The following is a 144,179-nucleotide window of genomic DNA, read 5'->3' on the forward strand; positions in this document are numbered from 1 at the left end:
GGAACAATCTGAAAACAACTGAACTGAAAATAAGTGTTTGGAAGGTGAGCAACCCCGTTAACATCAGTTAAAGGTATTAGACTTTTATATTTATAATTAGCTCTATGTAATGGATAAGTTCCCCTGTCATGAACATTAATTCAAATTTGAGGACTACCCCAGAGCTTTATAAATACCTAGATCTTTTTAGGGTCAGGGCACACAGTCATATTCGGGGGGGTTTTGGTTGCTTGCAACAAATCTCCTCTTCTTTGGGGAGACTAATCTCCCCAAACTACCTCCCGTCGGCTAGAATGTAAATCACCGGCCGGATGGCACTTGGAGCACTTCGTTTTCCAAAGTCGGCTGAAGTTCCTCATGAGGAAACTTCGGGCGACTTCAGAAAAAGACTAATCTCCCCAAACTGCCTCCCGCCGGCTAGAATGTAAATCGCCGGTGGGATGGCTATCGGAACGCTTCGTTTCCCGAAGTGTCTCACGAGGAAACTTCGGAAAATGAAGTGCTCCGAGTGCCATCCCGCCGGCGATTTACATTCTAGTTGACTGGAGGCAGTTCGGGGAGATTAGTCGCCCTGAAGAAGAGATTTGTCGCCGGGCGACTAATCTCCCCGAATATAAACGTGTGCCCTGACCCTAACAAATTATTAACACCTTTTGATCACAAACTACTTACATAACTTCATAAATAAGCTCTAAAGTGGGTATACAAGAAACCAGGGGAAACAAAAAGAGAAAATGAAGGTATTGAACAGCACCAGATTAAGGAATAATGAGAAAATTATATATATATATATATGAAATAATCTTGGGGAATAAAAAGGTGCTATGTTTGCAAAAACTGAACTGGCAGCCAAGAAAATTCATATGTACAATTTTTATTCTAGGGTCCCTTCTGGTCACATACATAAATCTATACATACTGGGCAACAAACGTTGCATTAGAATGAAATATCAAAAAGGAAATAAGAAAATGGCTTTGCTTGAAAGTGGGTGAAACCAGAAAGAATCGGTTTTTATAACATTGCTTTTTATAACAATGGGTGTGACTTACGGTTATGGGAGGGGCTTGTTGAAGCAAGCCACCATACTCTTACCACACAGAACATGACTCCACTTTTTTTCACTCCAATTCAAGCACTGATAATAATAATAATAACAATAATAACTCACTGTGGTAGGAGAATGCCATCCTGGAGTTAAACGATAACATTTCATTATATGGGGAAAGAGTAAGCAGTATGACAGCTCTATCTAACAGTAATCAGTATAGATAACTTCATAGATAGGAGCCATTTCTTCACTTTTTTCTTCATATGACGCAGCCCAGGCTGTAAATATGTCTGCCAGGCACTGAGTGATGTTCGTGCTACTTAGGACCCTGCATCCCTGTCTGCTGGTGCACAGCCCAAAACCCCGCCCAGGAGGCTGTCCTGCTGCCGAATGTGTCAGGATTGAGAGTTTAGCAGACGCCAGGCTGCAGTCAGAATCAAGGCTGGTGCTGAGCTCAGCGCTGAGAGAGCACAGAAGGAATGAATGTCAAGGCACGGGGACTATGTACCGAAATGTGTCACCCACTCTAAGGCTAAATCCCTAATACAAAGCCCAGAGCGCTCCCACACACACACACACACACACAGGGGAGAGCCGAAATCAGTTTAAAGCCTGGGTTCCTCGCCTGTACCAACTTCAAGCACAGCATCTGAAAGACTCTTTGTAACATATCAACCAATTGCACCATGGCTCTACATGCTTCCTGGATTACACTCATAAGCATGGGGCTCTTTTGTTTTGCACACACCGGGCAAGCACAATCAGCAAAAGAGGGTAAGTACGAACAGTGCAGCTCCTGGGAACTAACTTTGCCTTTCATCCTGCGGCTGCTGCGCTCCCTCTACCTCTATAGGTATCAATCCCAGTGCATGAGACACGTCTGTCTTTAGAACAGTGCGTGAGGGCAAGTGTGTCCCTCTATATATACTCTGTGGAAGGATCAGTTCAAGTGCATGAGGGCAGCTGTGTCTGTATATACTCAGTGCTTGACATCTAATGCGCAGGTTAACAGGCGGTTGTCCTTAGGCACAGTGTCAGGGGCTTTTGCATTTATTATTATTGGAAAAAAAATACTCTTACGCACGTCATGGGAAGACAAGCAGCCTCTATGTTTAGGGATACCCCCCCTGAGGAATATTGTTGCTTTGGTTATTGTAAGAGGCGCTTGTGTTAAGCATTTTCCGTTCGGGGAGTTCGCAGCTTGAGAAGAGCATTTGCCTCCTGTCTGGAGTTTAGTTTCACCCATTTGTGTATGCAAGGCTATGCCAGGGCAAGCTGAAGTACGCACTGGCAGGGGTGGGTAAAGGATAAAGAAGGTATTTTTCCATACATATAGCAAATTAGTTTTTCTGTCTTTTTTATGTAGCAATAGCAGGACACCAGAGGCACAAGGGAAGAAATGAACAGTAGATGGGAGATGAACTAGGTACATGATCATATGCCTCTCTGAAGTTGTCGTCCACTTTATGTATACCAAGCAATGCTAGGATCCTTCAAAAAGCAGGGATGGGGGATTGGAGATTATGACTGAAGTAACACAGAATATAACCATTCCCATAAATCGAGTTTATTGTGACCTTATGTCAAGTTTCACGTATTATACCAAGTGTTGCCAGGACTGAGGACACATGAAACTAGGCAAAGGGACAAGAAGAAATAGTTATGTGGAAAGTTATAGGGAAATGTCTCATTTTCCTTCTGTTTATATGTGTTATCTGAGGGGAAAAAATACCACCCAGCATCTATAGAAGAAAGTGAATAACCAGACAGAGAGTGATAACCTATGTAACCTGTGACCCTCTAACTGTTTGGAACTACAAGTTCCAGCATTCCTTGACAGCCTTTGGCTGGGCCGCTAGAGGCCTACAGGTGGCACATTGTTTAATTTGGGTAGACAAAGTTTATGTGTCAGTGAATCAATCCTGGTTCCTGCCCTGCTAACGTTGCTCCTAGAGCTACAAGATGCGTTTTTATATACACATTAAAGCTAATGAGCTGTCACTGACATTTTTAGCCTTGTGACTAGCAAATGGTATTTTCTTATGTCTTTGCAGCAGTTTATCACATATATTTCATATACTGCCCCCCCCCCAAATAAAAATTAGGGAGAAAAAAAGGTATACAATACAGAGGAAGAAGTTAGCAATTCAATAAATAAATAGTATTGTTTCTTCTAATATGAATGTCAGGAAATGGGATACCATGTCGGTTTTGGGATGACCGTAAGCTTACTGGGTGGTAAGCATGGCATTGGCATGCCCAAATATTAATTATGTTAATCCCAATATAAAGCATAATTAGAGAGATGCATACAATATAAAGGTTCTTTTAAATAAAAAAAAGTGGTGAATGCTAAAGGTATCATAAGGTTAAATGCAGCCTAATGCTCATGATGTAGACACAGTCCGACTTGAGTTCCATGAATCCTGAAATCGGTGTCTGGCTATGTGAGAAAATTGCAGAACACACAGTGCCCCCAGAGTCCCATGCATGCATTATGCAGATCCCAGTTCTGTGTCAGCAGCAAAAGATCCAGCCAAACAGGACACAAACTGCTCAATCCAACAAGGTGCCCGGGGCAGCGTGCAGAGCTAGATAAGGAGAAGCTGCAGTTCCTGGAGCATATTCGCATTGGTAGCCTTTAGAATTTGGATCAGAGCAGAAAGATCAGTCTCCAGCGCTTATAATATATATATCGCTTCTCCTTCTGCTTGAAACCACATGTCTTATTGTTGACCCATTATACCAGTTAGTGATGTTGAAATGAGTTCTTCGAGGGTACAGCTGACATTATACTAGGCTACGTTACAAAAATGGTAATGAAGAAGCAAAATTCAAATCCTGTGGGAAGGCAGCAGTCAGGTGATCTAATACTGCTAATTTAATTTTAATTTTTATCAGTTCCACAAAGGAATACAATTAAGCCATTTAGACAGAACAGAATTTTTGAAGATGGCTGAGTTTTACATTAAAACTCAAGCGGAGGGTCTATGCATATAAAATGCCTGCCTCTCTTTATCTGGTTTGCTAGTTTAGTACAGCACTGTAATGTTAAACCTATAAAACAGTATATTGGGAGGGGAATAAAGTGTCATCTTTGTATCATTTATACCTATGTTTATATCCTAAATTGATGTGCTGGCAAAAAAGTTATTCCACTGCATATTTGCAATATAGGTTGATAATATCAGCCTTCTACTTGCCAGATTATGAATAATCAGAAGCGGAGTCTATTTTGATATGTAGGAGAGGCATTTTTATACATGAAATATGCCACCATCGTTTTAAAGACACCCCCAAATGAGTAGTGTGTTTTGGTCATTGCATGTGATTTTACCTGAAAGAAAAAGGCTTCATATGCCTTTTACTAAAGTACTTTATGTTGGTTATCCCAATATTAGGTTTATTGTAGGCTTTTAAAAATCAGTGCATTGTTTTAACCTGCAGTCCAAGATTTTACGTACCTGCTAGAAAGTATAAAAATATACTGTATATACTTCTTAAAATGCGATGCAGCCTACATCAAAAGGTTATCTGGAAATGGTTGGCATGTGTGCGTTCAATTAAAGAATCAATGCGTCATTTGACCAGCGTAAATATAAATCTCATGGGTCTATATTATCTTTGTGAATTCTAGTACTCTCGTAGCCTTATTTATTTTATAACACACATCTGAACCAGTATCAAGCCATTAAGTTCTTTATTCAACAGTAATGTAATGTCTGTGTGTTTCACCTTCCGGCACTGAAAATATAACCTTACAATGTAATTTTTAAAGCAGTACTCTCTCAGTTTCTATGTATTATATCCAATACTGTTCCAGTTAGAGAGACTGAAAGTATACGCGTTGTACCATAATACTGATCATTGCTTGCTGATTTCCACATTATATATAAAAAATAAAACTTTTCATTAAAGTTAAAAATTGCAGGACATTTTATGCATAACTTTATATCCAGAAAGCATTTTATAAAATAAAAATAATCATTAAATATTTAATATAAGAGATATGTTTTTTTTCTGTATGCACCGGGAAAAGTTTTATCTCTGTTTTAGTTAATTATGATATGTCATTGGCCCTTTGGATTACATTTACCTGGTTTCTTAACAAAAATATCATATTTCTTTTTCTTGATTTTATAGAAATGAACATGCCTGTGTCTTCCATCTACACATTTAACCCATTACATTGTAAGTTTAGTAAAGTTTTATGTCTACTTTCTTTTGCAGTTATATTGCTGGATTCCAAAGCACAACAGACAGAACTGGAATGGATATCTTCACCTTCCGGTGGGGTAAGTTAGCAATATTGGTATTCCAAAATCTGTTCTCATGCCTATGCTAGGTTTATAAAAAATTGTCACCCTTATATGGCTTCTAGTTGCAAGAAAGTAAAAAATGTCTTATTGTCACTTAGAGATTCTTGTAACTATATAAACAACTGCAGTAACTCAGATTTGAACATGTACAGACCAATCAGACAATTTATGATTATGCCATATGGTTTCACATTTCACATGGTGGTGGGTAATATTTATCTACTTTTAATAGAGAATAGGGACCAGTGTCTCTGTTTTTGGATTGAACTTCTAGATTGTTCTTTTCACTCTTTATTAATCAAGCATCTGTTTCTAATGTCAAAATTTGCACAGCAGGATGCACATATAGATGACTTTTACTGGATACCTAATACAATACATTAACATGCTTTGGATTGCTTAGTAGTTAGGAAATAATTACCAAGGGGCAAAGGATAAACTATCAAATGTAATCTGGGAAAGAGTTCAACCTCCAGAACTGAGCATAGTATCCTTGGATAAACAGTTAAGTAATTAATTATTAGTTATCAGCATATATCATTTAATCATATCACTCTTACTTGTTATTTTTAGCATTTATAAAACACCTTGAATTCTCCATAAAACTGTACCCCTAATAAAATAAAAATGTGAAATATATATTTAATTCAAAGCAGCAGACTAGTTGCTTTTATGTCTTGTTATAATAAAATGTAAATAGGATTAAGAGTTTATTGAATTTTATGAATTCTGATTTTGTCTTTACTTACGTTCCATGCCTTCAGTTACTCCCAACAAAGGATACCATTTTAAATTATTCTCATTCTCGTGATTATAGGTGAATATGCATTCAATGTGACCAAAACTCCTGCTAAGGTTTTTACAACGTTGTACAAATGAAAAGATTGAAAGCATCTTCTCTTTCTGAAGAAAATAGGTTTTAATTGTGTAAACAGGAAAGACTTTGGAACAGAAACATGTGAAAGCAAAGAGTGTTTTCATTGTCTCTGTGTAAATGCATAGTTATCATGGTTGGTTAACCTTTCTAGATTCTTCCTTACCATATCCTAGTTTGTGAGTATAATTTTTCTGAGCACAGCAAACAGTATGCTTAACTATAGACCCTGATATTGGGTTAAAACAAAAGAAAAAAAAAATATTTCGTCATTACAATTCAAAATGTTAGATAACAATGCTCTAAACATTATTATGACTTTAAGCGGGTGACCAATGACCACATCGCTTGCTAGCACCCAAATTTCCACAAATGCAGTGATGATACAAAACAACTCTCTATGTGTGCATAGAGACTGCTATATTTTGACGGACCATGTGGTATTGTATACCAGTTATAAAATGTAAAATGCTGTTATAGGATATTAAACTACTCATTGTATGGCAAAGGTATTTAATAATTCACTTTTATATTCACAGTATGATGCATCTGTACATCTTTATCTGAACTAAATTCTTTCCTGCAGTATTTGCATCTTAATCTCAAGAATACTGAAACATTCTTTAGTTTTTTCAAGGTTATTAATCTAGTAAGATACACAAGGCTGCTCATAGGAGGGTAGATAGTATGTTTGGGTATAGAGTTTTCGGGTGATTTATTCTTATTATCATTGTGCTCCAGTTCCTGAGATCTCCTCCCTAAATTTTCATACAGCATATAATTCTTTTTCCTTAAGCTCAGATAAATCCCACCTCATATTTTCATTTGTCAAATGTCAACTCAGAAAGCATGCTTTATCATGCTATTTATTAATCATTAGGTGCTTTGTCCACTGCAAGCATTTTCTTTTTAAATGTAAATTGAAAATGGAGCTAAAACCAGACTGAATAACAGCTGTTTATTTAGTAACATTTTACATACAGTGATTATAATTTTCAGCACAGTAATTTGAAAACCACAATACCTTGTAGCAAGCTTCTAAACATGTATATGCATAGCTGTAAACCATATTGTACAAAACCCATAGGAAATACTTTAATTCATTACTGTGAAATGGTGAATTGCAGCATTAATTCATTATCTATGAGGATGACTTACTGAACAATAAAGTAAATTATACAGAGATTGGGTCAGATCCCCCCAATATATGTGTGATATAAAGCTGTCCTTTGTTTAGTTGATTATATTAATCTCATCTTTTTCAGTGGGAAGAAATCAGTGGATTGGATGAAAATTACACACCAATTAGAACTTATCAGGTATGTCAAGTCTTGGAGCCCAACCAGAACAACTGGCTGAGGACTAACTGGATTTTTAAAGGAAATGCACAGAGGATTTTTGTTGAACTAAAGTTCACATTAAGGGATTGCAATAGCCTTCCTGGGGTTTTGGGAACATGTAAGGAAACCTTTAATTTGTATTATTATGAAACAGATTATGATACTGGCAGAAACTTGAGAGAAAACCAATATGTCAAAATAGACACAATTGCTGCAGATGAAAGTTTCACCCAAGGAGACCTTGGGGAAAGAAAAATGAAACTTAACACAGAGGTTCGGGAGATTGGACCTCTTTCCAAGAAAGGATTTTACCTGGCATTTCAGGACGTTGGGGCCTGCATTGCTCTGGTTTCTGTCAAAGTCTACTACAAGAAATGCTGGTCCATAATTGAGAATTTGGCAACATTTCCTGACACAGTTACTGGTTCAGAATTTTCCTCTTTAGTTGAAGTTAGAGGAACTTGTGTAAGCAACGCGGAGGAAGAAGCAGAAAATTCTCCAAGAATGCATTGCAGTGCTGAAGGAGAATGGTTGGTTCCTATTGGGAAGTGCATATGCCAAGCTGGATACCAACAAAAAGGAGACACCTGTGAACGTAAGTTATATGGATATAGATCTATTTTGTTTCTTATGATGGATTATAGTCTTACAGAAAACAGATTGTAGCGCTGTTATATTTCCCTTATCAAAATTGTTAGTAATTTTATAGCATCACACACTATACTTCAATTTATTATTTTGTACATTTTATAGAACTGTAAGGCAAAAAAAATAGATTTTCTGAACACAGTTGCATTTTTTTTATTTCCATTTTACCGCAAACTTTGGACAAAAAACAAACCTCTGTGTCCAGAGTTGAATTATTTTAGAGTCTGTAAGGCAACTTTAAGCAAAATGTACAATATATTTGGTATGTTAATGAATAATCTTGCAGTTTAACATTTACACTTTTTGAAACAATAATCTACTTTCTGAGACATGTGACATAATGAAGCAATGTAATGGTTTCATTTAATATTTATGTGTTCTTGAAAGGCCTTACTTGGCATACAACAATTAACTGCCTTCTTGATACTTTCTGGTGTCCTCATAGCTTTGGACATTGCTGGAAATTAATTTGCTATAAACTGACTTTTAGCAATGCATTTAGATATGGAAACATTATCTATTATTATAGATAATGCATTTATTATAGTAAATAAACAAAAATACACATTTCAATATTGTTTTTTTTTTTGTTTTTTTAAATGTTACTTTTAACATTACTTTTCCATAATTGACTGGGTGATATTTAATGGCTTTTAAGTAGCTGTGAGATATTGACTTAGGCAGGGAGGTCAAACCCATGTTGAGCAATATAAAGCATCAACCAGGGGGTGGTGGCTTTTGTGATTTAGGGTATTAGATTGAATAGAAAAAGATTGTGTAATGTGCTTTCTAAGTAAAAAAGCAAAAAGAGAATAAAGGAACACTTCTTATAGCCCCAGCAATCTGCTTGTGAATGTTAATGGTTTGAGCTGAAAAATACTGTATTAGGATAGTGGAAGCATATATATTTATCTTTCTCTTCACAACGTCTCCAAATACATGCCTCTAAAAGGATCCTTTGTTTGCATAAAAGGAATTGCCCTTTATACTAAACTGTCCTAACATTAATATGAGTACCCTTTTTAGAACCTTATGTATTTTTTTCCTTCAGAACATACTGATCTAAATAAATGCAAACAACTTTTTTTTTAAATATGAAGATGTCTTTGGATAGCAACACCGATTTCATTTTTAATTGATTGTTTTACAAGAAAAGCTACCTTTTATTAAATCATTATATATATATATATATATATATATATATATATATATATATATATATATATATATATAGATAGATAGATATTTGTCTGTAAGGATCCGCACACCAAAATTTTCATCAAAAAAAGTGTTTTATTTAGTACATAGATATATATATATATATATATATATATATATATATATATATATATATATATATATATATATATATATATATAGCGAATCCATAAGTCTTTATCTGAAAAGTCGCCCATAGAAATCAAGCAGACATTTGATTTCCACTGTCAAACTAGCCTTGTGGCCCTACATGTGCTGTTGGACTAAAATTTTGGAATATTTCATTAAAAGTTGAGTGCAGTCAGAGACTCATACAATATTGCACATTGGCAGAGTTATTGCACTTAAGTTAGAAAAGAGTCACAGTATTTTGGTAGACACTAAGCTCACTTTCATGATCTTCTCAAAAATAAAATGACTTTCTTTAAAAAGGTTTCAAGCATAATTGCTTGGCTCTAGTGGGTCTCAGCACAGTAGATCAGGCACTCTGGTGGCTGAACACAATTCACTTTAACATGTGTAGGAGAGAAATTGAAACTGAGTTTTTAAAGCTGAGGGATAATCTAGTTAGAAATAGAGGTTATAGGTTGCTCAGGCACCTCAAGTCATTTCACACAGCTGTGTCTAAGCTGCTAACAGTATTAAATAAAGTCATGGTATCCTATTTTAGATTCCCTTCAATTTCGCTCGTATGGCCAAAAAGTCTTTTTAAGATAGGGTCAGTATTTGATCACCCAAATGAACATATCCTTATATTTTCTTGCCTTTTGTTTCATGACACAGTGCATTAGCAGTTATTTCTCACTCACTGGAAAAAAGAAAATCCACTTTAACACTGTAAAGACAGATGAAAAGGCACGTTTACTAGAACAGGGTACTTCATTTTGAGTAGCAAGATATTGGCTGTGTCCTAATACTCTCATTTGCTCTTGAGCATTACACCGAGTTTGCTTGTTGCAGAACTTGCAGTAACTCCTTATTCTGGCTTTCATCCCAAACAAAAGCAGAACAAATGCTTTGCATAACAAACATATATTAAATGGAAACTAGTTGAATGTAGCTATACAATTTTATAGCAAAGTGTTTCCCGGGTCCTGTAACACATAGCAACCAGATATTTGATTTCATTATTTTAACTGCACTTACCCCCCACTAAAAGCTATTTGATAGTTGGTTACCATGGGCTACTATACGGTTCAAATATTTGACTGTGTTATTGATTAAGGATTGTTCCATGTTCAGATGATGTTACAGTACAGGTAGAAGATCCATTATCCGGAAACCCGTTATCCAGAAAGCTCTGAATTACGGAAAGGCCGCCTTCCATTGACTCCATTTTATCCAAATAATCCATATTTTTAAGAATGATTGTTTTTTTTCTCAAAACAATACCTTGTACTTGATCCCAACTAAAATATAATTAATCCTTATTGGAAGCAGAACCAGCCTATTGATTTTACTCAATGTTTAAAGATTTTCTAGTAAACTTAAGGTATGAAGATCCAAATTACAGAAAGATCCATTATCTGGAAAACCCCATGCCTGAGCATTCTGGATAACAGGTCCCATACCTGTACAAAAAAATGCTAAGTAGACATGTAGAATGACAGCTTTACCTGTGTATCTAGCTATTTCCCTTTTATGAAGTATATTTTGATTTTTTTTTTCACATTCCTAATTATTTTTCATGTTAACTATAAAGCAATCAATACAATATTAGTGAAATTTAAACGGTATACCCCACGGGCCATTTTACATTGTATTCGCAGTTCTTAATTCTTCATTCTAGTAGGCAAACTGAGAAAGAGATGTCAGTTACAGTCTAGCAAGCAATGTTGATGGTGTTGCACAGCATAGCTGATCTGCTAAAGCCTACCCTGCCTGTTTTTGGCTGCAAGCATTGATATCTGGAGCAGTAGTAAGTCGCGCTGAAGCCAGAGATTTGTCTTAACCATATCATATAAACATCCTGGACATTATCTGCTTATATATATATATATATATATATATATATATATATATATATATATATTGTTACCAATGCCACTTTATTCTCAGTGATTAGTTTAATTAATTTGGTCAGACTGTCTGTCTCAGTAAAATCTTACCTGTAAAACTAGGATTCTACACTACATGTTTATCAAAGCCTGCAGCTATGCATGCAATTTATCCATCACCACAAAGAAGTATAGTGCAGATATCAATTTGCCTTAAGCATTAATAATGCATGCTCATATAGCTTTAGTCAATTCCCTCTTCTTGTTTCCTTGTTAGCATACTTTGCAAAAATAAATGCAGAAAACGTCATTTACCCAGGTAACACATGCAGCGACTGACTGTAGTAATCATGACCTATTCTGCTATGAAATTAGCTAGTGGAATGGTAAGGGTCAATTGCTTTACATAACACTATTGCTTTAAAGTAAAAAGAAAAAATCATTTTTAAAACTGCAGACTTTGTGCTTATATATGAACAAATGAAATACAAAGCAGAAAGCAAAGTCTTAAAGTAGATACTATAGATATTGTACAGTGTTATTGACAAACGATAACCAAACTAATCCATATGTGTTATTTATTTGTATAACAGTGGGCTCTGTAAACAGAATGCAGACAACTGTTTTATTTATTTTTATTTGAGACTGTTATAGATTTATTATCCTTTTAAAGGTTTTGAAGTATTTGCATATATAAAAAAAATCTAAAGCCTTAATTTACTGTATATTATGGTACAAATTTACAAAATAATGGTAGAATCAAATCGTTTCTTAAAGAGAAGGGAAATGGGGGGTTGAATTTTCCTGCTTTTATTCTCGAAACAGAGGGCTTCTGTTAAGGCACAACCTGATAGGGCTGCAGACTGCAAGCTTTATGTCATTATTTCACCTATATCTATCTGAAGATGATAGGTAACCAGAAAAGAGGAAATGGAACTGTTTTCTTTCAGTGACTATTAAAAAGAGCTAACACAGACACACAGAGAATCCATTCTACAATCATAACAGTTAAAAACGCCACAATCGATGGTCAAACCAACTACATACACACAATCCTTATGTGAAATAAGTGGACTCGTACCTTTGTTATATGTATATGTTAACACCGATTGCGATAGAAACATTTCGATGTGTGTAACCCAACAATGACACTTTAGATACAAACTTTATGCAACGCATAAGTCATTTTCCTTTTCCTCTGAGCTGGTATCAAAAAACAGTTTCAGTGCTTTCACTTTTGCACATCTTATGCACTTTAATATTGAAGCTAAATTGTTTGCTTTAATCACACAAGGTTATGGCATTATGGCCTTTTCTTTTTGGTGTTAGTGGCCCTACAGAGATGGATAATAATAAAGGCTTATTTAGGAATCCATCTTCAAGTGCGGTCACACCTAAATGGATGAAATTGTTGTTCTTATTAATACTATTAAGTGCTTATGCCCGAAGACTCTACTTGTACTTTCTCTATAGTTGCACCAAGCACCAGTGTCCTGCCTCTAATTAGGAAATCTGGAGCTATTGCTACCTTGAACTGGCAGTGATCTCAGGGTTCCCACAGTGGGCTGAGCCAATAGGCACAACAGACTTGCACCCAAAGAATCACATGTAATGTGCCTTTATGTAATTTTGCAATTGTGTGCCTTTTAATTCATTTGGTACAATTATGGCAAATCCAAGTGCAGCTACAATTATTCTGTAATTGTATGCTGTATTGTCAAGAAAAAACATTGTGATCTTTGTCCAAAATTGCACTTGTGGTTATAATGTATCTAAGGAACAAAGAATTACCAATGGGAAAGGACACATTACCTAGGGCACAGAAAAGCATGCAATCAGTCCTTCTTTTGCATATTATTTGGTTAAAGATATCCCATGCTATTTTAGGGACAGTCAATAGCTAAAGTGGTTGCATTTTATGTGACCATCCTCTATGCCACGCATTGAATGCATCTGGCAAGTCAGTGGTATAATGATACGCGGTTCTCTTTTTTAGATGCTGTACATCTCAAACTGAATGAAGATGAAAAGGGTATTACATTGCCTCTTCTTATGTAAATGTCTTTATACCAGCACATTTACTTGTCTCTTTGCCACACATTGATTAGTGGATAAACATTGATAGTGATTTCATATGTATTTTTAAAAGGACAATGGGCAAATACAGTTTCATGATGCGGAGATCAGTAAAGATGAGACAGGATGCTTTCAATGTCTATTTGTGATCCAGCAATAGTAATTCAATTCTTCATTATTTTTGCTTATATTCTTCATATAATAAGAAGTATTTTGCACATAGATAATTTTCTAGGGTAGAGAGAGTTGTAAATGAGGAGGATACCAGGAAAAGAAACAGGGCAGAGATTGGGCAAACAAGGTTATAAAAGAAGGTCTTGAATACGAAAGCAAGTACCTCTTGCTTTCATTTTCTTCATCCATGAACCTTCAGCTTGCTTGTACACAGTGTAAGGGTATTACCAAAAGCTAAGGCTCTGGAACCCCTGGGAGGAGAGCCCCACAGTTTTTGAACCACATCTCTAACATTTCCTTTTACATATAAATGTTTCTGAGGAATATTTTATGATATATAATGTAGAATCTTCTATCATTGGTTTTAAATAGGTAGCGTTTCAGTCCCACACTAGGGGGGTATTTGGAGTATTTTCACTAAAAAAACACAAATTTGCCATTTCATCTTCAATTTGCTTAAAAAAAGTATGATAAGTTTTGGCAAAATAACTTCAGTTTGGTAAACATTTATATCTTTTTGTCAGGTGAAATATCTGCATTGAGGAACTTTGAATATTAATCAAGAGCACAATAACAAACTATCTCCAAAAGGAATTTCAGGTTCAGGTAAAACTAACATTATAAACATAGAGTTGTCACTTTTGCAACATATTATTTACAGCATTTCCTCCATGCTAATATACCACATACATCATACCTTTATGGTCTAAATTGGCTACACTACAATTATATGGGGCAAATTAACTGGTGAATTTTCGCCAATAATTTATGCCGACAACATTATGCTTGCAATAAAACATGATTTTAGGTAATTATGTGATGTCAGTGTGAAAATACATCTGACATATTGAGGTGAACTTTTGGTCAGGTGAGGAAAAAATTCACATTTTAGTAAATGTCACTTAGAATTCCTTCTCCTCCTCTAACCCACTTAGTCCCCACCCTTGGGAATTTCCATTGGCTGTTGGCTCATGACCATGCTCAGTTCTTCTCAACTCAGATTAATAAACACACCCTCCAGTCTAACAGCCATTGAAAATATGGCATTGCTGGTTCCCATCATCATCATCATCATCATCATTTATTTATATAGCATAGAAACTCTAGTTGTCTGCTCCTGTTTTTTAAATCCTAAACCCCTTTCCTGAGCTCAGAGTAACCATTACATTGCTCAGTCCAAGCAGGACTTGTCATTAAAATAAATTCTGCCCGTGTTAGTCTGCATTCTTTAATTACATGAACAGATATAAATACACTGATGATGTGTCAGAGGGAAAATGGCCCCTGGGTGAAAGCTGCTGTTTTGGGGAAATGTAATGATGCTGGCCGAGGGGATATATGCAGTACAACTAATGCCATTTGGTGGGGGAGATGTGCCCATCTTATATACATGGTAGGAAAATTAAGACTTTACATGTCCTTTAATGAATGGGAGTCATTTTGTGCAATTGAATGTCATAAATGAGCCCTAAAGAGCAAACCTGATACATAAATTCTACAGCTTTGACAGTGAAGTCCCTGATAGACAGCACTGTATATTTTTCAGTCTACATCAAGCAAGTAAGCAACTCACCAATAATGCATTGTAGTCACTGACACTACAGAATGTTACAAGCACACCTCCTTATTTATGAGTGGAATGCAGGAAGCCTCCACCTGTCAAAAAGTTATATCAGTTGTTCATACCAGACACAGGACCACTGTGCTATCAATTAAGATACAGTAGGTATTAAGAAAGCTAAACAAGAAGGACACTCTTCTCCATCGGCCTTAATTCTGATTGCAAGGCACAGTGCTCAGTGCCTTTTGAATTGCCATTCCTGAGTGCTTGTGTATGTGTGTTCTTTCCTATGCTTGCACCTGCTTTGAAGAATAAGTGTAAGAAGCAGCATGTTCAGATGCAAGGGTACCCTGATTTACTGCAATGAGACTAAATATTCTGTATATACACAGTATATGTATATGTATAATAATATTAATTTTGATTTTATTGCTTCCGAGAGCAAAAGATAAACAGCCATTGGTGTGGATGTTCACCAGATTCAACACTGAATTTGGTTTCAATGTCTTTTGTTTTTTCTCTGTTTGTAATCTTTTGAAGTGTTTAAAACTAATGAGCAATACACGTTTAATCCCCTACTGATTATTCCACCATTTAAAGTATTTATGAATATGTAAGTGGAGGAGGCACACTTATTATTTGTTATCAATCAGACTCTATCTGACTGCAGGAAACCCAGCGAGACTTGGCATTGATTGATAGACATGCTGTGAGAGTATGTGCAAGCCATTTAGACACATAACACCATAGTTGCCCTGCAGTTCTAAAAAGCATCTTTAATGTGTTTTCTTGAAGGGTAGTATTCATGATTGTAAAGGTAATTATTTTGCATCACTTAGCCAAATATACCTAGCCGTAGTGATGATGTACTATATGCTTAGAAAACCTGGGAGATGAGGGGGTATTTTACTAAACTTATGTTTTTTTTCCTTTAATGAACATTGCAGGAAATCTTGGAACAACATTAAAGTCACCTCAATGACAATTCAAAATGATACCCTGGTTCATTTTTCTTGAATCATATATCAGATAGACTAATGCTGAAATAGGTGCAAAAATATAATTCTATCACTTTCTTTTAAATTAAACTGTTCTAATTAAGTACACTGATTGCAAAGTAAAGAAAAAGTTGAAACCAACTAAATGTCTATAGGATAGATCGCAGGGTCAGCTTTAACAATAAGTGTTAACCACAGCAGGTGCACACTTGCAAAATGTGTTAGGGAAAAAAATTGGCTGTTTCAAAATTGTTGTAAAGTGATGTTTCAGTCCCAGTTGCTCCTGGTTTATAGATTAACTGTATACACTGTAACTATTCCAAACTAGACTCTGGCATCTCCCAGACTTCCCAAAAAGGCCCTAAACTGACTTATGCATACTTATGATTCAAACCTAATCTGATGCAAGAGCAACATACCAAAACCTTTAATTTGCCTGAACAGATTTCAAAAGTATGTTTGTACAACTGTCATTGGAGATCATTTATGAGTGCAGCATCTAAAGTAGAATTGACATAATGTACTCATTGGTCAAACAAAGACTTAATACCTGTAGATATATCGATAATAATGTTTTACTCCCTAATTATAAGTTTAAAAGAAAGGTAACTGTGAGCTTCATCGGTCTACATTTGGCTTTTATGTTATACTTACTCAGGTGCAAAATTATACAATGATGTAACCACATTTGCAGATTCATTTGTGTGTGTTCAGGAACAATTGTCTCTGCTTTGATGTTTGGGGGTTGGTGAAGCCAAGGTCAAGGAAAAAGAGCTGTCCCAATTTAATTTCAGCCGTGGAAAAGCAGACAATATTGCATTGTGAATTGTCACAATTGATATTACAAACCGAGCTAAACCCAGAGTAGCAATTTTCTCACTGCTTTGATGATTTTTCAAGCAGCAGCATAAAGTACATTTTATATTAGGAGAAACAGCTTGGTTTTGTAACAGGAAAAAAGAGTGTAACCATCCCTCACCTTAATTATTGTACAGCATATGCATATAACAGAAATACATAAAGGTTTGAAAATAATATTTTTTAAAAGTATACGTTTTTCGATACCTTCATTGAGTGTTAATTTTTCTACCAATAAATTTATCTTTTAACTGGGCATCTCTGGTCTTGTGGATCCGTTTGAGTGCCGGTCAGCCCTGCTTCTTTATCTTCTATAGAGTGTATAGTAAACCACACATAATTATGTATTTTTTTTTTAATTTTGTGTAATGCATATACTGTATATAGTGACATATATGCATGAAGCATATATTAAGCAAAACCCCTTAAGTGCTGCAAATAAACAATACAACCATAGCAAGGACTATTAAAGTAAAGAATATGGAGCAAAACTGGTTAACATCTTTGAGCTATTCACATATCACTTTCTCCTACATGTCATAGGGAGCCTGAGATAAATAGTGAGGCATTCTCAGTGTTGACGTGTTGTTCCCTTGTCCGATTGCATCCATACCAACAGACAGCAGAGCAGCAATTACAAAAAAAAAGACATCTGTGCCAAGGTTTAACTTACGAAAGAGGGCAAGCTCTTGCGTTTAAGGGATAGAACAGGATCGATGAAAATGTCTGGACCTGTTAGCACCAATAAAGCTGATGACCACTGGGAGTTTAGAGAGGGTCTTTGTTGTAAAGATACTGAATAAACTGAACTGTGGCACCATGGGGGGTGCAAGGGTCATACTGTGCAATCATCCATCTTCCTCAGTGGCAGGTTTTTGTCACATTCTTACTCTGTTCAGTTGTAGAATCACATCTCTTTTGTTGACACCAGATAATCCTCAACCCAGTGTAAATTATGATTGAATTCATATTCTGTGGCTGTGCCTCATGCATAGCCAGTAAAAACTTTCAATCTCCTAGGAGACGAGTAGCACTTTATAAAAAGCTGTTTATTTGTTGCTTGAACATCGTACAATATTACTTATTTTTCAATTAACAATTTTTCCTTTTCCCCCTTAACACATATTGTATTTGTTTTGCATTTGTGATGAAAGTGAAAATATAAAAACAACAAATAATTCCATATCTGTATCTATTTATGGTGGGTTGTATGTAGTGATTTAGAGATATAGAGTATATAGTGCATTGATAATTAGAGTTCCTGACAGTCTATGCCTTCAAAAAAGTGCGGTTGAGCCAAGCCTATCAGTATAAAACTGCTAATATCTCAGAATCCACTTAAAATAGAATTTGAATGTAAATTGCATTGTGCTTAGAGGACTGCCTGACTATATTTACACAATTAATTGTTTCTGGTTTAGATCCCCTTCAATGTCTCTTGGGAACCTAACAACACTAGTATCATGCAGCACCCTGAGGCAAGCATTTGTATAAAATGTTTACATTTCCTGCTAGACTCAAATTAGACTTCTTTCCCAAAATGAAATAAACAATTTTCTGTTTGGAATTTGCAAGCACACAGAATAAGTAATCATATATTATATTATTCAAGCCTTTACGATTGCTATATTGCTGAACCCGTCAGCATATTTCACCTTTCTTCTACTTCTATATCTTTTACACCTGTACTTGACTAAAACCATAGTTATCTATTCCTGCTGTTATGGACATTGTGTTCTAAAGCTTTGCCGTGTAGGCCATGGGTGACTTCTAACACCAAAATTAATCACTTCCTCTCTTTCTCACGATTCATGCTTTCAAAGTAGGCCATCTAGGCATTATTTTTTATTGATGTCATTGGATCGAGCTGTAGGCTGTTGAAGGACCGGTTAGATAACTTTTATGGAATAAGACTGCTTTTCTACTTTCATTCGTTTAGTTGTAAGAACAATCAGTTCAGAGGTTTTTAAGCTGGATTTATGCCAAGATTTGGTTTTATGTGCTTTTCCCCCTAAAAAGGTTGAAGATTAAAAGAAACATGTTATGAATGTGTTATGACTGTATACATCCTTATTATTAATAAAACAATAATACTAATAGTTTATTGATATTAGTGAAGTAAGGTTATTAATTACTCTACAAATGATATCATGCCCTATCGACTTTTGTGTATAATAGTTTTTTGTGTATAATAATTTTTATACTAGTATCTATAAATGTAAGCTGCAAAAGCCACTGAATTTACACTTTGCTTTTACAGCAAATTTTGTACACATTCCAGTGACTGCACTAACTAACCAGCAGGCAGTGCCCCCCACACCAAGGGGCACATTTACTTAGCTCAAGTAAATGAATAGAGGAAAAAAAATTTTTTGGCTACTTCGACCATCGAATTGGCTACTTCGACCTTCGACTTTGACCTCGAATCGAACGATTCATACTAAAAATCGTTCGATTATTCGACCATTCGATAGTCGGAATACTGTCTCTTTAAAAAAAACTTCGACCAAGTACTTCGCCATCTAAAACCTACCGAACATCAATGTTAGCCTATGGGGAAGGTCCCCATAGGCTTCCTAACAATTCAAAGGAAAATCGTTCGATCGATGGATTTAAATCCTTCGAATCGTTCAATCGTAGGAAATGCGGTAAATCCTTCGATATTCAAAGTCGAAGGATTTTACTTCGACGGTCGAATATCGAGGGTTAATTAACCCTCGATATTCGACCCTAAGTAAATGTGCCCCCCAAGTATAAGTGCCTACAGGTATGGGATCCGTTATCTGGAAACCTATTATCCATAAAAATCTGAATGCCCGTCTCCCATAGATTCCATTATAATGAAACAATGCAAATTTTTTTAAAAATGATTTCCTTTTTCTCTGTAGTAATAAAACAGTAATACAACAGTACCTTGTACTCAATCCCAACTAAGATATACTTAATCCTTATTGAAAGCAAAACCAGTCTATTTGGTTTATTTAATGTTTACATGATTTTCTAGTAGACTTTAGGTATGAAAATCCAAATTACGGAAAGATCTGTTATCCGTAAAACCCCAGGTCCCGAGCATACTGGATAACAGTTCCCATACCTGTACTTTAGTTCCATGCTTGCGTAAAATATATTCAAAAAAAGAGAACTGCAACCTATAAAACTGCTATGTTCTAATTTTTTTTAATTCCAAACTCAAATATTTGTATTCTTTTCAAATATAACTGATTTTATCTTTGAAGAGTACTAGCAGGTATATATAGGGGGGTATTTACTAAAACTCTAATTAATTATTTACTATAACTCAAATTTATTCTAATTAATTCTAATTGAAAGTTGACCAAATTGAACTCATCAATAATTTTTCTATAAAAAGTTAGAGGATAAAAAACTTTGCTACAAAATCGAGATTTAACTTGTATTGTACGACTGACACTCTGAAACTCGACTTTATCAAATTGTCCCTGGGAAAACTCTACTTTTTGGATTAGCAGACGGAAACCCCAACTTTATCGGATTATCTAGCGCAGATCAAGATGTCGAGAAACAATTTCAGGGATATCTAATATAAGTAATTCTAAAACAACTAGACTTACTGAGTAATCATTGAAGATGTTTCACTACTACATCCGAGCACCTTCAACGTTTAGGGACATTTGCCATTTACTTCTACATGACCTTGACAGGTTTGAGATGGAGTTTTTTCGGATTTGGATCTTTAGCAGCTTTGAGTTATAATAAATCTTTAAAAATTACAAAAAAAATCATGTTTTCCCCTTTAAAACCTCTACCAGATAAATTGGAGTTTTAATAAATGGGACCCTTAGTGTCATGCAGGAGTTAAACGTGGTTACTCAAGTATGACTATCACTTTTAAGTGTTCTATAATAAAAAAAAAAAGATACTACAGTTCTTGGCTATTGGAAAAATTACAATAGCCGCTGACAAGCACTTTTTTCTATGAAATAATTCTATCTTGAAGTGGTTAAATATATAGTAATAATATTAGACACATGGTAGAGACTGCATTTGAATGAGTCACTGTTAATAATAAATCTAAAATAGTGTGTGGGGGGGGGGGTTGAGCACCACTAATTGAGTTGTGTGTTTCAATAAAGAACAGAGAATATGCTTAATTTAATTGTGCATTTGTTTATTTTTGCAATGTCAGAAGACAGTTTCTTTGTGCTAAGTGACAGTCTAAGATATATTGGACCACTAGTGACATGTCATGCTGTGAGCTGAGGGTGTCGAAGGATGTGTCTGCTTTTCTTTTGTTGTTGTCTGAAGGGAAAAATAAGATTGGCAAAGCTAACAGCTGGTTTAACATTGTCACTGTGTCCAGCTGTTCCTGTGGAGTTAACCAGGCAGAAGAGCACACTGGGACATTCTAGACTGCTTCTACCATGGGAGACAGAATAGTTATTCTCCTGATTAATCTAATGTGGTGGGGGTGATAGCTTTTGTGAAAGCATGTGGTCCACTTCTATTATTCAGAATAATGGGTAATTCTCACCTCTTCTCCCAAATGGTCTCTAAAGAAATCACTTGTATGGATTGAGGTTCGTTTTCTTTTGCATAGTTAGCATAACTGCTATTTCAGGTGTCTGGGAAAAAAATAAAAGGCAAATGAATCCTCTATGTCCTTGAGAGTTCATTTATTTTCACAGGTTTATTCATTCTCTTTATACATAAATCAATCTTTGTTTAAATGTATCTTTGTAGCTATCACTGAAATGCAGTGTTTCTATATAATCATATTTATCTTTCTATCTTTATACTGTATACACGCACAGGTATGGGATCTGTTATCTGAAAACCCATTATCCAGAAGCCTCTGATTTATGGGAAGACCATCTCCCATAGACTCAATTTTAATCAAATGATTCAAATTTTCAAAATTATTTTCATTTTCTCTGTAATGAGATTACAATACCTTGTACTGGATCCTAACTTAGACATAATATATCCTTATTGGAGGCAAAACAGTCCTATTGGGTTTCATTAATATTCAAATGATTTTTTAGCAGACTTAAGGTATGGAGATCCAAATTATGGAATGACCTCTTATCTGGAAAATCCCAGGCCCTGAGCTTTCTGGATAACAGATGCCATTCCGTTGTCCAGAAACCCATTATCCAGAGATTTACAAATTACAGGAAAGGCCAGCTTCCCGTACGCTACATTTTATACAAGAATGATTTCCTATTTCTCTGCAAGAATGAAACAATACCTTGTACTTGATCCAAACTAAGATATAATTCATGTTTACCAGCAAAACCTGTCAATTGCTTTTTTTAATGTTTACATCATTTTCTTGTAGACTAAAGATATGAATATCCAAATTACAGAAACAGAAACATCCATAATTAGAAAACCCCAGGTCCTGAGCATTCTGGATTAAATGTGTCATATAGATATATATATATATCTAGTGTGAAGACTAGCTTTTATAATGGTAGGCAAGAGGGTTTGTTATGCAAAGAAGAGACAGAGACACAAGTAATGCAGAAAAATAGGATTTTGCCTTTAATTTATTCAACTGAAAAAATACAACAAGGTGCTTGTCTTCATATGGCATTAAAAATATAACAGTCTCTCACACAAGATTGTAGTCTTCCTTATTACCCCAGGGCCTTTTCCAGACTCTAAGGGTGGTGGCAGACATGGCTACTTGGAAAGATTAGTCACCCAGCGACAAATCGCCTCTTCTTCAGGTGACTAATTTCCCCTAAATGCCTTCCCATCGTCTAGAATGTAAATTTCCGGCGGGGTGGCACTAGGATTGCTTTGACTTTCCGAAGTTACCCGAAGTTTCTTCGTGAGGCAACTTCAGGCGACTTCGGAAAAACCAAGTGCCATCCCGCCAACGATTTACATTCTAGCCGGCATTTAGGGGAGATTAGTTGCCCAAAGAAGAGGAGATTTGTCACTGGGCGATTTATCTCCCCAAGTAGCCACGTCTGCCACCACCCTAAACCACCACAAGGATAGTACTCTCAACAATAACTATTACATACCCAACAGTTAACTTCCAGCAAGGCCACCTTTCCACGTCCAGTCCAAACGTATGTGCAAATTCAATATTGTATATAGGAAAGGATACGGCGAAAAAACCCGTTATCAAGTGTGATAAGGGTTGTTTTACCCGAAACATGTCATGTCAATAAATGCACATTGCAGTTATTCTGCTTTTGGCCGTATCCTTTCCTATATACAATATTGAAGGATAGCACCCTGTTACTCACAATTCAAAGATAACGTTTCTCTATATCTCAGACCATCCTAGCTTAAGTCAGCTTCACTACTGCATTTTTCCAAACAACCCTTTCTTCTGTTTGTGTCAGGCTCCACTGTCCACTTGGTTCTCTCTCTCAGGCTTTCTCTCACACACTCCACTGTCCACTTGGTTCTCTCTCTCTCTCAGGCTTTCTCTCACACACCTCTTTTACCTCTACACACAGCTTCTCTCTCATCTGCCACCTAATTATCTTTTCGAAAGGGAATGTTAACCCTATCTCTACTAGGAGCCCATATAAAACAGCTTAAATGCATACTTCCTCGTCCATTTTTATGCCAGACAGATGTGTTTTACAAACATACAAACACAAAGTGAAACAATACAAAATAAAGAAGATTATAGAGATTTTGGGATTAAGGCCAACTTTACTGACCTTTCACACAGATAAGAAGCACATAAGGGCATTTATTAACAAATATATGAGTGAACAATTGAATTAGAAATTATTTTGTTAAGGATGCTATTGTTGCTTGTCTGCGTACTATAGGAAACTATCAATCTTGAAAGTAAATTAATCACAGTACGGCAATAATAATGTTTCAGTATACAACTCCATAACATAATAACTCCATAGAACATAATTCTAAGGGAAGTGAAAATACTTAAAAGGTGTCCAGATCCAGAAAAAGGATGCTAAATGATTTTATAAAAACAGCATGAACGTTTCATTCTTCTCAGTATTAATAAAAAAAATATAATTATATATAATGACAATGCAAATTAAAATTCAAAATAACAGAATATTAATTAAACTTTGTAGATGTTTAATATATTTATTTTATTTTGCAAAAGTTGCAAATAACAGTAGTTGAAAGCTTTTGGGAATACAGGCACGCTTGAGGACAGGACAGTCATGGGATCCCTTCAGATAAAAGCTATTACTATTAAAGGATGGTGGGATAGAGCAGCTTTCCAACTGCAAAATGTATTTTCTGTGTTGGTACAGCTAGAAAAAAAAACAAAAACCATGAGCTTCTGAATAAAAGAATAAAACATTAAATTAAATTGCAAAAGTACTCAGGAGAGCAGTGTTCACCTGCAGCATTTTCCTGCTGACAGGAAAGATCTGCTTCCCTCAGACACCACACAGCTTTGCATGTGACCCCATCATTGAAATTGTGTTCTGTCAGCAATGTGATGTAGACCTGATGCTGTTTTTAATGCTATTTGTCAGTGTAATGGTATTGAAAGTACCAATACCAAATATGCAATTGTATGGCAATGCCTGAATTGTAGTAAAGCGAAAACCCACAGCTGTATGATGTCCTATTTTCAAAGCACCACACCAGAAATAAGCATACAAGGCCAAAATAGCAGTAACAATGAGTTGACATTAGAATCCATATATCTTTAGAAAATACGCTTGCTGACAGATGCAAAACTGGCAAATTTGTCATTCTACACTAAACTAAACTGCAAAGCTTTGCTAAATTTACCAGTTTTATGACATTTAAAAAAATCAACTCATAACTTGCACTTTAGAACATCTTTTCTCTCATGTCCTTAAGCACAATGCTAGGAGTCTTTTTAACACTAATAGGATAACAAAAGTATGTGTCATATAGAAACCACAAAATTAAGTGTGTCATATATCATGGCTGACACTTTAGCTACTACAAAAACAACGTACTGCTTGTGCTTCTAGACTTCCAACAACTGAGAACTGAAAATTGCTCGTTAAGTTTGTTAAATGTTCAATTCCCAAAATATTAATTATTCTGTAGCAGTATTAATGCTTGTGCTTTTTCCACAAGGTCATTCAATATACTTGGTACAGTAAAATTACTGTGTGTGTCTGTCAGTATAAAAGTATGTGTATAAGACTTACCAAGGTGCAGGCAGGGAGGAGACACTGAAGACTATTGAATCCAATGGAGGGCAAATCTGCTCCTGCCATGTGGCAAGGTGATACATTTGCCTCACAGTACACACACAGAAAAGTGAAACAATACAACATAAAGAAGATTATAGAGATTTTGGGATTAAGGTCAACTTTACTGACCTTTCACACAGATAAGAAGCACATAAGGGCCTTAAAAATATGTGCATGAATGATTGAATGAGAAAGGATTTTTGCTAAGGATTTTAATGTTGCTTGTCTGCATTCTTTAGAAAAATACTAATCTTGACAGTAAATTAATCACAGTAAGGCAAGATAATTTTTCGGTATAAAACTCTGTAATTATAAACATAGTTTTAAGGGAAGTGAAAAGACTCTCAAAAATTGTCTGAAAGATCCAGAAAAAGGATTCTAAATGCTTTTATAAAAACAGCATGTACTTTTCATTCTTCTCAGAATTCATAAGGAAGAAAGTGTGCTCCCAACCCCTCACCCCCCAGATTAGCTGCTGATTTTACTCACAAGTCTCCAGTTGTGGCTGGGTAGATTTTTTATTTCCCCCCAAAAAATTTAATTTGTTTTATAGGAATCAAGGGCCTCCCCTCTATAGATGCCACCCTAGAAACAGGCCCTTGAGATCCTATATTTAAATATTACCCTGTGGTTTGCCCTCCACTTCCAAATAGCCCAAGATGGCGTGCAGGTGATGCTGAACGGTCAGAAAGTGAGCACAAAAGTAGCAGACTAGTGATTTCCATGAGCAAAAACGCTTGAAAATCCAGTTCAGAATTTCTTAAAGGCCAGAGGCTGCAGACTGCAAAGTCTGCAATCTGTGACAAGAAGAGCAAAGATATTACGATCTTTGACAGCTGAACAGTTAAATGTGAAGTGACTTTTGTAACATGAGAATATACAGAACTGCACAATAGTGAAACCTGCTCTAATGAGTTCCAACTCAAAAGCAAAAGGCACACAGGGCATACAGTCAGCACAGAACGCAGACAGAAAGAAGCTCCACTGACAGGCACAGAGGGCCAATCTACGGTCAATGTAGCTACACTCAGGCTGGTGCTGAATGCCACTTTCAACTTTTCACTGGTTGTCATGCAAAACCAGCTATTTAGGTAACCTTAGGGCTAGGAAATCCCAACCTTTTCCCATTTGTATTTATTGAACTCAATAGACATGCCATTTTTCTAACTTGCTACTTTGTTGCTATGTTTAGCACCCCATCTGTTTGCCTACACACATACAGCAATATAGTGTAGTCATTTTGGGGACAAACAAAATAAATGATAACAACGCTAAGCCTACATTTTGAATGCTGAGATGTGGTACATTTACAGCTCTGTTTCAAGTGCATCCCATCACACAGAACTGTAAAAAGTGCTAGAAAAACATATCTATTTTAAAATTTGAAGTCGGTAACCTTGCTAAACAAATATCTCTAAAAGCTATGAGCCAATCCAGAATTCCGGACAAGGCTATGTATCACCAAAACTACAGATGCACCGAATCCAGAATTCGGTTTGGGATTCGGCCTTTTTCAGCAGGAGGCGGATTCGGCCGAATCCTTCTGCCCAGCTGAACCGAATCCGAATCTTAGGGGCCTGGAAGGAAATCACGTGACTTTTTCTCACAAAACAAGGTAAAAAATGTTTTCCCCTTCCCACCCCTTATTTACATATGTAAATTAGGGTATCAGGTAAGTGAATATCATCACTGGGGAGTGCCTGACTTTTGTGAACACCCAGAGAATTTTACTTTCCTTCTCCTTTGATCAGGACTGTCTACCCTAAAATGGCACATTTGGAGCAAGGGGCATGGACAGCTTTGCATAGAAGAGAGATGGCTCGGTACTGAATGTTTTTTTTGACTTGTACTTGACATATATGGCCTCTATTACAGTATTATCTTGATTATAAAAGAGTATGTTTGGTATAAGTGTACATAAATATTTAATCAGCATTTTTAATATTACATTACCAGAAACAGGAGAGGAAATATGCCACTTTATAAGGCCTATGTTTAAAGGAACAGCAGTACCATTTTATATAATACTGGTAAAATCTGTAGAGATATTTGTTTTATATCTTTGCTGTTTCTCTATAGATGATCAAAAAATATTGCCAGGTATCATTCTACTTCTTATCCACATTTGTACTCTTGCTTATTAGAAAATCCAGTATCATATTTCTTGGTAGTCAAATAGTTTGGTAATTTAATAATTTGCTTTTAGTCCACTGGAGCCTGGAAATGCCAAGATAAATTAAGGTAAGTGTGTGAGAGAAAGATAACAGGAGCTATTCAAAGCAGAACAGTTAAAGCAGGAGTGCTTTTAAAATGCATTTTCAATAAACAAAAGAGGTTATGAAAAAAATCTATACACATCTATACAGAATTATAAGAAATACACTAATGTTTTTATTTGGTTTGTGTATTATGGAGTCTTAATTGTAAAAGGAAATTAATATGATAATGGAGATGCAGATTGAGGACATAAAGGGTGCAAGTGACATTTTTTTCATATAACTATTGATTTTTTCTCAGTATCAATAAATGTAACTAAGTTAATCATCTTACATATTGAGGCCTATTTATCATGCCATGTAAAACAACTATTGCTGGAATAAAACAATGTAAAATAAATAGCAAATTTATCAAGGTGTGCATTTTATTTTAAACTGTCCTGACACCAGATTTGATGCTGTCATTTTTGTCACTTCATACCTCACATAATCTGTTAAAGTCAAGGGGAAAAACTCAAGTGGCAAATACGTTCCGGTGGAAATAACTGTGTAAAAACAGCATTTTCAAACGTCTGCTTACTTTCCTCTGGATTTTAACACATAGGTATGCGATTGCTGAAAATGCATACATGCCTTGATAAGCTTTTGTTGTGTATTTTTGTTGTGTATTTGGTCCTTTTTTACACTGCAATTTAAAAAGGCCTCATTGTGTCTAATAAACACCTGCTGTCATTTTTATTCCATTTTACTACAGGTATTTCAAATAGGGACTTTTTGATAGGCTAGGCACAATGTTATTTGAATACTATTTTTTATATATCTAAAAATGATCTAAAATACACTTTAGTAGTACAGGTATGGGACTTGTTATCCCAAATGCTTGGGACCTGGGGTTTGCAGATAACAAATGTTTCCATAATTTGGATCTTTCTACCTTAAGTCTACTAGAAAATCATGTAAACATTGAATAAACCTAAACAGTTGGCTTTACTTCCAATAAGGGTTATTAATGTCTAAATTTGGATTAAGTATAAGGTACTGTTTTATTATTACAAGGAAAAAGGAATTTGGATAAAATGGAGTCTATGGGAGGTGGCATTTGCGTAAATTGGGGCTTTCTGGATAACAGGTTTCTGGATAGTGTATCCTGTAGTTTATTCATCACTGGTACTACACTCTGGCACTCATATTTCATTATTATTTGCAATTTTAACACATATTTGAAAAAAATTATGCAATATTAACACCCACAATAATGTATTTTATTTGAGACATAATGAATATATGCGATACCTAAAATAATTAATGGCCAAAGGGCCTTTGGTAGTTTAATTTGCACTATTCCCCAAGATGGCAAAGGAATGCAAGAAACGTCAATTAACAAATGGATGATTCTAACAGAAATTTTATTGCTATATTTGAAAATGCATTGGTGGAATATTACAGAACTTTTCACTATTTCCTATGAGGAATACAAAGAAGTTTTTCTTAAATCATTCCTTATTTATTTTAGTAATTTATAAAATAAAATAGAAGACAGCTGGAAGCCTTTAATGGTCCTTATTCTTTTTTGTTGTTTTATTATTTTTCACATTTATCTTCATACACTAATAACACTGTATATTTGTTTTAGCCGTCATATTTGTTTTTCTAAACCTTTAGTTATTATGGTTTTAATTTGGTAAGATATTGGACACGTATTGCTGTGTAAAAAATATGTATATTATCAGCATACATTATATTGTTTTTTATACTACACCCCCATATCACCAAGTGCAGCTACTTCTTTATGCAACATTAATGATTAAAAAATGTTACTGGTGCTTTTTCAAACAAGAATTTAAAAGGAACAAAACAACAAAATCTTCATTGCCGATAATTACAATACTTGATAGAAATATTGGAGTGTCAAAATGCTGGAACACATTGTACAGTTAAACAGATAATGTCACTAAGCCATTTAAAATTACAGATTTAAACTTTCCATTTCAAATATGGAATATAAATCATATTTGTGTACTAGAACAATAGATTTAGAAAGCTGCAATATATTTACAGTAGTCTAACAATTTAGTGTAAAAATAGTAACACGTTATTTATGGATTTAACATTCATGGACACAACAGTATACAAAAAAGGTTTCTGAATGCTGGACCAAGGAGAATTATTTCTCTTTTTCTGTTTTAGTGAAGGGTTCCTATTGTCTTTAAAACATGCTGTGATGGTTCAGCTAGCTGTTAATAGCTTTTAGTATTACAAGGGTATCTTGAAAATGAAGTTTCATATTCTTAAGAGGTGGCAAGAGCAATTTGGTGTGGGTGTACATAGTTTTGATTTCAGAGTAGATCATGCGCAATTTAAAAGGAAGGAAAGTCGTCTTGCACTTGGGGGGTGCCAAATGTTAGGCATCTCCAAGTGATTGTATTTACTTACCTGAAACCCCGGGCAGAAAACTGCACTGGCCTGGGGTTATTCCATCGAGCACCACGGAATGAACCTCTTCCGGCTTATTAATCAACATTCAAATTAGAATTTCTGTTTTTATTCAAATTTATTTGCATTAATGCTCATGAATTCAAATTATGGTTTCAAAAATTCAAATGTTTGATATTTATTAAAGGGAAACTATACCCCGGAACAAATTGGTTGTTTCAAAATTGTTGTAAAGTAATGTTTCAGTCCTGGTTTATAGATTAAAGGAAAACTATACCCCTCAATCTATAAAAAGATATTGCATAAAACAGCACATGTGTAAAACCCTGCTTCATGTAAATAGCCCATTTTCATAATAATATGTTTTTTTTAGTAGTATGTGCCATTGGGTATCCTAAATAGAAAATTGCCATTTTAACACATAAGGGCTGTCTCCTTGGGATCGTAGGATTCACGGTGCACATAAACATACCAAACAAATCATACATATTACCGGTAGGTCACATGAGCCAATTAACAGACAGAGTTCTGTATTTTGCTTCAACACTTCTTCCTGTTACAGTTAGAGTTGTAGTATTTCTGGTCAGGTGATCTCTGAGGCAGCACACAGACCATCAAGAAATGGTGGTTCAAGACAAGAGATGTAAAAGGACAATATTTACTTAAATATATACCAGTAAACTATCTTTTGCTTAATTATTAATTTTGGGGGTAAAGTTTTCCTTTAAGCTAAAAAAACTCAGCTGAAAAATGTTGGCATCAAAAAGCTTGCAAGTGAATAGTTGTCCAATGCAAAAAATTGTAATTCTTTTTTCCATTCAAGTTTTTTGAGAGCTTGCAGACTCATAGATAATGGTGAGTAGAATATGAATATGATGTATGCTAGTTTTTTTCACAGTTTTATTTGACAGAGGTTTTATTTTTGGATTTATTTGAATTAGAAAAAAATTCAAAATTGTCAAAAATCCGAATTTTGATAAGTAGGTCTACCAGTCTTGTAATCTTCAGTGCCAAAATTGTAGATGGGGAGTCATATAAATTATCAAGAAGCAAACAGTCAGGCTCATTTATCAACACTGGTCAAATTTGCCTATATTGGTAATTTGGATTACCATACCTTAAATTGCTAAAGTATTGTTTTCTCACAAATATGATTTGTGCAGCTAAGTTACTGTCAAGTACAAGGCACTGTTTTATTGTTACTGAGAAAATGAAATAATTAAAAAAAAAACTCAATTATTTGCTTAAAATGGGCTCTTGCTGTAATTTGGCCATTTTCCAGATAAGAGATCCCATACCTGTACTGTGATTACCACTGTAATATAAGGTATCAACTACTGATTTTATACTTTTATAGTAGATTTTACTATAAGTAGACAATTAGCTACTGTTTATGTACAGAAATTGCAAACAATTAAATTTTTTGCCATTCAATTGCTCAATTTCTATTTTATTTGTATAAACCATTTAATGTGGTTCCTTTTATATCTAGTCTTACTCTAGGGGTAAAAGAGAAATTGTTACTTACATAGAGACATCTTGCACAGAGACAACTGAAATGACCGACAAAGCAATCCTGAGACCTTATGTTTTCATGGATTTTCATGATTAAAATTTGATACAATATTTGAGATAATAAAAACACTTGTTTTAACCGTTTCTTACTTAGAAGGCACTAAAGCATAAGGAATCCAGAAACATCCTGAGAAAAATAAAATGTAAAGGGAGGTATTTTGTGGCTCGATCCTGTAGACTTCTGTAGTCTATCATGTACATCATCAAATTATAGGTAAAAGCAATAGCATCATTACTAAGTAAATGTTGTTTTTTAAATAAGAAAAAGTGCATCTTATCATAGTCTGTACAATATGTATTATATCGTATTATTCTATTACTATTAAAAGTGAGCAACATGTTCTGTACATGACAGGTACATTTTGCTTCCAAGCCTCAATCCGTAGTTAATCATGGATTACTGAATTGTGGTGGAGACTTAATTGACATCTATTGACATCTAAGAGGATTTTTGCCTCTACCATCAGTCATGTTTTATTTAGGAGCTTTCCCACAAAGCCTACTTTATTTCTTATTTTTCATTGGACAGTAGTACAGCCCCAGGAATGCATATTTTAACAGAGAAAACAGCAAGAACCATGGAAACTGGGGTGAGGCTAAAATGAGCTGAAAAACACATAAGTGTACATTAGGTATGGTGAAATCCTTCTTCAAGTAGGTATTCATACAGGTATTCTCATGCTACACAAATGGCTTTCTTTTAAGACTTAAATAAGAGATTTTAAACCTTATTTAAGGGATTATGGGTGGATAGAACTGACCTTAAACAGAATCTATTGGAAAAAAAACAACCAATGGATAGATATCAGAATTGCAGTCACAAGTAATTACACTCACCCTGATACCAGTGCCATTTGTTATTTTATTTTAATGTTTACTGCTATTCTCTGCCTGGTTCAGTGTCAGGATGATTGTGCAATGTCAGTACATAGTCCATGGAGAGCAAGCCCTCAGATAAGGGGGGAGGTGATCAAGTGGTTACATAAGTGTTATACAAAAACATTTTGCTGTGACACCTTTTCTAGGATTATAAATTCAATGGAGATAAAATACTTTCCTAAAATTTAGATGTCTGACCTTGGGTGTTATGAGTTGTTCCCTACCGTATAAAAGCATACTGGCAGGTTAATTAGCTTATAGTTAGTTTCATATGTAATCTCCACTAATCTCCATGTTGTTAGTGAATAAATATCTTTTATAAAGCACTACATAACTTGGACATTATATATATATATATATATATATATATATATTTATAAAGCGCTAACAAATCTCATACAGCTTTACTGTAAATAGGTGTTTACTTTGAATATACAGATTAGATTCAGCAATACAAGCAATAACTAAAAAACATTATAGCTCAAAGGAGTTTATAATCTAAATGTGCTGTAATTACTGTAACTTCAGAAATCCAAAGAAAGGAATTTGGCAAACAGCAGGCTCCAGAAAATGTCGCTGCACTTATTCCTCAGAAATGCTTGTTGCCACAACAAATACAATGGGATAATTGTCTGTCAAGGAGTACAATTGTGATTGCTGTTGTGTGTGGGGGGGGGGAGATTTTGAGTTGCACCATTTCTGCCATTGCGCTTACCTTCGGTTGCACAGTTTTATTTCAATATTAAATATTTGTTTGCTTGTTTCTATAACCACTTAATCAGACCCTGGTGTGTTTCTTATTATCATTGATAACAAAATTGAATCCTGGACTATAATTAAAAGAAATTATTTAAATTCTGTACCTCAACTCACACCCTATCCAGTACCCTGGAATATGTGACACAGTAAACACTGCTGACCTATGCTGCAGTCAGGACACTGAAAGATCAACCAAATAAAATGGTTGCAACTCTGTGGAGGCTCTGGGTGGCCCAAGGCAATATTGTCACACCAGAGGATGTCTTTGATTAATAATGAGTCTGCCTATCAGATTTATTTGCCTAGAGGTCAAAAGCATCACATGAACTCTGGATACTTTTTTGAAAAATGTGGCAACCATGTTCCCAGGCTGCTTTAATGAGCAGCTAATAACAGTTGAAAAAGTGTCATTTTTTTAACTGTTATTAGCGCACTACACCGTGTTCCATGTTTGCCATGTTCCACCATGCTTTAAGAAGATTTTCAGCTTTTGTACTATGGCAGAACACAGGGTGAGAGAATAACAGCACTCCTCAACATGGAAACTGGGTATTGGAAAGTCATGTTCTTGCTTGTCTAATGCAGACCTGTGTCAAACATTAAAAACAGGCTCCATTGTCCTCAAAAGTTCTGCATTGTATGACTTGCGCTTAAATTTTTATCTGGTTTAGAATGTGGCAGCAGCAGTTAGAAGGCCTAGGTCAAAGTTTATTGCATGGAAATGAAAGGGCTGATATTTTGTAGTTTTCTTCTTTTCATATGGGTTCTTATAAATCTTTTAAATCATAAAAAGCATAAGCAAGTAAACATGAGCACATGAACACTAAACAAATTCTACATAGGGCAGGCGATATAGACAGGCTGTCTTTAGCCGAGGTGCATAGTGCAGCGACATTTTGCACCCTTAGTTCTCCAGCACTTGAATCTAGAGTTATGATAAATGACCCCTATAGTGTATTGAGCATCGGGTCATCACTATTTTAATTTCTCTAAAAGTATTTAGCCAGTAAAGGGTTAAAAGAGTTAATACATACTTCCCTCTATAAGACAGGATGGCTTCAAAGAACTGAAAGTCAAGGGGTCCACACCCTTGATCGTCCTCTTACCTGCATTAACCCCCTCACTTAACATTTCTTTGCTTCCAGCAGGCAGAATGTTTAGCTCTGCTCCCTACCTACTTTTTCTAAAGATTTCAAAGAGCTGTTCACTGATTACATTTGTGTGTGTGTGTGTGTCTGGGGGGGGGTTATATGTCCTTTAAAGGGGTTGTTCACCTTCTAGTTCAGTTGTTTTCAGATTGTTCCCCAGAAATAAAGACTTTTTTCAATTACTTTCCATTATTTATTTTTTACTGTGTTTCCAAAACAGTTTAAAGTTGAATGTTCCTGTCTCTGGTGTTTCAATCTGGCAGCTCAGTAATTCAGGCGCAGACTCTAAACTGTTTTGCAACATTTAGTTGATACATTTCTCAGCAGCATCTCTGGAGTATCAGCAACTATTGTATCAATTCCAACAGCTGCCTGTAATTAAACTCAGGAATTCTGGTGAGCAGGGACAAAGACAAGAAATGTATCACCTAAATGTATCAATTTTGAACAGTTTAGGGTTGGCGACCCCCCTCCCAGAACTGCTTTAGAAGGTGAAAAATTACACTTTGCACTTCAATATTAGAAAAACTGTAACACAGAAAACAGAACGTAATTAGAAAAAGTCATTATTTCTGGTTATCTATCGGAAAACAACTAGTTGTTTGAAGGTGAACAACCCCTTTAACAATGCCTCATGGACCAACTGTGCAAGGCAGCCATATAGTATAGTATATAGTGTATAGTATATAGTTGTCCTTGCACACCTTCATAAAGTTCTATTATAAGTCTTACATTATCCCTGCGGATTTTGGCAGCAAAATCCTTCAGTTAGTTATTTTATTGCAGAAGCAACCTTACCTGCTAACAGACCTGTAGAACATTGCCATATACTATTGGTTTCTCCTTCTGTATTCCTCCTACCAATTGTCCTACCATCTTTTCTCTGCTTTTGGATAACCCCTTCTGTCCCTGTTCTGCTAGGGACTTTCTTAGAAAAGGAGAAGCCCTGCCCTCACTTTCTGCTCCTGTTTACACATTTCTTATACTGTGATAGTGGTAACTGTTAAAAGAGGGGGTTAAAGGAGAAACAAACCCTTTACCAAAAAAACCCCACCCCACCCCATGTAGACCGTCCTCCCTCCCCCCCCAGCCTAGCTCCCCTTCCCCCACAGGGAAATGCCCCTAACTTTTTACTTACCCCTCGGAGCAGAGTCACAGCATCGGAGTTCACTGCAGCCATCTTCCGGGTCTTCTGTAAACTGAGACATGCGGCGAAATGGACACAAATTGCCGAAGCGCCAGAAGAAGACACAAAGACCCTGGAAGATGGCTGCGGGAAACTCCGATGCTGTAAATGCTCCGAGGGGGTATGCAAAAAGTTAGGGGGTATACGTGGAGTGGGGGGGTAGGGTTTTTTTTGGTAAAGGTTTTTTTTCTCCTTTAATGCAGAGAATAGGAGGATTGAGGGGTTATACCCCTCACCATTCAGTTCTTTGACTCCATTCTGAGTCCCAGAAGGAAGCGTGCCTTAACCCTTCTATACCTGTGCTGCCTATGGACTTTCTGAGAAAACAAAAAACCCTGCCCTCAGTTTCTTCTCCTGTTTACAAAGTTCTTATGCTGTGCTAATGGAAACGGTTAAATGAGGGTATAATGCAGAAAAGATGAAGGAGCATTAAGGTCAGGTCTGGACTGAGAATTAAAATAGGCCCTGGCATTTCAGGTATACAGAGGCCCAATCAGCCCACATAGAGGCCCAAACAGCCCCCACCAGCCCACTAAATACTGACTTTCAATGGGACCTTACAGCAGCCCCTCTGGCATTTGCCAGAACCCACAGATTGCCAGTCCGGGCCTGATTAAGGTGGTGGACTCCTTGGCTTTCAGTTCTTTGCATCCATTCTGCCACACAAAGAAAAGTGTGCATTAACCCATCTGTTCCTGTGCTGCCCTGACTGGACTCCAAGAAAAGGATTTATCTCCTTATTTGAACTGTTGTAGGAAGTGAAATGTGTATTTTACCTGTACCTAGCCATATATATTTTGCTTTGGAGAGAGTTTTTTAATTAAATTTTTCTATATATGTTTGGATTTCTATGCCATGCTTCTATCTCATTATTTCAGCGGTATTTTTGTTCTCCAGAATGTGCCACAGTATCATTGTCTGGAGCTCAGGAAGTCAAGGCAATTTAGCTTGACTCATAAATCTCAATATGCATTTTCTGCTATATCATCTGCAGTTCATTTTCAGGGTGAGAAATTGTATTGTATGTGAAATGGGAGGTCTGGAATTGAGTCTGATTGTTGTAATTACTCCCACTGTGGAGCTGTCAATATGATTAAAATAAGGATGCTGGGTCTGTCCATCCCAGATGAGGTCGGCAACACTGACAGTGGGAGTACTTTTCCTGCAAGCTGTGTTTTCACTTCTGAATTATAGCAGTGCACATACTAACATAACAGAAAATTTGATGGCTCGCGTTGTGAATCTTAGACCTTAATATAGTTAAGTTTTGCCATATGTTATGTTTCTATACTCATAATTGTCACTAATAAAAGCTTTCTTTTTGTTTCTTACACTTTGTGAATCTGTCATAAAACATCAGACCTTATTATATTTCTTCTAAGACAGATTCTTAGATCATGTCACTTTGCTTTCTTGCTCATGTCATTTGCTGGAGGAAGAGCTAATAAACCAGAATATCACGGCATGGAACTGGCACAATAACTTGTAAACAAAGGCTCTGGGGCCAGATCTAAGAATTCTAGCATTTATATTCCTTTTGCTATAATCTCCAGATGAAATGGAGATGCCCATATATCGCCCCAACCTGCCATTTATAAATACAGTACTGCCAAACCCAGGCAGATCTACATTCATTGGAAAGACAAAGGTCTTTGTTCACCATTCTAAAGTGCTAAGCAAGTGATAGGGGAAGCGATAAAACATGACAGTTTTTGGTACTTTAAACTGTGCCCAATGCTTTGTAAATGAGTCCTTATAGGCCTTATTCGCTAATATCATAATTTATTATTAATACATATTTATAGTGTGCCAACATATTCTGCAGCACTGTACAGTAAATAGGTGTATATATTATTTTTTTGTCACTTTTTTTTTTATTAGTTTTACATAAGTCATACCGAACATTGCATTTTTCATGTCTTTTGCTTTGTACAAACATTGGATAGGTGTATATATTATTCATCTATACAGATTATATAAAAATACGACTGATCGCTAAGTGATATAAACAGTGCCCTTCTGAAAAAATATTACAAAGAGGGCATGTTTATTACTTTCTGAGTCACATGCAAACTGATTATTCTGCATACTAATAATGTGGTGTTACAAATGGCTGCTAGTATTGTCTGTGCTATTGTATTCCTTTTGTGGTAACCTGCATTGGGCTCATAGGTGCTTGTAATCTGGGGAAAATGATGTATTCTGGGGGAAATTCATGATGGATTGTGCAAAATTTATTGTTTTGCTTTGCTTGTATCCTAGTAAATAAGATATAGAAATTAGCATTTTTGAGGTAATACTTTGAAACTAATTATGCTAACTTTAAGATGTAAGGCAAAAAAGGATTTTAAATGACACATCTATTACTGTATTTAGGCATATTACTAAGATATCTTTATATTCTGCTTTACACCCGGGAAAATAAAACAATATTTATGGATTCTAACCAATATGTGATTTTTATTTTATTTTGATGTTACAAAGTAGGTATCAACATATTTAATTATTGTTGTATTTACTGTGCGCAGCAATTTTTTTTAACGTTTTATAAATTATACAGCAAGTCTGCTCCTCAAACAACGGTGCCCTCGAGACCAACTAGTTTGCCTAATGGTTGCACCAGCCCTGGAGCTAAATATATATAGCTGAAGGCTGTTCAGAACATCCTGTTTTTATGACATTTGAGCTATACAAAGCCAAAAAAACTGAACAAACTGCACTAAACTTTAAGAATGTTAACTTTTACTTATTTCCTATACATTGTATATGTGGATTTCTGATTACATTTGTTCTGCATGAATAAACTCAAACAGCTTTATTTGTCTTGTACAAAAAATGCTGTAAACATTGAACTTATTCTGAAACAATTTGTAACTCGTAAAAACATTCTGGATTAAGCACGCAAAAAAAGGCATCCGAGGCCTGTATCTCTCCTGGGGCCAACAGATATTGCTAAATCCGGTAGCAGAGCCAAGGGATGGGGCGCATCTGAATTAAGTTTATGAAGCATAATTAAAATAAGTGGCTTTTTGGCAGAGAGCCCAGAACACTCAGCAGCTGCACTTAGATACTTTTGTAACAATTTAAGATAAAGTGATACTGACACCAGAAAATAAACTTTTTTTAAATATCTATTATAACATTGTCTTTGAATGCTATTTATAATTTTGCATAAAAGTATTTGCCTGATGCTTTTACATTACCTTTCTTACCCCCATATGCAGCCATATTTGTGCAGCAGGAGTCTGTTAGCATTAGAAACTTTAACTGACAAGTTGAGGAGCGACAGTCAAGTTGGCAAAACAGTCAAGTTTAGGAACTTCAAGTGACAATTATTTACAAAAGCAGAACTACCAGTGAAAAACATGACCCATAGGTAACTTTTCATGTAGATTAATATTTTGAAAAGAAAATTTTTAGTGTCAGTATCACTATAGGCAAAGATACAATTTTAACTGATAAGATAAGCAGGTCTCTTGGGAAAACTGAGACTAGCATCTTAAATCAATTTATTAACAAAGCTGTTATAGCACTAAAACTCCCAGAAAGGTGTTAAACTTTCATAACCTGCCACATGGACATGATAATTAGGGGGTGTTGCCATTATTGCCAATATTGTGTCCCTCATTACATTTTGCAAATATTGGGAGTTATGCCTTTATACATAAATTATTGTCAGTTTTATGAAGAGCAAATTAAAGTGGACCTGTCACCTAGACACAAAAAGCTGTATAATAAAATTCCTTTTCAAAATTAAATATGAAATCCAATTTCAATTTTGTATTAAAGCATTCATAGCTCATTTAAAAATCTCAGCTATCAAATATTGTCTGCCCCTCCTCTATGACTTAGTAATACGTTTCACTTTCCATCCAGGACTTCCTAAATGTAACTGCTCTCCCAACATTCCCTCATTCTCTTCTCTGTAGCCAGGGCATGGACATCAGGTCCCTCATTCTGGTGCACATACAAGTTTTTGACAGTGTCCACAAAATGGCTCCTGCCTGCTTGTTATAATTATGAATTCCCAGACTGAAGGAAACAAGATTCAAATAATTTATATTGTGTAATTAAAGTTCATTGTGCTTGACTAATGTTATAAAATAGTATTTTAAATATTTTTTTTGGGTGACCGGTCCCCTTTAACCTGCCTGTATGTTGCTGAAGTTAGCAAGGAAACCAATTCATACACATGAAAACGTACAAAATCCTTGCAGATAGTGCCCTGACTGGAATCAAAGCTAAGACCTCAGCACTTCAAGGCATCACTGCTAACCATGTAGCTGCCGTGCTTCCTTTTTATTGGTTTATCGCAGTCATGTACTGTTAGAATTTAGGACCAGCTTCTTTTTAGGCCCTGCAAATATATGTTACACTTGGCTGGTGATACAAAATACATCAATGGTCTTGTACCAAGCAAAAGTTTGTGAGCTTAATCTCTACTTAGCACTTAAAAGTATACAACCTCAAGTTAATTAAACCCATTCTTCTTACTTTTATTTTTCTCTTCCTGGATACAAGGAAACAAGCAGGCTTTATAAGAATTCAACATCATACTGCATATTTTTGAGTTAAAACTGGCATGAGAAGTTTAGGTAATATGAAAATATTCCACAACTGCACAGGAATTGTAAATTCCCAAAAATCTGCGAATGCACCACACTGGTGCATGATACCTTCAGCAACACCAGCATGGTCCGCCAAGAAATCTGCAGCAAAGAAAGCCATTTCTGCACACCCGGACTCTTTGCTTCTATTTGCCAGGTATCAAATATACCTGACAAGTGGAGGCAAAGAATAATTGTTCTATTGTTTACACTGTTCAAATAAATGAGGTGCCCTCTCCACTATCCAGTTGCATGTCATTTCTTTCTTGCTTAAAAACAAATACTATAAACTATATAGATATATATTACAATATTACATTATATAAATAACAAAGAAATCTTCAAACAGTAAAAAATCGTTTTATTATCTGAAAACATTATACTATGGTACATTTGCCTTCTTTCTATTGAATTATTTTATTTTAGCAAGAAAAGAAAATATATCCAAAATATGTTCCTAGTTGAAAACAAACACCATAAGACTACAAACATGAAGGTAGACCCTAACCCTAATATTCCTATTAGTATTATACACACAGTAGTTTACTGGGCAGATTTATCAAAGATCAAATTTCGGATTGATGTGATTTTTTTTACTCTAATAAATTCGAATGTACTCAAAACTCGAATGGGAGGTATTTATGAAAAAATTTGAAAGTCTAAAATTGGATTGAATGGAAACCATCCGAAAATTAGTTTCATATTTGTATCGTATTAGAATCAAATACAATTTGAATCGTATTAGAATCAAATACAAACGAAACTCGAATCTAATTTTTCTCTGAAAAAAACTTCAATGTCAGGAAGGTTATAAACATATTGAAATTGGTCAATGGACCTCTGTCATTGACTTCTACATGAACTCAGCAGGTTTTAGGTGGCGAATATTTAAATTAGAACTGTTTCCTTGGTCAAGCTGTGCTAAATCTCATATTTGAATTTACATTCGAATTGGGGGATTAAAATTCAAATGTGTGAATTTTGACACCAAAATTTTTTTTTAACATTTGAATTCGAATTTACTATTCTACCCTTAATAAATATGGTCCTATGCGTTTAGTTCATTATCTTGCATACTTAATTTAGTATCTAATATATTTAAGAAACGAAAATATTTAGAAAGAGATTCTTGTTTCCTAGCCTGCTAGCAGATGTACACATTTTTATTTCATTCCAGATATGCTGACACTATATTCAGCTCCATTTGTACATCATCTTTTTTTATCTTATCAAAACTCTGAAGACCTCCTCCGAGAGTAGATTTACATGATGCACAGGTTGAAAACAGCTATATTTTATTATACATGGCATGTATTTTCTTGGGAAAAAAAACTTGCAGTTCTTCTGTGGCTTCAAAACAAACATTAAGCAGTTCACAGATACAATATTTAATGTAATAATGTTATTAGTATATCATGTAAATGAATGCTTCGGCGGTTACTGTATGTTGACCAGCTTTAAATTGCCTTTAATAATGTCTCTTGGTGCATCATATAGTCTTCAGTGCCATACAGTGGTTTGTGTTTCAGAGGTAGTGCAAAAAAGACATCATAATATGTGGTTAAAATATTTGCATTAGTACTCAGAACAAGCAGAAGCTATTAGATGTATATAGATAAGAGCAGGTAGGGAAACAAAAAGATTTTATTTGAGTTAAAAATCATTTTCTAGAGACACTGTTATAGAAAAATGTAATACTGACACTGCTCTAGAGAGATGTTCGACCAACATATACTGAAAAGAAAGGTATCAATTAAAAGGCAATATTTCCTACAGGATATTCAGTACTGGCCTAGATTTGTTTGTTTTCCTTCATACATGTTTATTCACATGAGTAAAAGCTGCCATGCTATTCCTCGAGAGTACAACTAGTCCGATTTTCTCTGTAGACCCCAGTGAACCAGATGCCTCTAGTGGGCAAACTTCCATGAAATAGGGTACAATGCTTGCTGAACTGCAGTGAAAACAATGCCTGCAGGAGCATTGTTTTACTCATCAAGCAAAGCTATATAAAGAATCCATTCCTTCTTCATTAGTATGATATGCCTTTAAGCTTTCAAACACAAAAAAACATCTTTGTTTAGAAAAGAAAATGTTTGTTTTTCGATCGTCCCCAACATTTGAAAATATTACTTAGCTGCTGGCATAGAAAAAGAAAAAAATGTGATCAATAAATAATTGATAGGACATACAATAAATATGATGAAAATAATGTTCACAAATTATAAAAAAGGGATATGTATCCTTATTGTAATTGTGGGTTGCCCTTATTATATTTCCCCTTAATTATTCAACAAAACCATTAATAAGTTAAAAACGGTGGCACCATGGCCTCATTAAAAATTACTGGCTACAACATTTTCTGGAAAAACGACCAGAATTCCTATCTCTGTTATCTTTCTTACCTATTAATAATAGTACCAAGTATTTCACTAGCTGGGTTGGCAAATGCCGGCCAAGTGGTAAACTTAGTACTTCTGCCCCCCCCTAGAAGCTACTGGGTCAGCCATATTGAGCTACAAATAAGTAATAATAATAATATGGGTGCCTAGCTCTGAGGCATTGCTTTAGGAAAAATTAGTGGGTTCTGGTTTTGTGTGGGTGTAACTGGTTGTGACTGGTGTGGATTAGGGGCATTACCTACACTTTTTTTTTAAAACTGATTACCAGGGATTATGTGGATGTATGGGATTATACCACTAGGTTTATATTGGCAATATGAAATATAGCGAGACAGGTCCAACCAACAGTGTCTTTAATATCACTGCAAATTAGACTGGTTTCATTTACCAAGCTAATATATAAAAGGTCAATATAAAATGCCTTGAAATTTATATTTAGAACAGGCTTGTGGTGTATATGTTGTTTATATCTGAGCAAGCTTAAAGACTATATAAATGCATTATGCAACGTTTTTTGACTTCACGTTCTGTTTTTCTTGTTCAGTTCCCGGTGTTCTCTCCCCAACATTTCCTAAATAAATTTACATGTAAATTTACATGTGGAAATCAAAATACAGGGGGCTTATAGCATTTTCACATGCTGATTTAGAAGCACAAATGACATTTCACCATAAAAACATTATTTCTTTGACATTTGTAGTACATTGTTTTGTTTGACATTAATTCCGCTCCATTTATATACATCTGGCTAAGTGTAACCTGTAGAATGATTAACTACGCAATCTTTTGTGTGTGTTCTGAGTGACTGGAATGCAGGTGGTATGACACTTATTAAAATTTTATTGAGTGTATATTAATGAAGATGAGCTATATAAATTATATAGTAGTTAAATTGTTTTAATCATCCTTGAATATTTTACGCCTGGAATCTACATTTAGCAAAGTCTACTTTTTTTTTTTAAATGGTGTTCTGTCTGCTCTTTTGCATTTTTAGTAAATATATTTATGCTTATGAAAGGGGCATACATACATTGAGGGCAATGCAACACTAGTACCAACCCATCACTATAAACATTTGCTTTTAAATGGTAGCCTAGTCAATGGCACTTGTCAGTGGCTTTGAGTTAATGTAAAAACACACAAGATCACTTTACAATAGTAACCTATAGTAACCAGTAACCTGAGAAAACCCATCTCAGGAGTCTGTACGAACAGAAATGTTGCTGCCCGTATCCCATCCCAAATTTAACCACACCCAGCAAATATCTAATGGCAGAGTTTCTCTAAAGGCATTTCAGTTGGCAGAGAATTGACCAAAATCAAATTTTCAGTCCAAAGGTGCTCTAGAGAGCATTTTTGGACTTAAAATAAATTCCATTTTCAAGTGTATGAGAGATGGCAAAAAATTGTTGGCCACTATTCAGTCAGCTGAGAACACAGTGTGTGTGTGTATATATATATATATATATATATATATATATATATATATATAAAAATATATATATATGCAGAAAGGCGGCACTCACAGGATTTCAAATCAAAAATAAATAAATATTTATTAACCTCAACGTTTCGATCCCCCACAGGGATCTTTGTCAGGAGTTTTTTGTCTGTATACTCCTGACGAAGATCCCAGTGGGGGATCGAAACGTTGAGGTTAATAAATATTTCTTTATTTTTGATTTGAAAGTGTGCCGCCTTTCTGCACATATATACTAACCTTTCTTGGCAGGCACCCAGGTATGTACTTGAGTAATGGTGTGCACCTTTGGAACTGTGTGTGTGTGTGTGTGTGTGTGTATATATATATATATATATATATATATATATATATATATTATAATAAAAAAATATATATATTTTTTTTTTTTTTGCATGAAGTAGTTTTTATAAACGGGGAAATATCCTGCAATCAACTGATAAGCAATACTCACAAATATGCAAAAGAAATGTTTCTACCCTGTTTCATATACAGGGTAACATTGTGTATATTTACCCATCTTTCTGCAATGTCTGCTATTTTGCACTTGTTTGAAGCAGTGTGTACTTTTTTTTGATCTCTACATTCTATCACTTTTGGTGACAAGCAAGATATCAAAGTAAAATATTATGAGATTAGGAACGGCATCATACTGAACAAATCTTGTTACTGTCACAGTTTAAAAATATTGCCTTTAATTCCATCCACTTTTATTACGTTCTTATTTAGTAACGAAGCAAGCATTTTGCCGTTTCTTACGAATACATGGTAATGTGCATGAACATCTTAATCAAAAACATAATGAAGGCAAAATCGCATTGTGGTTATTGTTTCAGCCTTACAGAATACTCTTTGTATGACCAACTGCATTCACAATAGATTTTTTCACATAAAATCATCTTTAACAGGATAAATCCTTCATGAGTTTTCTACCTTTTGTGCCCTTTTTTGGCTGACTGCCACAGTGATTATAATGTGGCTTGCCTTTATTGAACTGTAACATTTAAAACTGCTTCCACTGTTATATACATCTGTATTACAGCAATTCAGAATGTGTAGTTGTTAACAATGCTGGCTGTATGATAAAACCACACTTACTTTATTGTTAAAATAATTATTTTACATTTTTTAAAAAGCATCTACATGAATATTATGTTTAAAAGACATTTTGAACTCTTTTTGAACAATTTTTTGAACATTTAAACAACTGCTCGCTAACAGGGACCTGTGTATTTGCTGTAGATGCTTTATCTTGTTTTTCTTTTCCTCTTAGCGTGTGGTCGAGGCTTCTACAAATCATCATCTCAAGATTTACAGTGTTCGCGATGCCCTGCACACAGTTTCTCAGACAAGGAAGGCTCATCCCGTTGTGACTGTGAAGATGGCTATTACAGAGCTTTCTCAGATCCACCATATATTGCTTGCACAAGTGAGTTCAATATTAAACTGTCATTCATCATTCGGTCAGGGGTCATTAACTGTTTGGTAATCAGTTTCTATTTTTGTTATGTATTGCATTAATACATTTACTATAACATATAGCTGTCTAAGATGTATACGTATTTTGGAAGGGTACATGATGTTTGTTCAATAAAATTAATATTTCATTCATATAAAAAGAATAATACTTCTTTTAAAGGAATTTTTCAGTTTGGTGGTTCACCGGTTTAATAAAATTTACAGTAAGGTTGAATTTACATAATCGGGGTTTTCAACTTTCAGCATAGCAACATTGTTGCTGCATCAAAAGTAGATTCTCTTGCATATTTAGGTTAAAAGCGAGATCATTTTGACAATACAGTGTTTAATTAAATGACTGTGAGAAACAGACTTTCCAAAAAGTATGCTTATCCTTATATTAGATAAGATGCTAGGTTTCAACTTTTCATGAGACTGCTTGTGTTTATAATACTTTCATTCTGCTTGTTTTGTATTTCATTGTCTACTTTTAAATTATCATCGATAGATATAAAACATAGTGCAGGAAGTCTCCAAATTCCAAAGCAGTATAATGTAACTTTTCTACTATATTATATAACAGTTTAAAGTCATTTAGCGTCCGTGATTATCCCAGTGAATATGAGGTTTTAAAAAAGGCCTAAACAATGAGATACAAAGTGGGCATAAGGGTGATCAAGAAAGAATTGATCAAACTTGGAGCAACTATTCAACTATACCCCCATTATGTAAATCCAACCTTACTGTAAATTGTATTAAACTGGTGAACCACCAAACCTATAAAGCTCTGAAAAATTAATTTAATGTGCTTTAGAAAGAAATCATCAAGTACGGATAAATGTAATTTATACAGTGCAGTAAGGTGCAAGACAATAGGATTTATGTGGATTTAAGGTGGGGGAGTGATTAAGGTTAAACAAAAAGGTTAAAAAAAAAAAGTTAACAGTTACAATTCTGAATATAATTTATGTCTATTGAAGTAATTTGTCATAATGTGAACAGTCCCATTGATTTTTGGTTGTGTCGGGGGTTTTGGGCTATTTCACAATGTTTTCTGAGCTTTTGGGTGAAAACTCTGAAAAATTCTGAGATTTCGCGGAAAATTCATGAAAAAATCGTGAAAATCTGAGCTTTTCCCGCAAAGCAAATTTTCAGGAAAATGTAATAATAAATAAGCGTTAAAAACCCGAGCAGGTTAGATCGGAGCCGATATTGAGATAAATTCGGACCTTGATAAATAACCCCCTTTATGATGCATGAGGAAGGGGGATGCTCCCCCACCTGCCCCTCACCAATACAGCAAAATACAGAGCACCAAGCAGTTTACAAAGTGCAACAAATGGCCTTTAGTTGCACTTTGCATGGTGCAGAAGGCATTGTAATGACCCCTAGTGAATACTGGAACAGGTACATCAGAAACAGTGCCCTCGTACTGAGTTTTTAAATAGTAACTGTTTATTTATAAATTAGGTACAACTCTATATAACACTGCCATTCTGAAGGATATCCAACTGGAAAGAAAAGTGTTATACCTCTTATGGAATGTACAGTTTCAGTACCCAATAGCAACCATGTTCACAGCCAGTAAATTCTACCTACTGATTGGTTGCTATAAGTTACTTACCTTGGAAAACAATTAGGGGCACATTTACTTTGCTCGAGTGAAGGAATAGAATAAAAAATACTTCGAATTTCAAAGTATTTTTTTGGCTACTTCGACCATCGAATTGGCAACTTTGACCTAAAAATCGTTTGACTATTCGACCATTCCATAGTCGAAGTACTGTCTCTATAAAAAAAACTTCGATCACCTACTTCGCCACTTAAAACCTACCGAGCATCAATGTTAGCCTATGGGGAAGGTCCCCATAGGCTTTTCTAGCCAATTTCTGATCAAAGGAAAATTTTTGATTGATGGATTAAAATCCTTTGAATCGTTCGATCGAACAAATAGCACTAAATCTTCGACTTCAAACAGTCTACTTAGGAATCCATTGTCATTTGGTTTGCTTTCTAAATTTTTTAACATATTTCAGATTTGTACAACAGACATATTCCTGTTCACTGTATGAATATATTTAAATGTAAGTATGCGCATCAAATATCTTATTTAGGTAGAGTAATTTGACTCAGCAGTTTTATTAAAATAAATGTATTCTATATTATATTTCTCAAAATGAAAAGAAACTGAAATTCACTTTCTCTGGATGTGCAATAATGCAAACTGATTTATTTTACAAAGTAAATTGTTTCTGCAGTATGATGTTATAAAACTTCAAACAGTGTGCTGCAATTAATAGAAAGGTACACAAATTTTGATTCTTACATATACAGTATGTGCAAAAAATTAAAATGTTTTTTATTAACTAACCACAGTACATTTCCTCTACATTTAGGGGCCTATTTATGGAGCCTCAATTTTTTTCTGGTTGAGGTTTTTAGAGGGAAAACTAGAAATTTTAGAGGAAAAAAAACTCTTGCATATTTAGAGATTTATTACATCCCAAAGCTGCTAAAAATCCAAATCCAAAAATATTCCATCTCAAACCTGTCCGGTCATGTAGAATTCAATCATCAGATGTCTATAATGATTTTTCTTGACATTGTGATCTGCGCTGGTTTTCATACGATAATCTGAAAAAGTCAGGGTTTTCAGATAACAACTCAAGAAAATCGTACAATTCTGGCGTCAGATTTTTCAAAGCTGATTTTTCGATAAATAGATTACATTTGTGGATGGGAGTTAGGGCAACTTTGTTTTAATAAAAACAATTGGATAAATATGAGTTTTAGCAAATACCCCCCTAAAAGTATAATTTATGTTAATTATGTGCTCATATTTTATTACTTAAAGGACCACCATCAGCACCACAGAATCTAATTTACAACATCAACCAGACAACTGTAAGCCTTGAATGGGGTCCTCCAGCAGACACTGGGGGAAGAAGTGATGTCACATACCGCGTTGTTTGCAAGCGATGCAGCTGGGAGCAAGGGGAGTGTATACCCTGTGCAAATACTATTGGATATGTGCCCCAGCAAAGTGGATTAGTAGATACTTACATCACCATTGTGGACCTTGTTGCCCATGCCAACTATACTTTTGAAGTAGAAGCTGTGAATGGAGTTTCCGACATGAGCCGTTCCCAAAGGCTTTTTGCTGCAGTCAGTGTGACAACTGGTCAGGCAGGTATGTCGTCTATCATTTCCACATTTCTTCATTATAAGTTAAAAGAGTTGTTTACCTTAAGGTTTAAATGTATTATAATTTTTCACTGATTGTCTGTGACAGTTTGTAAATTTATGTTTTTATTCTATGGGGTAATGTAAAAAAATTGTTTTCTAAACCGATAAAATAAATATATGTAAACATACATAACGTCTGAGCACTTTTGCATTTTCCCTTTATTTTCTATTTTTACTGATTTCTGCAATATTTTAATTTTTAAACTTCTAATACTAGGCTGTTGGCTGCACTTGTAAATTGAAAAAGTCCTCAATGAAACATCCTGACTTAGAAAAAAATATTTTTTGTGATTAGATCTCAATTTACTACTTGTCTATTAACCCATAGTAACCAATCAGCAGACAATTACTTTCTATTACTTATACTGTACTTATATATCTGTTCAGGTTTGTTTTTTTATGTCAACAGGGCCCTAAATACAAGGTTTCCTTGGTCTATTAATCTAAATCAACCTATCAGTTGTCAGTACCCTTTCTTTTAATTGCACCTGACCAGTAAAAGCTAATGCTGATTGATTGGTCTGGGAAGCATACAAGGGAAAATATTTGCCTTTGTTAGCTACCTGGACTTCAGTGTTCATTTAAATATACTGTTGCAAAACCTTTGTGAGATTAAACTAATAACTATATCTGTTCCATGATGATGAGTTGAAATTCGCAATGAGGCAAAGAGCACTGGATATAGTGAATAATATACCCCTATTGTAAAATATAAGGAATATTACAAGTCACCAAGGAGTTCCATGACCACATAAAAGTCTGAGTACTTTTATACTGGTCACAAAACACTGCGATGGCTTCTAATATTCTCATATTTACAACAGGGTACATTATTTATTATAATGCAAAAGTTTCAGTGAGACATATGACATCACTGAGCACCAATGATAACTGATGGCATCACCAGGCACCATTTATAAGGATATCATTTACAGAATATCCATGGCTCATATGCTCAGCCTGCTAAGAAATAAAAGTAATGTGCATGTGTATATCTGACATAACTATAATGTATAAAGATACACAAGTCGACAAATTCGCTATTCAACAGATCTATTGAGTAAACATTTGCTATATTTTTTCTTTTAGAATAGTTTACATGATGTGCAAACTAACCTTCTTCCACCCCCCAATGAACACATTTGAAATTTTGCAGTATAAGAACCTTTGACTACGTGTTAGATTTGTATTCTCTTTTTCATTTTTTTCTTACGAGATTATCTGCAAATAAACACGGTGCAGAGGAATGTTTCAGTAGGCCAGCCACAGTTGTATTTTATCTTACTGTTTTCCCACAGGAAATATCCTATTGCAGTGACTGCATGTTGATATATATGATGTGAGAACTTCTGATTGAAGTTTCAGTAAAATCGAATGGCCTGCCACAAGAGTGATTAAAAGAAGACTATTGTCACATTGTTTTCTTTAGTTGTTTTATGGTGTTATTGTTCAGATATGGGCCAGTTTTCATAAAACAGTTTTTTCGTCTCCTGCATTAGTTAAAGGAAGACTATTAAAATGTTTTATTTTTTTGAATAAATTCATTGGCACACTTCAACAGGGCTTTTCCATTTTTTGTTTGAAGATAACATTTAGGGTTGCTCAATAAAATATGAACTACGAGCTCACACAAGAGATCCAAAAACCTATATTGTGAAATTATAATACAGTGGTCTTTTATCTTAATCTGACATTGAACATCAAATAAGACATGCCTATTTTTGGCTACTCCTTCTTTAACCACACTCACTCATGGCCAAAGCCATGTCTTCTTTATATTAAACTCTAGAGGCTATATAGTTTACTGGAATTTTATCCTTGTTACCTAAAACAAAGTAGTAATGCAATTAACCTATACTGTATTATCAAGGTATATTTCATAACTATTCTGAAAGATTTTAAACATGGATTTTAAATCTGAAGTCTCAAAATCTCAAGCTATACAGTTATTTTGATATGTATGTATGTATGTATGTACAGTATGTATGTGTATACATATTTATATATGAGGAGTTATATGGTTGGGGAAGGGTTGTCAGGATTAGAGATGTGTCTTTTTAGGGGAATGTAATGATGGGTGCATATTTTGGTGTGATTTATGACCATCTGTCTTGAGAAAGGCTCTAGAAAGGAGCTGAAACATTGACACTGGGTATGATGCCATAACAAACAGAAGTTTATGCATATTTTACAAGCCTTGGAGTGCACTGGTGATATGAAGAACTCATAATTCCTTGACTGGCAGCATGCAGGCAGGTTGCATTGTTCATATTAAGTTTCAGGAGTGCAAGTTTACAGATGGTTTATTTATAATATGAGATTGAGAGTAGTGATGGGCGAATTTGCACCGTTTTGCTTCGGCGGAAAATTCTCGAATTTCGCGAAACGGCGAAAAATTTGCGAAATGGCGCCGGTGTCTCGTTTTTGATGCCGGCGCCCGGAATTTTTTTTGACGCCAAATTGCCGCGAATTCGCGCCTGGCATATAAATTCGCCCATCACTAATTGAGAGGAGATTAGATGAATGATATTGTATTGATATGTCTGTATAGGTATATATATATATATATATATATATATATATATATATATATTACACAAAAGCCATGAATATATTGTAAATTATATCCTTATAAACGGTGAGTTCTGATGTCATCAGTTATAAACTGTGAGTTCTGATGTCATTTCTGTCACATGACTCACTGAAATTTGTGTATTATAATAAATAAAGTACCCCCAGTTGAAAAATATGAGGATATTAGAAGTTACCGCGGAGTTCCATGACCTGTATTATTCGGCCTCGTGTTTTTATATGGTCATGAAACTCCTCGGTGACTTATAATATCCATATATTTTACAAGAAGGGGTACTTTATTCACTATATATATATATATATATATATATATATATATATATATTTATATATATGCCATGGGATTATTTGGTATGGTTAAACTTGATGGACTGTAGTGTTTTTCAAGATGAATTAACTAACTTGTTCCTTCAATTTCTTTACCACTAAGACATTTTAAGTAGAAACTGTCAATGCTGTAAAGTTGCAATCAAGTGAACTGAGCTGGTACTGTTTTTTTGATAGGATCTGCTATATACTAGTAAGTTGTAACCAAGAGAGCTGCACTGGTTCTGTGCTTTTTCCAGGAAACACCACTACTGAATACACCATACCAGCATGGCTCCCATAATGCTGTATGTGAGTATTCAGCATATCTCATGAATAAAGTACCAGCTCAATTGATTGCAGTAAGTTAAAGGAGCAGTGATATAAAAAAATTAAATGTTTAAAATATAATGCAGTGTTGCCCTGCACTGGTAAAACTTCTGTGTTTGCTTCAGAAACACTACTATTGTTTATATAAATAATCTACTGTGTAGCAATGGCCATTCAAAGGAGAAAAGGCTCAGGTTACACAACAGATAAGCTCTGAAGATCAGAATTGTGTTATCTGTTATCCACTATTTAACCTGGGCCATATAGCCTTTTTTCATTCTCTGCCATTGCTACACGGCAGCTTGTTTATATGAACTATAGTAGTGTTTCTGAAGCAAACAGATATGTTTTACCAGTGCAGGGCAACAGTACATGATATTTTTATTCCTTTAAAAAAACTTTCATTTTTTTGGTGTTACAGTTCCTTTAATGTTTAGCCAAATCTTGGTGATACTTTGCCTTGGAGAGTTTGAAGAGAAAGTACAGATAGAAAAGGAAGAAGTGGGCAGTGCTCATCAAGTTTCTAGTTATCATATTTCCAACAAAGTAAGACTGATCTACAGAATGATGAATCATTAACATGAAGACTGCTATCTTGGAAATATGATTGCTCATAGGAAAGATCAGTCAGTAGACTGGCCATGCATGTAAAGATGCCAGTGAAAAAAACAGTTAACTGAAAGAACCTACACCAACAATGAATCAATCAGTACCAATGATACAAGGATTCCTGTTCAGATTTCTCCTTGGATACACACAGACATCTCAAAATGGTACAAAATTCCACATTTAAAAAAAATATCTGCAGCTTTGTCCATTTCATACGTAACTTTTCTACCTGTGGTGTAGCCTGTGGGTAAATGTATGTAAAATATGTCTTTAAAAAGCATACAGGGCTACTAAGAATTATTTTTATAGCATTATGGAAGGGTCTATGAGCTAATTTAATATAACTTGGAGAAGACATGCAAGATCACTAAGTTGTGCAAGAACATGTCCCTTAGTTCTCATTCTGGCAGCACTTCTTCCCCTGTCTCTTGTACCGGATAACAAAATCCATCACAACATGCAGCCTAAAACTGAATGCAGAGGCAATTCTAAAACCAGGGAAGGCTATTTTTTGCACTTTACACATTGACTTCCTAATATTAAATAACCCCTTGTGTTATGTATGTTTAATAAATGTATACACCATACCAGGAAGATCATCTCCCCCCCTATAATTGTAGTCAACAGGTCCATTAACAGAGCATTAATATACAAGATGTGATGACACACATGCACATCAAAAGCTACAATAAACTCATCAGTCATGTCACTGAGGCAATTGACTGCCCTCATAATAACCTTAATGTTTTTCTGTTCTCAGATAAACTTGCGTTCATCCTACTTTGCTGTAATACAAATGGATGTTTCATTATTTATTAATTTATATTCATTTTGAGTACAGGTTCTCTGTCATCCTATCGTTGTTGAATAATATAGTAAGCCCGACACATAACATGGCTGTACAAAGGAATTCTGGATAAAGTCTGGGAAAGAGCTGCTGAAGTTAATTCATTGTATTTACATGTAAATTCGGCAGTATTTGCATTGTATTTGGTTTTCTGAAATGCACATATTTCACTGTACCAGGTCCTTTGATGCTATAAAGCTTTCATGAATAGCATTTATTTTGCAATTAAAATATGATGCAGATTGACAAGGAACACTGCTCAACAACCAGTAACGCAGTATGCTTAATAAGATTTCTTTCTGAAGAGGTTTTTCCATGTTCTGTTAGTGATTGATGTTTACCAAGTCAACGTCACTGAGCTTATTAAAACAAGGAGTACACTGCCATTAAGATAATGCATAGCTACATAGTTAATTGCATAGTTAATTTGGGTTGAAAAAAAGACAACTGTCCATCAAGTTCAGCTGTTCAGGGTATGTAGTGTTCCAACATCATGATCCGAATTGAAGAGTTGTTAATCAAGTTAACTGTTTCCTAAACACATATGGAAAGTGTGAGCAAGTAAGTAAATACATTTCACAATTATTTTTAAATATGTGTATTATATATAATAAGCCACTCTCGATGAAAAGAGGTTGCAAATTATGAAATAGTCCACATTTTACCCATTACAAATTCCCAAGATCCTAAATGAACCATTATACAATATAAGAATCAATGCATATGTTATGAGAAAGGTGCGTGTACAAGATTGTGATGACGTGGAATGAACAGAAGTATGTGCCTTAATGCCAAGGGTAATTATTATCATATTACTTTCGAGGTTGGTATGTATTTTGTTTGTGCTTAATTTTGGAAACCAGCTATGGATAGGGAGCCAGTCAAGTGGAGCATTGGCATCTATAAAAACAGCTGTACCACTCTAACAATGCAGTAAATTATATCTACAAGCAAAGACATTGATCCAGATGGATCATTAACAGCTTTAATCAACTGATCTAAATAATAGGGGCAAATGAGAGAACATAATCAAGATTTAACTTTTCAGATGTATCAATTAGGAGTTTCAACACATTTTTTTTCTTTTGGTTTATATTTCTTTACAATTATATCGTTACTTGAAAATACCAATTACCGATGAAGAAAATCCCAATAAACAAATCAGCTAGGCAATCTTTACTTAGTTCAGCAGTGGGGCAGGCACAGGGGAGAGGTAATTGGCGCAAGGCAGTAAATTTAATAGGGGATGAGCTGGAAAGGAAGATGTATGTTTTGTGACAGAGCATTTGACAGCAATATACAGGCCATACTGCAATTGCTTGCCTTGTTGGAAACACAAGGACAAAAGAAGGAGACGTGAAAATAAGGAATATAACCCCCGGAAAGCTTGACTATTAATTATCCATGGCATGCTATCACCAAATAATTAGCCTCTGTTTTTGCAGTGTAGGCCATTATCTGTGAGAATGGACACATTAAAACAAGAAGTAATTTGTTTCCCAAAATTAAATTGTGCACTGCTTTGTCCAAAGTGGAGTGGTTATCAATGGATATTACAGTAATTGTTACAGTGTAATTTTGTACTTAACCAGTTCTCTGTGGGGTACAGATCTGTGTTTAGGATAGACCATTATACAGTCACTTGTCATTTTGTATATAATCTGACAGTTTATATGTAGCTAATTAGTGGTTTTGCTGCTAAACTTGGATGTTTTTATTAGGGTCAGTATTAATACTTGCTAGCCCATCACATCTTGCTAACCTGTCACATCTGTTATACACTGTTACTTGTCTACAGTGAAAATCACCATTTCTATTATAAAAAGTGACTCTCTTTGCAATGTTGGGTCTGTACTACCTAAACTTACTGTCACAAATTGTATGGCAAAGTACATTTTGTATCCATTATTTCATGTTAAGGATAATACATTATAATGAGTGTGTGGATATGTCAATGTGCAAATGCAATTTTATTAGGCAATGCTTGACAAATGTTTAAAGGGATACTGTCATGGGGAAAAAAAATTTTTTTCAAAATGAATCAGTTAATAGTGCTGATCCAGTAGAATTCTACACTGAAATCCATTTCCCAAAAGAGCAAACAGATTTTTTTATATTCAATTTTGAAATCTGACATGGGGCTAGACATATTGTCAATTTCCCAGCTGCCCCAAGTCATGTGACTTGTGCTCTGATAAACTTCAATCACTCTTTACTGCTGTACTGCAAGTTGGAGTGATATCACCCCCCTCCCTTCCCCCCCCCAGCAGCCAAACAAAAGAACAATGGGAAGGTAACCAGATAACAGCTCCCTAACACAAGATAACAGCTGCCTGGCAGATCTAAGAACAACACTCAATAGTAAAAACCCATGTCCCACTGAGACTCCTTCCGTTACATTGAGAAGGAAAAACAGCAGCCTGCCAGAAAGCATTTCTCTCCTAAAGTGCAGGCACAAGTCACATGACTGGGGGCAGCTGGGAAATTGACAAAATGTTTAGCCCCATGTCAGACTTCAAAATTGAATATAAAAAAATCTGTTTGCTCTTTTGAGAAATGGATTTCAGTGCAGAAGTCTGCTGGAGTAGCACCATTAACTGGTGCATTTTGAAAAAAACATGTTTTCCGATGACAGGATCCCTTTAAATGTGGGATATTAGTTCCCTTATGAATGTGTACCTGCTTATACAAGAGTTTCATGGCAGTTGTATGTTGTTTTGTTAAATTATGGGCAGAGTTGTCTCTTTAGCACTGTGCTCAATAGAAATTTCAATCACATGCTCTGTTTGCAGACAGATAAATTGAATTGCAGCCAGCTCTTTTCCGTTGGTATAGGTCATTCACTGATAGCTGTAAGTTCCTGTCTGACATAAAGTCTTAGAGACTGCTTTGTTAGATATTGAGATTGAGAGGGAATGGGAATATACAGTGGTTTTATGTAAAGTAAAGTCATTTTCTGCAGCATGATTGTTAGAGGGTTTGGATCACCCTTTTACCTCCTTTTACAGATCACACTTTATAGATTTATACACACAGTCTCACAAAAACTCAAATATATATATATATATATATATAAATATATATATATATATATATACATATACATATATATATATATATATATATATATATATATATATATATATATATATATATATATATATATAGAATATCATGTAAAGCAAAGGTTTCAAGGAAGACTGAACGTTGGAATAACAAATAAACTTTCTCTTTTTCACCATATTTTAAGACCTGTGAGTGCCTTGTTTTATATGATATTCTATATGACTTTTCTGCAATGTGCACCCAGGCTCTATGTTTTTTTCATCTCTTTAAGCTGATTAAAATGGAGTAATATAATTTATTAATAAACAGTTACAAACATGTCAGACAAATGTAATTTACACTTAACTTCCCTTTTCTACTGTAACCTGTACATTTAGAAATACGTTCTACACCTAAATTTTTTTTTTAAATCTAAATTCATACTCATGGAACACAATGGATTCCGAATATCTGTGGCGTCATAGAAGTGATTTATTATGAAGCCATTGGCAAATGCTGGCTTTTAGGGGATTGCATTATACCCACTTAAATATTAGTTTGGCTGAGGATTTACCTCCATCCACACCTTGTGAGGTAAGTTGAAAAAACCTTTTATAGACATTCTTGGGCATTAACATTAATTTTACCCCCCCCCATGACATCCACTTGTTGCTCTTCCTTCAAGTGGAGAGGTAGCTTCCTCTAACTTTTGTCCAAAATCATGTAACTACTATGTTATTCACATTACAAATCACCACTAATAACTACATTAATTGAGAATGTATTTTGTGTTGTAAATGTTTAACCTTTTTCAACACATTGTTGACACTTTATACGCAATACATACCATTTGAGGCATCATTTTACATTCTTATTAAATTTAATTGCGCCCTAATAAAGTGCTATCACATTTTGTCTGTCTTTTAAAGCTTTCTCAGACACAGACTGGTATAGTACACAGCCTAATATGTACATTTGCATTTCCTGCCACTGTTTTTCTTGAACTCTTTATTAGCCAATTAAAATGGCAGGCAGCAGAGTACTGTTTTCTCATGTGGATTCTTAATGTTTAGTTTTAGAAGTTTAGAGTCAACAAGATAAAGTCGATGGGCTCACAAACTGGACAAATATCCAGTCTTAGTTGAAGTGAGCCCTAGAATTGTAGCTGTTATTGTGGCATTACATTCAGCATGAGTTGAATAAGCTAAAAAAAACCATTGTTGCGTGCCAAGACTTGGAGTTATTTTGTCAGTTATAAAATGGTGACAAGAAAACCTGCTCCCCCAGGAGATGCCTTTGTGTGATCCTGCCTTTTAACAAATATAGGCATAGCTCCAATAAACCAGTGTTACCAGTAAATTATACCTTTGCCACTGATCTATAAGTTTGTTCCTTGACGGTAGAAATTCTTACGGGAACACAACTGATATTACCCTGGCTGTCTAATCATTAGCAATTTGTTGATTGTTTTAATGGTTATTTTTTTTAAGTTGAACATCCATTTTATACATTTCTTGCGTCATTTGCAATATTACAAATAACTTGTTGCAGTAACCAGGGTTGGACTGGGGGAGCGGGGGCTCTGCCATGCCGGGGGGCGGAGGGGGCCCTGGGGCAGTAGCCCCGGTGCACGGCGCCACGTTTGGGTGCATGCACGCGTCACCGCATTAGTGCGCATGTGCATGCGTTTGCACTGCATTAGCACCATGTTAGCAGCCGCTGTGCCTCGTTTGGGTGCATGTGTGCATCACCGCGGTTCTGCACATTCACACACACCTCCGACAAAGGGGGTCGCGGCATTAAATAGAAGATGTGGGTGTGGACCTGCGCCAGCGGGGCCCACAAGAGTCGGGGGTCCACAGGGTTTTTTTCCTGGTTCCCCGCCGGCCCAGTCCGGCCCTCTGCTATTTTGGGATTGTTGTCAATCAAGCAGATCTTTGCTTGATTTGGCAGTCCATGATCTGACCATTATATGACCTAACAGTTTCATTCAGAGAGGACCCATCCAACAAGATTTTCAAATCTACCCTAAAAATATGTCTCTTAACAGTTAGGGCATTTTGCCAAATACACACCCAGTTGATTGTGTGTGTTTAATGAGCAATTGTTTTTCTTAAAGAATACAAATCATAGAGCGCAAGAAATTATCCTTGGAAAAATTGTATCAAAAGGGGTTGCAGAATTTGGCGTTAAGGTACACTGGGCCATTACTTGCCCCCTTTACCTGTCCACATTCGAAGACCCAGTTGCAGGAGAAGTAGATAACTGCTGTAAATAATGCTTTCTTACATTATAAGTGACACATTCAGGTTCATTTATCAACACTGGGCCAATCTGCACCTGGGCAGTAACCTATGGCAATCAATCAAATATTTACTTTCATTGTTCAAACTGCAGCTGGCTGAAAAACTCAGTCACTGATTGGTTGCTGTAGGTTACTGCCCAGGTGGTTTTCACAGTGTTTATAAATAAATCCCATTGTGTTTTAGAAACAGGAAGCCTATCTTTTACAACAAATTTTTTTTACTACAGTTGTGGGACCTGTTATCCAGAATGCTTGGGACCTGGGCTTTTCTGTAATTTGGATCTTCATACCTTAAGTCTACTAGAAAACCATTAAATAACATTAAACATGAAATAAACCCAATAGGATTAATTATACTGTATCTTAGTTTGGATCAAGTACAGGTCACGTACACCATTTTATTAATACAGAGAAACAGGAAATTACTTATTCAATTTTTTCCAAATAATCCTAATTTTTACAAAGTAAAAAAAAAGTAAAAAAGTAAGAGTCTATGGGGCAAATTCACTAACCAGCGAAAATTCGCCAGCTACGGCTTCGCCGCCATCGGCAAACTTCGACAGGCGAAACTTTGCCACGGCAACGCTAATTCACTAAGTGGTGAAGTTTCATCGCTGGCGCTGAATGGTTGCGAAGTTTCGCCAAGCAAAACGAACTTGGGCTAGCGTTGGCTAATTTGCATAAGGCAGGAAGTTACATTTCAATGGACGTATATGTTGCAGCAAATACATTACACTACACAAGCCCGGGAAATTACGTCAGCGACTGTTAGGAAATCAGCGAAGTGACAAAATGACGTCATGCTGGCAAATTTTCACCAGCGTTAGCCACTTCTCCCTTTAGTAAATTTTCCCCTATGTGAGACAGTCTTTCCGTAATTCTGAGCTTTCTGGATAATGGGTTTCTAGATTACGGATCTCATACCAGTACTGCTCATGCTAGACGTGGTCCTGTTTACAGTTTTCTGTTGTAAGATATACTTTTACTCTTTACTCTTTACTTCTAGTTTTTAAATCTCAGATCAATAACATTTTTGCATTTTTGTCAAGACTCTGATTTTGGGGGGAGAGTAGAGTAGACTAGTAGTAACGAACAGTTGAAGTGCAGTTTTGCATCATTGCATTATTCCACTACAATTAATGAAATAAATGTTATTCTGTATTCACTAGTCCATTCAGCTAAATGCAGTATGGTTGATATAGGTTACTGCATTGATGGAAACTGAATCTATGTTATTTCATATATGATGTTGATTTCTTTTTAATATTTTACCCTTTTAAAATGTTTCTTAAATATACATATGAGTATTCTTTAATTACACAGTCCCATCACTGCAGTCTGAACAGTTTCTCGTTCTCTCAGCCGTGAAAAGGAAATATTTTGTTTGCAAGCTCAGTATGGATGAATAAACCAGCCGGAACAAGCAAATAAAAGCAAAAGAAATGCTTTGGTTGAAGTGCATCAGGTGTTAACAATAACAAGGTCTTCATGTGAATTCATTTCCTTTAGTAAAGCTAGGGAACTATACCTCGTGCTATAGCTTTAATCCTATGGCAGGTGGTGTTTTTTTTCTTCAAATTGATGAACTAGTATTCTAAAGCAACGCCAAGCGTGTGAATAAAAATAAAGCATGTTCCACACCTTGGAAAGCCTACCTTCTGTTATTATGCTGTCACAGGAGAACAATTCAAGATGTTAACATGTTTCTTTCTCCTGTTTGTTTTGAGTTCATTACAAAAAAAGGCATTTTGAAAAGAAGTTTTACTTTTGGAATTCTGCACAAGCATTCTACTGCAAAAAAATTGCCTTTTTCAGTTGTTGCAGTAGAAATTATGTGTAATCATATTCTAAATTACAATATACGCGTACAATAACATTTCTGAAAACTATTGCAATCCAAGATTGCATGAAGGTTCATGCTGAAATAAAATTATACAGATTGAATATCATGTGAATGAAATACCGCCTCTCTCCATTCATTTCTATGGCATTTTTAAAGGCGTACTTATCAAAAGTCAAACTTTCACTTTCACCCATTGATAAATACTCTTTTAAAAATCCCCTAGAAATGAATGGAGAGTGGCAGTATTTCACATTAGAGGACTGTGGTGATCTCAGACTTCACTCTTTGATTAATATACTCCTAAGTCTTGATTATTCTCTGCCTATGGCATTGTGTATTGTAAGGTTTTGTTGTACAATGTAACTTTAAAACATATATTACAACGTTGTATAATCATACAATCTATTTATTATCAATTAATGCATTGACTTGGTAAGGTTCTTTTAAATTCAGCTTTATTTTCTTTAAATTTTGGCCTATAAAATAACCCTGGCATCATGATTAGCATGTCAAAATACACATCACTGAGTTTTCAAGGCATAAGGGGCGCATGCAGTGCTTCCAAAAGCCACTGGTGGGACTGACCAGTCACAACTACAATGTTTTGGATGTCATTGCTAATTCCTCTGATGTGAGCCCTTGTGCAATTTCAGTGTATAAGGCTTGTGCTAAACATAACATTTGCTATTATTTTAATAACAAAAATTATGGGTTTTGTTATTTGATGAACTAAACAGGGCAAGCAGGAAATTAATTTACTCAATGTTTGGCACAGTGCACAAATGATACCTGCATAGTGGACTTCTGGTTATCTGGAAGGCAAAGCAGTCACAAATGGTTGGAGGGAAAGGTGATGTTTTCTGGTAATCTAATTATTTACCTCAGAGATACCAAACATGGACAAGCTTCAGTTTTCCTGTTAACCTCTAGAAATAATATATAGTAACATAGTAAGTTAGATTGAAAAAAGACACACCTCCATCAACTTCAACCTTTTAAGTATATATAGATCCTGCCTTACTGCTCTTTGATCCAGAGGAAGGCAAAACACCCCATTGGAAGCCTCTCCAATTTGCCTCAGAGGGGGAAAAAACACCTTCCTTATTCCAAGATTTTTTCATAATTAAAACAATAGGCAAAAAGCAGGGATGCCAAATCCGAGCAAAATATAGAGTCGGATGTGGCCCAATCGAAGAAACCTATATAATTTAACATTTTGGTCAGCTTGCTTCATGCACATGTGCACACTTCCGCCGGGCGCGGGGGTTTGGAGTAGGATCGGCAAATTAGGATCTGCTGAACCTTGAAAAGAAGGGTTCAGTGCATCCCTAGCAGAAAAAATGCCTTATTCACTGAACTCATGATAAACAAGGGGACACATTGCCTCTTTAAAGGTGCAGCATACACATATATACACAATTGCTCAACTGGAACTTAATACAAATATTAAAATATATTATAGTAAAGTATTCTGACAATTTTTTTTTTTTGAAAAAGTATATTCTTCTAATATTTTAAAAAGCACTAGCGGAAAATTGCTTTGTGTTTCCCCTTCACTTTGCCGGGGTATTTTTAGAAATACTGTAGAGATAATGAGTTCTGTATAAACAAACCCCATTCTACTGTATAAACAAACCCCATTCCAAGCGGCAGCCTTTGTCAGGTTTTAGGATAAGAAGCGGCTGATTATATAGAACACTGGCAATTTGTTTTACTACATTCTTTTCCTCAAACAGTGAAATAAGTGGTATTGTGAATTATACTACAGGTATGGGATTCAATTTCTGGAAACCCATTATCCAGAAAGCTCAGAATAAACATTATTTCCTTTTTCTCTGTAATAAAAAATTGATATAATTAATCCTTATTGGCAGCAAAACCAGTCTACTGGGTTTATTTAATGTTTGCATGATTTTCTAGAAGACTTAGGTATGAAGATCCACATTATGGAAATATCCATTATCCAGAAAACCCCAGGTCCAGAGCATTCTGGATAACAGGTCCCATACCTGTATATATATATTTACTGTTACAAGGACAAATACTTTTCCTGCTTTAACCTGTCATTAATAAATAATCAGCAGCTCTGATATTTTTATTTTCCGTAGGTGAATTAATTTCTACATAATTAAAATGATCTAAGTTAATTGATGTATGGTGTATATAAACTTACCAACTTTACAGAATAATTCAAGAGCCTAGGAGTTCATTTTGTGCTAGTGATGTGAGAAATTTCTCATGTTACTCAATTTCTCTAATATATTGCTGCACAGCTTACCTTTCAACTACAGGAATTGCACCCAGGGGACTGGTAAACTTATTAATTCATTGCTTGCCTTCTTTTATTGCCATAGTCCTTTCCTAAGTTAAAACTCTAGGACTGGATACACATCAGAAAGCTGACAGTCTCCTGATTCTTCTTCTTTATCTGAACTTTTGTTTTCAGACACAATTCTTTTGTACTGGTATCTTTTTCTTGCAGCATCCATTACAATCTGTCCTTTTGTCTTTCACTAAACATAATGCAAGCTGAGCTGCAAGTGAATTCAATATCTGCACTTACTTTGGAGGTCTAGAAAAGGGAACGACCTGCTACAGGTTAACCTATAGCTTTTTAAATGCCTTTTGATTTATCTGTCACCTGATATATCAGTAATGAATATTTTTCATGGAAGGTGCACTTTAATTACTTTCCCATTTGACTTGCATTATAAGACCCTATCTAGGTAATTAATCTTACCAAGTATCCAATTTCGGCCTTTATTGCAGGCAAACCTTCTGAATAGTGTGTGCTTGAGTGACTCTGTTTTACCACATAGGCCAGAAAACTCATGTTGGCTACTCAAATTGCTATTTAAAAATAAGGCCAAGGAATAGCAGTGACTTGCATGAGAGTGCTTGTGTTGTAGAAATCTTAACTCTTTTCTCTCTAAATAGTTGTTATATAAAGTATCAGTATTTAGTTTATCTTTATTTAATGATGATATATTTGATGGGATATTGTGATAAATATCTAGTTAGCCTTTTGTTATGTTGTCAGTGTAGATTTATGGGTAGAATACAAAGGATTTATTTCCTTCACTGCCATACCAAAATAAATAGATCCTTCATTTAACAGACTTGATATGTAAGCTAGGTAAGATGCCCTTTAGGAAGGCAATGAAAATTATGGAAATACCCTACATGAATAGGATACATGAATAATTTGAAACATGATTTATTCCTATGCCCACAGAATGTTAAACAAAGCATTCATAGCATTGTTCAAATAGTTAAGATGTTTTTCTTTTAATTAAAAATCAAGTTTAATTCCATATAATTTAAGTTTTGAAGAGTCTTTGTGCTTTAATATTGGCAATTACGGTGTTCTATTTCTTCAGGCTTGTGGTATATGAGGTGAGGTCTTTGCACTAACAATCTAAATTGAACCCAAACAAATGAGAAATGATAAAGGTTTGTCTTAAATCCTGTTGGGTTAAAAGTACTCTAATTAAAAACAAAATTAATTGACTTTAACTTTTACTAGTGCCGCGTTAGCAATGATAGATGCAACAGTTAGGCTGAATGTTTATCTGATTTAGTCCTAAAGAAAAATGCTTTTAATTGTATAATTTAGCAAGTTGAAGTACAATTATTTGCAGAGAAGGAACCAATTAAGATGCCTAAAGTGTTCAGAATGTGCAAACTAAAGTTTTTATAGAGTTGTTTAGATTTTATTTTTAGAGAATTACTTTATGTATGGAAGAGAATGAAACTATAAAAAGTTCATACTTTTTATTTTTTATTTTTTGTGAATTACTTTGCACCTACTGGAATGTTAACTATAGTAATATTACAGTTCTTTGTCTCTATACTTCTTGGGTATATACAGAAATATAATTTATATTTTATATAGGTCAATGATGCCTGGGAAAAACTAGATGCAATGTAAATATCTTCAGGTATTTTTCAATAACACCATCCTTGTGACACAATGGCTAGAGGTAATGTGAAAGATGACATCACTTTGATACAATATCCATTGCCTGAATAAAATTATGCAAAGTCAGTATTTCATATCAGTGTTTTATCAGTAACCCACATACTTGTAAAGCATTTACAGTATAAATAATGACTTGAATCAAGCAAAACAAAAAGAAAATATTTTTTTTTTTAAAAAAGTCTATGTTTAGATTGAAAGTTTGTTACTCATCCACAAATAAGGTATCCGTCAGGGTATACAATAGCAGATATACTGTATATACTATAGCAACTCTTATTCATGCATAAATTTTTGAACATGTTACTCAGTTGTTTAGGTGTTAAGTAGACACTAGATATATCATCTTGTGTCAAAAAAACCTTGCACAACATTATGTGGGGCCATCAGCTAAACTCTACCATTAACCTATGTAGGTAGATATTACAGTGTGAGACTTGAGCTGCCGTATTGTTCATAATCTTATCAGAAACTTATGTGAGAGCTAATGCTGGAGAAGATCCCAGAAATGCCAAGCACACCAATAAATTCCAATGTTAATTTCAAGGATTAATGCTTTCTAAGCAGTTATGTTTATTTAAGGTAAATAATTTAAAGATAACCCCACTCATAAAAATATTATGTTGTCCTTGAAGTCCTTGAAATCTTATTCCAATAAAATAATTCCTTGCACTTGGTAATGAAAATGTAAACATTTGTTCAATGTGATTATGTAATTTAAAGCCTTAGGGTAGGTAGTACTTATCCACAGATCTTCAGAAACTGCTCATTCATATATTATAAACAGAAAGCATTCTACACAGATTATATGCAACCATATCTAGATACAATATCAAATGCCTTTACACTGATAGAAGCATACTGTAAATGTGAATGCATAGATACAAAGCTTGAAAAGAGGAGTGCTTATACCACCTGCCCTGACTTACACTGCAGCAAGTTCTTGGCCTCAAAAAGGACATATTTATATGTTCTTTCCTGCATTAGCCAAGTTGTTAGTAATATAACCCTAATTTGGATACTGTCTCTTTATATAGCAATTAACCCTTTGTAATCCAGAGCCCTGAATCCCTTTTGCATATGAAAAGTACTGGAATTTACAGACCAGTGCCTCCACCTAGGGAACATCGAGGAGCACACCTCAGGAGGTTTCCACTAGGAAAAATAAAACACACAGTTTGCAGTAAAACAAATATAAACTTTATGTAAATCTGTATTTAGAACTGTAAATGTAAATCACACAATATCACTTTGCTCTGGGGAACCTGTGTGGACTATCAACCCCTGGCACAGTCCCACACTCCACACCGGATTGATAAATGTAGAATAAATCCGGTCAGTTCAATGTCCCTTCCCCAAGGACTCTTATGTCCACAGGTAGCGCTACCTGCCCAAGGTAACTTTCCTTTTGAAAGAAGTAGCCACTCCCACATGGCAGGAACAAGAGCAAGACACCCTCACCCTGGGGAAACACACAGTGGCCAAAGTATCCACAGGCAGGAGATAGAAATTGACTCTCCCTGATGCTCAGATATTTTTGCAAAGCACAGCAAAACGCAGCCTTTCCTTTTCCTTCTTCCTGGAAACTCCTTTTAAGCAGCACTGTCACACTCCACAGATCTGGATCTTTCTGGCTGCTGCAGCAGGGATCCCTTTATAAGCTCTGTCAGAAACCCTGTACATTTGGCTCCAAAGTCAGGCACTCCCCCTCTCCCAAGGATGCACTGGGGCGCCCAAACAATCAGATGGCTCTCCAGCCTGTAACTGGGCTGGATGATGTCACAGACAGAAAAACAGGAGAAGGATTTGTCTGATCCTCCTACAGTAGCTTATGAGTTCCTAACCAGTTGTCATAATTAATGATGCACTAAGTTAATTTCCCTATGAAATTTCACCTAGCGTAATACTGTAGCCCAAAGTTACAGTATAACTATTTTATTTGACCTGAAATTCAAAATTTGTGATTATCTTCTCTTTTATGGTATGCTTCATTGCATTTTATTTTGTGGTTTCTTAGAGATGTATTTTATTATTTTTATCATTATTTTGTTTTATTGAAATAGCATGGAGATATGACACAGCTCCTTGCAGAGATTGTTTATTATAATTGACATCAGTTCCTTTCATCGGTAGCCAATTAACCTGTCTGTATGTTTTTGGAGTTTGAAGGGAAACACACTGTGCAAATGCAGGGATAATGTACAAACTCCTTGCTGTTCAAAATGAACTCAGGACTTCATTACTGAGGCACCATGCTTCCCATTAACTTTTGACTGAAACTAAGGGTCTTTGTTTTATGGTTTTCTAAATGTTTCACTTCATTACCTTGTCAAAATTCTCAGTTTTAAGATCAAAGTTGGTTATGAGTTAATTTGATTATTATTTTACTGAAATATCCAGTTTCATTAGGCCTTTGAATCCGCAATAGCTGTTAGATATAAATTACTAAACATTGATACAATTCAGTTGAAAAAATGTTTTCATTCACATACTGTACTTCCTTACCTACTAATTATTGCATATCTCAAAAGTATGAAAGTTTCTTCTTCATAGGTAAAAAAGTGAGAAATGTATCACCCCACCCCAAGTGTTTTTTTCAGGTTTATATTATATGTTGTGACTCAATATAAACAAAGTTAAAAACAAGAAGATGGTCCTTCTGATCATAGTATTTAAACATCAAAAAAAACTTTATTATCTAACTTCCTTTAAAAGCTTGGAACAGATACCCTTAGGGCCACAACGTGTACAAGCACCTGATGCATTTCATGCCTACTTCTTGCACTTCATCAGAGTGCTCTGATGAAGTGAACTGATTGGTTCTTAACTCTGTCCGTATTGTGGATGGGCTAGAGCCGAAAGCCTTGTTGAAAGTGGGTATCCAAAGAACACTATGACCATCAGTCAGGATAATGATATTTAAGATTTGCAATTGTGACCCAATATATAAAATTTCATCAGTCCAAAATACTATGAGCCTAAAATGTAGTTTCTTATTTGCCATGAGGTTGTAGGAAAGGACTTTTTTAAGATTCTCACAAAGATCATGTTGTGTAAACCATACCGCTCTGAGGTTCTTCACACAGCCAGTCCAAAGACATATTAAGGGGCAGATTTATTAAAGTTTGATTTGTGTTTTCCATTAAAAATTGAGTTTTTGAGGGTATTTTTCAGTCAAAACTTGGATTTTCAGGTTAAAAAAACTTGAATTTTCAGGTTAAAAAAACTTGAATTTTCAGGTTAAAAAAACTTGAATTTTCAGGTTAAAAAAACTTGAATTTTCAGGTTAAAAAAACTTGAATTTTCAGGTTAAAAAAACTTGAAAAATTCGAGATTTTATTTAAAAACAACAATTATTCAAGATTTATTATACCTCGAAGCTGGAAATAGCTTGAATCTGAAAATACACCATCTAAAACCTTTCAAGGACATGTAGAAGTCAATTGCAAAGGTTCCTTGAAACATTTGAACATGTTAACAGCCTTCATAATGTTTGAGTTTTTTTCTGTGGGTTATGCTCAAAAACTCAAGCAAATCGTTGATTTCATTTGAGTTCATTTGAGGTCTAAAAAAGCTCACATAGCTCTAAAATGTGACCATTGATAAATAACCTCCTTGTTGTTCAGCAGGTTGTTTACAATAACCTGTAGGTTCTGCTTTTGTTTTTTTCTTTTCACATCCATAAGGTAGCCATCCATAATCAGACTGGGTCATCCAGTAAGCACTTGTATGAATATTAGTAGGTTCCTGTGAAATATGTGTATGAAAGGGATCACATAAACAATAAAATCAAGTTTTATAGGCTTTTTATCTTTAGAAATACAACTGTTTATGTTCGATACTTTAATTACTAAAAAAATGTAATGTATGTTCAATAAATGAAAAATAACTGTAGATTGAGAGCTACACTTGACAACGTCCAATCTGCTAAGCATATAACATTTGCCTCTAAATCTTACTGCCTCTTAGTTAGGATCTACAAAATTGGCAGGATAAATCAAAACCATGTTTTTTTTCATATTAAATTATCATTATATTTGTTAAGTTACAAAGTACAACATTTTTTGATCGGCAATGAACATATGATTTGTAAAATAAAGATATGAATAAAGGAACCATACAACAAGTGATTAGCTTGTCAGAGTAAACTATGAAAGTAAATATGAAAGTACAGGAGAGGTGAGAAAGGGAGGGGGGTTTGATACAGGGGCTGAGGGGAGGAAGGAAATCCAAGGGGGTTATTTATCAAAGTCAGAATTTATCTCAATATTTTCTGCTACAAACTATGATCAAATCAGCTTGAGTTTTTTATGCTTATTTATTATTAATTTTCCCGAAAATTTGCTTTGCAGGAAAAAAAATCTGATTTTCAAGATTTCTTCGGATTTTTCCATCCGATTTTAATTTTTTTTTTGGAATTTTAAAAAACTACAGGGTATTCAAGGAAACCCAGATATCAAAATATCATTGGGACGTCTCCTGTTGACCTCAACGTCAACAGATCTGAGATGCCGGATTTTCAGATTCTGACTTTTCCATCCTCTGGGTTTAATAAATTCCAAATAAATTGTGATTTATTAAAAGTCGGAATTTATTTTAAAAAAATCATGATTTTTTGTGATTTTTGCATTCGGAGTTTAGTAAATAACCCCCAAAGTGTTTAGATAGGAAAGAAGGTGTGAGATGGGTGGTAGGGAATTAAAAACCATTCAGGCTATATACACATAGGTGACTTAGTTGATCAGGATGGCCTATTGAGTAGTGAGTATCTGTTAAGAGTGCAGGTTTCAGGGGCTTGGGGCATTTAGTGACATTTACATATGCTTAAGTAATTTGTTGTGTATTCTTGGGTTGTGGTATACTGGAGAAGCCATGTAGTTGCATTTTTGCACATGTAATAAATAGGGTAGTCTGCATATGCAAATGTCTTCACAAGAGAGAGGCTGCGAAAGAATGAGCATACCTTTAGAGATGATTTCTTTCATTTTACATAGCTGCCTTTGAATCAAAGTGTACAACCAGTAGTAAATAAACTGGAGTCAAGAGTTATTTGAACCTTATTTGCCCTTTGGGAAATGGTTGATTACAGTTGAATGGGGTGAAACAAACACAAAACCCTTATATTTCATGTGAGTGATGAAATAATAGTGAGGTATGTTAAAAATACTGAGGTATGTTTAAAATATTAAAATGTTTTGTTTTGTAGATTGGAGTAAATTATGTGAAGGTAAATCTATGCTTCCAGTCTGCCCCATATCACTAAAGGAAATCCTGAGTTAGGGTTGCTAAAGTCACTGGAACAATCTTGTTTTAAAGTCATGTAATTGTGAACACAAAAGAGTCTTCCTGTTTAATAAAATGATTACATAGATATGCTTTACATATTGTTGCAGTGTTCTTAATTTTGTGATAAAGGATTTATTGAAAATGAAGTTATTTTATTGTATAAATTACCGATACGTGAATGTAACAGTACATTGTTACCAATGATTAATTTGTAGTTTAGAAAATAATGTTTTATGTAGATCTGTCTGTACTGTGTGTGTAAGTAAATGAATGAAAACCACTTTCAGGCACTCTGCTGATTTACTAACGGGAGCAAATATAACTTCGCTAGCGAAAGAGACAGACGCTATTACTCATTTGCACTCTATTACCAGGCGAATTTTTGCTCTGCTGAATGGACATTACTCTGCAAATTCACTAAGATGCGGATTTTACTGCACGTTACCTCTTTCGCCAGATTTGCCTTCGCCAGCACAGACCAGGCGAAGTGCATTGGAGTGCATATATCTTTCTCAATCTTCTGTTACTTACATTATATTTTTAGTGGAAAAAGTTTCTAAGTCCCAAAAAACGCTGGCGTCCTTAATTTTTTTTTGGGTAACTGGGTTCCCCCCTACATTTGGCACATAAACTATACAGTGGGCTCATGTGTAGGGCATTATAACAACTCTATTTTCTTTATTAAGTTTCTCTGGACTTGTGTAATGTAATCTATTTGCTAAAACATTTGCGTCCATTCAACTTTATAATTTCCCGCCGTATGCAAATTAGCCTGAGAGAAGACCTCTAACGAAGTTGCGCTAGGCATAATTGAATGCTAGCGCATCTTCGATTTGATTTCTGAAGTAAGGCTAGCGACGCAACGCCTGCCGAAGTGTTGCGATGACTGCAAAGCCATCACTGGCGAATTTTCGCTGGTTAGTAAATGTATCCCTAAGAGTCACGTAATCTTTAGAGATGGATGTAGACAAACGTAATGAGAATTATTTACATATTAAAAGTAAATAAAATCTGTTATGATTTTTAAGCTACAAAACAGCAATGATTGCTTTCATTATTCTAAATGTGCTCATTGTGTCAAAGCATTGCTGAGTCAAATTTATTTACTTTTGATAATTTAATGTATAGCCATCCCCATAAAAAATCTATGTATATGCGTATCGTATGTAACAGGAAAGCAGTCTGAAAAGAATGGGAAAAGTTTTAAAATGTTGCCAACTATAATATACTTATAAGGATATAGAATAAAAAAATAACAAAAATATGTGACATAATATAGTTTGTTTACATTAAATTGTCAGTTAAAACAACTTTAAAATAAAGCAAATACATTATAAAACTGACCAAGTGATGTTAATCATTAAAGGACTTTGTGTCACCAAGGACAAATAGTTATTTGTTGCTTTAAATACCATCACGATCAAAGAATAGCCATCTTACTGTACTTGACAAATCCTTTTCTTACTAATCTCTATGAAAATTAGCATTTGAATAAGAGCAACAAGATAGGTCATAGTGAGTAAAATGACCGTTATAATAGAAAAGAATTAGTGTATGTGAAGCTTTTATTTCTTTTATTGTCCTCTCAGTAACTTTCCCCCTCCCAAAAAGTAGGTAACATGGTGGAGGATTCATTAACGGGAGGCCTTTCCTGGCAGGATCCGTTCATGGGAGAAAGAGGGGCATCCTTGCAAGTCTTTCATCCTGTTAAAGAATGACTAAAGGATTTATAAAGTAACATTCAGCTGATTTTATTGATGAGGGCAGAAAAGATCACATCCTGAATTTATTGAAGAGTAGGTTTGATTAATCCTCGGCCCAGTATTCCGGCAGCTGTGGTTTTTGTTTTATTATTTTTAGGGTTTTTTGTCAGAAGGATTAGTGTTGATTTAGTTCCTTTATTCCTTTAAGTATGTTACTAATAATGGCCATTCCTTGTATAAGACTCAGCTGGATAGTGCTCAAACTCTTGTATATGCTAGGAAAGCAATGAATAGATGTGTGGGTTAAGCTCGTTGGCATGCTGAGAAATGTGTTCTTTCTGAAATATAAATAAAAGTATGTTTAGGTCAGATCAGGACATCAGCACACCAGACAATTAATAATTCTTTATTTATTAAGCCAGTGGCTTAATTAAAGGCTTATGGACCCCAGGACAAAATTTGCACTGGGGCCCTAAGTTTGGCTGGACCTCATCCCATGCCATCAGCTTCCAACCACTAGCTCTGCAGCTGGATCGCTATTCAGATGTCCCATTGAGCCCATTAGGTACAATCTCTGTATTATTTGGCTGTATCACTACTTTTATTTGTCAGGTTATATGATAAAAAGTTAACAGAATTGCAATTTTGCTGCTTTACCCATGGAAGTAAGTAATGTAAAGTCATAGAAAGCACATTTAAAGGACTTGTTCAGTATAACAATAAAAACTGGGTAAATATACAGGCTGTGCAAAATAAAAATGTTTTCAATACAGTTAGTTAGCCAAAAAATTGAATCTATAAAGGTTGGAGTGACTGGATGTGTAACAATATATCCAGAACACTACTTGATTTCCACTGATTGGTTACCAGGCAGTAACCAATCAGTGACTTGAGGGGGGGGGGGCACATGGGTCATAACTGTTGCTTTTGAATCTGAGCTGAATGCTAAATATCAATTGCAAACTCACTGAACAGTTATGTCCCATGTGGCCCTCCTTCAAGTCACTGATTAACTCAGAGTTAGAGAGCTGAAAAGCAGGAAGTAGTGTTCTGGCTATTATGTTAGACATCCAGTCACTCCAGCCTTTATACATTACATTTTTAGCTAACTAATTATATTAGAAACATTTTTTATTTTGCACATGTTATCTATTCACCCAGTTTTTATTGTTACCCTGAACTGTTTCTTTAATTAGCAGCTGCTGGAACAGTTTGTGATCTCTGTAAGCTCCCTTGGAAACATTGTGGTGACATTTATTTATTCTCTGCATATTTGCAATACAGATGGCTTTCATGGTTCACTATTTCGCAACAAGGTGCTGTTGATTACAATGTCATATAAAGGCGTGTTGTGTTGCACCATATTGCAACTAAATGCATCATTAAAGCCCACCTTTTCTGTACATGTTTTATCGGAGTTGCCATACTGCTTTCTTTATAGACAACAAAAAGTACTATCTTTATGACCGCTTGGTTTGCTGTTGTTATTGCAGTCTATAAAGAAGGACTCAGCAGAAGCATGCAGTATGGGCACCACCACTCATATGTAGAAATGCAAATATCCGGAGAAGGTATGTTCTGTGCATGCAATAGGATATATCTTAATACATTGCTGTAATCAAATATGTAGACTAAAAACATAAACTATAACTAGGTTATATTTAACTTTAAGGAGCAGATTTATCAAGGGTCAAATTTGAAACAGCAATTCGGCAGGTTTTGGGTGGTGAATAGTCGAATTCAAGTTCATAAAGGGACAGAGTATGATAAATCTCGAAAATCTAATTAGAATTTTAAAAAAAAAATAAATCGAATTTTAACAATTCCCTAGTCAAATTTGACAGTTTTGGGCATAAAATAAAAAATCTAAAATTTGAAATTTTAATTTTCAATTTGACCCTTGATAAATCTGCCCATAGCTATAAAGCCAGAAGGCCTTTGTCAGCTTTCACTGTTGGCTGATAGAAAGCATTTGTCGCTAATTCATAGAAATCAATTAAACTCAACAGAGCACACTATTGTATATAACAACCCTACTGTTTTGCAACATCGGCTTCTTGTTGGAAGACATGTTTTGAAAGATTTCATTATTTACTAACAAATAAAATATTATATTTGCCCAATGGTTCCCAAATATTTTAACTACCACTTGTGACAAAAGCTATTTTCTAAGGTTTAAAAAGCACAATAATAACACAAAAAAACATGTAACGAAATTTATTACAACTGTGCTGTTGGACAATGTCAATGTATTTCTTGTTTATGCCATCACAGATAATATTTCAAACCATAAACGAGAAATGCAACTTATAGGTGGCCATGTATACAAACATAATTATGGGCAAAGATATTTTAAAATACAGTACAAGTAAAAACAGGCTTACTAAGAGGGCTGGGGTGACCGTAATAAATATATTCCAGGTCTGTCGCATATTGGTATACATTACTAAGCTAACCAGGCAGCATAGAGGCTACTACAGATATAGGACCTGTTATCCAGAATGCTTGGGACTTGGGGTTTTCTGGATAATGGAACTTTCTGTAATTTGGATCTTCATACCTTAAGTCTTCTAGAAAATCATGTAAACATTAAATAAACCCAATAGGCTGGCTTTCTTCCAGTAAGGATGAATTGTATCTTAGTTTGGATCAAGTACAAGCTACTGTTTTATTATTATAGAGAAAAAGGAAATCATTTAAAAAAAAAAGTGGACTATTTGATTATAATGAAGTCTATGGGAGGCAGCCTTTCCATAACTCTTAACTCTCCAGCAATTCCAGTTATGTTGGTATGCTTTTGAAATGAGACCAAAGGGGTTGACTCACCAGAAAGTGTGCAGACTTTCAGGAGGATCAGTAGTGCTGTTGGGCATAACTGGAGCTTTTGTATTAGAAAATAGAGGCCATAGCAAGAAGTTCACATTGCTTTTTTTTTTTTTTTAGAGATTAATGAGACTAGAGCATGATGCCCCATTTTTTATTTGCTAAAGGATGCACTGAATCTAGGATTCGGCTAGGATTTTTTCCGCAGCACTCTGCCCGGCTGAATACTAATTTGCATATGCAATTTAGGGGTCGGGAGGGAAATTGCGTGACTTTTTGTCACAAAACAAGGAATTTTGCATATGCAAATTAGGACTCCGTTCCGTATTTGGTCCAAATCTTTTGTGAAGGATTTGGGGGCTCGGCTGTATCCAAAATAGTAGATTTGGTACACCCTAAGGGGCAGATTCATTAAGGGTCGAATTTCGAAGTTAAAAATACTTCGAAATTCGACCCTCGAATTGAAATCCTTCGACTTCGAATATCGAAGTCGAAGGATTTAGCGCTAATCCTGCGATCGATCGATCGAAGGATTTTTCGTTCGATCGAACGATTAAATCCTTCGAATCGAACGATTCGAAGGATTTTAATCCAACGATCGAAGGAAAATCCTTCGATCAAAAAAAGGTTAGCAAACCTATGGGGACCTTCCCCATAGGCTAACATTGACTTCGGTAGGTTTTACCTGCCGAAGTAGGGGGTCGAAGTTTTTTTTAAAGGGAAAGTACTTCGACTATCGAATGGTCGAATAGTCGAACGATTTTTACTTCGATTCGTTCGATTTCGTTCGAATTCGAACGAATTTAACCAATTCGATGGTCGAAGTACCAAAAAAATACTTCGAAATTCGAATTTTTTTCATTCGAATCCTTCACTCGAGCTTAGTGAATCGGCCCCTTAATGTGTATTTATATATATATATATATATATATATATATATATATATATATATATATATATATATATATATATATATATATATATACACACACTAGTATTAAGAAAGAAAGAGGGGGTAACATAGTTCTGTGTGAATTAGCCAAGCAGAGCTATATAATATATCTGATAACCAAGCTAAACTCACTCACTTAAACCACCTAAATGCCAAAGGTTGGAACATGCTAGAAAAAAGCTGCATTTCTGGAATGAAAGGAGGGCTTTTAGTAAAGAAGGATTATTTAAGTGGCTCTAAGGTACTAAATATTTGGCATATAAAACTTGTGTCGGTGTGTGTGCCAATCACACAGCAGATTATTCATTCCATATTAAAAGTGCTTTGTGATCCAGAAAGGCCAGCAGCTGCATGACACGTCTCATAAAATGTGCCAGGTACTAAGGAATGCATTTAGGAAAAAAAAGTTTTGTTGAAGTGCAGTTTGGACAATCTGAATTCTGAATTGTTATAGTATCTTTAAAAACAGGGTAATATCACATAATTTTGTTCACTTTTATTTTATTTTTTTTGCTTTATTCCCACTAGTATGCACTCAAAAGGTCATGACAAAATGGTCACAATTGTTGTGAATACTCGGGTTCAAACCCTGCCCCAAAATGCTACTATCCAAATACTATGGTGGTAAGGACATCTTTTAACCATAGACGCTGACCATGTATAGGTCGCTAGAATGAGAAGCAATACAGATCCCGATTCCCCACATGTTAAAGTTATTAATTCAACATTGTAAAGCAGATGGCAGCAGAATCAGAGAGAGAGAAAGCCTTGTAATAACCATACAGGCGATGCAGGAACAGTCAGCAATTTGTGCTAATATAAGAACTCTAATGTTATTGAAGAACATAAGGATGCTGAAAATTTGATGTTACTCTTTCACTTTTCATTCTTGACACTGTTTATCAGTTCAGATATTAAAGAAAAAGAAAGAAGCAGTTCAGTTAGCAGAAGAGTTAGAGTATGTGCTGCACCAGTGTTGTTGCCCTATCTGTTATACCTGCAGTATATATATAGAAGCCCATTTGACAAGACACAATAATAATTAAAACTGAATACATTACAAATGTATTTTAAACTTCATATGAAATATTGTTGCATGTGTCCTATAGTTATTACAGGGGAGCATTCAAAGGTTCAAAATATTCTGGTTGCTGTGGATAGCTAAAGCTGGTGCACATTTTGTGACTTTTATTATGCTGGTACAATTTGGCTGTGCCCAGTACTTCTCTTTTGCTGCAAGATATAATCATTGTTTGTAGCTCGGTTGTTTTAATTCCAGGAATAAGATTGGAATTTTTCCAAATCACAAATCCCTGTGCAAACACGTACACCACCATGCTGAAAACGTTCTCTTAAGCAAAATCTGAATAATGCAGCAGAATGAAACATTAATTCTTAATATTATTAATAGTTCTTTCCAGCTTGGATGCATCTCTTTGAACTCATTTATCTCATGTCCTCTGAAGCAATACCAAACACCAGCTTGACCTTCTCGGTATATGTATCTATTATACAAATCTATCTGTCTGTCTGTCTGTCTGTCTCAACACAAACACAGGCATACTTAAAGGGTTATTATACCTGTCTTTCCATTTCCTTTGTATCTGCTGAAATATTAAGAGCTTACTGATTTATTAATTACCCTAAAAAGAGGCTTCTTAATCTTTTTGCAGTTTAAGCCTTACTCAAGTCTCTTATTTTCTGGCTATCTGGCCGCAAGATGTTAGCTGGGGCATGGCGCCAGTGGAATCAATTATTGACATAATTATGGAAGTGGCTGGGCACAAACAGAAAAGTTGAACCACAGCAGCAACATACTCTTAAAGGGGCAGGATACACCTATATACGCCTTTCAGCATGTGCAAAATAAAAAGAACTTTTGTTGAAAATGTATTTTGCTAATTGTTTTAATCCATATTTTCCTCATTTCAGCAATTTATAGTGCACTAATGGAAAATTGTTTCCTTTTTCCTGAACTGCACCAAAGGGTAATTTATGTTCAAATGTACATAATGTGCTCTTTATAAACAAATTTCCCCTTTTCCTAAACTGCAGCTTTTTTAAAGGAGAAGGAAAGATACAGAAGCAGTTCGCTTAGCCACAATAGTACAAGCTATAAGACTATATTTATTCTGCAGAATGCTTTACCATACCTGAGTAAACAGCTCTAAAAACTCTCTCTGTTTGTTTAGGATAGCAGCTGCCATATTAGCTTGGTGTGACATCACTTCCTGCCTGAGTCTCTGCATGCTCACTCATTTGGTTCAAGTGTGCTTCAAAAGCGGACCAAGCTCCTTGCAGCCCCGGGTGCAAGCTGTACCCCCTGCCAGGACAAATTCTGCATAAATCCAGTGAAAACAGCAGCACTCCGGTATTATTGGCAAAAGTGAAAAACATTTAAAATGCATTAGGCCCCTTGACAAAGGGCCTGCGTAGCCCGAAACATTGCCTAAGGCATTTTAAGTAAAGTTTTTCACTTTTGCCAATAATACCAGAGAGCTGCTGTTTTCATTGGATTTTTGCCTGCTCACTCATTGCTCTGGGCTCAGAGTACAGCAGGGAGGGGAGAAGGGAGGGGCAGAGAGAAGGAAACTGAGCATGCTCAAGTTCTAGTCCTGGAGGTTTATGCTGAAAACAGGAAGTGTGATACAGAAGCCCATGTGTACACAATAGAAGGAAAGAAATGCAGTTTTTCTTTTGACAGAGGACTCAGAGCAGCATTACATTGAGGGGTTACTGGTGAATTTATATTAAAAAAAAATATTAGCTCTGTAAGCAAACACCTCTGGTGGTGTAAACTATTTTGGAATGGCAAGTGCTCTATCATTAGAAAAGTAGACAAATGTATATTTAACACAAGCCCTTTTCATAGAGCTTATGTTGAAAAGGGGGTTTACTGGCCCTTTTAGTTAAAAAAAAATATATATGTATCAATTTGTTTAGGAACCTGTATGTATATTGATATGTGTCAGAAAACTGATGGAGCAAATCTTATCTTGATATTTTCAGATGCCTTAAAATGTCACTTGATATTTTCAGATGCCTTAAAATGTCACTCCAAAGTTTTTCTTGATTGTTATATCAGTATATGTGTTTCCATGCATAATATGTAACATATTCCCCATATGACGATCAAAGCCTTGTATCACCTTGTTCTTGTATTACCTTGTATTACCTTGTTCTTGAACCATCCAATGTTTTATCTGTAGGGATAACGTGGGTGGGTCTTTTTTATATCTCTGTTCATATATTTCTGTATACAGACTGTACTCTGCTCTGCTGTATAAACTGTGGTGTTGCATTTCCATCATGCTTAGCAAAATATTCCATGGTTTACATTTCCACTGATTCAAAATGGTTAGAAATAAACAATAGCATGCTAGTATCTGAATTTACCCATTTTACTGCAGGAATCAACAGAGGTTTTGAATTTGCACAAATGACGGTTTTCATTTACTTCTTGGACCAAGTACTCAAGTGTTTTTCATTACTAAGCACAAGAACAAAGTGACTTACTGGTAATTCAATAAGTCAACTGGTGGATCTATGCTTGACAGCTGTTTGCTCGTACAGTAGACATCCTTTTCGTATTGGGTTTCATGCTTGAAGGTTGTCATGCCTTGCAGAAATGGTTTGCTAAATAGCATGATTGATTTCTGAACCTAAATACACAGCTTTACAGTTGTCAGCAAAGGAAATAAGTCTGGCATAGTCAAACTAATTGATTAGTGAAAGAAGATACTGAGAGCAGATAACCAGTAGCATTAAATAAATACCTTGCACGGAAATGTTTTTCATTACTGTTACATAGTGTGCTAACACATAGGGGGTTATTTACTAAATTCCGAATGTATCTCACATCTTAATTAAAAAAACAAAAAACATCTTAATTAAAAAAAAAAACACAACCAAACTCCCTTGCTCAATTTGGCCTTATTTATTAAAAAAAAATTATACCCCTCGAACAATGTAGTTCTCTATAAAAATATATTACAAAAAACAACTCGTATGTGAAACCCTGCTTCGTGTAAATAATTCATCATATTAATATACTTTTTTTACTAGTACAGTATGTGCCAGTGGGTAATCGTAAATAGAAAATTGCCATTTTAAAAAATAAGGGCCACCCCTGGGATCCTAGGATTCACGGTGCATGCAAACAACCCATACGTTAGGTCACATGAGCCAATTAACAGACAGTGTTCTGTCTTTTGCTTCCACACTTCTTCCTGCTACAGTTTGAGCTACAGTATTTCTGTTCAGGTGCTTTCAGATTATTGATTAAGTATTAATTTTTTGGGTATAGTTTATCTTTAATAAAATAACCTGAATTAATCGGATTACAGAAAAACTCAAATCATTTGACTTTTTCAGGCTTTTTCTCCGAATCACTTGACTTTTTTGAATTTCTGCCCAAAAACCCTGAAAAAGTCAGATTCTTGGGCTAAATCCAGCGCAATAAGATGGGTGCCTCTCCCAATGACTTGTACAGGACCTCGACAGGTCTGAGGTGGTGGATCTTCGAGTTTGGGCTTTTTGCAGCATCAAAAGTCAAAAATCCTGACTAGATAAATTTGGAGATTAATGCTCTAGTGTTCCAAAAGGAAGAATTTTTGTTTTTTCTTGAAAAGATTGATAGGAGGCAACCATGAATGTACAGTGAGACAAATGGAGAGGAGCAGAGGAGTGAAGAGCTTTGAATGTTGGCAGAAGAATTGTATATGCTATCAGTTGCTTAACAGGCTGCCATGCTAAAGATGTTACCTGGAGTTGAACAGGTTCCTTTTTAGGAGAAAGCAGGAGGATGCTAGTTGTGGAGTTTAAGATTGATTGCAGGGAAGAAAGGTGGGAGTCAGGCAGACCTATTAGTAGGAGAATGCAATAGTCTAAACAGCATAGGATAAGGGAATGGATTAGTGTTTTGGTTGTTATTTGTGAAAGAAAGGGGTGTATCTTGCCAATATTGCAGAGGAAAAAGAGGCAGGGTTTGGCAATAGTATTAATTTGATTAGAGAAGGAGAGCGACTGGTCAAAGATAACCTCCTGGCAGCATGTTCATGTCATCAATAATAATAATTAAGAAAGGAACAGATGGTTAGCAGAACATAATGCCCAACATCTGGGCTGATGCCAGGTCAGGGGGCTGCTTCGAACAGTGCATATCAAAGCATATTGTGACATTTGGTGCTCCCATTTGCCCTATCAGGAGAGGCTGCACTGCTGAAAAGAAGCTGGAGTCTGGGGGGGGGTCCAAATCTATTAATACTTTAATTCAAGTACTAAAGTATTCTGTTTCTAAGCATCTTCTGGTAGCTCCAAAAGATATAAATGATGACTAAAGTAGGGATGCACCGAATCCACTATTTTGGATTCGGCTGAACCCCCGAATCCTTTGTGAAAGATTCGGCTGAATACCGAACCGAATCCGAACCATTGGGAAGGGGAACATTTTTTTACTTTCTTGTTTTGTGAAAAAAAGTCACGTGATTTCCCTCCCCACCCATAATTTGCATGTGCAAATTAGGATCCGGATTCGGTTTGGCCGGGCAGAAGGATTCGGCCGAATCTGAATCCTGCTGAAAAAGGCCGAATGCTGGCCAAATCCCGAACTGAATCCTGGATTCGGTGCATCCCTAGACTAAAGACTGCAGCCTTATGGGCAGATATTTGTTTACTTCATAGATATTCAACTAGTGTCCTTCCAGTATCTACAGTGAGAAATACCATGAATATGCTATTCCTGTACAAGTGGGTTCCATTAACTGTTCCAAGTGAGATTTACCCCAGGGGACTTAAAGGGGATCTATTGTGAAAATGAAAATGTAATATAAACTTCTTCTTCTTGCTGAAATAAGAAACTTTCCAAGTATAATCAAGTATAAATTCTGTACCATTTATGAAATAAACTTATTATAATAAGTTACTATTCACTCTCCCCCTCTGAGCAACCCGTCTCTCTTCAATTGTGAGAGGGATATTTTGTGGCTGGATAAGGAAAATGACTACTTCAATTATAAAAAGAATGTAGACAATAATTTATATTGTTTTTTCTTTTGATAAGTAAATGTGGCTCTTTGATTTTCCATTTAACTACTGTAATAACAAGAAAAAAGTCCCTTTGTGCATCATGTTAAAATCCAAAAGAGCTCTGTAACATAGAAGAAATGTTGGGAAGCATCTCCCGTTACCTATTATAGTTCAGTAAATTTCTATTCAGTAATTATATGTTGGTCTGCATAGTACTCAGTAGTCCTGTACATTTTGTAAGTGCAGAGTGTGTTACAAAATATGATTGTGATGTATTATGAGGCATTGAGTCTCAAAGTAACACATACACATTGTCAATCACAGCTATGTACTTCTAAACATTTTATTGGGCACCTGCTGCGTACATAATATCCCAGCACAGGCTCATTTAACTGTCAGGGATGTGCCTTGCCAATAAAGCTTGTAGTACACAATGCACAATGATAAATGAGCCTTTTTAATCCTAAATTATATAGAAGCCAGCTGGGTTGCATGGGCCCTTTTTTGTATCAATCAAAATTCAACCATTTTCACTGTTGCTTCAAAACTCTGAACAGGAATAGTTTGAAGATAGGGCAGATAGCTACTTGGGAGAAAAACATTGATAAAAGTACAAAGCACATATTATATGATGAATTTCCAATCTGCAACCCTACTTACATTACCAGAGCCCCTCTTCTATATATTAGTTTAAATAGCACCACATGATCATTTGTTGTGTTTGCTATGGGTGTAATTTCACTTTTAACTTCAATTAATACTTTAATTACTATTAATATTATAGCTCTCAGATTTCTCAATATAACAGACATCTCCAATGTCTCATAGACATCAAGCTCATGTAGATTGTGTCATATGGCTCAGATAAATGGTAAGCCTTCTAGCTGAATACAATAGTGCTGAACAGTTATAGATATATTTATGAAATTGGTCAATTTTTGTAAAACACAAGGGAGATGCAGTTGTATATAAACATTTACTTAGCTCGAGTGAAGGAATAGAGGGAAAATACTTCGAATTTCGAATGTTTTTTTTTGGCTTCTTCAACCATCGAATGGGCTACTTCGACCTTCGACTTCGAATCAAACGATTCGAACTAAAAATCGTTCGACTATTCGACCATTCGATAGTCGAAGTACTGTCTCTTTAAGAAAAAACTTCGACCCCCTAGTTCGCCACCTAAAAGCTAACAAAGTCAATGTTAGCCTATTCGATGGATTAAAATCCTTCGAATCGAACGATTAGAAGGATTTAATCGTTTGATCGAATGAATAGCGCTAGATCCTTCGACTTCGATATTCGAAGGATTTAACTTCGACAGTCGAATATCGAGGGTTAATTAACCCTCGATATTCGACCTTAAGTAAATTTGCCCCGAGGTGTAAATGGAATACATGGTTTACACTCATGTGAAGATTTTTACTTAAATTCTACAAGTTTTGCATGCACAATAACTGATACAGTACATTAGCCTTTCTTACATTTCCAAGATCTGTGCTCAAGAAGAAAGATTAAAATGCAATGTTTTAGTATTTTTTGTATGTGTAAAAGAAGTTTCTACTGAAAGTGTTTCTCTTTTTCTTCTTTATTGAAAACTGAAAAATGCTCCTGGCACTGCAAGTATGTCTTATTAGATTTTGGTGCACATACAGAAGAAGGTGGTAATGTTGAATCCAAGGCTCCATAACAGCGGGACCAATTTGTAATTCACTCCTTACTGAGTTCCCTGTGAAACTGCTTTTTATTGCTTGAAGACCTGTTACTTCTATGCAGTAGGATGAGAATTTAAATTAAACATGCATGACCGGTCTGTAGCTTATGACCTGAAGTCAAGTGGTGACCTAGAGTAAATGCATTGATTTTATTTTTTTCTTTCACCAGAGCTGAGCAATGGGAGAATCACTATAAAATAAGGTCACTGAAGAAAACAAGAGAGAATTAGATTCAGGGAGTACAAATTACCAGCAGTTTTATTTAAAATGAGTCATTTTAAGATGATCTGTGATCCTTATGCACAGATTTTAATTCGAGAATATGTCCTGAACAATTTCAAAATATTTTAGTGGGATACTTAAACTGATGAATGATTTCTAAATGCCTGGCTAAAATGCAGACAGTGTAGTGTTTCTGGCCCTTTAGTCAGATAAGAAACTAGTTTATCATCCCTGATCAAGTTAAAGAGTGAATTAGTTTTTCTCATTCAACAACCTCATTTATTGAAATATATTCGATTGACAAATTCCAGCAGCCCTCTGAATTTAAAACAGTGTCTTACATTCCAAGTCTGCAGTCTAATTTTTAGCAGATTTCTGTTCTAAATAAATGCTAAATCTGCATTGATCCGTCGCTCTGACTGAATTGTATAGCATCAGTCTCAGTATATATTCTTAACCGAAAATCCAATATCAAGAATTTTGCAATTAGATGATAAACCAGTTAACAAATGGTGATACAGGTATAGGGTCTGTTATACAGAATGGTTGGCACCTGGGTTTTTTGTTTTTTTTTAATCTTTATATATTGTAAATTATCTTTATCTATTATATATTTTTTTATATAAATGTAATATATATGTTTAAATATATTTTATATATTGTCTATTAAAACAAAAATGTTATTAAAAAACATTAAATAAACCCAATAGGAATGATGTGCCACTAATATGGATTTATGAAGTTAGTAACCATCAACTACACAATACTTATTACAGGAAAGCTTAAAAATGATTTGCTTAAAATGGTGGATGACCTTCCTAATTCTGTTTTTGAATAAGGGATCCTGTAATTGTGTACATTAAATACTTTGATGAACTTTGTATGAGTGTTGTAATATTTTAAAATCATAGCGCATGGGGGGAAAATACTTATCCTTTTAAATATTTAATGTGAAATTTGATAGGTTTTGTTGACTTTAAAGTCTTGTTGACAATCATGCGTTTGCATCACAATCTCACATTTTAATATACTGTACATATTAGGGTTAGTGAACCATTGAGGACAAACATTCAGTGAAGGTTTAAGTATTTGGGCAATTTTATACAAGACTGAACAGCTGCTGCCAAGGAAGAATTAATTTGTGTGTGCTAGTGTACACCTGCCTCAGGGATGCCAAATCTGTACTGTAGTAACTGATTTTAGTAAAACTGCAAGCATCTCTTAGTGACCATTGACTTATAGCCACGTAGCTTTCTATGCTGTCTGCAAGTGATTGTTTCACTTTCTAGATGTTTACAAAAACGTTTAAAAATCCACTAATTTAAAGTTCTAAAACGCCCTGCCTCCCCTATCCCCCCTGTAAATTACTTTAGGGGCCACTTCTTCTCCAAATGCTGCTGCAGTACTGCACCACTGATGATGAGCTTGAAGAAAGTGGACTGGAGCACTGTGTCCTAACAATATTTTTGTCTCAACCCCAAACCCAGTATCACTACTGCAGAAGCCATGGAAACAGTGGTCAGGTTTATGCCCTCTTTAGTATGCATAATTTATTTAAGATTTCTAAGATAATAACGCGACTGCATATTTAAATTATTTTAATCCACAGCTGTGAATAAGAATTCCCTTAAAATTATAACACTATTGGGTCTTCATGCTGCCATGATCCACTGTTTTATCCTCCTTAGTGGGACAAGCACCACAAATTGGACAACTCCCAATATATAGATGCATTGATCTTTCCAGTAGGCTTAGTGGGAGCATTTTCTCATTTTCTGTCAGGATAGATAAATAATAAAGTAGATAGTACTAAATACTAAGTAAGCTGCATCATTTCCTGTCAGTGTGGGAGCACACAGACCATGACAAAATAGTGGCTCAAACTAAAACATATTTATTTATATGTATATGCCACCTTAATAAATAATTCCAATGGTACTTGAGCAAAACACCCTTTACATACACTATATAATTTGTTTACATTTAGTTTCCTTCTGTCTTAAGGTGGCCAAAGACATAGAGACCCAAAATCGGATCAGAACAGAGGCCAAACTGGCGGTCGGATCGTGGGGCAGCATCAACGAAAAGATGCGCCCACAATCCGGCGGGATTTTCTAACCTGCCTGTTCGGCATGTGCCCGACTTTTGGGAAAGCCTGTTGGGGCCCAATAAGTTGCCGACTTGGTCTGTCGCCAGCTTTTATTGGCCCGTGTATGGGCCTTTAGAATTTATAGGCACAACAAGCAGACAGGTTTGCCCCCCCCAAAGAAAAAAAAACGTGTTTATGCTCCAGAATAGAGGCTGGGCAGGCAATACATAATTAACAGATGTGTAAATACATACATTTTTAACAGACATGAATGTTTTAATGAAAAAACTTGGGTTTCATGTTTAATTTGCAAATTACTTTTATTATTCAGCTTTGTATGTCTGTGATAGGTCCCCTTTAAGATATCAATTATCTGTTGGTTAAGTATTTATTCTGAAAGTATAGCTTACCTTTAAGAAAAATGTTAAGTAGCAAATTCCTTGGAACTATCTCTGGACTTTGGCACTGATATCCTACACTCTTGTATGCATACCCTCCTCCACTGCACACGGATGTTTTATGCACAGGAGTTGCTTTTATATGTAAAGTGTACATTATATCCAGTTGACAACAATTACCACCATAAAGTTACCACAACTTTTTTAACTGTGTATCTTTGAACTCATGTGTTTACATATGATTTAAAGGACATGGCTCCTACCAATAATATACTTATTTAATATTTGCACTCACTTTAAAAACCAACATGATGTTTTCCAAATTTGTGTTGTACTTTAATGAACAATAAATATTTGGTCTGTCGGTGCATCACAAGATTGATCTAAAAGCCGTCGGTTTTGGGCTTAATTAAAATTCATTTGCTTAATTGTCAGTCTAATCCCATCAATTCCTGTTTACATGAAATTCAACAATGCTGTCTTCTGCTATTTGCACTTTAATTTACATTTCGATTATAGTTTATGTGTGCAATAAAGACTCTTTTGAATATTCATCAGTAGCTTAATTGCACTTTATGGGAAAGGTACTTCTTTCCAGCTTAGTAAACGTCACACTGTATGAAAATGATTGTGTTTGAAATTTTGATATATCAAAATAAATGCTTTTCTTTGTCTTTTTTCAGCTCCTTCACAAGTTAGTGGAGTAATGAAGGAAAGAGTATTACAGCGAATTGTTGATTTGTCCTGGCAGGAGCCTGAACATCCCAATGGTGTCATTACAGAATATGAAATCAAATATTATGAGAAAGTAAGTGCTTTCACAATCTTGAATGCCTAGTAGACAATGGGTTCGATCTGTAAGACTGATATACTCCAAGAACTTTATTTGGATTCTACTCCTTAACCTCTTGACGCTTAATGATGTACATATCTTGCTGAGGTTACTTTGACCTGACCTGCATAGATCCTTGCACAATAGAAGGAAGATAAGACATTAGAATATCATGTTCAAAATCCCCATATAAGAAATGTGGTCCAGGTGCACCAGCACCAGACTCCCAGCATAAGGAAGGGGAAAACCATCAGCAATAAAAAAATAGATAGATGTTTTGGAGGTTCTTAACGTATTTTTAATTTTCATGTCTTTTATATAATTAATTGAGTGAAATATATGTAAATGTTTAATAAACCTGCATTACCTACAGTCCAAACTGGGAAAATAATATACTGTACACTATTCTGATTTTGCTGCAAATGGTTTCAGTTATGTATTTAATTGTCTGATACCTGTGTCACTGCTCTTAAAGTTGTGTATATTAACATCACATCACCCAGCATACTAAAACATTACTATACAGGTATGGGATCTGTTATCAGAATTACGGGAAGGCCATCTCCTATAGACTCTATTTTGATCAAATAATTATTTTCTAAAAATGATTTCCACTCTGTAATAAGAAAACAGTAGCTTGTACTTGATCCCAAAACTATTATTCATCTTTACTGGAGGCAAAACATTACTATTGGGTTTAATTAAGGACATGTAAAGCCTACATTTTGCTACGATGTCACATCATCTGAACTGCATATACCCCTCAATTTGCCAGTGCCATCACATTTTCCTAAAGCAATTTGTTTGTTTTCCCTCTGACACATCCTCAGTAACACAGACATTTGCAAACAGAGCATGTTGTAAAGTTCATGCAATGCAGAATGCAGGTTTACAGGCACATCATACTTTGATAAAAAGTTCTGCTGGGGTTGAGCATTGTAATGGTTAAGCTGAGCTCAGGAGAGGTGGTTAGGAGAACAAAATAGGATCAGACAGATAGAGCAGTTTCTAAGTTTATATGGGAACCAGCAATGCTATATATCCATTGGCTTTTAGACTGGAGGGTGTATTTAGTAATCTGAGCTGAGAAGAACTGAGCATGCCATGCATGCAGCCAAAGTATATTCCTGAAGGAGGGGCAGAGTGGGTTAGAGGAGTAGAAGGATTTTGAAGTGATTAAGGGAATGCTGCAGCCTTACTGTCAATCTTTTAACAACCAGAGTGGAAGGTATCTAAAGATTTCAAAGAGGCTGTTCACTGATTACATTTTTGTGTGTGTGTGGGGGGGGGGGGGGTTTACAGGTCCCATGCCTCTCTATTACCTTTTACATTTTAAAATAGCTTATGAAACAAAGGCATTTTATATGCTATGCTCCACAGCACAAATTGCCACAAGAAGACAAATACATTTCTGGCATCCTCATCACTTAGATATTACAGTATTTATTATCAATCTCTTTGACTTTTGCAGAGCATACAGTTAGGACGGTCCTGAACTGCAGACCTGGATAGGGACAGACTTTGGCAAATATGAACAGAGTATTAGGTGGATCAGTCAGTGGGGGTCAGTGTGTGTATTTATGGATGCTGGGTTCATTTTTTAGAGATTAAACTTGATGGACTTCAGTCTTTTTTCACTATGTAACTATGGATCTGTTTTGAGGCTGGTTCTGCTTCCAATAAGGATTCATTATAATCTTAGTTTGGATCAAGTACAAGGTACTGTTTTATTATAACAGAGAAAAAGGAAATCATTTTTAAAATTTTGGAACGTTTTGATTATAATGGAGTCTATTGGAGACGGCCTTTCCGTAATTCTGAACTTTCTGGATAACGGGTTTCCGGATAACGGATCCCATACCTGTACCTACATTATATCCCAAGCACATATCATTTTAGTTTAAAATTAGTTTTGTTTGTTTTCTTTTCAGATGATTTTGGAGTAATTATTGGGAGAAAAGAAAATGTTAAAAAGTAACTAGTGTTGAATATATTCCTAGACCTGGCATATCTTGTCTGTGCACCTCAAGCTGTTCTTTTACTATATAGATAAAATACACTTAATTTACACACAGCTGTACCATTTGATATGAGTGGTGAGCATAGTGCACCAAGCTGTTTTGCTGATCCCTTCCCATAGCAGCTCAAGTTGACTGGACAATTAGACTTGACATGTCTGTATATTAAATCCCATATCTGAACTTGGTTAGATCTTTTACTACTGTATCTTGTTTTTAGATTGGAAAGGATATCTTTAAATCTTTATTTATTATATATCACATCCCCTTTAACTGTTAGTTGATATTTTTACCATATCACTTGAGCAATAAATAACCTATGTATGCACTGAAATAATTTCCTTTAGGACCAGAGAGAACGCACATATTCTACACTGAAAACAAAATTGACTTCAGTTTCAATTAACAATCTTCGACCAGGGACTGCATATATTTTCCAAATTCGTGCTTTTACCGCTGCTGGGTATGGAATGTATAGCCCAAGACTTGATGTCACAACCCTTGAAGAGGCTACAGGTATATAAGGTTAACCTGTTTAGTATATTACAAATTTGCTTGTTTTTTATATTGCATACATGGCATGAAAAATTGGTGTATGACATTATGGGCTCACAGAGTAAGTTGCTGCTGTGCCTGCAAATCTGTTTACAACTGGTGATCAGCAGCATATATGTATTATAATAAGGAATTTGAAATGAAAATCTGAGTGATGATTCAGATGAACATTTTATATATATATATATATATATATATATATATATATATATATATATATATATATATATATATATATATATATATATATATATATATATATATACAAAGTTTGTACAGTGAACGCACTCCTCCCGGTTCAGATTCTGTTGATGGTGGTGCGTGTAACTGTCCTCGGGTCCTTGAAAGACTTTAAGAACATACCACTGGTACAAAAATAACTTTCTTTATTGGTAACATCATCAGGATAGGGAATCAGGAACAAAGATGATGAGTTTTAGCAATATTGGTGCAATATAAGTGCAGTAAGTACACGTAGAATGCGTAGAATGTGTAGAATGTGGTAGAACTAGGGGCAAACATACAAAAAGAGCATTCAGTATATATTCTAACATATAATCACTAACATTGTCATTAGCAGCATTAATCAGTACACATAAACAAAGATAGTTCACCTATTTTCGCCTCATAGGATCTTAAGGGCAGTTTCTCTACTCTGGCATGCTCTCTGAAGATTCTGTCTCTAAGATGGCTGCTGGCATGTCTGGCTAGATTCTAGAAGATCTCAGAGTGAGGCTGGGTTCTGATTGGACTAGACTGTCAGGTGGCTGGAGTACTCAAATTAACCCTGTAATGTCCTGTGCCTAGCTGGCTATATTATAGCTGCTGGCTGTTACTTTACACACAAATGAACTTTAACAGCAGGAATAACTTTTCTGCTTGCCATACAACAGAGCGTATAGAGGTATATATTGTTCTGTACAGAAAACTAGCGCTAAGTTGCTATAAACTTCTCTTATTAACAGTCACAATGAATTATGCAGTTCAAATGTTAGATTGGCTTGGGCGGGCAGCTACAGTGCGTTGGTCAAAATTCCATGTTACAATTCAGTAAATGGACCCGCACTCATTCTTAAAGGTGAAATAAATGTGCTTTTATTCACAGGTTCATTTCATTTGTGAATAAAAGCACATTTATTTCACCTTTAAGAATGAGTGCGGGTCCATTTACTGAATTATATATATATATATATATATATATATATATATATATATATATATATATATATATATATATATATATATATATATATATATATATATATATATAGTAGATTTGTATTTTACCAGTAGCCTAACGTAGCCACATGCCCAGAAGAGCCACCAAATAAGCTCATTCCTTCTGCCCCTGTGATATGATATTTGATATTATCGATTATTGTATTTTTTTTTTTTTTTTGTTCCAAAAGTAAGAAATGTATATATAAAGGAATTCTATCCATAGACTCTGATGCTTGGCTAAAATCTTATTTATACTTTTTTTTTTCATACAGCAACTGCCGTGTCTACTGAACAAAATCCAGTGATCATCATAGCTGTGGTTGCAGTAGCAGGAACAATCATTTTAGTCTTTATGGTATTTGGCTTTATCATTGGAAGAAGGTAACTATTTTTGATGAATGCATCAATTATGAAATGCATATAATATTACATTTGCTAAATAGTCAGTACTATCCTTTTATTGTTAAAGGAAAAATCTTGAGAATTGAATTTTGTAGCCAGTGGTATAAGAATTTCCTATAGAATGGTTTAACTTTTTGTTCTGCAGCTCTCTAGTTTCACACTGAAGTGGGTGCTAGCAACAAGGCAGTAGTTTAAAGAAAGTAAATTTTAACAATATTGCCAAAATAATACAGGGTAGACAGCAACGTGCAAAAATATGTGCAAAGTGGCATGTTTTTTTGCAGTTTTTACCAGTTTCTGTAGTTTGCTCTTGCACCTTCAAAAAAAAGCTGTGCCTTATTAAGAATGCCTGCGGGCAGGATATAGGTGCTACCTTGAATGCCTGTAAAAGCTTGGAGTGCCAATGCAAGTGGCAATTGTTACAGGGCTTCACTCTGCATCTTTGAAAAAGGCACAAAAGTGCAGCCTGCAATGATTCCTTAGTGGCACATTTTTTTCTGTTTGAGGCTCAAGAACTTGCATCTGTGAGATTTTTCTGGTTGCTGTGTTCAGGACTGAAAGAAGCAAAATGTAAAGGCAAATTAAAAAAAAATCCTGCAGCAGGAGTGAAAAACAAACAAAGCTACTGCACTCTTGGGATTAAAAAAAATACCAAAAGAAGTTTACTTTGATAGAAAGCATATGCAGAATACTCAGAGTTTAGGTCCAATAGCCTAGAGACTTTCATCAGGAGCAAGCTTCTGGGTACAGGACAAAAACATTGAGCATTCTGCATGTGTTTTCGATCTAAATAAACTTATTTTAGTATTTTACATTAAATCCTGATGTATATATTTATATAATGCAGTGGAGGTTGTTGGTGCATAAAGCATTATTATGAAACATGCCAAATGCATCTGTTATGTGAACCAATCAGCAACCAGTGATGATCAGTCTGTGGCATTATATGATAAAATCTAATTTAAATGAGCAGCATACCCCCTTTTAAAACTTGAGTTCAATAAATACTGCTTGTGCTTTTGCCTATTGTTTTAATCATAAAAAATCTATGGTTTTTATGATTCCTTGAGTTAAATAGGACTGAAGCAACTTGATGTTTGATTTTGGTCAGTTATATAATTATATTTCCAGGTCACAGGAAATCCCCCTGCATAGTGGACTCCTACTAGCAAAACAGTCACAAAAATGACTGAAGGGAGGGGTTGTATACTGTAGTCTAATTATCCTACAAGCACCAAACATGGAATAAGCAACCTTCCTTTACATATCAGTTCTTAAATATTAGTTTACTGTTTAATTCTTTTACAACAGCAAAGTCTTATTACTTGAGATGAAAAGGGGCAGATGAGCAGTGCAATAATCAATTCTTTCTGTTGAAATCCCAGGCACTGCGGCTACAGCAAAGCTGACCAAGAAGGGGATGAAGAACTTTACTTTCATTGTAAGTGTTTGCTTTCAAATTTGCTTTGTTAATATCTTCATTGTATTTTTTTTCTCCCAGGGAGCTCTGTAATGCATTATAAGAACACACATGAACCCGATTACACTTATGACATTTATATGCTCCTTCACAAACAGTAATAGCAGTGACTGCTACTTTATATTAGCATTGCTTTTCTCAGCTTCTTAAAGGAGAAGGAAAGGTTAAAAGTAAGTAAGCCTTATCAGAAAGGTCCATCTAAATATACCAGTAAATCCCCAAAGTAATGTTGCTCTGAGTCCCCTGTCAAAAGAAACACTGCATTTCTTTCCTTCTATTGTGTACACATGGGCTTCTGTATCAGACTTCCTGCCTTCAGCTTAAACCTCATTGCCCTGGGCAAGAGCATGCTCAGTTTGCTCCTCTCCCCCCCCCTCCCTTCTCTACTGTAATCTGAGCCCAGAGCAGGGAGAGACTCAGGCAGGAAGTGATGTCACGCCACATTAATACTGCAGCTCCTATTCTAATCAAACAGAGAGTTTCTAGAGCTTTTTACTCAGGTATGGTAAAACATTCTACAGAATAAATATAGCATTCTAGCTTGCACTATTGCAGCTAATCTATTGGCAATAAAATGCCTCCGTAGCTTTCCTTCTCCTTTAAGGACCTCCCAGGAGATTTTGTAATTTATAGTTCAGTGGTCAGATATCTGTGATCTTTGCCTCTGGGTTTCTTTTTCAGAATCCCTTGTCAATCATTATAATGACAGCACCGTTGCCTGGTAAGAAACTGGAGCTATTCCACCTAGCATTGAAAGTAATCATAAGAAAAAAAATAACAGTTCTGCAAATGAATTCTAAGGGAACCTTAATATAAATGCAATAAGACATTATTTTAGTTTTTAAATGGTGGAAAACTTCAACAAAAAAACTCAAGCTATTTGTACGGATCTGTCATATTGTATCTTTTAAAGGCTGCAAGTGTCCATTTTTTTGCACTTTGCATCTGTATTCTGCCTTCCCAGAACTTTGCTAGATTTTGCACTCTATTTGTTTAGCAGCAGTCTATCCAAGAGGAGCAGGTGGGGGGGGGCACATCGGCATTCCAACTCCAGCCCCCTACTGTCCCTGTCTTGAACATCATTCTCATGTGCAAGTTATAGAGCAGCAGGTGGCACAACCCACAACAAGGCCTTGTTTTTACCTCCTACCCTAGGGGCGGTGGCATCTCTACTGCAGGCGACTAATCTCCCTGAAATGCCCTCCCGCCAACAAGAATACGAATTCCCAGCAGGATGGCAAACGCAGTGTTGGACTGGGATGCTAGGGGCCCACCAGAAAACCTTATACCATGGGCCCACCAGAAAGCCTTAGACCATGGGCCCACTTTCCAAACTATTATTTCTCCTCTTCTCACTTAACCTCTTTATTCTCCTAGTCTTTTATATCTACTTACTATGCTCTATTTTTCCATTATGAATCCTAAGAAATAGGGAATGACCATGAAATAGGCCAATTGCTTAGAAGCAAGAGGCCCACTGACACCTGGGCCCACCGGGAGTTTTCCTGGTATCCCGGTAGTCCAGTCCAACACTGGGCATACGTATCGCTTCGGTTTTCTAAAGTCGCCTGAAGTTTCCTTCAGGCGGCGATTCGTATTCTTGCAGGTGGAAAGGCATTTGGGAAGAATAATCGCCCGCAGTAGAGAAGATTTGTCTCTAGGCAACTAATCTCCCCATGTGCCACCACCCTTAGGGTACGACTCAGCTGTGCCTCCTGACACCGCTCTCTGCACCAAGTACCACAATTCTTATCCAGTGCAATGAGCAGCATTACCGGGTCGCAATAGCTTGGTAAGCTAAGGGGTATGCCTACACCCATTAGCAATCTAGCGCTTGCTCTATGGGAACTGAAAAAATAACCACAATTATACATCATCATCAGTCTGCTAAGATAAAATAAGAGCTAGAAATTAAACAGTCAATTTATATTTATAGCAGAAATTAAAATGCACAGATAGAGCAGTTTATTAAACAAGTGTTTTAATTGAATTGCATGTCATTGTCATTAATGGTCTGGTGTTTAGTTATGTTAACACATGGTATAAACAAAGCAGTTTATCGCTAATAGATTAGCCACAATAGAGCAAGCTATTACACTATATTCTGCAGAATGCTTTACCATACCTGAGTAAACAGCTCTAGAATATCTCTGTTTGTTTAGGGTAGCAGCTGCTATATTAGCTTGGTGTGAGATCAACTCCTGTCTGAGTCTCTCTCTCTGGGCTCAGATTACAACAGGGAGGGGAGGAGGGATGGGGGAAAAGGGAGGGGAAGAGGGAGAGAGGAGCCAACTGAGCATGTTCAAGCCCTAGCCCTGGAGGTTTATGCTGAAAACAGGAAGTCTGATACAGAAGTCCATGTATACACATTCGAAGGAAAGAAATGCTTTGTTTCTTTTGACAGAGCAGCTTTACTGTGAGGGTTTACTGGTGTATTTATATAGACCTTTCTGATAAGGCTAACTTAATTTTAGCCTTTCCTTCTCCTTTAACCAGTCCATTGGATTTACATTTTTCATATATTCTTCCTTACCGAGATTGATATTCAAGAGCATATGCAGTGATTTTATATTCATGGATCATATTGAGACAGGGCAAGATTTACTTTTAACATTCACAAAGGCACAACACTGTTTGGTTGAATTATCACTTTTTGGGCATAGCAGTCCACAATTTATAAACAAGCATATAGCCTAATTACAGTGTTCCTGTTTGAGTAACTTGGCATGGCGTTTTAAAAATAACACTAATAATTTACATAATACTTATGATTTGTATTTATGTCTTATTATTAATGCATGGGTTATAAATACTGGCAATATTTTACTATAAACTGCACCTCATATTTTATACCTTTGTATATACCTGTATGTAATAAGTAAGATAATTTTCTTTTGCCAGATATTCTTAGAAAAAGGGTTACATTTTTGCTGAAATTATCAGCTGCATTGAAATGGAGGTTTGTTATAAATTTAATCGGACTGCATCAGCTGCATCTGAGCACAATAGACACCAGCTCCTTTTACAATTTGTTTAGTTTTATTGTTATTGAAAAGCTAATTTCTTGATTATGAATACATGTTTATTGATTTTATATAGAGTTAAACTTAGGCAAGTCATTTTGGTATGCCAACCAAATCTTTGGCCCTCTTTTGTTATCAAATCAAGCATTTGAAAAGAGAGATGAATTTGTTTACTAAAGCAGTTGCAATTTCCATTTTATTTACTCCCACTATTTTTTGCAAACAATGCCTTCAGATCCTGGCCAACACGTTTTCCATGTTGGTATGCCAGAGGATCTCTCTCCTGTCAAAATGTTTTATGACAGCTTGAATAAAGAACCATCAGAGGCCCATTTGAGATGCAAGAGGTTACTTGGAATCCAGGCTGCTTATCATAAAAAATGAAAGTATAGCTCATTCTCCATCTGCCTGCTTGAAATCACATTGTATAAGGTTAACTTGCTGTTTGCTGTCTTCTTTTCCATTCATATATATATATATATATATATATATATATATATATATATATATATATATATATATATATATGAGCTCTTTGACTTGAAAAAAATAGTTTAATAATGGCAATGTAAATATTTTAAACAAATTAAAATAATGTGTTTGAAAAGATTAAAGCCTTTTAAATAATGTAAACATGTAAAATGTATTTTCTGTAAATGAGAGATTGGACAGAATTGTGCATTTTCATTTTTCTAGCACTTTTGGGTAGTAATTTGCCTTAATATGACTGCACTTGCGCCTTAAAGCTACTTATACATATTTATAGTCTGAGAGCATATTCTACAAAGTGCTCTGTGAAATGGCATCCCTATCTGTCTACATAATAAGTGCTTTCCTTGATCACAGTCCTGCTTTCTGACATCATTACAGTTAAATTTCCAGGCACCAAAACCTACATTGACCCTGAAACGTACGAGGATCCAAATAGAGCTGTCCATCAGTTTGCCAAGGAACTAGATGCATCTTGTATTAAAATTGAGCGTGTGATTGGGTCAGGTGAGTGAGGTTTTTTTAAATGTTCAGCATTTCCATTTGATCCAAGATCACATCTCTTGTGGGATATGACATGCAAATAATTATAAATCATGGTTCATTTGTTATTGAGGTTTCAAAATGTGGAGTGGCACTATCACAATCAGGAAACCATGGAGAGTGTGTGTACATTTTATTTATCTTTTTTATATTTACTAATGTAAGCAAAGCAGAATTTTCTTTTTACAGAAATATACACATGCTGAGAAAATTTAAAATGGAAGGAAATAATCATGTATTTGAGGGACTGCTTCCCAGTCTGTAAAATATAGCAATTTTTCTACCTTCTGTTTGTGAGACCATGTGAATGAAAACCATAATCCCCTGTTTGTGATGAAATGTATAATTTAGCACAGGTTTAAACAAAAGCATGGAATTACCTTTTCATTAAGAGAAAACTGTTTAAGAGATATTGTATATCGTGTCACTATCAATTGACAGGATGCAGTGCTTAAAACAGGGTGGATAGGATCTCTAAATTATACAGCTTGTATGTTGTTTTCTTAATCTGAGATTCTCACAACAAGCAGGTTTATGAGATTCCATGGCTGTATTGAATGGTCTTTGTTTATTGTCTAAACCAGGGGGGGCTTGAACAAACCACTGCATTGTGCTGGCATGTTTAAGTAGAACAGTTTAAGTGTAGATAACACCTAATGCCTTCTCCCAAATGCAAATTCAATATTAGGGAGCCAACCTGTTGTTCACGTCTATGCATTAGCGGGAATGTATGATCAGAGAAAAAAGAGTAAATAAAACATATCTCTAGTTCACTAATAGAACATTACATGGTTTCAAAGAAAGAAATTAACTTTGTTCTTAACATTGTGGGTATAGCAAATGCTGCATTCTACTTATCTAGAACTACTTTAATACCTGCACCATAAATGCATAGATCAAATGTACCTGTTTTAAAGGAAATTAAGTCAACTAATACAAGCAAAATAAGCCACATTGCTTATACATTTAATTCATTTTTTGTTGTGTTGAAGAAAGATAGCCCTACCAATCTCCTTTTCAAAGGGCTGGTATCTGTGACCATAGCAACAACCATATGGAAATGAACAGGAAGGAGAAATTACTTCTCTTTTGTATTTAAAAAAGAATACAGAAAACTACAGAAAGGACATCTCTCATAAAGTCCATTTTAAGCAAATGATTCTTATTTCCTTTTTCCCTGTAGTTATAAAACCGTACCTTGTACTTGAGTTCAGCTAAGTTGCATGAAAATGGGTTGTTCACCTTTGAGATAACTTTTAGTATAATGTACAGAGTGACATTCTCAGACAATTTACAATTGGTTTTCATTTTGTATTATTTGTGTTTTTTGAATTATTTAGCATTTTATTCAGCAGCTCTCCAGTCTGTAATTTCAACAATCTGGTTGCTAGAGTCCAAATGACCCTAGCAAACATGCATTGATTTGAATAAGAGACTGGAATATGAATAGGAGAGGCCTGAATAAAAATATAGTAAAAAAAAAAGTAGCAATAACATTATATTTGTAGCCTTACAGAGCATTTGTTTTTTAGATGGGGTCAGTGACCCCTAGTTATAGGCTGGAAAAAGTCAGAAGAAAAAGGCATATAATTAAAAAAATAACAAATAAAGAATGAAGAGAAATTAAAAAGTTGCTTAGACTTGGCCATTCTATAACATACTAAAAGTTACTTTAAAGATGAACCACCCTTTAAAGGGTGAAATCACATAAAGATCCCCTATCCTGAAAACTCCAAGGTCCCAAGCATTCCAGATATGAATCGCATGTTGAATAGCTGGATCCACGGCAACTAGTCCCACAGGCAGGGAAGGGTTAAGGCAACACTAAGGGGCAGATTTATCAAAATGTGAGATTTGGGGGGTTATTTACTAAACACCAAATGCAAAAATCATGAACAAATTTGATTTTTTTTTTATAAAATCGGACTAAAATCTGGCATCTCACACCTGTCGAGGTTGCATATAAGTCAAAGGGAGAAGTCCCAATGATTTTTTGATGTGCTCTGGGTTTCGTGCAATCCCCTGAAAAAAATCTGAGTTTTTGGTGAAAAATCCCAAAAAATCATGAAAATCGGATGAAAACTCTGAAAAAAACGCGAAAATCATTTTTTTTCCCGCAAAGCTAATTTCCAGGAAAGTGTAATAATATATAAACGTAAAAAACCAGAGCGGATTTGATCGGAGTTTGTAGCAGAAAATATTGAGATGAATTTGGACTTTGATAAACAACCCCCAGATGTTACCATAAAATAATTCAAAAACTTTCTATAGATTCCTATGGGATTTTTAATAGTATGTGTATCAGTGGGTGAAAGTTAGCTTTCCCCATTTAATAAATATGCTTCTAAAAATCCTATAGGAATCTATAAAAAGCAGGTGATTTTTTATGTGGTAACTGTAATCTCACATTTTGATAAATCTGCCGATAAATGAAGATGCTTTTCACATCTGCCAGTATACATTTTATTAAAAAATTATTTAATCTTGCCTAGCTTATCTTCGTACAGTATGTACAGCTTTGTATCTTTACTATATGGATAGAATATAGAAAAACGTTCATGTGATTGAAGTCTAAATTTTCCAGTGGTAAAAGGTTTGAAGCTACTGTTACATTTATAATTATCTGAAAGACACAGCTTTCTTTCACTAATCTTCCCGAAATCCTTTACACATTATTAAAACATTTCCTGACCTATTTATGCATCCAACAAACTATTAAGCTCTGCCCTCTATAATAAGGCTTTGTACTGTGGTCCCTGTTAATAACAGTACTGTTCTCTTCTTGTTGCTGAATGTACCGGCTTCCCACAAATGAAATTCTTCTCAGGCAAGAATAGAAACACATAGATTTGAATAGAAGCCTAAGAATTCACTCCAGACCTAAAGGGTTGTTCACACAGACTTTGTTTCCAAATCAGTTTTAATACATGGTGAATTGAGATTGCATTATCCTATGGTCTATATAACTTGAATATCTTCTCCCTTCTGAGTGTTTTTTTTTTCTCTGCAACTCACAAAAGCATCTTAGAGCATTAGAGAATGCTGTTAAAGTGTTTCTGTATAGTGTTTTTATTATTTCAATAAAGTTAAAAGAAAGACACTAAAGTGAAATCATATATTTGTATTTGTGCCTTATAAAAATGTGCTATTGAGACCTGTTGCTAAAAGCGGTCAGATAAATTCTCTTAATGGACCAGCTGGCATTGTAATTGTAAATTGGGCTAATGGATTACAGGTTACTTATGCGGCTGTCTCTACCATGATTCATGATGTGTTTTTTGGATAAAGGTTTGCTTAAGAACAGTTGCTAAGGAGAAAATGATTAGATTCAGACTGGTATAGAAAGTGCTGTACATAGTGTTATGCCATTTTTTGCAATTAAAACACCTTGGTTTGCTTTTACTACAGTGGAGATGCTCTTTTTTGCTCTTGCTGCATGTTTTGTACCTGAAACTGCATTGGCTAAGCTACCATACCAAAGTCAATTTACACTTATATTCCATGGTGCATGGTACTGTAGCTTTCAGTAGCTTGCATTGCTTTGGGAAAAGCATCTTGTGACAGGGGCCCTAAGAATTAATCCCTACTCACAATTAAAGATATTTTTTGGAGGAGACATATTTGTGTCCCATGGATGTTTTTCTTATAAAACTGCAGTGTCATGCCCACAATTACCCCTATTCTGAAGCGTATATTATTCTGAAGCCTATATTAAGTCTGTAAAGCCAACACAGGTAATTTTCACGTGTCTTTCCCAAAAGTGGTTTTTCCCTTGTATCTTTTTTTTATCTTTTTTAGTTTATAACATTAACTTGTATCTGTGTATTTTTTAAGACCTACATACAATCATACAGTAAGTTGCAGTGAGTTGTATAGATTCTTGTCTGACAGATTAGGTGCAAAAAATGTTGAGTCCATTCTTTATAACTGGACTGGACTGAAGTTGTTAATGGTGTACCAAAAGGTTCTATATTGTATCTATTTAAATTCCTTTAATGGGTATGCAGTGAAAGTAGTGCTTTATGTGTGGTTTTTTTATAATAAACACATAGATCAGTAGAATTGGCACAAGGTACATCCTTTTTACAGGATGAAAAAACAAGTGGCTTGGTTGTCCATGTGGCAGAGGATGTTCATTCAGAGTTTTACAATATGCTTGATAGTTATGCCATTAATGGAACTAAGTTAGATAACGTATGTAAATGTACTACTTGGTTAAACTAAAAGCACATGGACTCTAATATTTAGTAAAAAATAATGATACACACTTATAAAAATGTAGTGCGAAAACTGCCCATTAACTTCAATGCGTTTGGCAATTTTTTTGCCGTTCCGCAGATTTACGGCAGAGAAAATCGGTCAGATTCGCCCATCACTAGTTCTGGCACCTTTCTACAGATTTGAAAAACCCACTTCCCAGAGGCCCATCTGGCCAAGCTCTCTATTAGTGATTTCATTCATTCACATTAGTAACTGAACAATGTAAAATGAATTTAATAAGCATAATTCTTAATCTAAAAACTAAAACAGTGCTCACTCTGTTATAGTGACCAAACCATGTTTTGAGGTTTCAAGCCTTTGAGTGTCATACAGTTATTGTAAATGTAATAGTTTGACAATGCCCAGAAACAAGATGTTTTCTGATTAATTTATCACTAGTTTTAGAAATGGTCAAAAACATATATATTCACCATTCTAGGAGAATTTGGTGAGGTGTGCAGTGGTCGACTGAAGCTTCCTGGAAAAAGAGATATACCGGTTGCCATAAAAACACTTAAAGTTGGCTATACGGAAAAGCAAAGAAGAGACTTTCTATGTGAAGCCAGCATAATGGGGCAGTTTGACCACCCAAATGTTGTGCATTTAGAGGGAGTTGTTACTCGGGGTAAGTACTTATTTTCCACTATTCTTGAATAATCTTATTGCAGTTAAGTATAAAAAGAACATGCTCAGTTTCGCTGTACTGAAAGCACTAATTTAAATTTTGTCACAAAATCTAATTTTCTATTTTCAAAGAATGGGTGTATTAAAAGAAAATTTGTAAAAGTAAAAAACAAAATTGTTATATGAGTTATATGTTCCATCATGCCTAAATTATTATGTTCCCCCATTGCTTTAAAATTGTAATGTCCAAAGTTTTCTGATATTTTGACTATTTATTAGAGAAGGCCTTCCCATGCTTTACATAGATATTGAAAACTGCCCATCTCTTTTCTTTTTCTGCAAGTTGTGATATTGAAACTTTCTTGTGAAGGATGTTTCTTATCAAAGCTGCTATACCTTTACGTGCTGATGTATGTTTTATAATCATTGTGTTTCATTTAGGAAAACCTGTCATGATTGTAATAGAGTTCATGGAGAATGGATCGCTCGACGCATTTTTAAGAGTGAGTACCATTTACGAGATGCAGAACAATGCACGTTTAGAATACATATGCTTTTGACATTCAGGATCAAGACTAATAATTTTAAACAGTAGCAGAAAAAAGGCAAAGTATGCCCAATTTATTTGAAGGGATAATGTGTCATATATTTATATTTAGAAGTACTGTGCTCGGTTTATTCTAACATATTATTCTTACTTATATGCTGCTACTGTTCTTAAATGTAGAATCTGCCATGTAGGATACCTTGGTTAAAAATTCTCTTGTGTTACTGCTTATATCAAAGTAAATGCATGCGCAGAGAGAACGTTCCATGCACTCAGTATGCTGTATCCTCCTGGCTTAAAGGACATGTAAAGGCAAAAATATAAAATCCCATTTTTACTTTCTTTAATGAAAAAGAAATCTATCTCCAATATACTTTAATTAAAAGATGTCTACAGTTTTTATCATAAACCTGACTGTATGCAGTGCAATTCCCCCTTCTTTTACTGCTGTGGATAGGAATTGTCAGATGGTCCCCAACTGCTGTGCAGGTAAACGATCATACTTTCAAATGGCAGGGGGAGCCCCCCCACCTTACTTCCCAGAACTCGAGCAGCATTGTTGGATTCCCTGTAGAGATTTGTATCCAGAGACGCAGTGCAGTCTCTATATTATGATTATTAATCAGTCTTGCTGTATTGGCTTCTATGGCAGATATTATTTGACTTGTGCTGTTTTGATAATTTATGACGATCCCTAAGCTTAACCTCCCAACTGAAGCCCAGACCACACTGAGCATGTGCGAGTCTTGATATTGCAGAAATGTCTAACAAAGTTACAAGATGACAGCCCCCTGCGCCAACTTTGAAAGCATAAATCATTTGTCTTATTAGGCTGCTGGTGCAGTAAGTTCATGTTTATATTTAGTATACATAATACAGCATTTCTAACATTATTCTATTTTAGACTTTAGTTGCCCTTTAAAGCAAAATTAACATAAACATTTTATTTTGAAAGCCTTGTGTACATTCTGCCAGTTTTCGTGACCACACAACTAACCTCCTAGAATTTATGCCATTTTGACTTGTTCCCCTGGCGAACGTAAAATTTAGTTCCTAATATATAACCATTAAATTTCATACAGTTTTTTAAAATATATTTTGTTTTCATGTTTTAAATTTTTCATGTAAGAAAATACAGTACAGTACAGTGTCGGTAAATCCTACTATTAAACTGGGTAAATGTTCTCCTTTAGTAACAAGATAATACACAATGGTAGAATATATGAAGACTATATAGAGAGAGAATACATAGAATATATAAAGAAAATATGATCTTTATATGATTATTTGGGGCACCAGTATACTAAAAAAACGCATGTCTTAGACTTAACCACATCAATAGTACAGTGTACAATGATATGGCTTATAGTATACTATAGTACCCTATAATTAGATTATTATGTGTGGTGGTGTTGAAAGGTTGTTGTTTGGCTATGTAATCATTGCATTAAATACATACAGTTAAGACACGCAATGAAGGTTAAGTTTCCCAGTTGCATTGTCATTATTGTAAATTGATTGCTGAATAAATGTATAAAATCAATAGTAGAGAAATAAAAAAAAATGTTTCATCATCTGTGTTCCACGGGCATCCTCTATTTAATAATATTGCATAGGATCATTTTTAAAATGCCAGGTCAACTAAGCTGTCATCTTCTGCTTTAGAATTGTTTGGAATGGTTTACTTCACCTCCAAAATCTAAACGCTCAGGATCTACTCAGACAATGCCATTTGTAAAAGTCCAAACACTAAATACTCCAGGAACAAATTCACAGGTAAAAATCTGAATCATCTCTAGCAGTCATTATAATCATAAATGCATATATATTCATTCTTTTATTTAAAATGTATAACTTACTAACAGAAATCCATGATCAATCGCTCATTGTTTAAAAGAGCATGAATATTAATAAACATGTAGTTACATTAGCAGATATGTACATATTATTCATCCCATGTGACTTTAATATCATTACCCTTTGCACCCCCTTCTTAATGCTGATCTGGCAAACGCCCTCATTTCATCCCTAATGTCTTCATCTAAATAAATAAGATGTGCCCACCACATGCTTCATACCCTGTGTGGTATGTGAGTGGATGATAGAACCTAGCGAGTTCATATGTAGTCATATGAATTATTGTCTTTGCCCTTATCTATCACTCACACAGTGTTACAGATATACCCTTAGAGGCATTGGCACACTGGGAGAGTTTCTGTGCTTTGCCCACTGCATTTTTAGTAGCTCAGTCATTCAGGACACTCCATTGGCCATTTTAGAATCGCCAAAAAGTGTAAGCATTTTTTTCTTCTTCCCACCACCATAAATATTTTAGCCCTGCTTCACCAATGGTTGCCAAGTTGCAATATTTCACTTCCTACACTTGCGCTATGCATAACAAGACTCCCTCATTTGCTCATGCATAACTATTCCTACCTTAGCATTAATGTATGTTCCCAGTTTGCCATTAGTTCCTTTATTAATATTTTACCATTGATGTTCTGTAAAACATACATAAAGCTTTCCATAAACAGAAACCTGTATTGATTCTCATACATCATCATTTAGAAATCTATTGAATATCTAAGTATGCAGTCCTTACAAAAAGAAATATGTTTATCACTTCAGAAACATGATGGACAATTTACAGTAATTCAGCTCGTTGGAATGCTTAGAGGAATTGCAGCAGGGATGAGATATTTGGCAGATATGGGATATGTACACAGAGATCTTGCAGCACGGAACGTTCTTGTGAACAGTAATCTGGTATGCAAGGTTTCAGACTTCGGCTTGTCTAGAGTTATAGAGGATGACCCAGATGCAGTGTATACCACAACAGTAAGTTAATTTACAATAAAACGTATGAGTTTGTTTACAAATGTACAAAAATCATATGTTATGCAATAGCTTTAAAGACAGTGGAACAGTTTCTTTTTGACTAGCCGAAAAGTTGGATATTTTTCCTTTGTTTTCTATATAACAGCTAAATATTTTAAATGTAGATGATAGAGAGATGGCCTTATCTTATCAGCTTGTTGAAGTTTGGAACGTTATGAATGCTGTCTTTTCTTCACCTTCCTAACCATATAGCTTTGTGTTTGACTGCCTGCATTCTGCCCTCTGGTGTGTTAAAGTGCAGTTCTGGATTTTAAAATGCAAATGCATCCTTACAGGGCAGTATACCCCTTATCAATGTGTGCTCAATGAATAGGGCTTGAGCTCAACATGTTTTTGCTATTGTTTAATCACCAAAATCTAAATGTTTTGTTATTTAAGTTAAAGAAGGCAGACAGGGAAATTAAAGATTCTTTGGGCCAGATTCAATTCAGTGAGAAAAAGATTCAAGGAGAAAAAACTTTTCTCTAAATTCAGTTCCAGTTTTCAGACTTCCAGACTTCAATAGAGTGTTCATGTGATAAACAGTGAATTGCATCCCAAATTGAATCTTGAGTCCATGAGTTTTCATGTGATAAACCTTTTTCTTGCTGACTTGAATCTGGACCTTTATGTTTGAACCTTGCTTGGTTTATAATTAGATTAACAGAGTTCAGATAATCGCCATAAATAATAGACTTCTATTTATCTGTGCTCTAGTAGTATAATTATCTACCTCACAAGGACCAAACATGGAGTCTGTGCTCTAGTAGTATAATTATCTACCTCACAAGGACCAAACATGGAGTCTGTGCTCTAGTAGTATAATTATCTACCTCACAAGGACCAAACATGGAGTAGCTTCAATGTCACTGTTTGCCCTGTTTAGTTCAAGAAATAACAAAAAAACATAAGGGTGAATGTAATTAAAATTGCAAGCGATATTTAAAATCGAACTTTTGCAAATGTTTACACTACGAATGTTCACAAAAGACATTTGTTCACAAACTTTGTGAGGAAGGTGTTGAGGTCTGAAATCAGTTAAAGATGCAAACAAGGAACATCTTGGTCCCTAACATTCGCAATCATCTTTGCAAACATGTTTTATGCTGATTAAACATATTATATTCCCCACTGGATCTTTAACACGAAGGTAGGAAAGTTATTTGTTGATTCTAAAGTATCAGCATTTTAACCATAGTTACCACTGCCTAAAACTGTTGACATTTAAAATAGTAATGCACAGAAAACAGCACATTTAAAAGTTTAAGAATTCTTTTCATCTTTTGGTGTTGATGACCCTTGACATACTGTAGAATAAAGCTAGTAAGTGGACAGCAAAGTGGCTCAGTAGGTAGCCCATCTTCCTTGCATAGCTGTGGGAATAAATTTTAATCCAACTTCTGTGCTATATGCAAATATGTATGGTCTCCCCATTTCTGTGTGTGTGTTTCCTTTTACACTTTGAAAACATCCAGGCAGCTTAACTGACTCCTGATAAAAAGTTTCCCTATCTTGTGTGAATATGATAGAGACCTAAGATTGTAAGCTCTGGTGTGAGTATGTACTGATGTATACTGTCTATGAAGTGTTGTGTACATGTGTTGACACTATTTAAATAATAGTTAATTATAAAATTAAGTTTCTTACTCTTTTTTTTATTTTTGTTTACATTATTAATGGAAATTCATTTTTTTGAATCCCAAAGAGTTGATTATTGTATTCATTGTATCTAATCAGGGGGGAAAGATTCCAGTAAGGTGGACAGCACCGGAGGCCATTCAATATCGCAAATTCACATCAGCGAGTGACGTGTGGAGTTATGGAATTGTGATGTGGGAAGTAATGTCCTATGGAGAAAGGCCTTATTGGGACATGTCAAATCAGGATGTAAGTAATTCCTTCTGTCTCTGTCAGCATCAAGATTATTAAGCCCATTAAATAATAAAACGAATGTAAAGGCATATACATAAAATTGCACAGCCATGTAGATATTAAAGGGATACTGTCATGGGAAAAAAATTTTTTTTCAAAATGCATCAGTTAATAGTGCTACTCCAGCAGAATTCTGCACTGAAATCCATTTCTCATAAGAGCAAACAGATTTTTTTATATTCAATTTTGAAATCTGACATGGGGCTAGACATTTTGTCAATTTCCCAGCTGCCCCATGTCATGTGACTTGTGCTCTGATAAACTTCAATCACTCTTTACTGCTGTACTGCAAGTTGGAGTGATATCACCCCCTCCCTTTACCCCCCCAGCAGCCAAACAAAAGAACAATGGGAAGGTAACCAGATAACAGCTCCCTAACACAAGATAACAGCTGCCTGGTAGATCTAAGAACAACACTCAATAGTAAAAACCCATGTCCCACTGGGACACATTCAGTTACATTGAGAAGGAAAAACAGCAGCCTGCCAGAAAGCATTTCTCTCCTGAAGTGCAGGCACAAGTCACATGACATGGGGCAGCTGGGAAATTGACAAAATGTCTAGCCCCATGTCAGATTTCAAAATTGAATATAAAAAAAATCTGTTTGCTCTTTTATGAAATGGATTTCAGTGCAGAATTCTGCTGGAGTAGCACTATTAACTGATGCATTTTGAAAAAATTTTTTTTTCCCATGACAGTATCCCTTTAAAGAATGATTTGGAATTTCAATTTGTTTGAATAACAATAATATAAGAACTTGAAAAATATTAAATCCTTTCAATACACAGATATAATATTTTATATACATATCTTTATGCGTGTGTCAGTTTTTATCATTGTTTATTTAGCCATGGATCATAAATCTAAAATAAGATATAAAAAGTCTAACTCGTGAGCCATCCTTGCAGAGTGCAAAATTGTTAACATTTGACAGGGCTCAATGTCAAAGATTTCATGGACTGTCAAAATATGTGCAAACTAATCCTTGGGGATGGGAAAGAGAAATATTTACATTCCCTAGATACTCAGTAAAGTTTTATTTCTTTGACACCTCCTTCAAGTACGAACAACAAACATAAACATCTCTGACAAGAATACAAAGCAACTGTATAGCTGCAGCTGCTTAACATTTAAATAAGCAAGTGTTGCTGTGTTATCTTTTATTGTTTAGCTAGCAGAGTTAGTGGATTCTCCTTAGTATTTATCCTGAAGCTGGACATAAGCTGTGAGAAGATTCAATTGAATCAGTCAAGGCATGTCAGCTTCCGCAGTCCTTTAAAAGTTTAATTTTAAGCTTGTCTTATCTTGAGTCGTTCTCCAATGACAGTCTTGTCTGTATGGTTTTTGTCTTTCAATTTGCTTGCATTGACAGCTATCTTTGATATTTCATCCATGCTTTATATCACCTAAAATGAAGTAATACCGTCTCCGCCTTTTCATTTCTCATAGAAATTAAATGATAGTAAAATGGAATACCTTTATACATATTATGACAGTCATTAAGATAATGAATGTTGATAGGTTTCTGATATTTAAATAATTGAATAAATCCGCCACTCACATTATGGAGTCCCAGACTGATTCTGTCTCACTGATTTTCAGGAAGCAATAGCAGCAATGATTGGCATGAAAGGAAACCCACAGACACTTAAAAGCTGTTAATTCAACAGAGATTTTAGAACAAGATATTTTAAATGCAAACCCCTTCATTCTTAAATGATATGATCTGCTGTCCTGTGGTGTCCTCAGATATTATTAGTACAAAAATATTTCATATCCATTACATGACTTATTCAAATGTGCATAATATAAAACATTTTTTTAAATGAAGAAATCAGAAGTCACTTTTGAGTTTTTTCACCTGTATCAAAGAGCTGCACCTGTTGCCTATTCCCTATGTGGTTATAGAACACCTCTGACACTTCTATTATGTTATATTTTAGTTCTTTCCTACTTCATGTTTATATTCTTACTGAGTGGTAAGCAGTTCAAGTTATATAATTCATGGATTGTTACTTGGTTCATATTTAGAAATCAGTCTGATGGTGTATCTATGCTTTTGGGGTCTGCAGTTGCTTGTGAACTACAATTCCAAGCAGCCTTTAATAAAGTACAAATAACTAAATATGGTAATGAGAGTGCTGGAACTGGTGACCATGAGTTTTGGTTTTTAACGAGTGGGATATGATGTTATAAGCAATGCATTGGGAAAGTTGGCTCATCTGATGTTACAAAGGTCAGTTAAACTAGCTTTCAGGTGCAAATCTCTTAATCATTTATAGTTAGGCATTACAAAAATACCTAAGTAGTTCAGCAGCAAAAAAATGCCTTTATTATCAATATCAAAGAAAAACACAGAACTGAAATTTAATATATGCCTAGAGGCTAGCCGATGACTTTGCAGTAACACTGCCTTCTTCATAAAATAAATGTATAAAATAAATGTATCTGACCCACAATTTTCTGTATTATAGTCTAGTGACTTACATGTAATTTTCACAACTGTACAGCATACAGAGTATCAAATGTTGCCATGTTTAATTGTTGCAGGGCTGGCACATGGAATATTTGTAAAAATCAACCCCCTTTAAAGAATTTTTTTTGCTTTTTCAAATTTCCCACACACATAGCAAGATCCACTGCCAAAAATATGGGGTGGTACTCTACATATTGTATGTATAAATATTTAGGCAAAGTGGAGGGTGGAAATGTACTTTCTTTTCTTCCTCTGTCCCTTGTACTATTCTCTGATATCTCTCTGATATCTCTCTATCACCCTGTATGACTTCACATCTTCAAGCCTCCGCCCTCCTTCTTCCCCTTCTTCTATCATTGTTCACGTTACATTTTAAAATTATACTGGGCTTCTTGGAAATAATTATGCATTGTAGATAAAATACTTGGTTGATTGGAAGCGAAGTGACATTTCACTTTATACCTGCTTGATGAATGAATTTTTTTATGTAGGATTCCCTATTTGGCACCATTATATCATCCTTATTATTATAATTAACCTGTAATTATAATGTGTGAAAATATTCTGCAATGTTGTACAGTAGACTTTAAAGTATTTTACTGTTCCCAAAAACCTTTTATAGATAGTAATCACCACTAAACTAGGCACATTTTAAATATGACCCTCTTTTGAAGGGATGAGCATTGCTTACAGTGAGCTCCTCACCGAAGATATATTTTTTGTTGTGCTATTGTCATTTTTGTAATAACCATGCCATAGACATAGAGTATCTAGTAGAAATAAGTCTAAAGCAATTGGACTTTCTCAGTATTCTTGAAAACAGTTCACCGCTTATCTTTTTTCCAGTTCGCCTAAGTAGTTGGGAATTCCCCAGAACTTAAACCTTTAAGGGAAATTTTTCAATGGGACCATTGTATTTGGATGTAGGTGACTGTATTTCTCTTGTGAGGGACCACTCAGTTGAACTGCAGAAGCTACTTGGATAAGTGGTGAAACGTTTTCAAAAATACTCAGATGGTCCAGTTGATTTAGACTTATTTCTGCTAGATACTGTGTATCATGGCCTGGATGAATGAAAATCCTCATGGACAATGCCATAAAGGAATGTAAATAAAGGATGGTTATTGATGTAACCTTTTGATTATAAATCTAAATATTTTCACATTAAGGGCATCAAGTTAACTATGAACTCATACAATTGACTATTGGTTGCGATCGTATGACCTTATATCACTCTTTGTAAACTTGGGGACAGAAAGGGGTGAGCCGTGCAGCCTTAGGATACACACCTATTGTATCTGCTAATCCAAATTTAAATGTAATTAAAATTAATATAATTTTTACACTTTTTTACTTTGGTGATTTGGCTAAACTAGGATGATGGGATTTTGAGTCCTTCAACCCACCACACACATAATGATCAGCAATTAAGTAGTGATGATGTCACTCCTCTTCTGCTTACCTAAGTGTGTAATATGATCCTCTGTTGCACAGAGAAAAACAAGCCCATGCATGCCTTTACTGCAAACTTCAGGTACCTTACTACAAACAGTTGAGTTACAACAATAAATCTTTCCTGCTCATAATAGACACTTAAGTCTTCACTCTTAACTTTCCTTTGAGGTTTATTCTTTGCAATCTGTCCTGTCTCTGCCAGTATATTTTATTGGTTATGGCTTTTTGATATGTGTTGTGTTCTGAATTTGTGATTATCACACTTTAAGTTACATTTTTTTTATAACAAATATCACTGCTTTTACAATACCATGTCTACAGAGGTTGGCTATGTGAACACTAGTAAAACGATCACTGATCCACACATCGTTTCTAGCAACTAATTACACACATTTTGGCGCCATTTTCAAGGGGAGGGGTATAAGGTTTGAATTTCTTCACTCTGTTCTTACCTTGACAAAGGTCTCAAGGAAGACCGAAACGTTGGAATAACAAATAAACTTTATACCTTTTTCACCATATTTTAAGACCTGTGAGTGCCTTGCTTTACATGATATTCTATAAATATATAAAACTGCTGTATGAATTTGAGATACTGAGAGCTGACACTTAAGAAAATGTTTTTATTGAAACCACAAGGAAGGGATGTATGTCTTTTATTGTACCTGTAGGGAAATGTCTTCTAATGAAATTAGTATTCTTCAATCTCTCTAAACTTGTATTGTTTAAGGCAATGTATTAGGCAAGCTACTTTTTCTTTTTTAAGAATAGGCATGACATTCATAGACAAATATATACTGTTTTCAAATCAAATTAGCTCTGAAAACATGAAGTAGAGCCTACTGTAAAGTAATTCAACTGTCTTCTTGAAAATTGTGTTTCTTAAAAAAGGTTATTAAAGCCATTGAAGAAGGTTATCGTTTGCCAGCACCAATGGATTGCCCTTCTGGTCTTCATCAACTAATGTTAGACTGCTGGCAAAAAGAACGTGGAGAAAGGCCTAAGTTTGAGCAAATTGTTGGTATTTTAGATAAAATGATACGGAACCCTAATAGCCTGAAGACTCCTATGGGAACTTGCAATAGGTAAAATGCTGCCAATATATTTCTTTATACTGTAAAAGTTGTTGGATTGAAAGGGACAGATTTTTGGGGATTTCGTTTTGAATTATTCACTACCAGTATGAGTTAGGTAATAAAATTATTAACACATGGACAAGCAAAGTATTGTATCTATGTGAAAAGTGTTCATACCCGCCAATATTCACAGTTTAAAGGCAGAAAAATATTTTGGGTGAGTGTTTGGGGGGAAAGTGTAGACTGGTTTCATTAGCATTCATCTGAATTGTTGGATGGTGTTCCAAGTTTATAAACATGAAAATAAGGTAGAAGCACAGCTTGAAATTCCAATGAGTTATGGCACAAAATTGTAAGAACGCTGTGTTTATTGTTTGGCTTCATTAAATGATGTCCAGGAGCTCCACAGCTTTCATGTTTTAGGACTGTGTCCAGTGTTGCAACTGAGATAATTTCTTTAATAAAATGTTGTCTTTTTATTACTGCTGGTGTCCTAATTTTGTAATTTTTGTACTACTGTACATTCAAGTAACTATTGGACAGAAAAAAAAGCCAGTGTGGTGAATTCTAAAAATTAAATATCAGTAATTGCACTGAAGTGCAAAAGACATATGACTATTGGAATCCCTAGAGCAATATCGCCTAGAAAAGGAGTTGAACAAATAAATGAAAAGACTAAAATTAACAACTGTGAGATAATAATAGAATCAGGTCAGAACTTGTCGTGCGCTTAATGTGAAATCTATAAAGATAAATGGGAAGCAAGCCATATTAGCACCAATGCAAATATATCAAGAACAGCACTTTATTTACACGTAACTACCTATACAAATGCATAAAAAGATGCCACTGTATTATGTACACTCAATCTATAAATTCCCATATTGAATAGAGGCACAAATGTTGCACCTTGTATTATATCATACAAAGTGTATTAAACAAGCCATATAAAATACTATGAGGTAATGAAAGATGAATTTGTCTACGTCTTGTATTAAATGATAATTGCTGGTTGGTTCCTCTGGGTTACTAAATGTGTATCAAACTTTGCACTTTTTAACACCTTAACCACTTAACTCCAGTGTCACATCATTTTATTTCCAAGCAATTCCTTCTCGAAAGACTAGAGAATCTTCTGCCCTTCTCGTGTTTTTTGAGAAATAGGGGTCGATGGCATCACCAATTTACTATTAGAGTTTTTTATGTATTCAAGTTTAAATATGGGAATTTAAAAACGTGTGTTCATAAAAAAGTGGATAATATTATTACCTTAGAATGAGGAAAATAATGAAAAGAGATAATTGACCATCATTGTAGAATAGTTTTTAAATTTGAATGAAATCATCTAAAGAAGAAGTCATGGGGGCAAATTCACTAAAAGGTGAAGCTAGCGAAAATTCGGCAGAAATAACATCCGCAGGGACATCTCCAATTTACTAACAGTTGTAGAGGACAATTCACTAGCGAAAGAGTACATCGCTAACAAAGTTTGGCGAAAAAAGTGTGAATATTCCATTTTCATCAGTTTCCTTCGCCAGTGTAGACCATGGTGAACTGATAAGATGGAGCTCCTCAATCTTATGTCAGTGACATAATATCCTGTATGCCGAAAAGTTAAAAAAATATATAAAAAATTCTGGCGTTTTTTCATATTTTAAAGTGGGATTCTTTTTAAAAGTTGTATTTGTTTAAAATGTTTGTTTTAACTTTTTTTTAACCATTTTAGGGGCATGCCACATTTGTTTTGGGTGGGTTCATGTATAGGACATTAGAGGATCTGTTTTGTCTTTGTTTTGCTTCCTTCCATTTTTAATAATAAGTGGCCACTTCAAGCATTTGCACAAACATCTCTAATAAAGACATACTGTATATATGACCTATACTGTATGTACCCGACCCTATTCAAATTGACCTAAGCATAGTGTATTAACAAAGTTTTGCTAGGCAGACATGAACATTAGCGAAAATTCGTTACGAAATGCTCCCGCTAGCGAATCTACACTAGCAAATCTTCGCCAGCGTTCGCTCCCTAGGCGTAACTTTGCATTTTAGAGAATTAGCGTAGTGGTAGCAAATTTGCACCTTATGAATTTGAGCGAAGCCTTCCGAGGTGAAAATTTGTATTTTGGAGAATTTGCCCTATGGACACATGCAGCACGTTGTGACTGCAGAGCCTGTAAGCCTTATCCTTAATAACTGTACCATGTGCTTAAGCACTACATTGATTACTACTACTAATACTGATTTCTTATTAAAGGGATACTGTCATGGGGAAAAAAACATTTTTCAAAATTAATCAGTTAATAGTGCTGCTCCAGCAGAATTCTGCACTGAAATCCATTTCTCAAAAGAGCAAACAGATTTTTTTTATATTCAATTTTGAAATCTGACATGGGGCTAGACATATTGTTAGTTTCCCAGCAGCCCCCAAGTCATGTGACTTGTGCTTCAATCACTCTTTACTGCTGTACTGCAAATTGGAGTGATATCACCCCCTCCCTTTTCCCCACCAGCAGCCAAACAAAAGAACAATGGGAAGGTAACCAGATAACAGCTCCCTAACACAAGATAACAGCTCCCTGGTAGATCTAAGAACAACACTTAATAGTAAAAACCCATGTCTCACTGAGACACATTCAGTTACATTGAGAAGGAAAAACAGCAGCCTGCCAGAAAGCATTTCTCTCCTAAAGTGGATCACATGACCAGGGGCAGCTGGGAAATTGACAAAATGTCTAGCCCCATGTCAGATTTCAAAATTAATTATAAAAAAATCTGTTTGCTCTTTTGAGAAATGGATTTCAGTGCAGAATTCTGATAGAGTAGCACTATTAACTGAAGCGTTTTTGAAAAAAACATGTTTTCCGATGACAGGATCCCTTTAATAGTTTTGAATACATAAAAATTATTAACCCTATCCTCACCAGTGACGTGAAATATTTTTGAATTACTCAGACCTACTAGCCCTCTTCTGGATCAGAATACCCTGGACTTCAATTCCTTTTGCTCTGTGGGAGAATGGCTAGAAGCTATCAAGATGGAAAGGTACAAGGAGAATTTCAGCTCATCAGGTTACAATTCCCTTGAGGCTGTCGCCAGGATGTCCATTGAGTAAGTTACAGTATATGGTATTTGTATTTATAACTAATTGATTCCATGCCCGTGCTTGTCACTAATATGTTATGGTATTTAGAAACCAATTTCCAAACCCAACACATAAGGGATAAAGGTCTGCAGGAACTCCCTTTCATTAGCCTGTACTGGTAGGGTGGCAGTGCCTTATTCTTTTTAAAGAACAAGGAGAGGTTAAGTCACAAATTTTAATTGCTCGCCCCATACTGCTGACCGGATCTCCACTTCATTATATATTACACCAGCTTGGGATATTTTATGGCAGGGCAGGCATCCGCCATCTTCCTCCTTGTTCACAGCAACTCTCTCCAATAAAGGAGGCTTGGTCCATGCCAGGAATTAGAATTTTCCCATTAGTTTATTGGTCAGAGTAGTCATTTTTGCCTGTGCTCATATAAACAAATTTTCAGATTAATGTGGGTTCTCTAGAAAACAAATCTAAAGAATAATCATGCAACATTCCAAACTATGAGTATAGTGATTGCCGCTCATTTGATTCTTGGGCACAACAATCTTTTACTGAGATCGAAAGTAGGCAGAATTTTAAATAGAAGTGCAATGATGTTGCCTCAGAACTTGCAGAATGTGCCCATTTTCTGGTGAGCTTGCATTCCAGTCATATTGAAGAAGGATTTATGCAGCAATAATTCATGTTTCATTTGACCTTGGCAAAAATAGTTTGTTTTTATTAACCTAAATACTAACAAATTAGAAGTGATATCAGCAGGGTCAACATGCACAGCAGGCCAGCTGGGAAGCAAATTGAGTCTATGTAATGATATTGCAAAATGAATGAATTCAACTATGCTGATCTTGCAAATGTGTATTGTGAAGAATATAGGGGTCAAATTAATTAGACCCCGAAACCAAAGTCACTTCTAGTATTCTTTTTAAATGCATTTATTCATATGCATCTGAGCCAGAATTGTATAGAATATAGGTGCATTATAGACGACTGAATTAGCTGGAAGACCAAAATAATCTTTTAATATGTGAAACAGAGTTTTTGTAGCTAATATAAATAGAATTGTTTTAGATTTAAAACAAGAACACAGCAGATTTAAGAAACTTGATTTGAAAAATACCCATTCAGACACACTGCAAAAATTAATATAGGCTCAGAAACCTTACATATCTTCTAAATATTTAATTTAATATATTCACAACAGTCCTCCTTAAAATAACATGTACCCCCCTTTTTGACAAGAGCTCATTCAGTTGAGCTTATGTAGAAATGACATATAAACACTATCAGAAATTATAAATATAAAACTTTATTTTTACACAATCATACCTGATTCCACAGATCCAAGGACCCCATGATAACTCCAATGAGCTATTTCCCAAGATCCCTTATGCTAAGAGTGTAATGCAACTCTCACCCTCAACTTGTTCCAGTGAAAAATGATGGATTCTGGGACTTGAGGTCCTTCTACTTACCATAGTCAGATTTTCTGGAAAGCTGAGGGACTTCAAGCCCCAGAATCCATCACTTTATAATAGAACAAGATAAGGGATGGATTGCATTACAGTGAGACTCTGGGGGCGGCAAACACACTAAAAGACTTTTATAGTTGACTTCCAATCTGTGAAATCAGGTATATCTGTGTAAAAATAAAGTATATATATATATATATATATATATATATATATATATATATATATTTTTTTTTTTTATATTTATTTCTGAAAGTTGAGATAGTATTTGTGCACCTTATGAGCTCACGTTAAAATGAGGTGTTTATTATGCATTTAAGATAAAAATTATATTTTATCAAGTTAGAAGAAAATGAAGTAGCAGATACAACTAACTAACTAAACATGTCAGTTACTTGTTCCAGAAAGCCCCTGCTAAGGGCAGATAGCAAGGATATAAGATGGAGGCACTCAATAACGAGATATTGACAATATTTAAAAAAATCATTTATATGTCATTGGAAGGTCACTGTTTACTTGGGATGACATCTTTGATTTCCTCTAGCATGTGAACTGCTCATTACAGTTTTCTAACCATCTATTCCTCAACACAACACTCATTACATATATTCAAGACTTTGCTAGAGTTGCACCCCTGCAGCTTCCCTTCCATTTCACATCAGCCTTCCTTCCAGTCTCTCTGCCATGAATGGACATTTAAAACATGTCTTTAGAATATCTACCCGAGTATTCATTCACAATACACGATATGCCACTGCCATCTGCTATTATGCTACCTATAATAATAATAGTAATTAGGATGTAGCTAGGTTGTCTAGAAAGCATAGGCAGCCTTTTAAAGGATCAATGCACCAAGTTCAAAATAATAACTAACATTCAGACATTCACTTTTCTATTTTGTTTGTTTTTGCTCCTTTAGTAATTAAATAAAACATATAGTTTATGCGGCAAATGTAACCTATATTTGGGTTGTGATACAAGTATAGGATCCCTTATCCGGAAATCCAATATCAAGAAAGCTCCGAATTACGGAATGGCTGTCTCCCATAGACTGCATTTTATCCAAATAATGCACATTTTTGAAAATGATTTGCTTTTTCTCTGTAATAATAAAACAATACCTTGTACTTGATCCCAACCAAGATATAATTAATCCTTATTGGAAGCAAAACCAGCCTATTGGGTTTATTTAATGTTTAAATGAATTTCTAGTAGACTTAAGGCATGAAGACCCAAATTACGGAAAGATCTGTTATCCGGAAAACCCCAGGTCCCGAGCATTCTGGATAACAGGTCCCATAGCTATACCAGTGATCTGTGATTGCTCCCATAAGCAGAACTCCTCCACACACTTTTGCAAGGAGTAATTATCTTTTTTTCTCTCCTTAGTGATGTCATCAGCTTAGGAATTACATTGGTTGGACATCAGAAGAAAATAATGAACAGTATTCAGACTATGAGAGCACAAATGTTTCAGTTACATGGAACAGGCATTCAAGTGTGATGGACAGTCCTCCCTTAATCGGGAGGTAAGACTATGGGACAACAGCACTGGCCTTCATCTCACTACACAAGAACTGCTGCTAGACTTTACTCAATTTCCTGAGTCTTCTTTACTATGGCTTTCTACAGTACAAATCAACTAGATCCTCAAGCACCTGTAGACTTGAACTCCCAAGTGCCACCAGATATAACCTGAAAGTGAACTGGATCATCCTGGTGTGGCAACGAAGACAGCAGTAAAACATTATACTACCTGAAAAAGTACAACTGAGCTCTCTAACCTCCTTTTTACCCAAAATGACTTTTTCAACTGTACTGTACATAAAGAATTTTAAAAAGAGTATATTTGTTGGAGAAAATCATGAGACTATTGGTAAATGCAGCAAAATTATTTTCTTTGATCTGTGGTTTATAATCTCTTTTTTTTTTCTTGTGTTAGTCTCTTAATGTTCCATTTTCAGAGTAATACGTTTCATTTCCCGAATACTGGTAAACCGTTAATAGCATGGCTGAAGAAATATATAAATGCTGTTAGCATTGATTCATTTGACTGCACAACCCTTTAGACATTAGCAAATCACTTGCAAGTATATGAAACTTCTGCAGGTTTATGACATGTATTTTATTTTTCCTGTTGTTTTCTTAAGATGTGCTGAATTTAAAGCAATAACCGTATTTGTGTGACGTTTCTCACACCCTAAATATAGAATATGCGTCAGAAACATTACTTTTCATGAATAAAATGTGAGAGTTAAGGCAATTCTCAGAATGAGCAGGGTCTTCTGAACTAGGTACAATATCACCAAATAATACTGAATTATATTACACTATCCCTACGATATTTCAGTTCAACACACACAGCAGGGTTATCTGGCATTTAACAAACCTTTCACTGTCAGAAATCATTGCAATTAAGGGGCAAATTTATCAAGGGTCGAATAGTAGATTAAAACTTTTGAGTTTCAAAATTCACACATTTCGAATTTGAATCCTCCTATTCGAATGTAAATTTATGTAGATGTATCACAACTCAACCATGGAAACAGTGCTAATTCAATATTCGCCCCCAAAAACCAATGTCAATGGCAGAGGTCCATAGAGCCATTTGATTTTTTTTTCAGGAGAAAAACTCGATTCGTACGAATTGAATACAATTAAAATTTTCAGGACGGAACCATTTGATCGAATATTACATATTCAAATGTTTTCTTAAATAACCTACCAGTTGAATTGTAAGTATATTCAAATTGAAAAAAAATTCACATGAATTTGAAATTTGACCTTTGATAAATGGGCCTCTAAGATTATAGTTGACAAGCAATCAGATTTGAAAGAAATAGCCAAAGTATATTTTGTATGAGATGTTATAGAAGGCAATCATATATGATTGCATGTGTCAGCTTTTATATTAGCACTATGTATCAGGGTTAAAAGGGTAGCCATTTTGTTTACCATCGGAGAGTAACGCATCTCATTGGACACACAGGAATATCTGCCTCTTGTATTTTTTGTCCTTAAATTGTGAGAAAATGAAGTTTTATTATTTTTTTTTGTCGATCAGAAGCAATAATAAATTGTCTTTCTAGATATTCCCTTTGTGTATATCTTTAGAATAAGAGGTATTTGTAAAATAGGTTTTAGACCGTCAGTGACCCTTTATGTGGAATTGTTTACTTCCAAGCCGAATCGGGTTGTTTTAAAGAAAGATCCCAGGGATCTGTCAGAATCCGGTCTTCTTTGATAATGTGGGCAACCACATTTATTGTAAATGTTTCCTTGTAAAGGTTGTACATTTATTTATACTGTCTTGTTTTGTACACACATTTCTCTGTAGTGAGCTCTGAATACAATGCACTATATTTTTCTATTTTACTCGCAGAGGATCACAAAACAGGTATTTCAGTGCTTCATATGTATTTTACCACATAGGACCAAAGATGGCTGCATAAAACACAAATGGACATGACGTTCTGCTTGTTTTCCTTTCTGTTCATTTCAATCCCTGTAAATAGTTGCTTTGACTTTTATTTTTTAATTTATTTTACCTAGTAGCAAACAATCATTTATATGATGTTTCCTTTTGAAGAAAACGCAGAAAAAATGCATTTACAAATATTCCCATGTCATAGACACTTCCATTTGTAATCTTTGTACTAGACTGTAAATATATTTTTGGAACTATAACAGAGGCTTCTGAAGGATTATTTGCGCACTTGCTTGTTTCTTTTTTTCTAGCTGAAATACGTTTTTTAAAAAATGTAATTTTCCAATCTGTTTCTCAACATTAGAGCAACACTTTTAACAGATCCAGGCAAGCACACTTTTAAAACCTTAACCACACATTTTTCTAATATATTAATGTACACAGCATTCGTTTTATACAAAGCTAGTCCTGAGAAGATGAGAAGTCATGCTATTGTCCAAGGCAACAAGAAGCTGATTCAGTAACTCAGCACTAGGTTCTAAAGGTCCTGGTTCATGGGTAGACATTGGCTGCTGTCATTCTGCTTTGACCCCATTGACAGCCTATCAGCTTGTGTGCAGTACTTATATTATCCAATTTTTGACAAACATATGAATAGACACATTTAAATATCAATCAAGAAAATGAATGTGGTGACAGGCCATATGAGACCATCTATGCAGACCACGACTCACCATATGGATCCCTTGCATGATCTGAGGGGCAAACTTCTGTATACGGTATGAAAAACATGAGGCTCATGTCAAGGGATTTGTCCACTAAATCTGTGAAACGTACCTTAGTCCTGTAAAAATCATGTTATTAATCCCATATAGCAATATTATTGATTATTGGAGGTCTAAACCCAACCAAATTTTAATGCACTCATTGGCTCTGGAGAAAGGGGAAAATGTATTGTACAATATTGCTTTAAGAATACAACCTTACTGTTGATGCTTTAAAGGAGATAAACAGTATAGGATATGTAAAATAACCCTGACTTTGTAGGCAATAATAACTACATAGTGCTGGTTTTATGCAGGGCTAAAAATTAATATTATCTTCAGAAATGCCCCCTTTATTTGTGCTCCCTCTAGATCTGCAAATGAGGGATGGCCATGTCCTTGCAGTCCCTGCCAGAAGCACAGCAGCAGGGGGATAGCCAATCACAGCCCTGCAGTCACACAAGCAAAAACAGGCTTCAGTTCCCTATCAGGTCAGCCTAGCTGCTGATGGTTCCTATCCAGTGCAGTGTGCTGAGTACCACTGGCTCCCCTGCACAGCCTGGGAAAGGAGGCAGCAGGAAGTGGAACAGATGGGCAGGGCTAGTTGGGTTTTAGGGGGAATTTTTCAATTCTGTAGGTAGTTAGAGGAGTATAATGTATTGGCACATTCTTGTTTTTGCACAATATGTCTCCTTTAAACTTGATTATATGTTTAAACAAGTAAAGTGCAATACATCAGTGACCCCCTTTATACTAGTTTTAATAATTGTTATATTTTTTGTGCATGTAGTTCAAGGGTTACAAGCTGGACAGGATTTAGGATTCATTTAGAAAGTGCAAAATTGAACACTATATTGCATGCGCTTAAATACCATTCCCCAAGGTAGTTGTACCTATACATGCTCCTTTCAACTTGCTTCTACAATAAATGCTCTGTTTTAAATGGTTACAGGGTCCACCCGTAGCATCAGTCTTGAGGAGGTGTAACTTTCAAGATCCGGTTGGCTTGTTACACCTACACCCACAACTGACTTTAACCTTTAATAAAACAATGACACTGTTATCGATGCCACTCCAGAATGTTAGAAGTGTTGCTATTCAAACATCAGTTCACTCAGAAGAACTACCACAACTTGTATATGATTTACCAGAGTGGACACTCATTTATGCCTTCATTGTTATTGTTTAACTGCCTTTTATGAGGAGTTTAGCAGAAACCTAGAGAGTGGGGTGGAAGTGGATTTTACATTAGCATTTGATACAGTGCCATACAAAGGTTAGTGATTAGATCAAGGAATTTTTTCCTGGAACATAATACTGTGTCTGTTCTTGGAAATAGAACTGGCTAGGATTCCAAAGAGTGGTGGTAAAGGGAACATTTTTTAAGTGGATCAGTGTTGTTAGTGGAGTATTGCAGGGGTCTGTCCTTTGCTTTTTAACTTGTTTATTAATGACCTGGAGGGGGACATTGTCCTGGCTCTATTATTGCTGATACTAAATTGTGCAAAACTATAAGTTCCATGCAGAACACTACCTCTTTGCAGAGAGATCTCACTAAATTAGATAACTGGGCAGCAAGTAGGCAGATAAGATTCAGTGTTGATATTTGCAAAGCTATGCAATTTGGTAGGGATAAAATAAATAGTAGTGTTTGGGGGATTGAGAAGGATCTGGGGACTTTTGTGGATAACAAACTGTATAATTCCAGACAGTGTTACATTGTGGCTACTAGAGCATAATCAAGGAACAGTGACACCAAAAAATGAAAGTTTTTTAAAGTAATGACAACATAATAATATATTGTTGCCTTGCACTGGTAAAACTGGTGTGTTAACAGGATACTCAGTAGATAACAGATAATTTCTGAAGAATCCCATTGTATACTACAGAGTGTATCTGTTATCTATTGTGTATCCTGTGCCTTTTTCAGCTTTGAATGGCTGCCCCCATGGCTACACTGCAGCTTGTCTGTATAAACTATAGTAGTGTGTGTTAAGCAAACACACCAGTTTTTACCAGTGCAGCTCAATCTGTACATTATATTTTCATTACTTTAATATACTTTCATTTTTTTTTGGTGTTATTCTTCCTTTAAGTACTGTCTTGCATAAAAAAAGGATATTAACTTGAGGAATGATAACAGAAGGGTTAAATTAATTTACATTAATTTACATAAAAATTGATGACCAATTGCAACTTGTCTCAGAATATCACTTTCTATATCATGCTAAAAGTTACTACGAAGGTGAACTACTCATTATTTACTCCTTAAAAATATATATATTGTGACCATATTGATGCCTATAGAAGTATGTTTATATTCATATATGCACTGGGGGTCATTTGGACGGATGGAACTTGATGGTCTTTTTTCAGCTCAGATTAACTCTGTAGCCATGTCATGTGAAATAGCATGCTATTTTGTGGGTATCTGCTATGACACTGTAATTCTATATAAAAAGAGCTTGCGTTACTGGTAAAAAAAATAAATATACGGCAATATTTTAGGGCACAAAATACTTCTTTAATAAACAAGCCCTTGCATGGCACATTTACAGAGGTTTGTAACATATGTAAAAAGGATAAAAATTGCAACATAAATGGCATATTAATAAACCTGTACTACTCTTATACATGAATTAAGACATGCGTTTCAAGCACAACTGTATTGCATTAAAAGAGCTCATTTATATTCAAATGGCATCACATTTGGCGTACGGCATAAATAAAAGCCTATTTATTATAGGGAGAGCACAAATTCTGAACACCGTTTCACTAAATTATGCTTAGGTAAAATAGAAGGAAATGGGTGTTTTTTTTTTTTGCAGTGTTTGTTAGAGTAAGAGCTTGGTGTCATTTTATAATGTGGTTTACAGTGTGGTTAGTGTTTTCAGGTATTATAGAAAAGTGCCCTTTTTATATTCCTTTCTTTTTATGCTAAAACGTGGTGGTGTTTATAGTGTTTGGAACATATGCTCAAGTTTTTCGTAAATGAAGGAGTCAGCTGCACTGCGTGAGCAGATGAATCAGCTGCAGTTTTAACCAATTTGAAGAAGTTTATAATTTTAATTATCTAATATTTCTACATAACAAAAACACATTCGCTAAAAAGAAATAGAAATATTATCACAGTGTCTGCCCAGATTCTAGGTTTTTCCATGCCAACTGTTTTTGGGCAAAGTTCTGCCCCTAAGCCTGTATCATTTTTATCTGTAGAAGGATGGCTTATCTATGCTTCCCTTTCCATCTCAAACCTGTCCAGGTCATGTAGAAATCAATGCAGATGTCCCTAAAGTTGTTTCTTGACATCGTGATCTACATTGGATAATCGGAAAAAGTTGGGGTTTTAGTCCAATAAACTGGAAAAGTTGAGTTTTCGCAGCGCAAACTCGATAAAGTCACATTTTTGGAGCGCCAATCGTATCATACAACAGAAGCTCGATTTTGTCGCTCTGATTTTTGCTAGAAAAGTTTCATGGGAATGAGTTTGGTCAACTTTGTTTTCATAAAAAACTGAGTGTAACGATATTAACTTACCCTGGTGGTCCAGTGGCGGGCGGAGATACCCGCCGCGCCTCCCGCGGGATCGCCCAACGCGTGCTTCCTATGTCCTTCAGCGGCGGTTCTCCTATGGCGTGCACGGCCACGCAATTTATGCGCAGCGTGATGACGTCATCGCACAATGGCGCGAAATTCAAACTATTTTAAGGGGCTTTGTATTAAAACACATTGCCTGTTGTTAGGTTCTGTTTGCTAGTTCCTAGGTGCTTTATTCCTACTGATTCGTGTCTGCTTCACTGGTTATTGACCCTTGCCTTGCCTGACTATTCTGAACTCGATATCCTGACCCTTGCCTGCCTGTTATTCTGACCTCTCCAAGATGAAACCTTGCCTGTCTGACTATCTCCAATCCTAATCCTATCTTGTCTGACTATTCCTTGAACTCTGCCTGCATCGACCTGGCCTGTCTGAATATTCTAACTGTGCTTGTGCTGGCCCGGCCTGCCTGTTCCATGCTGTGTTGTCTGGCCTGTCTTCTAAGTTGAGTTCTTCCATCCAGTATCCTTGGTGAGACGATCGTACCCCTTTGCTAGTCCAGAACCTGTAGCTTTGCTCCTCTCTTAGTCCTGGCGGCATCCAATTAGCAGAGGGCTCCTCCCGAGGTGAAAGGCGGCTGTCAAAGGCAGAAGCAAGAGCCAAGACCAGGGAGCCTAGCACTGGTTCTGGATTTTGGGTGCCGAACGTGACACTGAGATTGAGATTCGAGTTTTAGTAAAACAGGCCCCTAAATATCTTGTAGACAATCTGCAATTGTTTCTTATTTTTTGTGTTTTATCAGTTATTTAAATTTTTGTTTAGCAGGTTTGGATTTATAGCAGCAATCTGGTTGCTTGGGGTCTTGTTTACCTTAACAACCAGGCAGTGGTTTTAATGTGAGACTGGAATATGATTGGAGGGGGCCTGACTAGAAAGTTTAGTTTTTGGCTGTTGGGGTCAGTGACCCCCATTTGAAAGCTGGAAAGATGTAGTGAAGTGGAAGGCAAATCATTTAAAAACTATTAAAAAAAATAAATAATGAAGACCAATTGCAAAGTTACAATTAAATCAGTAAAGGTGAACCACATCTTTAAAATGTATAGTACAGTTCTGGGACCTGTTATCCAGAATGTTTGGGACCTGGGGCTTTTCGATAACAGATCTTTCTGTAATTTGGATCTTCATATCTTAAATCTTATCCAAAATTATGTAAACAATTAAATACCCAAGAGTCTGGTTCTGCTTCAAATAAGGATTAATTATATCTTAGTTGGGATCAAGTACAAGGTACTGCTTTATTATTACAGAGAAAAAGGAAATCATTTTAAAAATCTGGATTATTTGGATAAAATGGAGTCAACCTTTTTTGTTATTCGAAGATTTCTGCAGATCCCATACCTGTACAAATTTCCACCTAAAGGAAATAATTTTCAATATATAAATAAATAGGGAAAAATGCATTTTCAATGAAGGCATAATAAATAGACAGAGTAATGGAGAGAGAAAAAAAAGTATATTCTGTTGTGTATTTCAAATATTTTTTTACCACTAAAACATAATTTGAGCAAACTCCTCCAGCTAAGACTAATCACTGTGAGCAAATTAAAATAAGGCTCACTAGTGAACAGGAGACAAATCAAGTAGATTACATGCTTACAGACTCATGCTGACAATGAAAGTAAGAATCTCTCACTAAGGACAAATCATTAAAAGCTTGTGTTGAGATACAGGGAATCAATAAAACCTCTTTTGAAATAAACAAGAAAAACCACAATTCTTAAGAGCAACTGAAGATCATGTTCTGCCATGAGTCTTTGGGGCCCTGAACATGGCAAAATTAACTCAATATTTTTATCAATATGCACCAAAATGCAATCAAATGACTCAGTAAAGGTCACCACCTGCTTCTATCTGACACCCAGCGAAATAAGTCTCTCCGGCACACGTTCTCTAAACTGTATGACCCTTTGCAAAAGGTGTACATAATGTACTGAAAGGAGATATTTCTAGATGCGGGTTTTGGAATCATAAATAAATACGGAATCAGCTATTAGAAAACTAGGACATCAAAACTGCCATTTTTATTGCTCACTGATTGCAATCACATTTGCTGTATGTAAAAATATATTGAAAATCACTGTGTTAAATTTGCAATAGACTCTCAGTTACATAACAATCCATTCATATGCATCAGCATGTAAGTAGTCATTGTTTCTATGGAAATGTCTTTGAGAGTATGCATATTTTGCATGAAGAAGTAGCTGTGCAACATCCTTGCAAAAACTCCAGATAAATACAACTTCAACCTTGCAATATACCTTACACACTAAAACATCTTGCACAGGAACCTTATGTACAACTATGGAAATGATGGTGTGTTTCATGACAATTTATTTCTTTATGTATCTTTTAATGACAATACGATATTTTCACAGGCAGCTATAGGTCAGGTTCATACGTGAATTCCTATGTATTTTATCATATCCCTTTTTTGGTGCATCAGATATGGTGGCATCACAATGGGGTATTATGTTTCAAATTGCTTGTTCTGGTCTAAACACTGCCTATTTTATAGTCAGAATTTACCAGATTGGATAGACCTACCTATTCTATAAAAAGTTGTGTTTTTTATTTCTCTAATACTCAAAAGAATTATATCTATGAATTGTAAAAACCATGAAAACCAGATTTGTTTTTCACTAGTTTTTCAATGTTTTCATTGTGAGGAACTTACCTGGTGGTCTAGTGGGGGGGCGACAGGGACGCCCGCCTCGCCGCGCTGTCCCTGCTTGTAGGCCGCAGACGTCTGCTCTCTAGGGCGTGCGGCACGCTGCTGTTCCATTTAAAGGCGCAGGTGCGCCGACGTGATGGCGTCAGCGCGCAAGGGCGTGAAATTCAAAAAGTATAAATAGCCTGAAAGGGCTTCCAGACCTTGCCCGTGATAGGATTTGTTCCTGGTGCTTCTGAGCTTTAAGCTAAATCTGTCTGAACCTGTTTTGATGCCTGTTTTGACCCCTGCCTGGCTTTTTGACTATTCTGACCTCGGGATTTTGACCCTTGTCTGAATGCCGACTACCTCTTCTGCTAAATCCTTTCTGATTGAGTACCTGGTTTGACCCTTGTCTGCCTGACTACCCTTATTCTCTGCCTGCCTCGACCCAGCCTGATTTGACTACTCTATTGCCTAACGCCTTGTAATACGACCTTCTGCCCAAAGACTTTGCCTTACAGTCGTGCACCTCTGCCTATCCAGAACCTATAGCCTTGCACCTCTCGTTTAAGTCCTGGTGGCATCCAAGTAGCTGAGGGCTCCTCCCGAGGCCAACGGCGGTCAAACTACAGGTGAAGCACGAGCCGACACCAGGGTGCTTGGCATTTGTTCTGGTGTTGGGTGCCGACTGTTACATTCATACATTCATCACATGTTGCTTTTTTTCGTTTGTCAGACATTCGTGATTATAGAGAAATAGGGGCATATTTACTTCCATGCAAATTTCTGCTTTGGAAGGCTCCGCCATACTTCGTGCAACTTCGAAGTTATTTCATGGTGAATATGTGTATTTATGAAAATGTGGAATGTCATCTTAGCAAATGAATGCTGGCATAGTTTCACCAGCGATAATGCAGATTTTCTCTAGTTACTTTCTTCCTAGTGAAACTACGTAACACACTTACGTTTACGTCAATTTAATTATGGTGGGTATATAAAGGTCATATGTATGTATTTATTAGTGATGTTGGTGCAAATGCTTGAAGTGGCCACTTATTATTAAAAGCAAAATGAAGACAATTGGGATCCTCTATTGTCCTAGACATGAGCTCACCCAATAAACAAATGTGGCATTCCCCTCAAATGGTTAAAACATTTTAAATAAATATTTAACAATTACAACTTAACATAAACTGAAAATTATAATGTACGAAAAAATGCCAGCGTTTTGTCTCTTTTTATAATTTTTTTGGAGTACAGGATATGATGTCAGTGACATAATAATGTTGAGGATGCAGCTTCATGTTAATAATTCGCCAGGTAGAACCTGGTTAAAAAAGACTTTGTGAAACGGCACAAGCCTTCTCTAGCGTTGAGCTTTTTCGCTAGCAATACGCTCTTTTGTAAATTTGCCCCATAGAGTTTAATTCCACTAAAATGAGAAAAATGGGTCTCCCTGTGTGGTCAGCGTTAATTACATATTTTTAAAAATCAAATCTTTCAAAGTTGGGAACAATGCGTAACACGATATAGAGTTGTGTTTGTTCCTTTAGTGAGTAGTGAGCATGGTTAGAGAAGGGTTCCAATGGTACAGACATATTTCCTAGCAGACTTTCCCTAGGGATCCCTTCAGGGTCAAAACACCCTAACTGCATAGATGCAGAAAACAGACGACATATAATCATATAATCAGAGCTTTATCTGAGCTGTGTCCTGGCAACAGTGCTATATCCCTCCAAAAATATCCTGGAGTAGTTGTCATCATTCAATAATGTGTTTATAATTCAATAATGTCGCATTCTACACGTCTTTTGGCCACATAATATCTCAACAGTAGTTTGAGCAACATCATTGTATTCTTATAACATTGCTCAATAAAATTTGATTTTTGTAAAGCCCATTAGAAATAGTGACAACATTATGTTCCAAAAATATTGATTCATTAGAATTTGTAGTCTTAAGGTGGCTATAGCCGCCTTAATAAATGACCCCCAATGATTTTTGTTTCGAGGAGTCACTTTCAAAAAAGAATATAAAAATTATATATAGAAAGTCACAGGTGGGTTTAAATGTTGTCAGTGCTTCAGTGGCATGCTAGAAACAATTGTCACGCAATGTTTTTATAACAATATCGCACTTTTTTTCAACTCTCCAGGGTCAGAAATATTATTAAATGATAAAGAAACCTCCAATGAGGATTTTGTTTGTTTCGTGGAAATGGAATTGTACGTTTCCCATCACAGAACAACTAAACATCAGTATATCCTCCCTTCCATTGTTTAAAATGACAATGCCGAATAATTTCCATTGTAAAATAACAGCAAGATGCTTGGCAATGTGCTTGTAAGAGTTTTTTCGCATTCGTTAATTCTCTTTTATTTGTAAATAATTTTGGTGTTCTTCTTGAGAGAGCTAGGGAGCAACATGGAACATATGTATGGAGTGTTATGATCTCTGTCTTCTTTTGTCTTCAGTTCACCTGACAGGCAAAGGTCCACAATGGATGTGTCTTCTCTTGCCAAGGCCAGGGAATATTGGACACTAAGGGTTTTTTTTTATCAAAGGTCAAGTTTGTGAGGTTTTTTTCTACCTCGAATAAACTCACTACTCGAATGTTTGCTTATTTATTAAAAAACTCAAATGTAAAAAACATGAATGTATGCAATCTGGTGGGAAACTCAAATTGATCAAGTTATCAGCAAAAAAAATTTGAATACCTCGAATTTATTGAGTTTTCGAGCACAAACCAGTGTAAAACACCTGAAAATAATGAAGGCAAAAAACATCTTCAAATGGTTAAAGGGACCTCTGCCATTGAATTCTACATGACCTCGACAGGTTTTAGCTGGAGTATTTTTGGACTGCAGCTTTGGGACTTTTACTGAAACTACCCTCAAAAATTCTAACGCAACTTGACTTTTGATAGTCTAGATTGCATGCAAAGTCTATTTGTGAGGAAAACCCATCTGATATTCCGGATAGGGATGGGCGAATTTGACCTGTTTCATTTCGGCAAAAATTCGCTGTCGGCAAAATGTCGCCGACGCCAATTAAAGTCTATGGGCGTCAAAAATTGTTGACAAAGTTTTTTTGACGCGCATCTTTTTTTTTTTGTCGCATGATGCCATACAAGTCCTACTGAATGCATCTTTGGTATGCTGCAGATCCCGATTAATAACAATTGCAGACATCAGACTCCTCCCAAATCAGTCTTCAAGTCAAAATTCAGGTCACTCTAAGGGTCAGGCCACACAGGGCGTTTTGGGGAGATTTGGTCGCCTGGGCGGCAACTTTGGAAAACAAATGGCCACGTGTGATTAGCGCCAGTGTTTTTTCATTTTAGCCGGCACAGAGTCAGGGAAGGCGTTTAGGGAGATTGGTCGCCGCAAAAACTAGGTGATTAGTCGCCAGGCGACCAAATCTCCCCAAAATGCCCTGTGTGGCCTGACCCTATCTCACAATGCAAGCAACAGTTTTACAAGCTTTCATGAGCTGTATTGTGGGAGACTGTAAGATTTCAAGATAAACCACAGTCTGACCCTGTGAAACTATGTTTCTCAAAGTTGACAAATGGTACGTATGGTTCCCAAAGCTACTGGATGAAACTCTGATTAGCATGTCCCTACCCTCCTACCAGTTCATTTTCAATTTTTAAGTGTTGAATGGTAAATTTTATTGTTGGAAAATAAAAAGTGAAAGAAGCCAAAATTCAGGAATATGAAACAGATGTTGAGATGAGCCCAGCACCACAAGAATGAGAAGGAATGATAGCAGCTATGAAATCCTTAAAGAATGGGCTGGCATCTGGTCATGACAACGCCAACAACAAGCTTTTCATGACAGATGCTCACAGCCTTCATTATTCAGCCTCTTTTCACATAGTGAAAGCCTTTTTTAAAAAAAAGAAGGAATACGTTGTCTCATGCCACTCACATGGCACTGCCTGAAAACCAAACAATAGGAATTTTATGGGAGACATTCAGATTTTGTGCTCAGTCGGTGGTCCTGGGTGTCTCCAAAACCTCTCATTTTTTTCTGTTTTGAACTAATGCTATGTATATACCATGAAATAGGAGATTTTCATGGTTGTTTTAAACCATTGTATGTTTTGTACAGTGACTTGATTTTTCACACTGTTTAGCTGAGCTCATGCTAATAGTGAGTGTCTCCAAGAATCACAGATCAGCAATAAATTACTGATCTATCTACATAGATGGTATTAAGTAGTACTGCCAAGGTTACAAAGAAAAACCATATTAATTAATTAATACTAAATTATTAATTACTAAAAAAAAAACTATTCACAATAAACAATCCTCATGCTATTCTAGAGGGAACACTACACCCAACTGAAAAGTTTTCCCACTGCACTCCCCAAGTTTGTTATAGAAGTTGAAGGAATACTTAATTACACAAGGAAATCAAATCACCAATAAGAATTTAAATTATAGATGCAAGGGCCAAAATCAACAATGAGAATGCTGATTACCTTCACTCTGTAAGGCATCTTGCTTGTATCTTACATACAGTGATTAATATGTCATTTTGCCTTTATTACACTGGAATCAGACATGGAGATAAAGGGCAGACTTGTTCAGTAATAGGAAAACTGTTCTTAAAGCTTCCAACTCCAGTTGCAGGAACAAAGAACATGGAGCCAGATTTATACAGTTCTGGTGGGATTCTAAAAGGAGAATTATTTAGCATTTTTATCCAACTATAGGCCCTAAAGAGCTGGGGAAAAGTTTTATTAATCAATATTGATTTAAGAAAACAACCCTGATGCTTCTGGACTACAACTCCCAGCATGCCTTAACTTTTATATGTATGCTGGGATTTGTAGTCCAGTAACAACAACAGTAAAGTGTGGATGAAAAGTGCATTACAGTAGGGTTTAGGCATAATACCAAATTTGACCTTATTTATTATTAAAAAAAGCTCAATTTAATCAAATACTCAAATAATAGATAAAATTGAGAAAAAAATGTAAAACTTAAAATCGTACGATTTTTCTGGCTTTTTCCCCCAAACGCTCGATTTTTTTGGGCGTTTTCCCTAAAAGATAAAATTTATGGATTTTTGCCTGAAAAGCCCGAAAAGGACGAATTTTTTCAGGCGAATTCCAGCACATACCACAGAAACTTCAAAATAAGATAGGGACCTCTGCCATTGACGTATTTACAACCTCAGCAGGTCTGAGATGGCATATTTTCGAATTTGGGCTTTTTGATGCATCGGGCTAGAATGGAGCAGCATCCATGTGCTTGAGGGAATCCAGTGAAGGTAATATGGCGACATGGTTGGGGTTCCACCAAAATGCATCAATGTATTGTACTTGTTGATAGATACACAATACAACATCATACATAGAAGTAAGGTATAGGTCATGGTAATTTTATGGGCAGGGAGTTTTGAAAAGGTGTTACCTATAAGGCATGTGTCTACTCCTTCTAAAATGAAGACAATGGGGCTCATTTATTAACACTCTGCAAATTTGCCTGTGGGCAGTAAGCCATAGCAATCAATCAGTGCTTGGCTTTTTTAAGGCAGCTGCAGGTAGAACAATGAATGCAACAATTTAATTGGTTGCCATGGGTAACTGCCCACGGGCGATTTTGCCCAGTGCTGATAAATGAGCCCCAGTCTTGTTAATACATATATAGAATATAGAGATCTTCGGCCCACTCAGCTCTATAATTAACATGGCAAATCTACCAAATTGTGAAAATAGGTGCATCATGGGCAAAGACACATTGCTGCTTACACCAATTTTTTTGCTCCATTAATTAATTAAATTATTTTATTAATTTTATTTATTTTTACTGTACTCTTTTAATAACCTCTTTAATAAAGCAGAAAAATAGATTCTTTTTTAAAACTGCAGAATACAAAATGCAGACTAATAATGGACACAAAGTCCTCCCCATAGTGCTCATGCAGAGATCCATTTGACTGTAAGTTGCCTCACACATTGGATACACCCCCCTCAAATAAATACAACACTACAGAAAGTAGGCAGTGCTATATTCGGGGGGCGAATAGAAGCAGAGCACAATTCATACAGCAGGAAAAAGTGACCGATTAATACGCCCTAGTAAAACTAAGGAGTCTTTTATGACTACAAGTAGTAAATTTCTCTTAATTTACCACTGTGAGTTGCATGAAAAATCATATTAATTACAGGTACTTATGTCAACATGCACCTCTTGTGTATTGTTGCGCATGGAACCACACAGTTCTTCCAACCTCCTGATATAGATGGTGATCCAGCCGAAACCTGAAGTCAATGGCACCTCCAAACTAGATGGCAGCTCCAGGCTTCCTACAGTGGTCTGCTGTAACATCCTGTGTGGAGTTGAAACAGCAATCTAGTATTTTCAGGCTGTCTGCATTGCCACTGCTCTATGTGAGCAGATAGATAAGGTCCTGGTTCGCTATCCTTGTGGGCATGGCTTGTTTCACCCGTTGCTAGTCTGGCCACAGGTGATCAGTGTAAGCTATGAGGCTGCCTATATAACCCCTCTGACTCATGGCCCAACATACTTTAGGTCTATTTTTAGCTAAGATATCTTGTATATTTCACCCTCATTTACCCTTAGCATGTAGTAAATCTTAAGGAGCTATTCAGGGTACTGCTTTGTCCTGTGGGGCAGTAATTCTGATACTGAGGGTATATTATCCAGCATTTCTGGTAAAAATCTAGAATGGAAATGCAAGTCAGATTAGCAGGGCCAGGCCAAGGTAGTTTGGCACCCTAGGCAAGAGCTTCAATCTCCACCCTCCCTTCCATCCTGCATTACCATTTCCCACCTTAGCATGTCGGTTTTTAAATAAAGAAAGCAAGAACATGTACAACACATTAACGAATAAAACTTTTCAAGATCACCTGCCTATCATTGCACACACATAAAGGAGTCAGGAGGCAACTCTGTAAGACTAAAATGTTATTGTTACGTTTTTCCTCACATTAATCTTTCAATATCCCATTCAAAACACCACCTGATTGCTTGGTTAAATTGGTCCCTAGCAACCATATAACTGCTGGAAATGTTTGGAGATTCAAGACAATGAACAATAATTAAATAATTGGAAAAAAAAGATGAATACTAACTGCAAATTGTCTCAGAATATCAGGGACAACAGTTCTAACAAATACATGTTGCAGGGCAGCACTGGTTACAATCAATTCAGTCCTGCTCAATGGACTTTTTAGCTATGTATCTGCATTTTCAAGTGATCTGTCCACCCTACTTTAATTCATCACAATAAAATATCTAAATGGTAAACACATTATGACACATAAAGCAAGGCAGGCAAAAAAAAACTTGATACCCAGGATCACAAGACAGCATCAACATTTTAAATGAACAAACATCATAATGGTAACCCTAGGCAGCCGCCTACTCTGCCTACCCCTAGTTCCGGCCCTGAACATTAGTATAAGCATGCTTCACTAATATTAAAACTAATACTCATTTTTTCCATTCAAAAGTTTGTTTTTTTCATAGTTAAAGAAAATGTAATTCTAAGCAACTTTCCGTTAAACATTCATTTAAGATGTTAAAGTAATTTGTAAATGGAGCTTGAATTTGAAAGAAGTTTGTTTATTCCTTTTTGTCTACTTGGTCTCATGTAACTGGAGTAATATCTGTCAGGCTCTGCTGGGATTCAAGCCAAGGACCTTTGGGTTTTTGGCTTTGTGCCTTAACCATTGGGCCAGGTGAGCAGCCTACATGGATGCTTACTATCTATTACCTGGCCTTTGCAACCCTAGTCCAGCAGCAGCCTGATTGGTGGTTTGGGGTCAGCCAATCAGGACTGATCCTGCCCTATATAAGGCCAGCCCTCCTCAACAGCCTTGCCTGAGCATTAACCTATACTAGCACTGTGGCATTGCCCCTTGATAAAGGTTCCTGATCTAGCATCCTTTCCTTGTCTTGTCCTGCCTTACCTTGAACCTTGTCTTGTTACCTTGCCTTGTTCTGATCCTGTCTTGCCTTAACCTTATTCTGCCTTGTCCTTACCTGACCTAGATCTGCCTTGCCTTCCCCTCCCAGTTCTGCTCTAGTCTTGCTTTAAACCTTGCCCTGTCTTGCCTGTTCCTACTCCGGTTCCAGTCCTGCTTTGATATTTATTTTGCCTTGCCTTGACTTCGCCCCACCTTGACCTCTGAATCTTGCTCTGTTCCTTGCTCCTATCCTGACCTTGACCTTACCTTACTTCTACTCCACCTCTGTCCTGTCCCGATCTATGCCCGCACTGTTCTGTCCCATCCAGTCTGTTCCTGTTCTATGCCTGTTCCATCCTGCTCCTACCCAGTCTGCTTCTGTCTTGACTCTTTGCCCTCGTCTTCCTATCCAGTCTGATGCATTGCTCTCTTCACCTGGTCGAGTCTCATTCTACTTCCTTATCACCCTGTTCCTGTCCTGCCATTCAGTTCCTTGTCTTCACAGCCGGTCCCTGCCTGAAAGACTCACCCCTCCCTCATCTGCCTCCACAGTGCCCCCTACCTAATCCTTTACAATATCTCTGCCAGGTCTTTTAGTCAAGCTGGTTTGCAACATTGCTTCAGGGGGCAGTGCCAGGAGTACAAAGAATGTAAACATCCAAATGGATTACTTTAATAGTAATTGCATTTACTAATATCTTTAAAACCATTGAAAAGTGTAAATTATATTAAATGTTTGCATAGAATTACATTTTCTGTCTCTATTCAAAAAGGTTTTTTGGTAGAGGACCGCTTTCTACTTTTGTGCAGCTTCGCATAGCAGCAAGACAGTTGCAAGACAAGAGGCTGAATCTGTTGTGGGCAAATATTCTCACCTGAGGTGTAATTCAGAGGAGACCACCCTACCCTTCCTGAATATTAGACCTTGCCTTGGCCATTGGACCTCAAGTGAAATTTGAATGAAAAAAAGGAAACAAAAATGGAGACTAATTGCAAATCAAAAAATCACTCTCTGCATCGTGCAAAAGTTAACAACCCCTTTAAGGTGTATCACCACTTTTAGGCACAACTCACACGTGACCCTGATTTTACATTTGTACTTAGGCTGAACTAAAACCGGGGAAGGTGTTCATAGTTTCTGGCTCTGCTTCTAACAACAGATGTGGTTGTTAGGGCTGGAGAATAACTGCTAGGTGTGGAATACCTTATATCGAAATCTGTTTTCAAGAATGCTCTGATTTATTGGAAGGCCATCTCCCATTTTATTCAAAGAACGCTATTTCTCTATGATAATAAAATAGTACCTTGTACAGGTATGGGACCTGTTATCCAGAATGTTCGGGACCTGAGGCTTTCTGGAACCAGATGCTTCCGTAATTTGGATCTTCATACCTTAAGTCTACTAGAAAATCATGTAAGCATTAAATAAACCCAATAGGCTGGTTTTGCTTCAGATAAGGATTAATTAAAGGGGACCCGTCACCCAAACAAAATGATTCCAAATCCTATTTTATCATGTTAGTCAAGCAAAATGAACTTTAATTACACTGTATAAATTATTTAAATATTGTTTCCATCAGTCTGGGAACTCATAATTATAGCAACCAGGAAGGAGCCATTTTGTGGACACTGTTATTAAGTTATTGAGACAAGCCTTGTATCATCTCAGAATCTTGTTTGTGCACCAGGGGACAGGGACCCAATGTCCATCCCCATGCACTGGTTAAATTAAATCGTTAAGAGAGCTGGGGGAATGCAGGGAGAGCAGTGACATCTAGGAAGTGCTGAATGGAAAGTGAAAGTAATTGTTTGCCCCGCCTCTATGCCTAGGCATAGAGGTGGGGTAGGCAATATTTGATTGACAGCTGATATTTTTAAATGAGTTTACAACAGCTATGAATGCTTTAATAAAAAAAAGAAATTGGATTTCATATTTAATTTAAAAAGGACTTTTATTATACAGATTTTTATGTCTGGGTGACGGGTCCACTTTAAATCTTAGTTTGGATCAAGTACAAGGTACGATTTTAGTTATTACAGATAAATCATTTTTACAAAATTGGATTATTTGGATAAAATGGAGTCTATGGGAGACAGCGTTTTCTGGACAACGGGTTTCTGGATAATGGATCCCATACCAGTTTTGATGGTAACTAAGCTGCATGAATCCAAATTGGTGGCAAAACAATCCTATACTTAAGGTATGGAGATCCAAGTTACTAAAAGATCCCTTATCCAGAAAACCCCTGGTCCTATTTATTTATACATTATTTTGCTTAACTATTCACTGCCACATCCAGCAACTCTCCCAGCAATGATTAAATAAATGTTTAGATTTGTAGTTAAATCTTGTACCTGTTATTCGTGACATTAATATTTTACCCACCTGTGGTTGATACAAGAAAGTATATATAAAAGAAAATATATATTAATGGAAGAAATTATTTTATTTCAACAAATTATGTATGATTGGTACTTAGGGTTCAATTCAAACTCAGTTGTTTCTCTATCACTTCTGGTATTTGAATTACTAATGTGAAGGACAGTGTTTTGAAAAGACACTGTAATGTCAATATATACATAATGCTTGAGTTTTGACATATTGAGGCAGATAAGCACTTAAGCTTCCCATTATTTGTTACAATTTATGACCAATACAAAATCAGCTGGAAGAATATTAGGCAAAAGATATAAGTAATAAAACATTAGGATATGTTACAGTGCAGATCTAAAATGTTCGGTGTGTGGGCAGAATATTCAGCACAGGGTTTAAACTCACATTTCCTCGTGATTTCTTTTTTTCTCTTCCCATTTCCCTAGAATGGCAGTTTAAAAGCAATGGACCGTGCTGTTCCAAAATTGGATACTGTTTCTGCATAAACCACATCAGTGCTTAATGTTGGGTAACAGGTTTCAAGGGTTCTTCTATGGATGAGAAAAACGAAGAACACAATTGAGTCACTAAATTCTTCGTTAGACAGAGAGAGAGACAAAAATATTTCAGATGTAGAAACATATTGCTGAGCGTGTAGGTATCTATTAAGGAGGCAGACTATGTATGAACAGTCTGACATCTGAATATAAATTTCAACTTCATTGTTATTCATTTGTATTCCAACATTATACTTGGGGGGGAAACGTTTGAAGGATTTAAATAACTGAGCAGTAGACAGATGGTGTTATAATGTATGTACTGTTACCAAATTACTTCCAGTTTAATTTTCAAATTTGTGATTGCTTCCTTTCAAAGCAGGGCATAGCACAGTAGCATTATACCATGCTTGGCTTCTTGTGAACATCTGGAGGTCCTAAAATAATTCATATGGTGTAAAGTTACAAGGAACTTGAAAATGAGAATTTCACTTACCTTCTTGACGTAATTCCTTTTCTTCTAGTCCTGACATGTCAGTACACACGGGCAGTATTGTCCCTCCCAGGGTAGGACCTATAACATAGCCAATCAAAATTAATCATGACCTGTAAGACCACATGACCTCCTTCTCACCCCTGTTATACATTTGCCATAGTGGTACAGTAACCAAAATAAATAACTTGGGATGGGAAACCCTATACTGACATGTCAGTACTAGAAGAAACGGAATTTATGTCAAGAAGGTAAGTGAAATTCTCATTTTCTTCTGCGTCGCTCCATGTCAGTACACACGGGATCTACCAAACAATGCCCCAAAAACAACAAGGGTTGTAAAATAACCAACATAAAGGCAATAACCAAACAGATGCTAAGGAGGCCCTGTGTAACAAGGCCAGCATCACATCTATCCAACAGGGAAGGAGATAAAATGTATAGCCCCTGAAAAGGTAGACAAAAGGCACAAGAACTTGAATGACATGTCATTGAACTTGGTAACCGACTTACAACAAGAGCTACAAAAAACCAACCACTAAATTACCGAGATCAACACTTGATGAGAATCAAGAATAGCCATATTCTGATTAAAGGGTACTCTCAGCGCCTAGAGGAATACCTGCAATATGAGAGATAATACTCCACCTGGGGAAGAACCAAAATTCTGCAACTGATTCTACCTCCCTGTCCGGTAGGACAAAAGATAACAGTGGTGAGAAGGAAGTCATGTCGTCTATAGGTCATGATTAATTTTTATTGGCTATGTTATAGGTACCTCCTAGTCTGGGAGGGGCAATACTGCCCGTGTGTACTGACATGGAGGGATATATATATATATAGTTCTACTTCCTCCACGTTACCTAAGTGTCATCTCAGGTAACCAAAATGTTAGGCCCCAGTGATATTTGCTTACCTGATACCCGACCAGTGCTCCTGTTAGAAGAAAACAATACTGGGCCACAGTATTTCTGCATTTCACTGTCATCTTCTTCAAATTCTTACGTCTTCCACAGTAGAGTGGGAAAGGCAAGACAAAAAAATTCTTGCATAAGAAGCTGTGAAAAAAAACAGATTAAAACAGCAAAAGTGGCATGCCATTTATTACACAGCATTGTTTTTAATTGACTGAATTTTTTTACACCAGAATTTTAAACAGGGTGTAGTAACCACTAAAATTAAAACACAATTTTTAAGATACACCAAATTTTATGCAGTAATGCCTCATATTTAGGGGCACATTTACTAAGGGTCGAATATCGAGGGTTAATTAACCCTCGATATTCGACCATCAAAGTAAAATCCTTCGACTTCGAATATCATAGGATTTACCGCATTTAGTTTGATCGAACGATCAAAGGAAAAATCGTTCGATCAAACGATTCTAAGGATTTTAATCCATCGATCAAACAATTTTCCCTTGATCAGAAATTGCTAGGAAAGCTTAGGCTAACATTGGTGCTCTGTAAGTTTTAGGTGGCGAAGTAGGTAGTCAAAGTTTTTTCTAAAGAGACAATACTTCGACTATCGAATGGTCGAATGGTCGAATAGTCGAACGATTTTTACTTCAAATCGTCCGATTCGAAGTCGTAAGGTCAAAGTAGCCAATACGATGGTCAAAGTAGCCAAAAAAAATTTCGGAATTCAAAGTTTTTTCATTCTAATCCTTCACTCGAGCTTAGTAAATGTGCCCCTTTGATAATGATATGTGTTCTTTTTAGCATTTCTTAATAAATAGAACCTTCAGGGGCCAATTCATTAACTTCGAGTGAAGGATTCGAAGTAAAAAAACTTCAAATTTCGAGGTGTTTTTGGGGCTACTTCGACAATCGAATGGGCTACTTCGACCTTCGACTACGACTTCGAATCAAACGATTCGAACTAAAAATCGTTCGACTATTCGACCATTCGATAGTCGAAGTACTGTCTCTTTAAGAAAAAACTTCGACTCCCTAGTTCGCCACCTAAAAGCTACCGAACCCAATGTTAGCCTACGGGGAAGGTCCCCATAGGCTTGGCTAAGTTTTTTTGGTCGAAGGATATTCCTTCGATCGTTTGATTAAAATCCTTCGAACCGTTCGATTCGAAGGATTTAATCGTTTGATCGAACGATTACTCCTTCGATCGATCGATCGCAGTTTATGCGCAAAATCCTTCGACTTCGATATTCGAAGTCAAAGGATTTTCATTCCCAGACGAATATCGAGGGTTAATTAACCCTCGATATTCGACCCTTGATGCATCTGCCCCTACGTGTTTCCTCTAGTTAAGTAATTGACATATATATGGTGCTATCTAGACTTTTTTTCCCTCTCCAGTGGTCATAAATTGGGAGCAGTAGTCCAAATAGGATTACTTCTGCTTAGTGTTGTTGCATGGGGATAACTCTTACACTATGTTAAGAAAATACATTTTGACTCTTATCTTTGGTCCAATAAATATGTAGTTAAATTAGCAAAACAAAATATAACAACAGGTATAGGATCCATAATCTAGAAAGCTCCCAATTGGGGGAAGTTTATCTCCATTTTAAATAAAAAATTTAAAATTGTAAAACAGATTATGTTTTCTCTGTAATAATAAAACAGTACCTTGTACTTAATCCCAACTAAGATATAATTACTCTTTGCTGGTGGGAAAACGATCCTATTAGGTTTATTTAATGTGTAAATTATTATTATAATTATAGTCTTACGGTATGGAGATCCAAATTACAGAAAGACCCCCTTACCTGGAAAATTCCTGAAGTATTCTGGATAACAGGTCCGATATCTGTTTATAGAACTTGTGAAAGAAATATTAAAAATTAATAAGGTTGGCTAAAAAATGCGTACAAGACAGAGATTTCAAAAATCAAGATCTCAAACTCTCAAGGTTATCTTTAGAAAACAAGGCAGGCAAGCAGATTTATGAGTATAGGGGGTTAACCGGGAAGATAAATACTAAATCTAACAATGGTCACATTTTTCATTCTACATACACATAAATGAAATTAAACATCATGAAAGGTTTTTTTTGGTTTTTTTTAGGAAGTATTCATATTTTTTATTTTATGTTTTAATGATGTATTATAAAAATAGAAGCCTTGTCTTAATTTTCTGTTTCTTGTCTCTTATCATTAAACTGCAACTTCTCCCGAGTGATTTATCATGTAGAAAATTAAGTTGAATAGGGTATGAATGTCAAAGGTAATATTGATTTTAAGCTTGTACATTTTATAAAGTAATCTCTGAATATTTATAATTATCCATATAGGGATGTAGAATTAAATTGACTGTAGTGTGAAAGAAGAACAAGGTTATCCACTAGATTGCATTCAGTTGTCTTTATGATTAGTCCAATACTTTGTTGGAAAAAAAAAAGAAGTAAAATCCAATAAAAAAGATTTCTATGTGTAATTTTCAAGATTTGCAGAGTAAGGGTTTAATTTTATCCAAGGTCAGCACATCACAAACACAATATTATAGCAAAAAATGAGACAAAGTGGAAAAGACTTCCAATTACTAACTCTGTTGTGTAGCAGCTATAGTAATGTTTGCAAAGGAAAAACGGTATTAGTGTTTATCCTGATGCAATGCAAAATTTCACAAAGGATGGAGGGAATGAAGGTAGGAAGAAAGAAAGAATTGATTCTATACAGCACAGGCAACCACAGCCCTTTAGCAGTAAAGATCTGTGACTCCAAAGATGCCCCAGTAGCTCCCCATCTTCTTTTCTGATGATTCACTGCACATGCTCTGTGCTGCTGTCTCTTACTGAGCTTAGGGTTTGACTCACAATATACTGTATATATAGAATATAAGTATGATTTATTAAAGGCCGACCAGTAAATCTGAATTCTTATTTGAATTTTCAAATTTTTCTGTTGCCAAAATTCATACATTCTAATTTAATCTCCCAATTCGAATGTTAGATTTATCACACCTCGAACATGGAGACCACCTAAACCTCCTAAAACCTGCCAAATTAATTTACAAGTCAATGGCAGAGGTCCATTTGAATATGTTAATAGCCTTCTTGACATTCAAACTTTTTTTTGGAGGAAAATTCGAGTTTTTGGATTGTTTCCATTAGATTGAATTTTAGAATTCTAATTCTTTCATAAATAACCTCCATTCGAGTTGTGAGTACATTCGAATTTATTAGAGTAAAAATTGACATCAATTCGAAAATTGACCTTTGATAAATCTGCACATAAATGTCACAATATAAAGGTGGCCAAACACTGAGAGATCCGCTCGTTTGGTGATGTCTCTCCCGGATATGCCCACCTTGAGGTGGGCAATATCGGGCTGATCCAATCGTGGGCCCTAGGGCCCAACGATCAGATCCTAACGAATAGTAATGGGCGGTCGGATCGCGGGACCGCATCAACGAATAGATGCGGCCGCGATCCAACGGGATTTTTCATCTCGATCCCATTGGCCCCATACACGGGCCAATAAGCTGCCGGCACGGTCTGTCTGCAGCTTTTATCGGCCCGTGTATGGCCACATTAAGGCTGAGGCTGGTTAGTTAATAATTACTGGTATATGGCTGCTCAAAAGCCCTGTAGCATCAGTTTATATGACAGGCAAACTTTATTTTCTGCTTGAGAGGCAGCAAATATCTTGATTGTAATCTTTTCCATGGAAATGTTTTTTCAAAGTGTTTGTGCTGAGCTCCCTTATCTGTAGCAGCATTACATGGTTTCAGCTCAATACTTTTATTATTCTAATGGTTCTGGTGGTGGTGTTAAGCTGTTAACAATACGCTTTGGAATGTTACACACAATGGCAAGCTACAGTACCTTGTCAAAGTGCTGGGAATAAAGAGGTGGACATTTTGTTAATGAGAATAAATTGACCTAATAGTTCAAATGTTCTTTTAAAATACTGGTCACACAGAACAATCTGTCAATAGAAAACACAGTGGGTACTTTGTAAAAACTGCTGCATAAGAAAATGCAAACTTTACCCAAAACTCTGTAAATAATTACAGTGTTACAATTATTCTCCATATGCAGTAGTTTTAGCAATATAATGGCAATCAATCAAGCATTAAATTATTAAAATATCTGAACAATTTGAAAACAACTGAACTGAAAATAAGTGTTTGGAAGGTGAACAACCCCTTTAAAATGTGTTGGGTTTGTAGAGGATTTCTCTGTTTACAGGGGAACTGCAGTGGGCTACTTAGTTTAGAAAAAATAGACCATGTGTAACAGAGATCGCAGCTTCACAAGATAAAATGGATCTACAAGATAACTCTGTACAAATTTCTATTATGTGAACTTCATCTTGGATATTTATGAAACCATAATAACCCCCAAGTAAGGAAGACTCTTGTACTGCAAATTTAACAAGCAGTACTAAACCTTGTACATTTAAGCTACTTCTTTTGTATACACCTTTATGAAGCCAGTCGCATGGATGCTGTGTACTTTATAAAAACACTATATTCATTCCAACATGTATGTTGTACATAAAGAAAGTGAAATGATATTCAGTTTGTGTTATAAAGAAAGTGAAATTATATTCAGTTTGTGTTCCCCCTATAATAAACAGCCTGGTAATCCCCAGTGAAGTGACGATCCTCTGTCATCATTTAGATATATGATTATTTATCCTGTATCAGTGCTGGATGATGTGTTTTTAAAGGCACAGATTGTTACTATTGGGGTAAAGTTGCACAAAAGTAGTAAAGAAATATATAGTTAATGTTTAGCAGATATTGTTTTGTACATTCTTGAACTGTGTTCCTAAATGTGCACATATTTTGGGATTTCACCTTTCTCTTTACATGACATTTCTATCCCTGGATGTGTACTCTGCAACTAGATTTAGTATTATTATTATTATAGAGAAACACAAAGTATAAACTGGGCATTTTTTTTTTAAAAAATTTCCCAAGCAAACATTAAACAAATTGCCCTCAAGGGGCCATGACAAATCACGGTTACAGTAAATATCAATAAGTGGTTTTCAGCAAGTACATACTTTATGAACGGAACATATCTATGCATGACATCAAAATGTACTTTTCCCTTGTACTGGCTAGTTACTCTTAAATGTCCTATCCTGGTATAAATAAGCCATATCAAAGACCTTCAGTCTCTCTCTTGCCCATTTTCCTCCTGTGTGTTACAAGTCCCCATATGATCAGACTTCCCGTTGCTCCATTATGGTTCAAGCTTTTTTCGTGGCCTCTATTGCATGCCAGTTACCCCAAATTTTGTCAAACAGATTCACTGTGTCTTTCTTAAGCGATGTTTAATAATCCATTCTGCGTACATACGTATCTTATTCTCTCCAGTAGTTCCTTTTCTGAGGGG

The 144,179-nt window shown here is 35.6% G+C and overlaps 1 protein-coding gene and 1 long non-coding RNA gene across 6 annotated transcripts; one reads left to right on the forward strand and one right to left on the reverse strand.

Moving 5' to 3' along the window:
• The first annotated feature begins 1,441 nt into the window (after window positions 1-1,441).
• On the forward strand, window positions 1,442-118,793 carry epha7.L (EPH receptor A7 L homeolog). 5 transcript variants are annotated; one of them, XM_018263378.2, is made up of 19 exons: window positions 1,448-1,823; window positions 5,280-5,344; window positions 7,508-8,177; window positions 45,239-45,394; window positions 48,278-48,613; window positions 73,008-73,085; window positions 86,421-86,545; window positions 88,935-89,103; window positions 90,636-90,744; window positions 92,151-92,206; window positions 96,139-96,264; window positions 101,000-101,185; window positions 101,626-101,687; window positions 103,397-103,507; window positions 104,360-104,569; window positions 106,346-106,495; window positions 111,363-111,556; window positions 114,503-114,658; window positions 117,506-118,793. In XM_018263378.2, exons 1-19 carry the CDS (start codon window positions 1,736-1,738, stop codon window positions 117,618-117,620), a joined length of 3,162 nt encoding a protein of 1,053 aa, XP_018118867.1. In that variant the 5' UTR covers window positions 1,448-1,735; the 3' UTR covers window positions 117,621-118,793. The 5 variants fall into 5 exon arrangements, with proteins under 5 accessions (XP_018118874.1, XP_018118867.1, XP_018118868.1 ...); XM_018263379.2 differs by having other exon boundaries at window positions 96,151-96,264; window positions 117,506-118,792; XM_018263380.2 differs by lacking the exon at window positions 73,008-73,085 and having other exon boundaries at window positions 117,506-118,792.
• LOC121393713 lies at window positions 89,512-90,153 on the reverse strand. The gene is made up of 2 exons (XR_005961281.1): window positions 89,757-90,153; window positions 89,512-89,650 (listed from the first exon to the last, which is right to left on the reverse strand). It is a non-coding gene; the product is annotated as an uncharacterized LOC121393713 (long non-coding RNA).
• Window positions 118,794-144,179: the final 25,386 nt, after the last annotated feature.

The sequence above is a fragment of the Xenopus laevis genome, chromosome 5L, assembly GCF_017654675.1.
Source record: "Xenopus laevis strain J_2021 chromosome 5L, Xenopus_laevis_v10.1, whole genome shotgun sequence".
In the NCBI taxonomy this organism is placed as follows: domain Eukaryota; kingdom Metazoa; phylum Chordata; class Amphibia; order Anura; family Pipidae; genus Xenopus; species Xenopus laevis.

Bases quoted from the DNA above. Each gene is read 5' to 3' on its own strand.
- epha7.L (XM_018263378.2), top strand. From the start codon at position 1,736: ATGGCTCTACATGCTTCCTGGATTACACTCATAAGCATGGGGCTCTTT. The intron at 5,345-7,507 runs GTAAGTTAGCAA...CATCTTTTTCAG, and splicing joins TATCTTCACCTTCCGGTGGG to TGGGAAGAAATCAGTGGATT. The intron at 104,570-106,345 runs GTAAGTTAATTT...GTATCTAATCAG, and splicing joins ATGCAGTGTATACCACAACA to GGGGGAAAGATTCCAGTAAG.